The sequence below is a fragment of the Neomonachus schauinslandi genome, chromosome 3 (assembly GCF_002201575.2).
Source record: "Neomonachus schauinslandi chromosome 3, ASM220157v2, whole genome shotgun sequence".
In the NCBI taxonomy this organism is placed as follows: Eukaryota; Metazoa; Chordata; class Mammalia; order Carnivora; family Phocidae; genus Neomonachus; species Neomonachus schauinslandi.
The window spans coordinates 155,873,236-156,004,805 of NC_058405.1; the positions used below are offsets into that span (position 1 = coordinate 155,873,236).

At 37.6% G+C, this 131,570-nt stretch overlaps 2 protein-coding genes across 2 annotated transcripts; one reads left to right on the forward strand and one right to left on the reverse strand.

Moving 5' to 3' along the window:
- Positions 1–15,427: 15,427 nt before the first annotated feature.
- On the reverse strand, positions 15,428–82,082 carry RFTN2 (raftlin family member 2). The gene is made up of 10 exons (XM_044913372.1): positions 81,450–82,082; positions 62,044–62,227; positions 60,409–60,523; positions 55,151–55,430; positions 53,494–53,499; positions 52,085–52,288; positions 44,404–44,525; positions 42,920–43,023; positions 27,988–28,066; positions 15,428–15,747 (listed from the first exon to the last, which is right to left on the reverse strand). The coding sequence occupies exons 1-10, from the start codon at positions 81,586–81,588 to the stop codon at positions 15,475–15,477; spliced, it is 1,506 nt and encodes a 501-aa protein (XP_044769307.1). The 5' UTR covers positions 81,589–82,082; the 3' UTR covers positions 15,428–15,474.
- A 9,177-nt stretch (positions 82,083–91,259) lies between these two features.
- MARS2 (methionyl-tRNA synthetase 2, mitochondrial) lies at positions 91,260–94,177 on the forward strand. Its single transcript, XM_021703169.1, has one exon. The coding sequence runs from the start codon at positions 91,264–91,266 to the stop codon at positions 93,043–93,045; it is 1,782 nt and encodes a 593-aa protein (XP_021558844.1). The 5' UTR covers positions 91,260–91,263; the 3' UTR covers positions 93,046–94,177.
- Positions 94,178–131,570: the final 37,393 nt, after the last annotated feature.

A 131,570-nucleotide genomic window follows, 5' to 3' on the forward strand; every position in this document is an offset into this window, starting at 1 on the left:
CTCATTGCAAGTGTTGTAACTTGGCTATAGCCTTCTCTGTTTATGTATCAAGTGATTTAATATAATATATGGAATTTCAAATCATCACCCTTCAAAAATTCAGTCTATGATAATATAGGTCCAGTTGAGTGAATAAACTGAGATATTGTAAGCTATTAATGCAAAGGACATATTTCATGAATGGTTTCCCTTAAAAGAAGCCTTTTTTTCTGATGAAAATACATTTGCATCTGTCTAGTTAGGTAAATGGTTGAAGCATTTTCAGGAATGTATTTATGATCTTGAAAGCAAATTATAAAATAAGCTCTAGATAACAGCTATGTAAACAGCACAGTTTCTGGACATGAGAAACGAGATTGCTGGAGAAGAAAGAAACCGTGATGTCTCTGACCTTCAAAGTAGAGGAATAAGTTATGGAAAAGTGCATCATTAACTATAGATTTTCAATTTCTTCCTAAGTAAGTTCAGAATATCTTACAATATATAGTTTTTCGGTTCTACATTCTAGTGTTACTTGTGAAAATTGCCTTTACAAAGTTAAAAAAAATTAACTGAGTAACATACCAGTTGTGTGCTTTAATACAATAGTCCCCCTTTATCTATGGTTTCGCTTTCTGCAGTTTGAGTTCCTCATGGTCAACTGTGGTCTGGAAGCAGCTGACCTGCCTCCTGCCGTATCTTCAGAAGGTCAGTAGTAGCCTAATGCTGCATCACTGGGCCTCTGTCAGTCACCTCACTTCATCGCCTTATATAGATATTTTATCATATCACATCATCACAAGAAGGCTGATTACAGTGCAAGAGGAGACCCCATTCACATAACTCATTACAGTGTATTGTTATCTTTGTTTTATTAATTGTTATTCATCTCTTGCTATGCTTAATTGATAAGTTAAACTTTATCATAGGTATATAGGTATAGGAAAAAAACAATATGCTATATAGGGTTCAGTACTCTCCATGATTTCAGGCGTCCACTGGGGTTGTTGGAACTTATCCCCTGCAGATAAGGGAGGACTACTGTAATGGCTTATGTTAATATCCTATCATGTCTAGTTAAAGAGTCTAGGTCTTGGCAACAACCTCTGTTAAAACATCCTTTTGCTCACTCACATTAATAGGAAGTTTTTTCTAAGCTTTATCCATACCCTGTCCATTTATCAGCCAATTTTCTCCGGTGGTATATCTATGTATAGTTATTTTGAACATCTGATCATAGTTAAGTGTGTTGATACAACAGGATTTAAAATAACTACTGGTGATTTAGGGGAATTAGGAGGAGAGGGAGTTTTCAAGCATTGCTTGGCGCAAGGGAATTATGGTGTGTGGCAAAATGAGCTTGGTGGTGAGAACATTATGGGTGGAATGAATGGGGTTTGCTATTTCTGAATAAGATGTCAACTTTTAGGGCAAGGTTAGAGACTAAGTTTTTGTTATTATAATTAAATACCAATTTCAGATGTAGAGTAATCACTATGAGAAGAACCCATCAGGAGAGCTCAGATTGAGCAAGATAATAGCAAATAGAATGTGACCATACTAACTGTGACATTTCTGGGACATTATGAGAGGCCAGTCTGTGAAGTGAGGTGTTAAGGGTTAGAAAGGAGGGCCTCCATAGAAGGAGATGCCCCTGAAGGGTGTCTTTCTGGCTGTCAAGGCCCTCCAAATTGAAGGCATCGTTACCTCTGCCAATTCTCAGACTCCACTCATTTGCAAGATTCAAGGGCTCACCAGTATCCCAGAGCTCATTATATACTCCCTCAGAAATAAAAATCATTACTTAGCTAGAATCAGAATTGAGTATGAAAATCTATCAAAGATGTAGCCTGGAAATGTAGTGGTGATGGTGAATGGGAGGCCAGGTGGAGGGTGACAGGACTAGATTTCTCTTAATGTCAATGCCCTTTCAACCTACGGGAGAAGAATGTTCATCCTGCAAGTTCTTGATTGCCTACTCTCGTCTAGTGCCTGTGACATCCTATATCTACTGCTAAGGACCAATCTGTACCCTCTAATCCCAGGTCCTGACACAGCCATCTGCTGCTTTGTATGGTCTGAAATCCTGTGCCCTGAGCTGCCTAAGACCTTAAAGTCAGACAATTTTAAGATCTTTGTAGGTAATGGATTCTACCCTGCACAAGACCAAATATATGAAAATGTAACCCCATTTCACATTAAATGTAATTTTTATATTTAAAAATATAAATTTGAACAGTTTTTTGTAATTGATTTTAAGAATTAATTACAATTACAACCAGTCTCTGTTGGTCACTTAGTTTACAATTGGCTATGTTTTCTCATCAATAATCACACATTCTCTGGAATTTGTTGGAATTGAGAGAAGCTAATCTACACATTTTTTAAAATTTTATTTATTTGTCAGAGAGAGCGAGCGAGCACAAGCAGGAGGAGTGGTAGGCAGAGGGAGAAGCAGGCTCCCCGCTGAGCAAGGAACCCAACTCAGGACTCGATCCCAGGACCCTGGGGTCATGACCTGAGCCAAAGGCAAATACTTAACCACCTGAGCCACCCAGGCCTCCCTACACATTATTTTCAAAATTAAGGACATTTTTGTGAATATGAAAGGAACTAACGTTGGTAAGTTTTATATTTTATAGCTATTTAATTAAATATTTTAGTTTTGCAATTTTCATTATTTTTAGAGCCACCATATTTTTTTAACTGATCTCAAACTTTTTTTGGGACCCCTGAAAAGTTCATAGGTCTTCATGTTTAGAATGACCTGCTTATAATTTTATAACACAAACACATGCTATTATTGGAAATATTATTTATCAATATCATTTGCTTAGGGAAGCCTTCCTCGACCTTGAATATATTAGGTTTGTCTGTTATATGCCCTCCTAGCAAATTTTGCTTTCTGTAAGAGTATTCTTTCCATCAACTACAATTATATAATTATTTCTATTATTATTCATCTATCTTTCTCCTCTGCTAACCTATTGATTCCATAAGGGCAAGACTGCCTGTTTGTTCTCTAGTCCCTAGCATGGTGTCTGACCGAGAGTCAATAAATATTTGTTAAATGAATAATAAGTCAAGCAGAGAAAGTCAACTATCATATGGTTTCACTTATTTGTGGAACATAAGGAATAACATGGAGGACATTAGGAGAAGGAAGGGAAAAATGAAGGGGGGTAATTGGAGGGAGAGATGAACCATGAGAGACTATGGACTCTGAGAAACAAACAGGTTTTTGGGGCAGGGGGCGATTGGTTAGCCCGGTGATGGGCATTAAGGAGGGCACGTACTGCATGGAGCACTGGGTGTTATACGAAAACAATGGATCGTGGATTACCACATCAAAAACCAATGATGTATTGTATGGTGACTAACATAACATAATAAAATTAAAAAAAAAAAAATGAATGAGTGGATGAGCCAGCGAATGTGCACCCTCTCACAGGGGTCTGTTTCAGGAGGAGGGCTTCATCCCTGTCAAGGGCCTGAGCATTGAAAACTAAAAAGCATTCTTTTTTTTTTTTTTAAAGATTTTATTTATTTATTCATGAGAGACAGAGAGAGAGAGAGAGAGAGAGGCAGAGGGAGAAGCAGGCTCCCAAGGAGCAGGGAGCCCGATGTGGGACCCGATCCCAGGACCCTGGGATCATGACCTGAGCCGAAGGCAGACGCTTAACCATCTGAGCCACCCAGGCGCCCACTAAAAAGCATTCTTAAAATATATTCTCCTGTGTCTTCTACTAAAGATACCTGCCTTTAACAGCATCTGTGTCTCTAGTGATACCAGCATGCTTGTCCGCAGACATGATTTGCTCTCGGCTGCTGAGCGTCTGGTCCTGGGTCTCTGGCTCCTTTGGAGATCCTGTGAACTACTTAGTATATGTGGTAAAGTCGTGATGAAACTTTTTATTAACTACATAGAAATATATTTAAATGTTTGTGGATATTCACATTTTAAAGATGCCCTATATTTATTCTGGAGTTTCCCAGGAGTAATCTTGTTCAACACACGAAAAGGAACTTTTTCAAAAACTTAAAATTAGACATAAAGAAAAATTGGTTTCAATTTATTGAGCACCTATCTTGGTGTCAGGAACTATGGTAAGTATATTCCCACATGATCCCACTTAATCTTCATACAACTTAATTTGTTTGTTGCTATCCCCATTTTACATACAAGTAAACTGAGGTTCAAAGTACTTGTTCAGCATCCACAGGTGCAATTAGCAGGGCCAGGATCTGAGCTCAGTCCCGGCTCCAAAGCTCAGCCTTCTCCATTTTGCTGTGCTACCTCACATGTTTCTGAGCATTGCTGCTACCATCTTCGCGATACTGCTTTACTCCTTGTATGAGTAGGATTGCCTTAGGCAGCGTGTATTGCAATGGAGTGGCTTATCCATAAAAGATTTTTCTTCTTTTTTTGTAACAAGACCAGAGGTCAGCAGTCCTAGATTAGTGTAGCAGCTCCCACTCTTTCATCAGTGTCCCAGGCCCCTTCTGTCTTGTTATCCCACCCTCCCTGGGGCCTGCATCTTCAAGGCTATCTCAGTGATTACTCCTTGTCACAAGAAGGCCACTCCTCTCTACTACACACTGGCCCACACTGGGTATTATCAATCTTTTTAAAACTCTGCCAAATCAGAAGAAAAATAATATCTTTTTTTTTTTTTTTTTGGTGTTTTGCAGTTTTTTATTAATGAGTTGAAATCATCTTGTTTTTTGGTTATGTATGTTTTTTTAAACCACCTATTTGTGTTGTTTGCAGTTTTTTCTACTTGGCCATGTATCTGTCTTTTTTTGTTTTTTTTAAAAGATTTTTAAAAATTTATTTGACAGAGACAGAGACAGCCAGAGAGGGAACACAAGCAGGGGGAGTGGGAGAGGGAGAAGCAGGCTTCCCGCTGAGCAGGGAGCCCGATGCGGGGCTTGATCCCAGGACCCTGGGATCACGACCTGAGCCGAAGGCAGACGCTTAATGACTGAACCACCCAGGCACCCCCGTATATCTATTTTTTATTAACATCTCTTTGTATATTTAGAATATTAGCGCTTTGTCATTTGATCATTTCTTGGTTCCAGTTTTTTGTTTACCTTTTGATGTTGTTAATGGAGTGTTTTTCTCGTGGAAGTTGTAAATATTTAGTCTTGGCATTTACATAGTTTTTTTCCTTTATAGCTTCTGGGTTTTGAATTATGCTTTCAATATTTGGTCATATATTATTTCGGTATTTTTATAGTTTTGTTTTTTACATTTAAATCTTTTATTCATCTGGAAGATATTTTGGAATAAGGAATGACTCTCATTCATTTTAACTTGGGTCTGTGGCAGTAGCTATTTATGAGACATACATAGATTGTCAGACTGCGCCTGTATCATAAAGCTGGACATTTTAATCTTAATACTTTCGGAGGGGATTAAAAAATAAAAATTTTGAGACACATGGTTTCCCAGGAGAGCAAATTCAAAAGAATATGTGGTTAAGGAACTAGTATTTTCAGAAAAAATATTGAAATGTTAAAACCCACTTTTTGTATGTGTAATGTAAACATTAGACTATGCCTCTAGTCTGGGAAAGAAGAAGGAAATGTAAATAAAATATCCAAATTTGGTGTGTTTCTGCTTTATATTAATTACTGAAATTAAAAGACATGCTTTAAGAAATAGAAAATCACTGTACTAACCACATCTATTACAGTGATGTGAGTGGTTCTCTTTTTTGAAACTTTAACATGGGCTCACCCATGTGAGATGCCAGTTCACATTTGAAAACAACTTCATCCCTAAAGATTAGCATGCCCACTAAATTACATGTATTTAGTAGTTTTTTGCATAACTAACAAAAATTCTTATGTTGGAAAGCCTGGACTTCAGGATTTCCCACATGTCTTTTTGGGTGTTTTTGTTTTGTTTTGTTTTGTTTTGTTTTAAAAAGAAAAAAGGAGAGCAGGGAGAGCTGCAGGTGGAGCAGGCAGAGGGAGAAGCAGGCTCCCCGCTGAGCAAAGAGCTTGATGTGGGACTTGATCTCAGGACCCTGGGATCATGACCTGAGCCAAAGGCAGACGCTTAATAACTGAGCCACCCAGGCGTCCCTATTTGGGTGGTTCTTGGCCAGCCCAACCCATGGAGCCAGTTCTACTAGCTCAGGGAAGCAGTGATTAACTGGGAGGGCAAAATGAACACTTGATTGAAACTCGTTGGTCCATTCAAACTTTCTTTCCATCCAGGCAAGTCTTCTAATTCCTCTGTTTTATTTAGTAATCCCATTTTTAAAAAAGATTTATTTATTTATTTGACAGACAGAGACACAGCGAGAGAGGGAACACAAGCAGGGGGAATGGGAGAGGGAGAAGCAGGCTTCCCGCAGAGCAGGGAGCCCGATGTGGGGCTCGATCCCCAGGACCCTGGGATCATGACCTGAGCCGAAGGCAGACGCTTAATGACTGAGCCACCCAGGCACCCCTAGTAATCCCATTTTTGATGAGAAAATAAGAATAACTTGATATACATTTCTTATTGGTTTGCTTCATTAACATTTTGTGCCTTAGTACATGCTTTGGAGCGTCTTTTTCAGCAACTGATATAATGTGAAGAAAGTAAAAAAAACACCAACTCTCTCTGTATTACTAGAGCTTTAACATTGATACAATATTATAATCTAATCAGCAGGCCATAGTCCCAGTTATGTTATATAACTTTCTGTTGACACACCAGCCACCCCTCCTGTCCATCTAGGATGCAGTCCAAGGTCATGTATTGCAATTAGTTGTCAACAGTTCCTATTGTCTTTCATGTCCTTTGTCTTTCATGACCGGGACATTTTTAAAGCTATGTAGGCCAGTTGTTTTATAGTATGTTTGGGTTCATCTAACATTTCCTAATGATTTCATTCATGCTCTGCATTTTTTGCCAGGAGTGCCACAAATGATATTGTGTCCTTCTCAGCATTTATCAGGAATCACAGGATGTTGGTGTGCTCCATTATTGGTGATTTTAACTTTTGATCATTTGCTTAAGGTCCAATCAAAGTCTGACTTGACACCATAAATAAACATGTGTGCTATGTTTGGGGAATCTTGAGCCTGATGAGTGCCGCCTGCCCAGGATCCTATAATACTCATATTCTGCATTCTGTAGAACCCAGAAGACTTATTCCCAAGTTGAGCACAGGCTCACCCATTGAGATGCCAATTCACAAGCAAGTCAGGAGAGGAAGAAAGTTGAACAAAGGGCAGTCATTTTGCTGAAAAGGATGGCAGCAGAAACACTTGGGTTTGGGGGCTGCAAGGTCCTAAAATAGTTGCAGCTGTGAACTAGTTGGATTCCTGGCAGTGGCCCTTGGTGTCTCAACAGGCTTGTTCTCTTGTGTAGGTTTGCACTTTGTCCTGGAAGCTTAGCATTGAGCTTGGTTCTCTAGTCCTCCTGAAAACTCTGTAAATTCTCCAATCAGTATTTCTTCTATTAAGACACAATTTACATATAGTAAAATGTACCTAACTTAAGTATATAGTTCAGTGGGTTTTGACAATTGCATACACTTGTGTTATTTCAACCCTTTATTTGGGTTTCAACCAAATAAAGATATAGAACGTTTCTGTCACCCCAGAAAGTTCCCTATGTGCTCCTTTATAGTTGCTATATACTGAATGTGTGTGTCCCCCCCCCACCCCAAGTTCAAATGTTGAAATCCTCAGTCCCATTGTGATGGTGTTGAGAGGTAGGTAGGCCTTTGGTAGGTGATTAAGTCATGAGGGTGGAGCCCTTATGAATGGGTTTTATGCCCATACAAAAGAGAGCCCTTCCACCATGTGAAGTTATGGCAAGAAGATGGCTATCTACTGTTGTTCAACATGATACAGGAAGTCCTAGCCTCAGCAATCAGACAACAAAAAGAAAGGGCATTCAAATAGGCAAAGAAGTATTCAAACTTTCACTCTTCGCAGATGACATGATACTCTATGTTGAAAACCCAAATGACTCCACCCAAAATTTGCTAGAACTCATACAGGAATTCAGCAAAGTGGCAGGATATAAAATCAATGCACAGAAGTCAGTTGCATTTCTATATACTAACAATGAGACAGAAGAAAGAGAAATTAGGGAGTCGATCCCATTTACAATTGTACCCAAAACAGTAAGATACCTAGGAATAAACCTAACCAAAGAGGTAAAGGATCTCTACTATGAAAGCTATGGAACTCTTATGAAAGAAACTGAGGAAGACACAAAGAAATGGAAAAACATTCCATGCTCATGGATTGGAAGAACAAATTTGTTAAAATGTCTATGCTACCTAGAGCAATCTACACATTCAATGCAATCCCTGTCAAAATACCATCAACTTTTTTTTCACAGAACTGGAACAAACAATCCTAAAATTTGTATGGAACCAGAAAAGACCCCAAATAGCCAAAGGAATGTTGAAAAAGAAAACCAAAGCTGGTGGCATCACAATGCCTTACTTCAAGCTCTACTACAAAGCTCTAATCATCAAGACAGTATGGTACTGGCACAAAAACAGACATATAGATCAATGGAACAGAACAGAAAAACCAGAAATAGACCTCAACTCTATGGTCAACTAATCTTCCACAAAGCAGGTAAGAATATCCAATGGAAAAAAGAGTCTCTTCAACAAATGGTGTTGGGAAAATTGGACGGCCACATGCAGAAGAATGAAACTGGACCATTTTCTTACACCACACACAAAAATAGGCTCAAAATGGATGAAAAACCTAAATGTGAGACAGGAATCCATCAAAATCCTAGAGAAGAACACAGGCAGAAACCTCTTTGACCTTGACCACAGCAACTTCTTGCTAGACACGTCTCCAAAGGCAAGGGAAACAAAGGCAAAAATGAACTATTGGGGCTTCATCAAGACAAAAAGCTTTTGCACAGCAAAGGAAACAGTCAACAAAACCAAAAGGCAACCGACAGAATGGGAGAAGATATTTGCAAATGACATATCAAAGGGCTAGCATCCAAAATCTATAAAGAACTTATCAAACTCAACACCCAAAGAACAACTAATCCAATCAAGAAATGGGCAGAAGACATGAACAGACATTTTTCCAAAGAAGATATCCAAATGGCCAACAGACACATGAAAAAGTGCTCAACATTGCTCGACATCAGGGAAATCCAAATCAAAACCTCAATGAGATACCAACTCACACCGGTCAGAATGGCTAAAATGAACAACCCAGGAAACAACAGATGTTGGTGAGGATGCGGAGAAAGGGGAACCCTCCTACAGTGTTGGTGGGAATGCAAGGTGGTGCAGCCACTCTGGAAAACAGTATGGAGGTTCCTCAAAAAGTTGAAAATAGAGCTACCCTATAACCCAGCAATTGCACTGCTAGGGATTCATCCAAAGGATACAAACATAGTCATTCAAAGGGGCATGTGCACCCCAATGTTTATAGCAGCAATGTCCACAATGGCCAAACTATGGAAAGAGCCCAGATGTCCATTGACAGATGAATGGATAAGGAAGATGTGGTATATGTATACAATAGAATATTACTCAGCCATCAAAAAGAATGAAATCTTGCCATTTGCAACAACATGGATGGAACTAGAGGGTATTATGTTAAGTGAAATAAGTGAGTCAGAGAAAGACAAATATCATATGATTTCACTTATGTGGAATTTAAGAAACAAAACAGGCGAACATTGGGGAAGGGAAGGAGAAATAAGACAAAATCAGAGAGGGAGACAAACCATAAGAGACTCTTAATTATAGGAAACAAACAGGGTTGCTGGAAGGGAGGTGGGGGGATGGGGTAATTGGGTGATGGGCATTAAGGAGGGCACTTGATGTAATGAGCACTGGGTATTATATGCAACTGATGAATCACTAAATTCTACCTCTGAAACTAATAATACACTATTTGTTAATTGAATTTAAGTTAAAAAAAAAAAAAAAAAAGATGACAGCCATCTATGAACAAGGAAGGAGGCTTTCACCAGACACTGAATCTGCTGACAACTTGATCTTGGAGTTTGAGCCTCCAGAACTGTGAGAAGTAAATTTCTATTGTTTACAAGCCACCCAGTCTGTGGTATTCTGTTACAGCAGCCCGAATGGACCAAGTCAGCAGTCACCCCCCACCCCAACCCCACAAGCAGCCACTACTCTGATTTTCATCACTAAAGATTAGTTTCACTTTCTTGAATCTCTTAGTTTGTCTCTGACCAGATTTGGGAATTTTCAGCCACCCCATTCCCTTTCTCCAATCCTACCCCCAGAACTCTAATGATGGGAATATTACATCATTTGTTGTTTTGTTACAGTCCAAAGCCCTGAAGGGGCTGGGTTTTTGTTTGTTTTTTTTGTTTTTGTCTATTTCTCTCTGTTGTTCATTTTTTTGGAAGATTTTATTTTATTTTGACAGAGAGACACAGCGAGAGAGGGAACACAAGCAGGGGGAGTGGGAGAGGGAGAAGCAGGCTTCCCACGGAGCAGGGAGCCCGATGTGGGGCTCGATCCCCAGGACCCTGGGATCATGACCTGAGCCGAAGGCAGACACTTAATGACTGAGCCACCCAGGGGCCCCTCTTTCTGTGTTCAGATTGGGTAATTTCTATTGCTCTTTCAGTTCATAGATAGTCTTTTTTTTTTTTTTGTCCTCTCCATTCTGCTGTTGAGCCTATCCACTGAGCTTTTTATTTTGGTACTGCATTTCTCAGTTCTAAAATTTCCATTTGGTTCTTCTTTATATCTTCTATTTCTTTGCTGATGCTTTCTATTTTTTTTCATTTGTTTTAAGCACATTCGTAATTGTTTGTTGAAGTATTTTCATCATAGGTGCTCCAAATACTTTTACAGTTAATTCTGATGTCTCTATATTGTTGGCATCTATTTTTTGTCTTTTTTCATTTAGCTTGGGATCTTTCTAGTTCGTGGTTTGATGAATAACTGTCTACTGAAACTGGATATTTTCATATTATGAGATCCTGGATTTTATATATATATATATATATATATATCTGTGTTTAGCTGGCTTTTTCTGACACGACTCCGGTGCAGGAAAGGGGGTACTGCCTGCTCAGTGCTGAGTGGAGCTAGAAGACCAAGTTCCCCACTCAACCTCTGTTGACACCTGAGAGGGGTGGGTGTTCTTCTCCACTGATGGGCGGGGTTGGGAGTTCCAATTGCCTACATGGTCTCTACTGACACCTCTGTGGAAGTGGCCTCATTACCACTGGACAATAGTTGAAGTCCTGACTCTGCCCTAAGCCTCCTCAGACACCACCACAATGGGGAGGGAGAGAGACGCCTCATTACTACTGGATGGGGGTGAAGTCTAAGCTTCCTACATGATCCCCACTAACACTTTAGGGTGAGGGTTGGGGGGCTCTTACTGACAAGTGGTGTTGAAATTATGGTTCCCGGCTTGTCTTTCTCTGACACAAGCCTAGCCAGGGTATTGGGGCCCCTTCATATAGACCTGTAAGGGTAGAAATCGATGCTTCCCACTCAGTCTGTACTGGTTTGGTAAGCGTGAGGTCGTAGGTTTTTCTGTGGTGTTTGGCTGGAGCAGAGTGGCTATTGTCTAAATATTTGCCATCTTGCTAGGCTTTTGTCAGGGTTTTTTGATCTGCAACATTGGCATTTCTAGATTGCTGGCTTCTTCAGGTCTCAAGTCTGAGATATGTGAAGAAAAATAAAACCAAAGAACTTGACACTGGTCATCTTATGTTTGTTTTATATATAATGTTCAGGGTTTTTAGATATATATACTTCATGGGAGGAATCTATTCCATCTTTCTGGAAGCAGAAGTCTCTATATTTTCTTTCACTAAGTGTTTAAGCCTTTTGCCCATTTATAATTGGGTGCTGGGTCTTTTTGTTATTGATTTATAAGAGCCATTTATATATTCTTGATATGAATCTTTTGTCAGGTATGTACTTTGCAAACATATTCTCCTAGTCTGTTGCTTGCTTTTTCATTTCTTTTTTTGAAAAAGATTTTATTTATTTATTTGACAGAGCATAAGCAGGGGGATTGGCAGGCAGAGGCAGAGGGAGAAGCAGGCTCCCCACTGTGTAGGGAACCTGACATGGGGCTGGATCCCAGGACCCTGAGGTCATGACCTGAGCTGAAGGCAGACGCTTAACCGACTGAGCCACACAGGCACTCTGCTTTTTCATTTCTGAAACTGTGAGTTTAATGAACAGAAGTTTTAAATTTTGATGAAGTCCAATTCTAGATATCTTTTGAAATAAACTCCCTTAATGCTAAATGAGCCAAGGTCAACTTCTGTTGCTTCCAACTAAGAATGCTGGTTGATACAAGCCTACAAAGAATCACCTTGATACTTATACATACAATGATATTAATGCTCAAAACATTTTCAGAATCCATTTTTGGAATTGTCTTCACAAAAAGTTTATGACCATAGCAGAAACCAGGCTCATTATTTTAGAGTTTTAACTAATTTTCCACCTCAAACACATCTTAGAATTAATCACCTGTCAGAACTGGCTCTATAAACGTTAGGTAATTGCAAAAATAAATTTCACTCTCAAGGTATGATAAATCACCACAACAAGTATTATTTAAATGAATGTACTCTAAATTCTGATAGTTTGCATTTAGCTAGCTTTCCTACATACCCACCAGTAAATTGATTTAACATGTTTAGTGACAGATGCTCTCCATTGTTAACACCTATTCCATTTGAATTCTCAGTTGATTAGTCTTTCCATGCAGGGATACTCTGGGGCCCTGAGGATTTGAGAGAAGGGAATCTTTTTTAGCCTGATGCTGAAAGAGCCACAGTCCTTCTAGCCCAGAAGGAATGGTGGTGAGGAATCAAGGTAGTGAGGAAAGGCTAGGAAAATGAGACAGCCTCTCAGCTCTTCCAGAATGAAAGAAATGAAAACGCATCTGGTACATTTATATTCAAATATATAAACACCTGGTCTGATAAATAATTTGGTGATAGTTGTGATTTGGATTGACAATAGCTCTGCCTCCTGCTTTTATGGGTGTCTGAAGATTCTTGAAAGCCCATTTATCTTTTTCATTTATTTTATGCTGAAGGAAGTTGTGACATTGATAGAGCTGTTCATCAGCTCAGAGGTGATTTCTCTGGGGAGTAGGTGTTAAATGTTGCCCATGGAAGATAACAGGGTGACATTCAATCCAAACGGGAAGGAACTAACAGGTGGTCATTAAGACCTAAGACAGAAGTCCTGGAGATACTGCACCAAGGAGAATGGCAGAACTTGACACCAACATCTATGATCTTAATACTTTTTCATTATAATTTAACTTTTTCATTATAATTTATAGGTATTAGTAATTCATATGGCAGGGCCTCTAGAATTACATAGTGTTATGAAAAGAACCAAATATACAGTTGACCGATAATGATGAGTCACATTTACTCCTTAGGCATATAGAGTCCAAGTTTTGTTACTTTTTTTTTTTTTTAAAGAGTAGACTCAGAGCTACTTATATATATTTAAGATGCTCTAGAACCCCTTGGTCATTATTTATTCACTGTAATACAGATATGCCATGTAACTTAAGGGTAGTTGTTGGAGTAAATGCTTATAAAATAGGTTTTGGAGGATATAACTGATAAGTTTTTATAATAAGTTTATTTTATTTTATTTTTTTTTAAGATTTTATTTATTTATTTGAGAGAGAGAGAATGAGAGAGAGCACATGAGAGGGGTTAGGGTCAGAGGGAGAAGCAGACTCCCTGCTGAGCAGGGAGCCTGATGCGGGACTTGATCCAGGGACTCCAGGATCATGACCTGAGCCAAAGGCAGTCGCTTAACCAACTGAGCCACCCAGGCGCCCATAATTTTTTTTTTAACAAGAAGAAATAACACTTAGATTAAAAGCAAACTGTAAAAAAAAGATGCTTAACACAAATTTAAAAAATTAAGTGCTTAATATATTCCTGAGTTTTCCTTTAAATTAGAAATAGAAATTTCTATCTCAGTTTTTAATACTTCAAATCCCTTTGTATACTGACAAAATGACACAGAAGTCTCTTGTAGATCTTGGCATTGGGATCACTGACCTTTCTGAGAACATTCCCTGTGTTTCATAACTTGTGGCATTTTGTGGGCTCCAGAAGTAATGCTTGTTTCTACCCAAAACTCACCAACCCTTGAATATGGGACTCAGGTTCATCTGAAAATCAAAACAAAAAAACATTTCTGCAGATATTGCTGATAGCTATTTCCATGGAATAATACTAAACAAAATATTCTTCAGTTCCTTTGTACTTATAAAGGTAATGCTTCTGCATGGTAGAAGTGGAATAATTCCATGTTGATCTTATCAACAATTCATGGAGATTTTCCTGGTTTAGTCACACTGTATATTTGATAACATGTAATACATTATCTGTCATATGTACAAAACATATTATGAGCATTTGTGTTAAAAAAAAAAACAATGGCCAATAACAAATGTCATTTTATTATTCAAATGATAATGTCAACACCAATGCTAATAAAAATCGATAATAGGCTGAATTCATCAATAGCGAAGTCAGTTGTATTTCACTTGAAGATTCCCAAATTTCAAAGTAAGCCTTTCATAGATAGATGAAAATCCTCTATTACGTAGAATTTTAATCTTTACCTATTAAAGGCTGGGCAAGGCAGAGCCATCCCTATTAGCAGAGCAAGAAAAGCAGAGACGGAACAGATGGGTCTCCATACACATGGAGCTATGAGTACCTTTCTATTCCTGCAATTTAAGGTGAAGAAAATTCTTTCATTCTACTAAGGTTTTTAAATGTTGAGATTGTGGGTTCTTTTCATGTTGAATTTTAAGGGATGCTGCTTTGCTCTATTTTTGGGCTATTAGAAGCAATAAAGTTTAAGCTCAATGAAATCAGTACGGGGTTGGTAACATGGTGACCCTTTCTTTAAAAGCAAAGACATACAAAAAGGATGTTTTTGAAGAATATTTTAACAAACAGGAGTTGGCTTTGTATATACATGTCATCGTTAAAAAGACAAAATTTGAATTGTTATATTCAGGAAATAGGTATTTCATTAATTTGCCCTTTACATGTATATGAAAGAGGGGGATTTAAAGGGAGATAGAGATTGCTTTTTACCTTAACTAAGATTCTGACTTCCTGAGAACTTCCTAATTAGGCAAAATATTGGTTGATATATTTAGTCTTCTCATCAGGAACTGAAAGAAAAGTACATCCTGTACATTCATGAGAAACTGAAGTAGATTATTGGTTAATAACCTAATGAAACATCTGTTTAAACAGATGTTTTAGTTGAGAGAAGTGTAAACATGATTCTAAATTTACAAATATGTTGGTTGTTCTTCCTTGTCTGGGAGGTTGAGCCCAAGTTTATGCAGATTAGAGGAAAGCCAGAGTCTGGAAAAATTAAAAATATTACGTAAATGCAGATAAAGTAATACAATAAAGTCAGTTGGCAATTATTTTAATAATTATTTACAGGGCCTTCTGTTACTTGACTTCATTGCTCACATACAAGTGACTTGAGTCACTCCGTCTTCCTGGTCAAACTGTCCGTCGTCTAATTCCCGTAGGACACTGTCACTGCTGCTGAACCCAGAGAAGCTGCTGTACTGTGGTGGCCTCCTGTCCTTCGTCCAACATTCTCTCGAAGGAGAGAGGAGGCTCTCCTCAGCCAGGTTTCTGCTCTCTGCTGGTGGTGATGTGGCCGTGTCCAGTCCAATGCTCCTGCTGGTGACTTTGTTCCTGTCCTCAGCTTTTATATGCCGGCTAGCTTTCCTCTGAAACAAAAGAGATTGGCAACCAGGAGTTAAAAAGATGGGTGCTTTCCTGTCCTTCTGATCTAGCACAGACTGTACTCAGCCCGAAATGTCCTTTCCCTGCTTCACTTCAAAATCCTAAAAGCCTTCAAGGACCAGCTCAGAGCCACTCTTCACATTCCCTTCTTCCCCCACCCCCGCCCCTCCCGGTAAGAATGAGCTCCTCTGTTTCACAACTCTTAGTAGCTTCTTGGCACATCCTTTTCCTCATTGACAGGTTGGTTGTGTACATGTCTGGGCCCTCAATGATATCTCTGGGGAGAGAAACCTGTTGAGATCATGCTTTGGGGAACAAAGTAGAGTAGAAATACATTAAAGGTTCCATCTTTCTTCTTGGTGTTAGGTGGGATCCAGACAGCAGAAAATGTGCTTCACTGGCCACCTCACACCCATTTCACGTAGAAATAGACTGCACAGAGGAGTCACAATTCTGACTGCGTTTATATTGAGGGAATGGCTGGAGGGTCCTCCTGGGTCAGGCAGGCCACTCTCCTTGTCCTGCTACAAACTGCTTCTGCCTGACCCAGTGGGAATGCTCAGCAACTGGAGCAGCTCGTTCTGCAGACTGTTTGATAAACTGTGGGTGTTTTTGCTGTGAAATATTTACTGAGGGCTGACAATGTCCTTGGTGCAGCTCAGAGTGAAGAGGACATGGTCTTTGCCAAGGTAACAAGTCAAAATAAGGCATATAAGTCAATGCAAGGAAATCTCAGGGAGAAAATTGTAGCAACTCAACAGGTGGATGTTTGGATTCCTGATGAGATTTCCCTACAAGGGCATCTTTAATACTGATAATGTGACATATTAGAATATGCTCACATACTTTTAGGTACGAAAATCTGAACAAGGATAAACAAAGATAAAGATAAAATTTAAAAAGATAAAAAAGCACAGTAATTTCCCAATTTACAGAGAGTTTATTTCTTGGAAGTTCACTTATATTGGTAGTTAGGAACTAGGATTATATTTTCCTAAATGCAAGAGCTACAATTATAAAACTTAGAAAAAAAAAGTATAGAAGTCAGATGCCCAGGCTGGTCTGATAAAAGTTTGTTAACCCATAGGTTTGTTGAACTGTAGTGTATAAAATACAAAAGTATTTTCTACTGGTTTTCATGGCAAATATACAAAGCATACAAAAACTTTATTAAATTAGATTTAATATGCTACCATGGAATCTAACCACCGTTTATGACGTTGCTTGTATAGGAAGAAGCAGCCCTCAGCATGTTGCATAGAAAGGCATGTGTTGGCAGTTCTTTCTTTTTCGCTGAGTTACTGGAGTCCTTGGGCAAGTTTAAGCGAACAAGTGGGTCCTGCCTCAATAAGAGCCTTCGTGGTCCCAAATCAGACATAGCTATGGTGGTGACAATTCCATTGGCCCCTTTGTATTCACCAGATGCAAATATCAGATCTCAAATCAGTTTCTTTTCTTTTTTTTTTTTTTAAAGATTTTATTTATTCACTTGAGACACAGAGATAGAGAGAGAGAGAGAGCATAAGCAGGGAGAGAGGCAGAGGGAGAGGGAGAAGTAGGCTTCCCGCTGAGCTGGGAGCTAGCCATGGGACTTGATCCCAGGACCTGGAGATCATGACCTGAGCCGAAGGCAGACGCTCAACCATCTGAGCCACCCGGGTGCCCCTCAAATCCTTTTCTTTTTGATTCTCATTCACCAGAAGTATTGAATTTAATACAAGCAGTGGAACCTGACAGCTTTATTCTTTGGGTGCTGGATTTGAGAATGGCATATTCTCCCTGGCACTGGGACCCTGGTCAGTGAGGATATGGCCCTGTGGCTGCAGGAAGGGCTGGTGAGTACTGCCAGGCTGGGCTCCTTTCTTAAGCCTGACTGCTGGCTCCCTTTCCCACATGCATAAAGAATGCATTTACTCTTGGATGACCTCTCAATGTTGACTTAGAGAAATAGGAAGGCAGGGATGCCTGGGAGCACTTGGCTGCCTGGATCTTTCCTTCCTCATCAGCAACAGGGTCAAACGTAAATATTGTAATAAATTCCTTATTGTATGCCAGCCAATAGAGAGAGGCCAACTCTCATATACTCAATGAGAATTTTCTTAATAAAATATGGGTGTTAGAATGATATGATATTCATAGTAATTTACTTTTAGATAAGTTTTAATAAGTGAGCAGCCACCAAATGTGAATTTCAAATATTAGAAGATGACAGAATACCTAGCATGGTAGGTAAGTCTAAAAAAGATTTCAGAACAAACACTTTTATTTTCTTTTTTACCATATGACTCTTAATACATCTTCAGCAATGCTATTGCCTCCCCCACTCTACTCTCCACTTTAATTAATAGCTTTTCCAACAGTTCAAATTGCAATGTTCTCATAACTTAGAATGTAGGAGTCTGAAGCCTGACCAGTCCTGAGAGATCATCTACTATAAACCCTCATCCGACAGAGGTAGGACCCAGGCCCAGAAGGAAGACAGGATTTGTGCAAGGTCAGGGAACAGCTGGTCTCAAACTGGATCCCAAGTATCTTATCTCATTCTTTGCACACTATATTACCCACAGCTGCAAAAATATGAGTAGACTTAAGGTCAAAGATTTGTGTGTTTCCCAAATACAATTTTCCTTCAGTTACAAAAATAATACATGTTCAGTGTAGAAAATCTGGCAAAGATAAAAAGCAAAACCCACCCACAATCCTATCTTGTAGAGATACCGCTGTTAAAATTTGGCATATTTTACTGTGTTTCTTTCTCTAAATATGTATTTGCATATGCACACATAGATGTGTACAACTCACTTTTCTATTTTGAATATTTCTCTATGTCAATAGGGAGAAATTTTCCATGATACATGGCCCAGTTATTCATATAGCTTCTCAATTTTTTCTGATATTTTCACTATAAAATTGGAGGAAATTATACCAAGGTCTGAATGCAGATCTAATGCCATTGTTGATAAAATCTATTAACTTTTGAGAATCATTCTCAATGGGTGACCCATTTCAAATACATGAGACTCAGTGACAAGTCAGTTGAATTTTTAGGGTATCCTACCATTCTGGCTTCCATTTTTCACTGTCAGTGTCTTAAAAACAAAAAGGAAAGAATGAAGCCAGAATTACACCAGCAATCATAAGACATGGTGTTGTCATGGAAAGTGTTATGATGGACAGAGTAGAAGAAGAGCTAAAAAAATATAGTTTATAAAGCAGTAAAAACGTGGAATGCCACATTCAGGACTTGTCTTCCTTGTGTGTCTCAGGTTTGCAGGAGGATCAGGAAGTTACTGCAAGCAGAAGTGTAGCCCTAATACCACTTGGAAGAGTTAGAGATTATGAAACATGTGGAGAGACACCACCCCTGCTTACTCACAGAACTTGTTCCTGGGTCATCCCAGCTTGGGGTTGTCAAAGTCATTCAAGTCTGGGAAGGAAAAGGGTGTAGTGGACAACCACCTTTCTAGCCAGCTTTCCTATCCACCACCTTCTTCCCTGAGGCTGTGTGGGCACATGGCCCAATCAGATCCAATCAGGGTCCTTCCCTGGGATTGCTAGATGGACTGTAGGATAAAGAAGCTCTTTCTTTTTTTAGAGAGGAGGGTGGGGCAGGGCAGAGGGAGAGGGAGAGAATCTTTTTTTTTTTTCTTAAGATTTTATTTATTTATTTGAGCACAAGCAGGGTGGAGAGGCCGAGGGAGAAGCAGACTCCCTGTTGAGCAGGGAGCCCGACATGGGACTCGATCCCAGGACCCTGAGATCATGACCTGAGCTGAAGGCAGTCGCTTAACGACTGAGCCACCCAGGTGCCCCGAAAGAGAGAATCTTAAGCAAGCCCCACGCCCAGCACTGAGCCCAGTGCGGAACTCAATCTCAGAACCCTGAAATCATGACCTGAGCCGAAATCAGGAGTTGGATGCTTAACTGACTGAGCCAGCCACCCAGGCACCCTAAGAAGCTCTTTTAAAAAAAATTTTTTTTAAAGATTTTATTTATTTATTTGACAGAGAGATAGCGAGAGCAGGAACACAAGCAGGGGGGAGTGGGAAAGGGAGAAGCAGGCCCTCCGTGGTGGGGAGCCTGATGCAGGGCTTGATCCCAGGACCCTGGGATCATGACCTGAGCCGAAGGCAGACGCTTAATGACTGAGCCACCAAGGCGCCCCCCTAAGAAGCTCTTTTTGATGAGGTGGCCACACCCCCCTTATTAGAAGCCCTCTGCACATATGCACATAGAAGCTGAAGCAAACAGATGAAAGAGAACATCCTGGAAACTCCAGTGTCAGTACCTGAGGGTTCTTGTAGCTCTTTTTTGATGTTAAAAGCTATGCCAGTATCCTTCCCACCTAGAAGCCAATAAATTCCCTTACATACATAGGCTGTCTGAGGAGGGTTTCTGTCCCTTACACTTCCAGGGAGGGACATCAGTAGGTAATAACATGGGTGGCCTAGAAGAGAGCTGATCGCCAGCCTGAACCTTGCCCTGCGGCAGCAGGGACCACTCTTCCCCTTCTGCTCACACCAGGAAAAAGCCCATTTGCTTTGAGTGGAAAGCATTCTCTAGATGAAGAACCTCATTAAATATAAAAGCAAAATGCTTTTATCTTGATTTTTACTTAATGCTCTTTGAGATACTCGACATCCTCTACTTACACTAGCACCTGATTGGATTTCACATGGACTTCAGTCGAGGATACTAACAGTTAATGAGTAAAGAATGACCCTTATGATTTTCAAATAATTTCAAATCAACTTCAAATGACTGAAAAAGTAAGAACAAAGTTTAATAATTGTCTCACTGTAAGGTAAAGAAAGAAGTTAATGTGTACATTAAATATTTCTTAGTGTTCGTATGATTTTATTATAGCTACTTTGGAAAAGATCTAATTTAGAATATTTTTCTGGCTGCTGCCTCTTCACTTCTTGGTTTGTGTTAGAGAAATGATTCAACAGATGTGCCCAAGAAGCCTTTACCTCCTGAAATCATTCATTTTGAGATACATTTTAAGGACAAGAATATTATTTGAATGTAAAACTGCTCTAAAGAAGAAAAATAAATTAAAATTGGAACCATTAACATTAAACTCCTGCCTCCCTATTCTCTCCATCTTTCTTTCAGTAACAGAACTCCTCTCTGCCAATGCCTTGCAACTTTTAGCTGGCCGTGTGCACCAGCACGTGGTTGCCCAGGTGGCATATCCCAGCCTCCCTTGCAGACACTTGTGGTGGCATAAATAAGTTCAAGTCAATGGGATGAGAGAAGAAATATGTGACTTAGGGGTCAGTGCCTTCGGAGCATGCCTGGAATTCCTCTTTCCTGCCTCTTGCTGGCTGGACATGGCAACAACTGTGACAACAGTCCTGGGTCAGAGGCAGAAGCCAAAGGTTGAGGGCGGCAGAGCTAACCAGTCATGAAGCAGAGCCTTGCCCCACCCTAGAGGGCCCTGCCCATCTGTAGACTATTACGAGAGAGAGACCCGTCTGTTGTTTTTAAACCATTCCTTACGGGCCTTTTTGGTATAGCATTTTAGTAATTAATTAGTTACTAATTAATAACTAATGAAAAAGTTGTTGATGACTAATGCTTTTTAGCTTAATTTCCCCAACTTTCTTTTTTTTTTTTTAAAGATTTTATTTATTTATTTGAGAGAGAGAGAGAGAGAATGAGAGAGAGAGAGCATGAGGAGGGGAGGGTCAGAGGGAGAAGCAGACTCCCCGCTCAGCAGGGAGCCCGATGCCGGACTCGATCCCAGGACTCCAGGATCATGACCTGAGCCAAAGGCAGTCGCTTAACCAACTGAGCCACCCAGGCGACCTCCCCAACTTCCTAATTATGAAAAATTTCAAGTAGACAGAAAGTTTAAAGGATAGTACAACAAACACCATATACTCATTACCCTAATTCTAAACTTGTTAATATTTTGCCATATTTCATATATATATGTATGTGTATATATATACACATACATATATATGTTTTTTTGGATAATCAAAAACTAATATACTACATTCCTGCATACTACCTGAAGGTAATTTTTAGCTGGAGAAAATGGAGGGTCATTAGGAATTTCTAGATTCTTCTTCAATTTCTCCACAGAGTTATTGTAGTGTTTAATCATCTAGTATTGAAAGAAAAATGTTCCTATTGAAAACAAAAGCAACATTTCATATGACCAGGCATTGTGCTAAGCCCTCTTCATGTATTCTAACTGAATCCTCCTCACAACCCTGTGGTAAGTACTAACATTGTCCATATTTTATAGATGAGGATACGGAGGCTTGGAGAGTGTGGCAGACACTGTATGCACGTGCGTGTGGGGGTCCGTGCACATGTGAGCGCTTGTGTGCATGTGCACACACATGCACCCCATCCCCTGGAATCCTTTTCATGTTCTGTTTTCTACTCCTAGAAACACCACTGAATGGAAACTCTACTCTGAGTTAGTTGAAACTAAATACCTTTTTTTAAAAGATTTTATTTACTTATTTTGACAGAGAGAGAGAGAGACACAGCGAGAGAGGGAACACAAGCAGGGGGAGTGGGAGAGGGAGAAGCGGGCTTCCCGCGGAGCAGGGAGCCCGATGCGGGGCTCGATCCCAGGACCCTGGGACCACGACCTGAGCCGAAGGCAGACGCTTAACGACTGAGCTACCCAGGCTCCCTAAAACTAAATACTTTTAAATGACCTTTGTTTCTTTTAAATAATTATCAAAGTGAAATGGGCTGAAGAATTTAACTGAAATAGAGACTTTTAGGTAATAAAAAATTTTGATTAGTTTTGAGTCTTCAAAAGAAACAAAAAGGATCTTGGGATTCTTTTTTGGATTCCAAATATCTTAAAGAAAAGGTCTTGGAAGAAAAAGTTGAGAACATTTAGTGGATGGAGACAAAATTCTGGTTGGAATCTCTTATCCTACTGAATGTCACATCCTTGAATTCATTTAGAGGCCTCCCTCCAAAGGAAAGAAAAATAAGAATAGATAAAAAGGAACAAGATAGAAAGGACACTGCTTTAATCCTGCATAGCCTTACTTCATGAGAATTTCATTATGCAAGGACAGTCCTTTTTCTTTTTTTTTTAAGCAAGATTTACTGTTTTTTTAAATTCAATTAATTTACATATAATGTATTATTAGTTTCAGAGGTAGAGTTCAGTGATTCATCAGTCTTATATAATAACCAGTGTTCATTACATCATGTGCCCTCACCCAGTTACTCCATTCCTCCACCCCCCTTCCCTCCAGCAACCCTCAGCTTGTTTCCTATGATTAAGAGTCTCTAATGGTTTGTCTCCCTCTCTGATTTCGACTTGTTTTATTTTTCCCTTCCTTCCTCTATGATCCTCTGTTTTGTTTCTTAAATTCCACATATCAGTGAAATCATCTAATATTTGTCTTTCTCTGATTGGCTTATTTCGCTTAGCATAATACCCTCTAGCTCCAACCACATCATTGTAAATGGTAAGATTTCATTTTTTTGATGACTGAGTAGTATCCATTGTATATATACAACATATCTTCTTTATCTAGTCATCTGTCAATGGACATCTGGGCTCTTTCTACAGTTTGGCTTTGTGGGCATTGCTGCTATAAACATTGGAGTGCAGGTGCTCCTTCAGAACACTACATTTGTATCTTTGGGGTAAATACCCAGTAGTGCAATTGCTGGGTTGTAGGGCAGCTCTATTTTCAACTTTTTGTGGAGCCTCCATACTGTTTTCTGAGAGGCTGCACCAGTTTGCGTTCCCACCAGCAGGGTAAGAGGGTTCCCCTTTCTCGGCATCCTCACCAACATTTGTTTCCTGAGTTGTTCATTTTAGCCATTCTGACTCGTGAGAGGTGTATCTCATTGTAGTTTTGATTTGTATGTTTTTTCAGTTGGCCATTTAGGTATCTTCTTTGGACAAATGTCAGTTCATGTCATCTGCCCATTTCTTGACTAGATTATTTGTTCTTTGGGTGTTGAGTTTAATAAGTTCTTTAGATTTTGGATACTAGCCCTTTATCTGATATGTCATTTGCAAATATCTTCTCCCATTCTGTTGGTTGCCTTTTGGTTTTAGTGACTGTTTCCTTTGCTGTGGAGAAGCTTTTTATCTTGATGAAGTCCCAATAGTTCATTTTTGCCTTTGTTTCCCTTGCCTTTGGAGATGTATCTAGCAAGAAATTGCTGCAGCCGAGGTCATAGACGTTGCTGCCTGTGTTCTCCTCTGGGATTTTGATGGATTCCTATCTCACATTTAAGTCTTTCATCCATTTTGAGTCTTTGTGTGTGGTGTAAGGAAATGGTCCAGTTTCATTCTTCTGCATGTGGCTGTCCAATTTTCCCAACACCATTTGTTGAAGAGATTGTCTTTTTTCCATTGGATATTTTTTCCTGCTTTGTGGAAGATTAGTTGACCATGGAGTTGAGGGTCCATTTCTGGCTTCTCTGTTCTGTTCCATTAATCTGTGTGTCTGTTTTTGTGCCAGTACCATACTGTCTTGATGATTACAGCTTTGTAATAGAGCTTGAAGTCTAGAATTGTGATGCTACCAGATTTGGTTTTCTTTTTCAACATTCCTTTTGCTATTCAGGGTCTTTTCTGGTTCCATACAAATTTTAGGATTGTTGTTCCAGTTCTGTGGAAAATGTTGATGGTATTTTGATAGGCATTGCTTTGAATGTATAGATTGCTCTAAGTAGCATAGACATTTTAACAATAATTTCTCTTCTAATCTGTTAGCATGGAATGTTTTTCCAGTTCTTTGTGTCTTCCTCAATTTCTTTCATGAGTGTTCTATAGTTTCCCTTCTTTCTTTCTTTAAAGATTTAATTTTTTATTTTATTTTTTATTTTTCCCCACTGAGAATGATATTCACTGTGGGCTTTTCATAGATGGCTTTTATGATATTGAGGTATGTTCCCTTTATCCCTACACTGTGCAGAGTTTTAATAAAGAAAGGATGCTGTACTTTGTCAGATGCTTTTTTTGCATCTGTTGAGAGGATCATATGGTTCTTGTCCTTTCTTTTATTTATGTAGTGTATCACATTGATTGATTTGTGGATGTTGAACCACCCTTGCAGCCCAGGAATAAATCCCACTTGGTCATGATGAATAGTTCTTTTAATGTACTGTTGGATCCTATTGGCAAGTATCTTGGTGAGTATTTTTGCATCCATGTTCATCAGGGATATTGGTCTGTAATTCTTTTTGGTGAGGTCTTTGTCTGGTTTTGGGATCAAAGTCATGCTGGCCTCAAAGAAAGAGTTGGGAAGGGGCGCCTGGGTGGCTCAGTCGTTAAGCGTCTGCCTTTGGCTCAGGTCATGATCCCAGGGTCCTGGGATCGAGCCCTGCATCGGGCTCCCTGCTCTGCGGGAAGCCGGCTTCTCCCTCTCCCACTCCCCCTGCTTGCGTTCCCTCTCTCCCTGTGTCTCTCTCTGTCAAATAAATAAATAAAATCTTTAAAAAAAAAAAAAGAAAGAGTTGGGAAGTTTTCCTTCCTTTTCCATTTTTTGAAACCACTTCAGAAGAATAGGTATTAATTCTTCTTTAAATGTATGGTAGAATTCCCCTGGGAAACCATCTGGTCCTGGGCTGCTGTTTTTTGTTGGGAGATTTTTGATTACTGCTTCAGTTTCCTTGCTGGTTATGGGTCTGTTCAGGTTTCTCTGTCTTCCTGTTTCAGTTTTGGTAGTTTATATGTCTCTAGGAATGCATCCATTTCTTCCAGATTGCCTAATTTGTTGGCATATAGTTGCTCATCATATGTTTTTGTTTTTTTTTTATTTGGGAGAGAGAGAATGAGAGAGAGCACGAGAGGGAGGAGGGTCAGAGGGAGAAGCAGACTCCCTGCTGAGCAGGGAGCCCGATGTGGGACTCGATCCCGGGACTCCAGGATCATGACCTGAGCTGAAGGCAGTCGCTTAACCAACTGAACCACCCAGGCGCCTGCTCATCATATGTTCTTAAATTGTTCGTATTTCTTCGGTGCTGGTTGTGGTCTCTCCTCTTTCATTCATGATTTTATTTATTTGGGTCCTTTCTCTCTCTCTCTCTCTCTTTTTTTTTTGATAAGTCTGTCCAAGGGTTTATCGATATTGTTAATTCTTTCAAAGAACCAGCTCCCAGTTTCATTGATCTGTTCCACTGTTCTTTTAGTTTCTACCAAGGACAGCCTTTAATGAAGGACAAAGACCTAAAAAAATGTAGTCTATGTGATTTATAAAGCAATCTTCTAATTTTTAGATTATTATATACTAAAAGTGTATAGTTCTATGAATTTCCACAGCCATGTATAGTTTTGTGTAACCACAATAGGACACAGAACAGTTCCATTATCTCCCCTAAAACCTCCCGTGAGATCCCGTTATCACTTCCCTTGCCCAACCACTGATCTGTTCTCCACACTGTAGTTTTATCTTTTTGAGAATGTCGTATAAATGGAATCTCTGTAATATTTTTATTTTTTAATTATTATTTTTAAATTGCAGTATAAGTAATGTACAGTGCTATATTAGTCTCTGGTGTACAAATAGTGTTTGAACAATTCTATACATTACTCACTACTTATCACAGTAAGTGTATTCTTAATCCCCTTCACCTATTTTATCCGTCTTCCCACCCACCTCCCCTCTGCTCCCCTCTGGTAACCACCAGTTTGTTCTCTATATTTAAGAGTCTGGGTTTTTTGTTTGTTTGTTTGTTTTTTGGTCTTTTTCTTTGTTCATCTGTTTTGTTTCTTAAATTCCACGTATGAGTGAAATCATATGGTATTTGTATTTTCTCTGTCTGACTGATTTCACTTAGCATTATACTTTCTAGCTCCATCCATGTTGTTGCTAACAGCAAGACTTCATTCTTTTTTTATGGCTGAGTAATATTCCATTAATGGTGTGTGTGTGTGTGTGTGTGTGTGTGTGTGTGTGTGTGTGTGCGTACCACACCTTCTTTATCCATTCATGTGTTGATGGACACTTGGACTGTTTCCATATCTTGGCTATTGTAAATAATGCTGAAATAGACATAGGGGTGCATATCTCTTTTCAAATTAGTGTTTTCATATTCTTTGGGTAAATGCCCAGAAGTGCAATTACTGGATCATATGGTAATTCTATTTTTAATTTTTTGAGGAGACTCCATACAGTTTTTCACAGTGGCTGCACCAATTAACATTCCCACCAACAGTGCACAAGGATTTCCTTTTCACCACATCCTTGCCAATACTATTTATTTCTTATCTTTTTTATATTAACCATTGTGATTGGTGTGGGGTGATCTCTCACTGTGGCTTTGATTTGCATTTTTTGATGACGAGTGATGTTGAGCATCTTTTCATGTGTGTGTTGGCCATCTGGATGACTGTTGCAATATTAGGCACACTCACAAAAAACTTTTCCTCTACCCTCTTGTTTCAGTACCGGAGGCCTGCAAATTAAACTAACAAAAGACAGATTAACAGGAGAAAAGGTTTATTTTGGATGTCCATGGGGGCTTCACAGAGGAAAAGTGAAAACCTAAAGAGGCTGTTAGACCTGGGAGCTTATACATGATTTCAGTAAAGTGACTAGACAAAGGAACAGGGCTTTGGGCTTCTGTGGGCAGCGAATTGTGGAAAGGTACGTATGTGGCAAACCTAATGGAAGATAAGGGTTACTTTAGTAAGGTTTGTTTATGTAGACTCAAGTCAGTGCCGTCTCTAGCAATAAGTCATCTCTGGTGATTAGTAGGAGTCTTCTCCTCCTAGTACAGGAGAGGGGGACAATTTTACAAATGGAAATTTATGTTACCTTTTTTTTAAAGATTTTATTTTTTAAGTAATCTCTACACCCAACATGAGGCTTGAACTCACAACCCTGAGATCAAGAGTCAGAGTGAGTTCAAGATCAGGAGTCTACCGACTGAGCCAGTTAACCTTTAAAAAGGGAAATTTATGCCCTGCTTTTTATCAGAAAGGGAGAAGATAGAAAGTTACTCCTATGTCTGTGTTTCTTAATTGCCTTCAGCTCAAAATAATCCTTTGCCCACGTGGCACATTTTGGGTAACATATTTTGATCCCCTTCAGAACTGTCTCCTGTCACCTGGTTACTGACATATTTCCTTTGTTGTTATATGTTGGCTTAGAGACTATTTCCATATCCACATTTCCTCATCTGTATTCACCATTTAGAATTACAGTGAGAGTTTAAGGATTAAATGCTTCAGAAGAACATTTAGTTAGTAAAGCATCAATTTTACTCACTTCTGGTGTTTGAGCAGCTGAATTCCACATAACTGGTCTCTGAAGGAACACAATTTGCTTTGTAGCCAAATTCCCTTCACTGCAAATTAAAACAATAGTGTTAGTATTGGCAAATTAGTAATTCTCAATTTTACACTTGGCTAGAATATTCCACATGTATCCTTTGTAATATAATCTTCTGAACCAAAAATAATTATGAAATATGATTCTATATGAGTTGTAGCTGGAAAAACAAGAAAAAAAATGCCTAAAAACTGAATATAGTCATTACCAAAGGAAAATTTGTTTAAAACATGTAATCTCAATGTGCTAATGTAAGTATTTTTATCTTTTTTTGCCCTCTCCTAGTCTTTATCAAAATGCGAATTTCCACAGTTCTGTAACCACTACATATTTGCATTTCTGTGTTCTATCCTTTTCACTAAACACCCTTTCCTTGTTTGTACACTTGTGATCATATTCTTAATAGCTGCAGTCTCTCAAAGAATTAAGATACTAAAATGTATTAAGCCTTTCCTGTATTATTGGAAAATTAGGTTGTTTCCAGTTTTCCACTAAATTTTAAATAACGTTGCTGTAAAATATGGATAGTCTTCCTTATTCTTTTGACTTATTTCCTTGAGATAAAGTCTCAGGAGTAGGATTATTAGGTCAAAAGGGTATGATTTAAGCTTCTTGGTATGCATTGTCAAATTTGCCTCATAAGAAGAAGAGACCAATTTAGGCTGTCACATGTGAGAGATTTTATATACATTTTCAGATGAGGGACTTGGGCCACAGCTAGTTTTATTTTCAGATGCTTCTTTGTAGTCAGCTACTCAGTATTCTCCTTATTTAACTATCATCATGGCAAATTACCCCTTGCCAAAGACTACTTGGGGTTTGTATTTCTCTGAAATGCTTTTCACAGTCTCCAGGGCTTTATGGGGAGGAGTGTCTGTAGCTAATGTTGCTCAGTTACGACTTTTATTATGCAAAAAACCCAAACAAAACCTCACTATTAGCTGCATTTTATGCTGAGCTCTTTTTCTGGAAAACAAATGCAACATTGAAACTCTGGCCCTAGCGGTATATGTTAACCCCACACCATTTGAAAATCCCAAACTTACTGATACTGTTGAATTTTGAGAAATAGCAAAATTTCCCCCAAAGTGGTAATAAGAGACTGCTTCTTTTTTATTTTTATTTTTAAAAGAATGCTTCTAGTCTAATCTCATTCTAGTTCAACATTGTCTTTGATTAGAAGAAAAGACTTGGTATGAAGTATAGTTGACCCTTGAACAACAGGGGGGTTAGGGGCATCAACCCCCTCCCCACTGCAGTCAAAAATCCACATACAGGGGGCACCTAACTGGTTTTGTAGGTAGAGCATGTGACTCTTGATCTTGGGGTTGTGAGTTTGAGCCCCAGGTTGGGGGTAGAGTTTACTTAAAAATAAAATCTTAAAAAAAAGAAATCCATATATATTTTGAACTCTCCAAAAACTTAACTACTAATAGCCTGTTGTTGACTGGTAGCCTTGCCAAATATATAAACAGTTAACTAACATATTTTGTATATGTATCATATACTGTATTCTTACAATAAAGTAAGCTAGAGAAAAGAAAATGTTATGAAAAAAATCATAAGGAAGAGAAAATACATTTACAGTTTTATACTATATTTATCAAGATAAATCTGCTTGTAAGTGGACCCGTACAGTTCAAACTCATGTTGTTCAAGGGTTAACTGTATATTGTTACTTTTGGGAACAATCATCAGGAGACATGGGTTGTGATGTAGGCATACACGGAAGAGACTAGCAGTGTGCAGAATAGGCTGGTCTGTGTTTGGAAGTACAGAATATGCTGGAAAAGGCAGTGGCTTTGGAGCCAAGGAGTTCCTGGTTTAAATCCCTACTCTACCATAATAGCTGATGATACCACTTTAGCAAAGTTTTTAAATTCTCTCACTTTCATTTCCTGTCAGGGACTTTGCGAAGGATAATTATGTTGATGTGTATGAAGACCTCCACCGTGCCTGCCCCTAGAAGGTGTACGACAAATGTGATTTCCTTCTACTTTTTCTATTTGTTTAATGAAATGTAGGGTGGAGTTAAGTGGGAGGGAAAAGTCTTAGAATCTAGAATATCTTCTAGAGAGAAAAGTCAAGGGAGAAGGTACCCGAGAATACAGAGGAGGTTTCTGGGTAATGTTCAAAAGTGTGTGATTCAGGTAAAGAATCCCATGAGGGAACCAGGCCTAGAACTATGCAAAGATGAGGAGGAATCAGGGCAGAATTATTCTTCTTGAATAGAAAGCAGGAGAATGTCAGGGTAGGGATTGTGAGTGACCTGGAGTGAGTTCTTTCCAACCCATTATATGCTGAGGCAAGTCTGAATGCCCTAGGATGTGATGTTTGACCTAGAGCAGGCTTCTCTGGGATGCCTGGGTGGCTCAGTGGGTTAAGCGTCTTTGGCTCAGGTCATGATCCCAGGGTCCTGGGATCGAGTCCCACATCAGGCTTCTTGCTCAGCGGGAGCCTGCTTCTCCCTCTCCCTCTGCCGCTTCCCCTGCTTGTGCTCTCTCTCTGACAAATAAATAAATAAGTAAAATCTTAAAAAAAAAAAAATAGAGCAGGCTTCTTGACCTTTCCTAATGGGGTAAAACAGTAAATGAAGAGATGCCTTCTCAAAGGCTGACTATCTTAGGACAGTCTCCAGAAGCCCAGGTAGGACTGTGGAAGGTCAGCATTTTCCCATCTCTTGGGGAGGTCCTTAGAACAAGTGCCTCAATTTGAAATATGTCTGAGACTGCTATGTCCCTGATTTTCTGAGGGCCATTCTGATTTTTTTTCACATTGTTGTTGTTGTTTTAGTTTATTTATTTAAGTAATCTCTATATCCAATGTGGGGCTTGAACTCACAATCCTGAGATCAAGAGTTGCATGCTTTTCCAACTGAGCCAGCCAGGTGCCCCAGGGCCATTCTGATTTAAAATGTGTCCTGCTATTTTCAGAACATCCATGAGATATGGAACCCTTTTTGGTCTGGAGAATCTAAGCATGGTAGAACTAAGGGGAAGAGGTCTGAAGCCTTACAGAGGGACAGCTGTTTGGCAGGGTGAGTGCCTCACGGTCTCCAGTGGCTCCTGAGGTAATTCTATTTACTGAGCTGGGATGGAATGTTTGCCTCACAGCACAGATTCTGAAAGTATTTGACTGATGGTGTCATTACAGGACTGGAGAGTAGTTCAAATGTCCTGGATGCTCAGAGGTCAGGACCTATGTCTCCTATTCCCTGCAGCAATTTTCATCCAAAAAGTTAACTGAGTAACTTTGTATTTTCCTGCAAGGAATTTAAGAATCTTCAATTTCTCTTTTAGACTATTATTAATAGGCAATCATGCTTTGATGTAACAGAAATGAAGGCAGCTTTTGAGAAACGCTAGATTTACACATAAGCTCTGAAAGAGCACAACCTGTGTTGGTCAAGAGTGTAAGCTGCAAGGATAAGCTCATCAAGGGAATAGTCTGCAAAGATACGAAAACATCCATTAGTTCTTCCTTCCTGAGGGCAGCAGATAATCCCTGGGCCCCTGTTAGCACAAGGGCACAGGCAGCACGAGGGATGGGTCAGCCAGGGCAGGCCTGGGGGGGCTAAGTTCCCTGCAAGCAATGGTGGGGAGCAGCATGAAGGGATAAAAGGGCCCAGACTGGGGAAGGGAAGGAGGGTCATTAGTACAGAAGAAGGACCAGGAGAGCATCATGACTCCAGAGGCCAAAGTCCATGTAGGACCTGGGGCACTGATCCAAACTAAAGGAGATAAGGCAAAGGTCAGATCGGTTGAAGTAGAGTGAAAGGATAAAGCCTCAGTCAGCTCTTGGTTCATACCTAGGATCAGGCAAAAACCAGAGGGCAGGTGTAGACCTAGAAGAAGCAAGAGAGACCACCAGCATTGCTGCTGTCCCTGGGACAAGGGCCTTTTGCTCTCTGTCTTGGTATTACACTCACCTTTTAATGTGGGCAGACACTAGCGTAGGATCTGGGGAGAGTGAGCCAGGGATTGTATTTATAGCATAAGCAGAGGAGTCAGGCCACAGATGGGAGAGAAAATGGGGTTTTGACCAGCTCTACAGCTTCACACTATGAAATGTGCGGACACATCGTTTGTTGGTGACATATTTATCAGAGAGGCAGTCGAGTGTGGGGGAAACAGCACGTATGGCTTTAGAGTCGGACCAACACTGGGTTTGCATCTGAGTGTTGCCACTTACTAGCTATGTGATGCTGAGCTAGTCACCAAGACTTTCTGAGCCTCCTGTTTCTCTTCTGTAAAACAGAGGTGGTGCTAACAATATCAGTGAGGTGGTGGAAGTAAAATTCTTAGCATGGATCCTGAAGCATAGCAGATGGTCAATAAATGTTTCCTTCTCTCTTCCTTACCTTCTTCTATGCCTTTCATATGAAAACAAAAAGAAGACTTTCTATTTGGGTGTTGTTTAAGGGAGCAGGGTTTGCTATGGCATCTACAGACTACCAAGAAAAAGACTGGCTTCCCAACAACAGAAGACCTCATGGACTAAACTAAGAAGGGTAACTTGGATTTGGGTGGTGCTTTTGGTGTACCGAGTCCTTTCCTTGTAAATGAGGACGGTTGTTTCTTATGATAGCTCCCCCCCCCCACTTCTAGAAAGATTTTATTTTTAAGTAATCTCTACACCCAACGTGGGGCATGAACCTACAACCTCAAGATCAAGAGTCACACACTCCACTGACTGAGCCAACCAGGCACCCCTCTTATGATAGCTCTTTAAGGTGGGCACAAAGGTACTATTTTCCCCATTTTGTGGATAAGGAAATTGAGACCCAGAGTTTTTAAGAGTTTTGTCTTGAGGCTCCTCTATTTCCCACACCACCATACTATCTAAAGGAACTCAGTAAAGCCCTGATTACAGAGAAGAGTGGCCTAATTTAATTCCATTCTGACTGGAAAACTTTGTAATGAATGGATAAGCATAGACTATTTTGCAAAAGTTCAGATATTTATGTAGCATCTCCCAAATGTATCATTTCAGCTTATAATGTTTAGGAGTTGTAGTGGAATAATGAAGAAAATAAAGACAAGTGTTCATTTTTTTCCTGGACCAATTAGACTATTTAAACAGACCACACAGGTCCTAGTGTTCGGATGGCAAAAGCAAAGAGAGACAGGAGCAAGATCTTGGCCCATGGCATTTAAGTGCCACATAAAAGGTGGATCATTGAAACTGTGCCTTAAAAAATTCGCCCCATGAATTCAGTTAAGAGTGAACAGCATTACTAAACAAGCACAAAAACAAAATTAAAAAGCAGTTCTATCACAGTTTGATAATATCTTTAGTGACATTTAAACTTTTAGATTGTTTTTGCAGGAAGTAATGAGGACAACATGAACTTGTGCTTGGTCTAATATTTGCTTATGATTTCAAGTATCTTTTTAAAAAAAAAAAGATTTTATTTATTCATTTGACAGAGAGAGAGAGAAAGAGAGAGCACAAGTAGGGGGAACAGCAGGCAGAGGGAGAGGGAGAAGCAGGCTTCCCGCTGAGCAAGGATCCTGATGCGGGACTCGATCCCAGGACCCTGGGACCATGACCTGAGCCAAAGGCAGACACTTAACCAACTGAGCCACCCAGGCGCCCCTCAAGCATCTTTGAAACAGACCTGGAACGCTTAGAATTTATGGGTAGGTGGGAGCAAGTCTTTCTACATTCTTCAAAATATAAAAAAACCAAGATCATGGTTGATGGTCCTGTGTGAATTTTAAGTTGCTCATGTCTAGTCTTGGAATTCCTGCTTGTGGTATTCTCCCACCGGAATGCCCATGACATCACCTCTGCCTCTTTCCAGGCTGCCCATCTTTTGAGATTCATTTCAAGGTGACCTCTTTCAGAAAGTCTTCAATGATCCCTCAACTGAAGAGCAAAACCTCCTTTTTGGGGGCTCCCATGGAACCCTCATATGGAGCTTTACCAGGTCTTGCTGCTGGTACACGTTTCCCTCCTACCATGTCTGAGCTTCCTGAGGATCTTGTCTCCTCATCTTTGCATCTTCCATGTTAATTAACAGAAAGTCCCCTTTCTAAATGGTGCTCAGCAAATATTTGAAGACTCAAAGACTGTATGAAAAGGTGGTCATTTGGTTTCTGTGATAATGTATTGATGTCCAGAACATGCATAAAAAAAAATCATAAAAGTGAGCAAAGTCTTGGAGGTGAAATAAAAGACTTCTTAGGTATTTTTACATTTATGATGTTCACTGACATTTATTATGACTCTTTTAAGCTTTAACTATTCCTTTTCTTCCTCACAAAACCTACCCTTCAGGCACAGCAGCTTATAATAACTGTAGCTTAGAGAATTTTATGTTAATTAGAGACATTAAAATGGCCCATGTTATAGCCAAATTTAAAAATAATTCACTTCTCCTCTTCCCTAGCTGCTTCAGGAAAGGGGAAAATTTTCTTTTTTTTTTTTTTTTTTTTAAAGATTTTATTTATTTATTTGAAAGAGAGAGAGCACATGAGAGGGGGGAGGGTCAGAGGGAGAAGCAGACTCCCTGACGAGCAGGGAGCCCGATGCGGGACTCGATCCCGGGACTCCAGGATCATGACCCGAGCCGAAGGCAGTCGCCCAACCAACTGAGCCACCCAGGCGCCCGGGAAAATTTTCTTAAATGATATACCAAGAAGGGTAAAAGATAGATACATTTGGGGGTGCCTGGGTGGCTTAGTCATTAAGCGTCTGCTTTCGGCTCAGGTCCTGATCCCAGGGTCCTGGGATCGAGCCCCACATCGGGCTCCCTGCTCGGTGGGAAGCCTGCTTCTCTTTCTCTCCCACTCACCCTGCTTGTGTTCCCTCTATCACTGTGTCTCTCTCTGTCAAATAAATAAATAAAATCTTTTAAAAAAAAAGAGATTCATTTGCCTATTTTAAAATTAAAAACTTCTGTTAATCAAAAGACATCACGAAAAGAGTAAAAAGATAAGCCACAAAGAATTAGGGAAGATAATTACAACACATGTAACAAATAAAAGACTGATATCCAGTATATATTAAAAAATTCTTATAAATAGAACTTTAAATGTGGGAAAAAGATTTAAATAGGTGCTTTATAAAAGAAAAATCCAGGGGCGCCTGGGTGGCTCAGTCGTTAAGCGTCTGCCTTTGGCTCAGGTCATGGTCCCAGGGTCCTGGGATCAAGCCCCGCATTGGGCTCCCTGCTCAGCGGGAGGCCTGCTTCTCCCTCTCCCACTCCCCCTGCTTGTGTTCCCTCTCTCACTGTGTCTCTCTCTGTCAAATAAATAAATAAAATCTTTAAAAAAGAAAAAAAAAAAAAAGAAAAAAAGAAAAATCCAAATGGCCAATAAACATATGAAAATGTGCTCAATCTCAGTAGTAACTGGGTAAATACAAATTAAAAGCACACTGAGATCATACTGTATACACACTAGGATGGCAAAATGTAAAAATTTGACAATATTTTTATTGGAGCAATGGGAACTTCATATTCTGTGGTTAGGAGTGTAAACTGCAACATTCCACTTGGACAGAGTTTGGCCTTTATCTAATAAAGCTAAAGAAATGCCCTATGACCCAGCAATTCCACCTCTAGATCTATACCCTAGAGAAGCTCATGGCTGTGTGCACTAGGATCCCTGCTCATGTTCAGGACAGCGCTGCTTGTCATAGCCAACCACTGGAGGTAACCAAGTCACTAGTAAGCAGGATGGATAAAGAAACTGCTACACACAACAACAAGGGTAAATCTCACAAACAATGTTAAGTGAAAGAAACAACACGTTGAGGTATATTTTATATATGTATATCCATATGTATAAAATTAAAGAACAGGCAAAACTAAATTGTATTGTTTAGGTATGCATGCATGAGTGATCAAACTCTTAGGCAAAGCAAGGAAGTGATTATCCTAAAAATTAGGATGTTACCTGTGAGTGAAAGGAGTAGGAAATACATGGGGGTGCTTCTAAGATGCCAGCAACAGGTGGACTGTTTCTTGTCCAGTGGAAATTATACAAGTGATTACAATTACACCCATTTGTGTTTTGTGCACTTCCTACGTGTCTGTTTAAGACAAATTGTTTTAGGAGTACGTGCAATGGTGACATGTGGGAGAATGTTTGTAGATTTACACATGATAAATATGCTCCCTCCCCTTTCACATTTATTATTTGGTAAAAATCAGTCTTGAATTCTTGGGTTTTGAATTAGAAGAGGTCTTTAGGAATTCATTGGCCTGTATTCATTTTTCCTTGAATATATGCTGCACTTTCTTGTTTTTTTTGGTTAAGATTGCCAGAGAAAGGAAATAATTTGTGGTATTCGTACCTTAACTTTCCACATTCTACGCACATGGCAGACATCATTAATTGGTCCCTGCACCCTTTTTGCTAAGCCTGGCTCTAGTCTCAGAATCCTTGGATTTTATAGCATTACAGGCAGCCACTACCAACAGATCAGTGCTGCTACAGGAGATGAAAGCGAGTAATAAATAGTTAGACCTATCTGCCACCAGGAGTATTCTGCTCTCTAAAACTGCTTTTGGAAGATCTGTTCTTTCCTAAAGGTCCCCCTCAGACACCACAGTTTTCACAGACCTGCCCTCCTCCTTCATGGATGTCTTCAAGCATATTCACCTGCCTTATGCTCAACTCTTTTCATTATTGCTTCCTCAAGAAGACTTTTTTAGATATTTTTCCTCTAATTCCCCACATCCCCCATTAGATTTTTTTAAAAGATTTTTATTTATTTATTTATTTATTTATTTAGAGAGGAGGAGGAGGAGCGGGGGCAGGAGCAGAGGGAGAGGGAAAAGCAGACTCCCTGCTGAGTGCAAAATGGGGACTCTCAGATCCTGACCTGAACCAAAGTTAGAGGCTTCCCAGACTGAACCACCCAGATGCCCCATGCCTCCTTCCCCCTTTAAATTTTAATACTAAAGAGGGTCACCTGGGTGGCTCAGTTGGTGAAGTGTCGGACTTTGACTCAGGTCATGATCTCAGGGTCCTGGGATCAAGCCCTGAGTCTGGCTCCTTGCTCAGCAGGGACTCTGCTTGTCCCTCTGCCCCTCTCCCTGCTCATACTTTCTCTCTCTCTCAAAAAAAAAAAAAAAGTATCTTTAATACTAGAGATATGCTGTGTTTGTGCTTAGGTACTGTGACCTTTTGAAGGGCCACAAACCACTGTAGTATCTTAAGATTTCTTCACCTCCTCCCACAACCAATTTTCACTACCCTGGGGCAGTATCACTCCTAGTGTGAATACAGACTGTAGACCTCCACTGCAAGACCTGTCATGATCTGTTCTGCATTAGTTATGTGTGTGTTTTTAAAAGATTGTTTATTTAAATTCAATTTAGTTAACATATAGTGTATTATTAGTTTCAGGGGGAGCTGCATTAGTTATTTGTAACCATGTTGTGTCTCCAACCCAATTATGAAGCCAGAGTCAGTCTCTAGAGTGGATAAAATATTACCGTTTACATACCAGGCACTCAATAGATACTTGAGTTGAACTGAAAGAACATTTTAAAATAAAATGTGAAAATGTGATTCAGTTTGAATACAACTGAGCTGGTTTCAAATGAGTGGCTTATCTGCAACTGCTTGGTCGCTTGTGAAATAAACATACTCTTATAAAAGCTTTCATTTATGGTTCCAAAATCCGTTAGACTAGAGGAAACAGAATTGTTACGTTAATTTATATTTTCTGATTAGTTTTGTATCATTTCATTCATTAATTGCCATGTTTAATGTTACAACTCAGAAATGAATAAATTCTTTTAAAATATGAAATAAAATTCACTTTTTAAAAGCAAAATTATAAGTTTTAGCATGCACCTTTATAGCTATGTGCTTAGTCACAAAGTTCCTTTGCCTTATGACCCTGGTTTGTTTCTCAGGGTCATACTCATATTAGTATGCTTGCGTTAAGAACTAAAAAGAGCACTCCCACAATTTAGCTCCTCCCAACCCCTCCGCCTGACAAAATGTTAAAAATTTAAGTTCAGATGAGGAAGGGATAACTGGAAGTATCTACAGTAGACAAATTGACTATTTTAAAAAACGTGGCCTTATCAAAATGCTGCTCACTGCAAGATTACTATGAGCTTAACTCTGAATTACACCATACTGTTTCTACAGAATTTAAATTAGAAAGGGAAGAGAACTGCATTAAAATGGACCAGACATGAAGCCCTAGCCTTTCCCTCAACTGTGTATAAATATGCAGCTTCTGCTATGGCTGCCACTTGAAGGTTGAGAGGAAATCCCTGGGGCACTTAAGTGCCTCAAATGACTATGTAGACTTCTTGTGCTTCTGGGCTGTGGTGACCGCAAGGCTGTGGAGCCTTTTCTGCAGGGGCTGCAGAGAACGCAAGACAGAGCAGGGCCCCCAACATCACAGCGAAAAGATAATTTTCTCTTCTTGTTATTCAGATCTTGTTCTTAAGGACCAGACTTGTTCTGTATTCTCAGAACAGTATAACTTGATTCACTGTACCCGAAAGACCCTGTCTTTAAATTCTGTCTTCTGAGATATGAGGGTGTACACCTTTCTTTTATATTGTGTTTCTAAAATGCTTTCTCTCTCTGTAAGGCTGTAATTCAGTGTTTCTGAAAGTACATCACAATCACCTTGGGTTCTTGTTAAAATGCTCCTCCCCCACCCCCATCCCTTTCCAGATTATTATTCAGGAAGAGGGGAATGACCCTGCTGGTTCGAGGTAGCCAAACAGAGGGAACTTGGGCTCCTCTTACATTTTATTCTGGTGATTATTTTAAGGTCAGCAATATTAACTGCTAGTTGGGCTAATTTGATCCTCTACCAGATTTGCCCTAAGAGTTTAATGTCAATTTTCACCTTGATTTCTCGAAAAGAAAATAATTGGGCCCATTTGTATAATCACATAGTGATAATGATTAAGAAGGGATGCTGGCAAGTTTTCACAGCTGACAACAATAACCCTGGAATAATGTAGTGCTATCCGATTACCACATTATGATGTTTCCATGGCAATGTCGCTTTAAACGGTGGTATGATACTGCCTACGATAATGAAGCAACAACCTTAGTGTAAGGACACACTGGGAAAATATTTTTATGCAAACTAGTAACAGAATATAATTGAGTAATGAAAGAAATGGAAGGGAAATACCTTATGTATAGGCAGTTCAAGTTATAGTTTAGGTGACAGAAGAGTGGGAAAAAGTTGAAATTGCTTAAGACACTATTGTTGTATAAAAGGCAAAAATATTTAAGGAGGAAAATTTTTACTGGAAAGGGTTCTAAGTCATGTGGGCCCCCCAAAAAAGATCATGACAGATACTGGTTTTTCTGGGTGTGGGTATACTTGTAAGTCTGTATCTTTATAGTATTATTTACTTCTGTTCCTTTATTTGGCTTGTAATCCTCAGTGCTGATTTAGTATATAGTGAACTGCAGTATTTACATTTTCTGAAATATCCTGATTTAGGACAGGTTGAGCAATCACCCTTGCATAATTGGTTTCAACTTCCTCGGGATTTTGGTTCTGCTAAGGGATTAGGTCCCATAAAATAGCTCTAATTTTATGGTCTTGCTTAATCATCATGACAATCCAGTAAACCTGATATTATTGTGCCATGTTCCAGCTGAGGAAAATGAGACTTAAGGAGTTTAGGTGACTTCCCAGGGTCACATGGCTAGTTCATGGTGAAGCTGTAATTAAAATGAGATCTGTTTTTAGTTCACAACCTGGATTCTTCTTCTAGTTTTAGAGACAAAAAAACTTTCCGGCTCTATCATCTCTCTTGACCAAGATGAACCGTATGTAGTATTTCTCTTTATATTTAAAGATGACATGGCTGACAATGAGTACTACCTTTGTGTGTACTGAAGCAGCTAAGACAAGCATATGATTGTCACAGAGAGAGCGTATTTGGACAAGAATAAGAAGGCAGAGGATTAACAGGTTTTATCAATAATCTTTGTTACCAGATAATAACAATGAACTTTCACCTTCATCCTAGGGCGTCTACCTTGCAGGCACCTAGAAGGACCCAAGTTACAAAATGTAAAGGAACAAAATAAATATCAATATTACACAATGTTCCTGGCATATGGAAGAACAGTAGACATTGTTCTAGTGTGCCTTGTTGCATAAGGGCGATTATTGTTAAAAAGTATTTTTCTACTATTTTCTATCCAGGGTAAATAGCAGATTCTAAATGGGGATCTGTTAAATGGTTACAATATGAAGATTCCATCCAACTTTGACAGTTTGTATATTCTTCTTTTTACTGCTCCTATACAACCTGTACTTGCCTAGGTACATAAGTTTGACCTGCCTCAACCCGAATGCAAGCCTGGTTATGTACTAAATTTAAGCTTAACCAGCCATAGTCTCCTTCAAGACACACTATATATAGTTTCACATCTTTTTATTAATTAATTTTTTTACTTAAAAAAAATAACCATAGATATGTGTTCCTTGTAAGAAGTCAAATCACAGAAAATGTATAAAGACAAAGTAGTCCTGTCCCCCATCCATAATTCCAAGAGCTGACCATTTACTAGAATTTGCTGTATAGCTTTTTAACCTTCACACACACCACTCCTTTTGATAGACATTTATATTGTGTCCAATTTTTTGCTCTTACAAAGTTGTTTAATGAGCAGTCCTGCAAGTGGCCTTTTTGCTATTTTAATTACACATAAAGATGAGCCTTCACAAGGAGGGCCTGAAAGTCCAACTCTGACCCCATAGTGCCTCAAGGGGTCCTAGGGATACAGGAGAAGCTGGGATGGTGGGGTGGGGAGTGGTGCTACCTCTGCTTCAAAACCCAGTGTACAGCCACTCCTCATTCCACCGAGCCGGGCCTTCTATTCACTGGGGACAGCCTGTGACCTTATGCAGTTCGACACACAGGACAAGGTGGTCAAGTCAAGTGTGGCTCCGGGTTCTACCACCTTCTCCCTTCACATTATACTTGAGACCTCTTTTTTCCCACCTGGTAGGCTAGACCTAATCAGTGCCCAATCAGTCATTCATACCATCTTAAGAAAATATTTTTAAAAATTTTATTTTTAAGTAGCCTCCATCCTCAACATGGGGCTTGTACTCAGGACCCTGAGATCAAGAGTCACATGCTCTACCGACTGAGCCAGCCAGGTGTCCCCAGAAAAATGTAGACTCTTGAGAGCAGAATTCCTGAGTGAATGGGAGGGAGGTGATAAATATATTTTTCACTGGGGAAAAAGGAACATGAAAGGTTCAAAATTTAGAGTACTTTTAGGAAGAGCTAACTGTAATGAGCTAGATGACCCCCTAAATCATACACCTATGAGAACCATCAAAAAGGGATGAGAAGGCCACGTACACAAATTATTCTGAGAGGGGTGGGGAGTGGACTAGACCAATGCTTGGGCATGACTGTGAGGGGTAGAAAGGCAGGGATGAGGAGTTCCTTTCTCACTACCTTCTGCAAAATTCCTCTAATGTTAAGGAGCTTCAGGGGCTTGTGAAAATGCAGATTCATGGGTCTCACCCTCAAAAGCTTCTGACTGTTCCATTGAGGTGGGCCTCCAGCCCTTGTATGTGCATAGGCTCCCCAGGTGGTTCATACTGCTTGGTATGAAGACCGAATCTTGAGAATTACTGCTGTACTGTGACCTGACAGGAATGTCACAGATTTAAAATGTTGGGAAATAACGCTTCAGGGAGTTGTCACTCATAATTTGAGAACAGTTACCAATAGATCTTTGAGAAGAAAAGCAGCTTAATTGCTTACTTCTAACCCCTCCGTTTAAAGCTTGAGTGTCTTTACTCTGTATCAACCTTTGTCCCTCTCCCTGAAGAATATGTGGTTTTATTATAAAGCCATGCCAATCTAATGTTTTAAAATTTGGGGGAAGTTGGGATACTGGACAGGGGTATATTGCTAAGCTGGAAAAACCAGAGAAGGTGGGAGGGTGGGTAAGACTGAGAAAGGAGGAGTTGCCACCTCGAGCTGCACCTGACAATTACTCAGTGTTAACTGGTCGGTCATTGAGGCTGTGGAAGGGGAAGGCCACTGGGACTGTGCTGTCCTCTGCAGGCAGCTGTGGCCCAGGCAGAACCTCGTTGGCACTCAGGCATTTTCTGGAAGCCAAGAAGATAGAGGGAACATCGCTGAGTCCAGGGAATAGCAAAGCACTTTATACAGAAGACTTAATTGGTTTCTCTCTTTCTCTCTCTTAAAAAGAAAAAAAAAAAAGGTGTGATTCACTTTTTCCTTCCCAGGAAAGGAAATAGGGAAGGTCAGCAAAAGGAGAAAAGGAAAGGTTGGTATTGGTGAAGTAACGGCATTTTGGTTCTAATGTGCGCACTTCATTTGAGTGGAAACAGCGAACAGGTCTGTGCTGGGGTGGGGGGCAGTCAGCCACCTTCCTGGAGGGGAGGAGCAGAGACCGCAGCCTGTGCTTCCGCATCCAGGCCTCGCTGGCCTGCACTGCGTCCTGACCCTGGCTGTGCACTCTGGTGAGGGTGGATTTGCACACGCAGTGCTGAAGAGGAGGACAAAGGGTCTACAGAGGGGGCTGAGTTGTTCTGTTTGCTGATTGACCTCTCCTCAATCTTCCCTCTAGGACCAACTGGTATCTTGAGGGACCCTGAGCTGGGAGCCAGTCTCCACGCCCCAGCCTGGCTCTGCCCTGTGAACGTGAGCATGCCCCCCTGGGAAGGAGATGTTGTAGCTTGTCCATCTGTAACTTGAGGGGATTAGATGAGCTGATCTCCCAGGTCCATGAAATCAGATTAGAAGTTCAGTGAAATGCTTTTTGTAGACATTAAATAAGGATTTGTTGAACCGAGTTATCCAACAAACGAGCTATGTTTTAGGATTAGAGGCGCGTTTGTGAGGATCCTTTGGCCTTACCTGTCATGTCGTACTATAGGCGTAGGTAACACGCTTGTCAGGAGCCATCCAAACTCAGCCAGAGTGTGCAGCAGAGGGCCGTAGTCCGTTTTGATCTCACAGCCCTGCGTGAGTAAGCATAAGAGCTCATACTCCTTTTTTTTTTTTTTTAAAGATTTTTTTTATTTATTCATGAGAGAGAGAGGCAGAGGCAGAGGGAGAAGCAGGCTCCCCGCGGAGCAGGGAGCCCGATGCGGGACTCGATCCCAGGACCCTGGGGTCATGACCTGAGCTGAAGGCAGACGCTTAACCGACTGAGCCACCCAGGCGTCCCAGAGCTCATATTCCTAAGGGCAAAGACCACCAGTTACACGGGTGATTACAATAACGGGTAATGGCTGTGACAGTAAAGGGAGTTCACCCTCCATGAAATACAATTTCACCAGCTGCACTCTTCCTGGGCTTCATTTTCTGCTACCTGCTGCCTTCTAACCATTGAACCAAGGTAGAAACACTGGGGATCAGAGTGGAGAGAGGTTTCCATATGGTTCTCCAGAGTTTGGACCTCCCTTCTGTCTTGTTCCCTTGGCTTTGCTCAGGCATCAGACTTTAAGGTAGGGGGCTCGGGAATCTGCCTTTAAAAAAGCTCCTTGTGATTTGGATCCAAGTAGTTTATAGACCACAGTTTTAGAAACACTGGTCAAGGGACTGGGAAGTGAGGACAAGAGTTGGAAGTGAAGATGGGGGAGTGAAAGGTAAGTAGGGCTTAGATGCCGAGTCACCTCCCTGCTTTTTACTCACTTGGAATTGATTTTTACTTGATGTTTTACCTCTATCCCCAAATCCTTTCCTCCCCCTCAGTGGGATTTCGAGTTTCTTTGAAAATGAGCTATGCCTCTCTCTCTGCCCTTATCAGGCCAGAAAGGCAACGGTGTCCCGGAGAGAGCCTGTCGTGAGGGCCTCACACACACAACACATCTGAATTCAGAGGGCACGACAGCATCAGCCATGTCATCTCTGATTAGGAAGGACAAGGCTGTGTGCACATATCTGGCCTGGCGAGAGAGAGAACACCTTTTGGACATTTTTGCCTTTGAAAGTCAATTCACAAGGTAAAAACAAAGTCAGTCACATTGGTTGCTTGGAGATAAAATGGTAGTTGTTGACTGAGTTTTTCTCAGTTTCAGCCAGTTGTCATGGCATGTGTAAAGAGAATCTCAGGGCCAGGGAACTTTACTTAGGATTAGAATGTCAACTCTTTGGGAGTCTACTGCTATCTAGATATAGGTAATTATTTTGCTATCTTATAATGAAGTTGAACATTGAGTAAAGGAAATCAACTTTTCACAAATCTGAACAAAGTTTGTTTATGCATTTGTGATGAAATTCTGAACCCTGCACAGACACGTGTTTGAAGGATACTGTATGTATTAGGCAATGAAGATCTTTATCATGGAAAACTAAATATAAAATTTAAGCTAAATTGTCAGAAAATTGCGGCTTACCTCAATAACGGTCCATTGTTCTACTACGATGGCATCATTTCCTTTCCTAATGGAACCTGGAACGCCAGAGCCTTCTTCTTCGTAGATAAAGAATCCTTCCAAAGATTTAGGCAAAATGTCCCCTATGAGGAAAAGGATACAATCAAGAAGAGTTGCAAATACTGAGTGTTTCTTAAGTTCATTTAAATCCTTAGATAACCCTTTTAGTAAGCTGAAAAGCATATAAATTAATAGGCACTTGTTTTGGCTGAATCAACAACAACCTCCTCCTTCTCATTGAAGGTTATTATTATTATAATTTTTTGGGGAAAGCTCAAGACAGGTTTGCACTTCACTGAATTAAAATCACGCTGTAAATATGAAAACTACAATAACAAAACCAAGATAAAATAATATTGTACAATGAGAAGCAAGTGGATTTCCTAAGCCTAAAAAGCATCGGGAAATGACCTTCACCTTGAAATCAAATTTTGGTTTCCAATCTGTATGTTTATGCATACTAATTACACCATTAAGAGAGAAAACATAAAAAATGTTAATCCTTGAAATTACAGGTGTGATATTAAAACTAAGGTAAGGTAAGACCACTTCAAAAACTATAAACACAAAACAATTCTTTACCTCCATGATGCTTTAAAAAAATAATAAAAGAATGGTAACAGGAAAATCCTAAACAGAAGTCATTGTCAAAAGAATTCCTGCTGGGAAGGAAGTTTTAAGGGAGGGCCTCTCTGACATTTTCTTGAATAGCTGACAATAACCAGCTGGTGAAAACTAAACTGATTTTATGGACGTTCTTTTGTCTCTTATTTTGCAATAGGAGACAATTTTCCCATGGTCATGTGCTGGTTAAACATTTTATTTTTTTATACTGTACAATGTCGCATCAAAGTCTCCCTGGTGGACAGTGATCTAAATTATAACCTACAAAGTTTTCAAGTGATCTCTTAAGTTTAAAGATAAAAAAGACAAACATAATTTCAATGTAATTTTTAGTTCTGATTTTTATTAACAGGCTATAAACTTTAAGAGAAAATCCTTATTATTATTATTTACATCATTTACAGTTAGGGCAGATCGAAGAATTTACATTGTTCAGACTGGTTCCCAAAAACCCAGTAAAGTTTAATTTACTAGTTGGAATTACAGTATTTGTATATGTTCCATTTCCTTTAAATGTACTTGTCCACTGTCACACCCAAGTGACCAGTGGAAGTAAACCTTTCTGATTGTAAGTTTAGAGCATCAGAAGACCATCTATAAAACTATGTATGCCCCAAGTCCTTTTTTAGCATGGGGGGGTATGAATTTTAGAAATAATAATATGCTGTGATAATTATATAATTATAATCTGCCTCTTATTTACTTTGGGATTATATAATGTGAGAACCATCGGTTTTGTGGCTCTGTGCCTGTTTTCTTGTTTTTAGTATTGGGGTTCCCTAGTACTTCTAAATTTCTTTTGGTTTAAAAGAATGAGAGTGTGGTATAGATTCATACAATGCAATACTACACAAGAATAAACAAGCAAGACTCACTGCTGTGTAGCAACATGGATGAATTTCAGATACTATGTTGGGCAAAAGAGGCCAGACACAAAAGAGTACATACTGTATACTTCAACCTATGTGAAGTTCGAAAACAGGCAAAACTAATCTATGTGGTGGATGTCAGAATAATGCTTACTCTGGGTGGGAGGATATTGACTGGAAGGGGGATGAAGTGGTTTTCTGGGATGATGGAAATGTTCTGTACCATTTTTTCCCCCTCTACATTCCTCCCTCCCAGCTTTATTGAGATATAACTGACATATAAAGAGATGTTTCATATCTTGAACATTTGTGTTCTATTCAGCTGTACACATAAGATTAATGTACTTTACTATATGGATATTATACTTAGGTCCCTCCTTCTCACTTCAGAGCTCCTAGAGCTCTCGCTGACCTTCTTGGGGCCCATGCCAATCCCCAGAGCCACTGATGAAGGATACTTACACGGAGAAAGTACTTATATCTCCTGAAAAATTCTCCCTAACAGAAGTGGTGGCAAGTCAGGGTGGCAGGGAAGGTCTCATGGAGAGTGACTGGGTGCTTGGTGTGTTAAATCTTTCAGGTAATGCGGTGAGGTGATAATTCTGAACAATTACTTAATAACTGTTCCTGAACAGAGTCACTTCTTAACATTACACATCCCAGAACTTCCCACCCAGTATGCCTTGGCCCACTGGTATGCTGAGAACCGGTTATAGAAGTGCCAAGAATAGGGTGCCCCCTCCTGCTCAGAAAAGCTTTATCCTCTTATACCTGTATGCTTTTCTATGTGTGCATAATGTGAAAAAGTTACAAGGCATTGACCTGATGATGCACTGCCTCTTAATTTTTTTTTTAAAGCCAAATACCACCAATAGCAAAGGGTAGTATACCTGTATCCTTGAAGGATGGTCTCCAAGTACAGTGTGAAGTGATTTGTAGCAAGAATAAGGTTTCTTTAAAGTCTAATGTTGTATCTTAAAATTCGTGCAAACCTTGCATTTTCAACTATATTCCTATTATGTAAAAAAGTACAGTTCTCCATCTCCCCATCTTAAATAATATTGACATTCTAGGAAGAGGTTTATCCTGTGAACCTTTGTACTCCTGAGCACATGGCTGCATACCCCCAGAGTACTTGGATTCTGATTTGAGAAGCACAAGCTTAAAGGACATGTGCTCTGACACATTCATTTCAGCTACATATGACATTGACATTTCTGTAAATGTGAGGAAAGGTAACATTCCATTTTAGTATTTTTGGTCCACGTGTCATTTTTGGCATTAAACTGCCTAGAGATGGGCCTGGGACCATCTCTGAGAACTGGAGAGAACATATATAAACTCTTACCTCTTCTACCTTGTCTGGAGCCATTCTCTCTTCATACCCTGCTCCAGAGACACAGACCTTTTCCCTGATCCTCTTTCCTGCCCTAGGGTTTTTGAACATCTGGGGGTGTTTCTTCTGCCTAGAATGGTCTACCTCTGGCTCTCGAATGCTGGCTTTCCAGTCTCAGTGTGATTGGTGCCTCATCAGGCGGGACCTCTGGACGTCTCCTTACAATGTCATGTTGGGTAATGTCACAACACTTCTCTCAATTTTGAAATTAGTCATGTATGTTTCCATACCCATTGCTGCCTGACTGCCTTATGCCACAAGGCCAGCTTTTTGAGAGTAGGGAATATGTCCATTTTGCTCATCATTGTAAACCCAGTGCCTGGCATAGGGCCTGGCATATACATATACGTGAAGTGAATTAATACATGTTTCTTTGTCAGTACTCTACCCTATTCCTCATTCTGTTACAGCTTGCCTGCTACCTCCACACAAGCATTTTTATAGGGGCGAAGAGATCGAAATGAATTTAAGTCTAAAAATTCATAAAAAACAGTATGTTTTTTATGTATGTATGTAGCCTTAAGATGTGGGTGTACTAAAGGTGGGAAGAGACTATTCTCTGACATCGATGGGGGCATTTATAGGCTAGTAAAGTATGGGGACCTCATGGGTGGTGTGTGTGTGTTTTATACCAGCTGGCAAAGCTGCTCATCTCAGCCCATGCCAATGGCCCACTGGATCTCTACACATTCTGGTAAAATAAAGGGTTTTGTCTTTGTTGGCTCAACTGGGGAAGCCTGTTGAGGGTGAGGGCCCAGCAATGCTGGAGAAGGTCAAATGCAGGAGGCCATTGCAGTGTGAACCCTCAGGCTGCAAGAACAGCAAGACGGCCACTGGGTGCCTCTCCTGTGGGGCTTTTTGAAGCAGGAAAGGCTTGGAGAGTGCGTGGGAAAGGGCACTGAAGAAGAATTCACAATCTCACAACCTCTCCACTATGACCCCACCAAAGGAGAAAACTTTTTAAAAGTTTTGTTCTTCCTCTCCCTCTTTCTAGAGGAAGATATTTTATAAAATGAGATTTATGGAGTAATGTATTTAAATGTCTGTGCAATGTCTGGTTTTGTACTTCTATTCTTCATGATAGGCTGACTTCTGACAACATTCTGGAAGAGGATGGAAGCAAGACAAAACAAAATACACATTGTCCCCCATGTGCTTTAGTTGTCAGGCATCAACTGTCCCAGAACAAAGCAACCAATTCAGCCCTGCTTCCTCTGACTTGCTTCTCACAGTGACAGAGGCATGGGTCACAATTTCCCCTCTGCAGCTTCCCTGTGTACTCGTAGGGAAGTCCAGAGTGACACACCCAGTTGCCAGACCCCACAGACCGTGGTGGCTCGTTAGGGCCTTGGCATGGCCTGGAATGTAAAATGTCTAATGAGACATTCCAGAGCTGCTGAGAGGAAGAGATTCTCCCCTGGGCTCTCTAAATAGCTTCTGAGGCTTTGGGAACAAAAGCCCTACAGAGCCTCTAGCTGGCAACTGCTGGGGCTAATTTTATTTTCACCAGGCAAAGCCCAAGGCAGGGATGCCTGAAATGGATTTTGAAAGGAGTATTTTTCGTTTTTCCTTCAGCAGTTGGTCACAAACCAAAATTTGAAATGGCTCCAACTTAGACTTTTTGGAAGGAAGAGAAGGAGAAAAAGAAGAGAGAAAGAGAAATACATGAAGCATAAACTGATCTCTAAGTAGGTGATCCATATGAAAAGTACTGTAACTGCACAGTAAGCCACAGGAAAGAAAACTAACAGCAGAAAATAAGCTCTGGCAGTGGGTGAGGCACTGTGGAGTCATTTTGTACATACTATATTTTATTAAATTTTCACAGCAGTAAAGTAGGGAATATTTTTATTCGCCTTTTAGGAAAATGTGGCTCAGTAAGCTCCCTAACTTCTCCAGATCACCCAGCTAATAAGCAGAGGACAGGGAATTTAAACCCTGGTCTATCTGATCCTAAAGTCCATGCTCTTCTTATTAGATTTTGCTGTTTCCATAAAAGACCGACTTGGGAGAAGTTTCTAATAACCAAAAATACTAAGGGATATCTGTCACGCACCTGCTATGGGCTGTGTGTTACGGGCCATATTTCTGGGTGTTCCAATGGGCTAGATCCTTACTCTTGGTTTCTAGTTAAAAGAACCTATTGGACCATGATTCTTGATAATTTTAAATAATTACCCAAAGTCTTTAGTTCTATTAGTTAAGGTATCCCTGATTTAATGATAGGCTGATTTTCTTTTTTTTCTTTTTTAAAAGTTTTTATTTAAATTCTAGTTAGTTAAACATGTAGTATAATATTGATTTCAGGAGTAAAATTTCGTGATTTGTCACTTATATATAACACCCAGTGTTCATCATAACAAGTGCCCTCCTTAATACCCATCACCCATTTAGACCATCCTCTGACCACCTCTCCGCCAGCAACCCTCAGTTTGTTCTCTACTTGAGAGTCTCATGGGGCATCTGGATGGCTCAGTCAGTTAAGAGTCTGCCTTCGGCTCAGGTCATGATCTCAGGGCCCTGGGACTGAGCCTGCATCAGGCTCCCTGCTCAGTGGGGAGTCTGCTTCTCCCTCTCTCTCAGCATCCCCCCACCCCCACTCATGCTCTCTCTCTCTCTCTCTCAGATAAACAGATAAAATCTTTTAAAAAAAGTCTCTTATGATTTGCCTCCCCCCTCTCTTTTTTACTCTTTTTTACTCCTTACCCTATGTTCATTTGTTTTGTTTCTTAAATTCCATGTATGAGTGAAATCATATGGCATTTGTCTTTCTCTGACTTATTTTGCTTAGCATAATACCCTCTAGCTCCATCTAACATTGTTGCAAAAGGCAAGATTTCATTCTTTTTGATGGCTGAGTAATATTTCATTGTGTATATATACCACATCTTTATCCATTCATCAGTTGATGGACATTTGGGCTCTTTCCCTAATTTGGCTATTGTTGATAATGCTGCTATAAACATCGGGGTGCATGTGTCCCTTCAAACAGTATTTTTGTATCCTTTGGGAAATACCTAGTAGTGCAATTGCTGGATTGTAGGGTAGTGTTATTTTTAACTCTCTTCTTTTTTTTTTTTTTTAAAGATTTTATTTATTTGACAGAGAGACACAGCGAGAGAGGGAACACAAGCTGGGGGAGTGGGAGAGGGAGAAGCAGGCTTCCTGCTGAGCAAGGAGCCAGATGCGGGGCTCGATCCCAGAACCCTGGGATCATGACCTGAGCCGAAGGCAGACGCTTAATGGCTGAGCCACCCAGGCGCCCCTATTTTTAACTTTTTGAGGAAACTCCATACTGAATGATAGTCTGATTTAAGGATAATAAGGTATATTGAGATCTTATCTTATTTGCTTTTTTGTTCTTTCATCTAACCTCACTGAGGTAATTAATTATCCTGTTTTTCATAGACTTCATCCTTCTTAATTTATTTTTCAAGTCTCCTAACTATGAATTTTTCTTCTCTTTTAGCACTAATCTCTTTTTAAAAACACTTTCCCTAGAAAGTAATTTTTGGCAAGTTTTGTTTGTTTTTGTGATAGACATGAATGATTACATATTCTATTGTAACTAAAAGAGGAAGGCTAGGGGAAGTTGAAAGATAAAAGGAGGCAGAAATAAATAGAGTCAATATCATTTTTGAACCAAAGATTATTTTTCTATACAAATTTTAGAGTCAGATATAGACTGGAGTACATGGTAGATAGTGACCAAAATTGGGATAGTGTATAAGTTTGGACAGTAACTGTCAAATGCAATTATAATCCTTCTAACTGGGCTGTTATAATACATCTTATTTGGAAAATCCTAGTCAATCATACAGTGTTTTGTCTATTCCTGACAGTTACAACCCAGCAGCAAACATTACATTATAATTCTACCACACATGATGGTTAAGCTTGCATCTATCTATCTCTATCTATCTATCATCTATCTATCTATCATCTATCTATCTATCTATCATCTATCTATCTATCTATCATCTATTATCACAATCTCTTTATTATGATTCATAGTGGGAATTCCCACTGGGAGCCTCTGGAGCATCAGCTCCTTCAGGAGTGAAGGCTGAGCCATGGGGAGGAGCATGCAGCTGCAGTGATGGGAAGACAGGGCTTGGGGATGTTCCCCTCAGCTTACTGTCAAGTTACCTTCCACAAAAAAGAACATAGGAAAGGCATGAGGGACCAGAGGGCATTGGATTCTCCAGTTACTTAGTGTTCTCAGAGCCCCCCTCACAAGCCTGTGTTTGGCTGGAAGACAGATCATAGGTCATGTCTTCAAGGAAGCTAAGCTTGAAGGCCTTTGTTTCACATGGATATGGAAAGGCCTTGCTGCTTATACCTTGATGTTCTCATCTATGGGCATGCCAACCCATGCCATACAAACTGGAATGTGATTAGGCTTCTTAATCACTGGTCCAGACCAGATGTGACACACTGTCCAAAATCTGGGTCATCAGGACATGTGGCTCAGAGGGAAGAAGTTTTTCCTTAGTGCTAGTTGGGTCTAGTGGAAATTCTGTCATCTGTTTATTTTCTTTCCTTTCAAGGTTGCTAAAAGCAGTGGCAGCAGGAAAGCAAGATAGTTAAGCTTTTAAATTAAAGCTACATAGCTGTGTAATAATTGGAATCTAATTCCTAGTGAATAATACCTGTCCTTTTAGCCACTGATTTTGAGAGGCAAAAACATTTGCACCAACTCTGACACAGGTCAAATTCTTTAGTTATCAATATATCATAATATAAAACTTACCTTTAGATGTTTCCCAGCATACAAAAGAATCAATTAAAGACAAGCCTTGTTTATAGTAAAATGTAGTTAACTCCAGCCAATCAGCATCAAGTGTACTAATGACAGATCCTTTTCTTGTTACTTTCATTGACAGGATGCCTTCCTGATAGGTCCAACAGGTTGATTCATCATCAAAAACATTGAATACTGTATACAACTTGTTATCTGGGAATAGGTGTTCAGAAAGAAGAAAAAGTATTTATTTATTCATTTGTTGAAAAGATTCCTAAAATTTTTTTTATTACTCATGTATTTCAAGGAAACAGACAAGCATAGAGAATAATAAAATTACCTACCACTCAGCTTTATTAAATGTTAACCTTGTGCCTTGTTTCCTTTAGACTTTTTTCCAGGAAATGAGAAATGGATGTAGTTGAGACTCACTTTGTAGTCTTCCCTAATCCAGTTCTCCAGAAATAGCTACTATAATGATTTGGTGTTTATTATTCTCATTCTAGCTTTTACTCTTTTAATGCACATTTATATACCCATTAATATATATTATGTTTTGCAGTTTAAAAAACTTTTAAAGAAGTATGATATTGTATATATGCATTTATAAATTGATTTTTTAAAAAGATTTTATTTATTTAAGAGAGAGAGAGAGCAAAGTGGTGGGGGGGAGGAGCAGAGGGAGAAGGAGAAGCAGACTCCCTGCTAAGCAGGGAGCCCGACCCGGGGCTGGGGGAGGGGGGAGGATGGCCTCGATCCCAGGAGCCCGAGATCATGACCTGAGCCATGGTGGATGCTTAATTGACTGAGCCACCCAGCCGCCCCTACAAATTGATTTGTTTTTATGCTTGAAGTTGAATTAATACATATAGACCTTATTCATTTAGTTAAACTGCTACATAATATTCCAGTTTATTATTCTTCTGTTGATATATTGTTTCCAAAATTTTGTTATTGTAAGCATTATTCATGTCTCATATTTGGGAGTGACTCTAGAATACATATTTAGACATGGAACTGAGGGGTCATATCTACTAGTTTTCCATAAGTTGGCAAATTCTTAACTTGGGGAGTAGTCTATGGACCCACCTATATGGTTATGTTTAGGAAGTCTAACACCACTTGTATTGCGCAAGTACTTGGGGGTATGTATGTTATGTGCATTTTAAAGAAAGATTTTATTTATTTATTTATTTATTTATTTAGAGAGTGCTCGAGTGGGGGGAGGGGCAGAGGGAGAAGGAGAGAGAGAGAATCTCTAGCAGACTCCACACGGAATGTGGAGCCAGATGCAGGGCTCGATCTCATGACCCTGAGATCATGACCTGAGCCAAAAACAAGAGTCAGATGCCCAATGAACTGAGCCACTCAGATGCCCCTATGTGCATTTTTCTGGATTGAGTCTCCATGGATTTCACCAGATTCTCCAAGGGGTCTTTTGTGTGTGTCTCCCCCCCAACCTCATGCTGCCACCATCCCACACCTGCACACAAAATTAAGAACTATTGCCATAGAGAAATTTTTAAGAAGTATATGATTTATATTAAGAAGTTTATTATTAAGAAGTATATGATTTAAGAAAGTGGAGTCTTATTATTATTATTAAGAAGTATATGATTATTATTATTAAGAAGTATATGATTATTAAGAAGTATATGATTTATATTATTAAGACGTTTATTATTAAGAAGTATATGATTTAAGAAAGTGGAGTCTAGGGTCGCCTGGGTGGTTCAGTCAATTAAGCGTCTGACTCTTGATTTCAGCTCAGGTCATGATCTCAGGGTCGTGAGATCAAAGCCCTGGGTTGGGCTCTGCACTGGGAGTGGAGCCTGCTTAAGATTCTCTCTCTGCTCCTCCACCTGCCCTCTAAAAAATTTAAAAAATAATTAAAAAAAAAAAGTAGAATCTAAAGATTGATAATTAAGTTAAGTAGCATATTGGATTTAGAACTTAAAAGGACTGGAAGTAAACACCTGATCTAATCAAAGTTAGGATGGGAACCGGCAGGAATTTAAAGGTAACATTGCGTGGAAGATAGCAAATAGGTCTCTGACCATAGCTCCAACAACTCTTTTGTTTCTAAAATGTTTACACTGCAGGAAAATCAGGATGGTTGTTAGCTAGGGAGCTGGTGAAAAAATGGGATGGTGGTGGTGGTGAGGAGGGGTAAGATGATGAATTAGAAAATGCTTCTGGTTTGTTCTTAAAAAGACGGTGCTGACCGTGGTTGAGTGGGTCTCTGCCATCCTCAGAATGCTGAGCATATTTCACTACAACCTAGAAGGCCAATGTACGTGTGTGCAGTGTGTTACACGAGAGTGTGTACTACTACTACTACTTCTCACAACAACCCTCTTTCTGTGAAGAAATTGAGGCAGTCTGACTCCAGAACTCTTAATTCTAAGGTATGCATCATCTTTGACTTTCTCTAGTAGTGCTTTTTAAAGCATGCCTGAAAAGGTAGCAGAAAACTCTGAGCAGGCCAAAATACATGAAAAAGTAGTCTCAATTTCTTGGGAGGAGTTGCCAGTTGGCAAAGTAGAATAAAACTAATGTTTAAAGTTATTTTAGGATGCAGGCAGTATTGTTATATTAATTGTTTCATCATGATGTGCATTTTCATATTCTAATTGATGATCAAAAGAAGCCAATTAACTTCAAAGGCGAAAACCATCCATGAAATGGGAAAGGCCGAAACTAAAATTCCCACACACTGTTTTTAAAAAAAACATAGAACAGCTTTCTATATTTATAGAATCACTTTCTGTATACACACACAGCCTCCATTTTATAGGGGAGTTGGTGAATGACTAAATGGGAATCAATTTTCAAAACAAAATTTCCTTATGTGGATGGCATTGTATGACCATGCCAGGGACAACTGTTTGAAAAACTGCCCTACCTTATTTTTGGCTACAATAATTTCAAAAAAATCAAGACAAATTTATATTAGTTTATTCAGCCTTGATAATCTTTGGAAATTTACTTTGCCTCATGTTTCTAAAAAACATCAAAAACTTATTTTTGCTAAATTTAAACTAATATACTCTTTCTACTTATCTTGTCTATTACCTTCTCCCTTTCTGGATTTAGAGTAACTGGGGCTGCCATCTCGGTCCATCTGACACTGTCCACTTTCATGATGAAGTTCTTCCTCAATTCCACTCTCAGACGATTGCCCACTTAATGTTCCTTCATTCCAACTTTTACAGTTTTCCTCCGAAGTGTGTCTCACAGGCAGTGTTGATTCTGTATCTCCATCGTGATTGCTTCCGTTGCAGAATTTAAGTGGTGGATAAGGCTGTGATATGAATCCAACAAATTTCATTCCTCTCTTAGCAGCTATATTAATCTGAAAAGAGATTGTAGAACAAAATGTAAAATTTATTTACATTGATTACTTTATCAATTAACCTATAGGCTTATTAAGGAAATCCACAAGAAGTAAATTGACCACTAACTAAAGACCCATTCATACACAAAGTAATAACCTCTAATAAAGCACTACTCCTAAGACTATGTCACACTATTATTGTGACTTCTTCCAACAGAACTGATACACTTCAGAAATTAGGAGAACAGGAATCATGTTTTTCTTCAAAAGGTTACTATTTGGGAAGAACTAATAATTCTATAACATGATTTTTGCATACTTGTTAACAATGGTCTCTCCCATTGGGGCAAAATTAAAAACTATTCCAAGAAATCCTCAAAAATAACACAATCTTAGTTAATAAAGAAGAAACATTAATTTAAAAGCAAAAACATACAGCATTGTTTGCTTGATGTGGGTAAAGAAAAATGTCACAAGTCTAACTCTTGACAAATGTGTATGTATAATGCATAGGCCTGATTCACTCTCAGGAAGCTTTCACATATGCTTATATCTTGATGCTCTTGTCTCCTGTCGGGCCAAACGCTCATGATTAGATTCAATCATATAAGTTAAAGAATAGGATTCAGAAGCATGTAATATAATGCCAGTGAAATAATTTGAGACCTTGAGAGTGGTGATTTTCATGCTGGGCACCTTTCCCTTTCTCTGCTTTTGCTTCATTTCTTTGTTCTTTTTGTATCCATGTTTTTCTCCTCTGTTAAACTGGCAATTCTTTTGAGGACTAGGACTGCATCTTTTTTTTTTTTAAGATTTTATTTATTTGACAGAGAGAGACACAGTGAGAGCAGGAACAGAAGCAGGGGGAGTGGGAGAGGAAGAAGCAAGCCTCCTGCCGAGCGGGGAGCCCGATGCGGGGCTCAATCCCAGGACCCTGGGATCACGACCTGAGCCGAAGGCAGACGCTTAACGACTGAGCCATCCAGGCGCCCCTAGGACTGTGTCTTAATCATTTTTGTATTGTGCTGTTTTGTACCTGTGGGTGCTCTATAAATACTTGTTAAATAAGTAAAAATAAAGAAATAGCAACATCTTTTATTTGGTCACTGTTTTAAACATTTAAATTGAATGATTTTTTTTTTTTTTTTTAAAGATTTTATTTATTTATTTGAGACAGAGAGAATGAGAGACAGAGAGCATGAGAGGAGGAGGGTCAGAGGGAGAAGCAGACTCCCTGCCGAGCAGGGAGCCCGATGCGGGACTCGATCCCGGGACTCCAGGATCATGACCTGAGCCGAAGGCAGTCGCTTAACCAACTGAGCCACCCAGGCGCCCCTGAATGATTTTTTTTAAAGACTTAGTTCTCTGATAGAGAGAAAGAGAGTGTGCAAGTGGGGTGAGGGGCAGAGGGAGAGGGAGAGAGAATCATCAAGCAGACTCCTTGCTGAGCGAGGAGCCCAATGTGGGGCTTGATCTCATGACCCTGAGATTAGGACCTGAGCCAAAACCAAGAGTCAGAGGCTTAACCTACTGAGTCACCCAGGCAACCCTAAATTAAATGTTTTAAATGTTACCTGGGAGGGGAAAAAGACTTATGGTGGCGGTTGTAAATGCAAACACCTATGGTCAGAAATGAAATAAATGAAAAAGGCCAGGAACATTTGGGGCAAAACCAGACAGCAATGCCCACAACGGTCACTCAGCTCCAGCCAATGAGGAGAATTCTGAGCATGACGGAGGTGTAGGCGTGTGGAGCTAGGATAGAGGATGACACTGACACAATATCATTGACTCCTATAAATGAACATACTGAGGTTGTAATAATGCATGAAGCCTTGAAAGTAACCATAAATTGTCCTTTGTATCAAATGTCCTGGGAGAGGAGAAAGAAGTGGTAAGGAGGCATGGTATTCTGCAGGTGGGAATGGGTAAATTTATTGTCAGTTCTTTCTCTAGGCCTTCTTAGTTGATTTGGGTGAAAAAGTGCAGAAGGCTTTTTCTATTTTCTATTACTAGAAAGTTTCATCTGGAAAAGTAACAAATAGAGTATTAACATTTTTTCCATTTTTTTTGAGTTGGAAGATTGATATTTTTATTTTTTTTAAGATTTTATTTATTTATTTATTAGAGAGAGAGAAACAACATGAGAGGGAGAGGGTCAGAGGGAGAAGCAGGCTCCCCACTGAGCAGGGAGCCCGACGTGGGACTCGATCCCAGGACTCTGGGATCATGACCTGAGCTGAAGGCAGTCACTTAACCAACTGAGCCACCCAGGCGCCTGGAAGATTGATATTTTTAAAATGTTATTTTTATTTAAAAATCCTGGGAAAAACACTTATAAACCTAATTTTAAAAATAGCGAAAATATTGATATAATGGTAAAATGACTTAAAATCTAGCTATTTAACAATAAACTCTTTATGTAAGACAGCTGTTCCAAAATAATATTTGGCATTCATCTGTTGCTCTTGTTCACACATGGGGCAATGTTCAAATAGTTCATGTGCTATGTTTCCTGAAGCTTTTCTCTTCATGAAATAACCCCATTACTCTAATTGCTGATATAACAGTACTTTCCTGTTTAAATAGATCTTTAACTGTGTCCAGGAAGTTAAATGCAAAACAAGGGCTCTGTTGGTGATCTATTAAGATTAAATTAGTAGTTACATTTTTGTTTCAAAAGAAATTTTTTGGAGTGGATTTATTCCCAGAAAAACAAATTGAAATTTCCCAGAATAGTAGTAGTAAACAGCATGTGTAACTTGTTTATAAAAATCTAGTCTCAAGGACTGTTCCTGAAAACCTTATTGAATGGTGACTTTATACCTAAAAGGGAAATATCATTAGCAGCTATAACTGGCTATACACAAAACTACAGACACACGTGGCCATTTAAAGCTCAGCAACAATAATAAAAACAATGAACAAATTTCTTACTTGAAATGCCTTAGGTTTTTGGCTGTATTTGCTTAAATAAAACCTAAAACCTTACAAATACGTTAATGCAACTAAGAACAAACTTTCACTTAAAATCCCATCAATTTAGAATACTTATGAATGTACAATTTTTCTTGGTTTTAATCAATATGTATATATAGTGTTCAATTTTTCCTTTAAGTTTCAATTAAGTTATATTGTATAGACTTTTCTAGCCCAACAGTCAATATAGTTGTTATGTTCAATCCCCATAAACTGTTACATTGTATCGATGTACCATTGCCGCCTCCTCAGTTTTCCAATTATTGAGAATCTGGCCCCCTACTCACTATTCATTAAACTATCACTGTTCATTAAACTATCTTTGAATAAAAATGACTTTCTCCCTTTTCTTTCTTTTCTTTTCTTAAAAAGATTTACTTATTTATTTGAGAGAGAGAGTGCACGTGCATGAGTGGGGACCGGGGAGGGGGAGAGTCAGAGGGAAAAGGAGAGAAGTAGACTCCCCGCTGAGCATGGAGCCCCAAGTGGGGCCCAAGAACCTGAGACCATGACCTGAGCTAAAATCAAGAGTTGGACGCTTAACTGACTGAGCCACCAGGTGCCCCAAGTTTTTCCCTTTCCAGTTAATTTCTTGGAATAGATTCTAATAAAAGAAATAAAATGGGATTTACGATTTTTATGACCAGACTGCTATTCAGAAACACTGTACTAATTCATTACAATGCCAATTGCAATATATGAATGTTTTCTTAAAGCTCTTCCAACACTGGATTTAGTATCTTCAATTTAATTTCTCAGTTAATATTGGTGAGGTATTAATACTGTTTTATTTAAAAATTTTTAAATATTTTTATTTATTTTATTTAATTAATAATTTAATTTATTAATTATATTAAATAAATTAATATAATTATTAATTTATTATTTAATTTATTTTATTAATAATATTTATTTTAAATAATTAAAAATTATTAGGTTGAATCTTTTTCCAAGTGTCTATTGTTTGCGTTTCCTTTTGTATTTTGCTGTCCATGGATTCTGTCCATGGATTCAATACTGGACATTACTTTCATGCATTTGTATTCATTTCCTATAAATTCTAAATGAAGCTCCCATAGGACACATTTGTTGGGGATTCCTCCCCGCCATTCTTTTTTTTTTTTTTAAAGACTTTATTTATTTATTTGACAGAGAGAGACACAGCGAGAGAGGGAACACAAGCAGGGGGAGTGGGAGAGGGAGAAGCAGGCTTCCCGCTAAGCAGGGAGCCTGATGCGGGGCTCTATCTCAGGACCCTGGGATCATGATCTGAGCCAAAGGCAGACGCTTAACGACTGAGACACGCAGGCGCCCCACCCGCCATTCTTTTTTTAAAGCTTAATTTTCCTAGTATATAAGTTATATTTATATATTTAAACTCCTCAACCTATTCATAATTGAGTATGTCTACTCGGTATACTCTTTCATTTTCTTCTGGATTTTTTATAGGTAAAAAAAAATTACCCCTTTATCTCATTTGAAATGTGTGGAGTCTATTTTCTACAGAACAATTATCCATTTTCCCAGTAGCACTTACTAAATGATGGTTGTTCCCCCATTTTATTTCATCAAGTTTGTTACCAAACTTCTCATATGTGTGTAAATTTATTTCTGGCATTTCCATTCTGTTTCATTGGCCTGTATTTCTAACTGTACAATTTGATATGTGTGCTTCAATATGTTTTAACCTCTGGTAGAAGTCACTCACCATATTTCCCTGTTTTTTTTTTTTAATATATGTTTTATTTTTTTATTTGACAGAGAGATAGAGAGCACAAGTAAGCAGAGCGACAGGCAGAGGGAAAGGGAGAAGCAGGCTCTCTGCTGAGCAGGGAGCCTGATGCGGGGCTCAATCCCAGGACCCTGGGATCATGACCTGAACTGAAGGCAGCCGCTTACCCGACTGAGCCACCCAGGCGCCCCTTCCCTATTCTTTTTAAAGTAAGAAAGGAAACTGATGAAGAAGAAATACCAAATATTTCTTGATATCACATGAAAAAATGTGTACATGTAGTACCTTTTCTATCAGTTCTTTTGCTATGTCATTTGTTTGTGTCTCATAAGTTAGAGGATATTCCTCAATCACAAGCCTTGGGCGTCTTTGTCCACTGGGTACTGCCGAATGCTTCGGGCTGTAACAGAGAATATATTCATGGTTGGAAGTTAGTTGATTATTTTTAGCTAATATGCTCAATGTAAAAATGAATGAGCAACTCATAAATAAGGTCAAGACAATTTTTTTTTCGAGCCTAATGGTTGTCTTCTTAGGTAAAAATACCAGAAAAACAGAGTAACTTTTATTAATTTAAATTTTCTTAGTTTAAACCTCTATTAATTTAATTTCTAATTTAATATGGAAGAAAAAATTCACCAGTTGTTTTACTAAAAACTGTGAGAAGTGATTTTAGATCACTGTTATACCTCATTTTTGTACAAAACACAAGTAAGCGTCCTATTTGAATGCAAATAAATATCATCCTGTCTTTTTCCTTTTTTTCTTTTCTGATCTTTACCCCTTGTTATTCTTAGCCTTGTCAGAGCACTGCTAAGTCCACTGGAAGTAATGCTAAAAGAGGAAAAATAATTTATACATAGTTTATAAGATTTGTAATTAGGACATAAGTGTTGCTACCATGTGATAAAATGGCATGTTTATTTAGTAATGCTTGAAATACTGGATGAGGTTCCACATCATGGCGAAAGCTGGGGCCCGTACAAACCCTCTCAGACATCTATAAGTTGGCAATTACTCAGTAGCAAGGCAGTGTCCCTTAAAAGAACAACTGGAATTTTTTAAAGTCTTTATTTTTTTTTCAATTTTCCTGTTTTCTCTCTTCTTATTTCATTTTTCTTTCCTTGCTTAGCTCTTTCTTAGTTAAAGTGATCAATAATTAGTCCATCACTAAAAAGAGAAAACAGTTTTTACCCTGGTCTTTGAGATGGCTTGATATAGTTCAAGAGTTGTGTAAAAAAAAAACTGATGTGTTAAATACATTGGTTTGGTTATTTTCATTCTTCTTTGGAAAGGGCAACTGTATTTTGAAAACTATCAAACTCACAAGCTAGGCTGGCAAAAATAGTTGCAGTATTGTTTGGGAAAGCAGCTACTAAAAAAAAAGAAAAAAAATGGATGGTTTTTACATCCTACTTTTTTTGGAAAAAGCTGGTAAGTCTGATTTGTGAGAACTTGGAGGGTAAATCTTTTTGCTGTAAAAGTTTTAGAAGGGAGAGATAGTTTCTGTTGCCACTATAAATAAAATAATATAGGACAGTTAAAAAAAAATGCTCAGTGGAAGTGGACTTTGTTGGTCCAGTCAGCTCTTTTAGTCCAGTGACAGGACCTGTAGCTGATGGTTACTCAACTGAAGCTTCTAGGTACTTCTTGAGTCTATTTTCCTTTTCCTTTGTTCACTGACATTCTCACCTAGGACCCATTTGTTTGCAAGGGGCTAAAATCAATGAAGAGCTTTAAAAGGAAGGGGGTGTAAGTTTCCTTCTCTCAATCCAGGTTCAACTACCGGAAAATGTGCTCTAAACCAAACTCCCTAATTATCCTTTATTCCCCATCACTACGTTCAAACTTGCTTTTCTTTTAGCCAAAGAAAACTGTCTCAACTGCTTCCTAGTCTGTTTCCTTAAGCACCAGGCTTACCTTAATTTCAAGCGCAACAGCACTACTCTGTACAGGTAACTTGCAGGTAGGTGTTTTCGCTGCCCCACAGGTTGTATAACAGGATGAATAGCCCCAACAATATAGCCTTTAAGATAGTAGTCTTCCACTTTTGTTACTATATCTGAAATTGAATTTATCTTGATGACTTCTGGGTTTGGTGAAGCTGAAATAGCAAATGCAATGAGAAATTTGCACATTTATAAAATATTATTTTATAAAACATTATTTCTATCTATGTGTGATAATACTAAAGAATAGGGAACATATTCGTATGATTTAATTTCAAAATTACACTAACATGTATTACACCTAAATTAATTTCAGAAAAAAGCATTAAAATATGTTTTAAAGCAGAAATGCCTTACACATATTTTTCAATTAAGGCATGTTTATTTTTTAGGATTTCATTTGAGTGACTGTATTCCACTAATAGATACTGAAAACATACATAAGAGAAACAATATTAAGTGGAAGAGCTAATTGTTTTTACAATTCTGAACAGGATAAGATGCATAATTTTTTAATATAAAATTCATACAAATCTAAAAATTACAAGTGGGGGTAATGATATTTAAGCAGAAATTGTCAAGTGCTTTCTTATTTCTATCACTTACGTGTAACACCCAGTGCTCATCCTAACAAGTGCCCTCCTTAATACCCATCCCTCCACCTTCCTCCCCTCCAGCAAGCCTCAGTTTGTTCTCTTAACTATAAAGTCTCTTATGGTTTGCTTCCCTCTGTTTTTATTTCTCCCCTTCCCCTATGTTCATCTTGTTTTGTTTCTTAAATTCCACATGAGTGAAATCATATATTTGTCTTTCTCTGACTTACTTTGCTTAGCAGAATACTGATTGCAATACTTATATAAATGAGGAAAGGAATTGAAAAAGTAAAGGTATCCAGAAGGTCTTTTTTTTAGAGAGAGGGAGAGAGAGAAAAAGAATGGGGAGAGGGGCAGAGGGAGAGAGAGAATCTCAAGCAGGCTCCACGCCCAGCACAGAGCCTGACATGGGGCTTAATCACACAACACTGAGATCATGACCCAAGCGGAAATCAAGAGTTGGACGCTTAACTGATTGAGCCACCCAAATGCCCCATAAGTTCTCTTTTAATAAGTAAAATTCCTAAATGTAGAGGAACTTCAAATGGAAAATTGATATACAGTTTAATTATCCCTTTGAAGCAGGGTAAATCTATAGAAACTATAGAGCTGTCCAATGTGTACAATTTTTAGTAAAAGGAAAAGGATGTGTTATTTGGGAAAATGTTCTTTATGTTCAAGCAGAATTAATTTAAAAAACAACTATTTTCTGCAACAATATTCCTCATTTTCTGGAAAACGATCAAGAATTAATATCTAGAAATAGACCTGCAATTTGATTATCTTGAGTAACAAAACATATGAAATTAATTCCAGATATGGGCAATGCTGGCTGTTGGCCTTCTGTCAGTTTTGTCAGGGGCGTCCAGCAAAGAACTGCAGCTGATTGCCTGAACACAGGAAGGAGGTTAAGAAGCAGACAAAGAAGAAGGGTCAGAGGAAATCCCCACCTCCTCTTACACTAATATCCATGTGATGGAACAGAAATCCACCAACACTGGGTATTCATGCCAACTTCTCAAAAGAAAATAAAACACTCAGTAGGAAAGTTATATAAACCAAGACAAATCCATTTCCACAAATTCTGATCCTCTTGTAGATTTACACTAATCTATTTACAATATATTTTCTTTATCATTATGTGGAGGAACAACAAAAAAAAGAGAATCATCTTGGACTTTGAAGAAACAGCTGGATTTCATTGCAAAACGGTCCTGTTCTCTGTGGTTGTATGGCAATCACTCTGTGATTCATTTGGTTTTACTTCTTTTTTTTTAAAGATTTTATTTATTTATTCATGAGAGACAGAGAGAGAGAGAGAGAGGCAGAGGGAGAAGCAGGCTCCCAAGGAGCAGGGAGCCCGATGCCGGACTCGATCCCAGGACCCTGGGATCATGACCTGAGCCGAAGGCAGACGCTTAACCATCTGAGCCACCCAGGCGCCCAATTTGATTTTACTTTTTAAGTATTTTAACTAAACCCTGATTTCCAAACAAAGAAAAGGAAAAACTATAAAACAGAATAAACTGTTAAGACTAAGGAATGAAACATAACCTAAACTTTTTACAATTATATACTAATTCTACAAAAAATTTTTTTAAATGCAGTCTTTTAATGGATCTTGTTGCATATTGTAGAAAGTGGAAATGCTTTAGCCTGACACCAAAGAATCTTCATAGTCTGGCCTCTTTCTTCTCATTCAAACTTCACTCTTGTCACAGGTTTTCTTGTGTGTCTTGATTTGGCATTCCTGTACTACTGCACTTCCCGAATCTTGGTTGCTGTTTCCTGCCGCCAGGCCTTGATTTCCTTTCCTGCTCCCTGCGCCTGGTTTATTACGGCTTCCCCTGTGCTGTGCATTCTACTAGTTCCCTTTCAGACGTCAGTAGAGTTACTTGTTTATATGTTTATCTCTGCTGTTAGACAGAGAATTCCTTCAGGGCAAGGAACCTACCTTATTTCTCTTTCTATGCCCAGCATTTTCCTTAGGTTATTATGTTAAGTTGGAAATACTGTTCATAAGGGGAACTATGAGGTGAAATTATTGCATAAAGGAGGGAAAGCCATCAAGGTTAGCTAATGGAAACCAAAAAAGTTAGCCAGTAAATTCAGGAACAAATGTACAGTTTCTCTATGACTTGTTGGAGAGAGACACAACAGGGAAAGAACACACAGGCAGTGTTGTGGGATTGTTACTCTTTTGATTATAAACGTGAAGGTGGTCAATGGGTGCCTGGGTGGCTCAGTTGGTTAAGCGACTGCCTTCGGCTCAGGTCATGATCCTGGAGTCCCTGGATCGAGTCCCGCATCGGGCTCCCTGCTCGGCGAGGAGCCTGCTTCTCCCTCTAACCCTCCCCCCTCTCATGTACTCTCTCTCTCATTCTCACGCTCTCAAATAAATAAATAAATCTTAAAAAAAAAATAAGTGAAGGTGGTCAAGAACCTGGTGAGAATTCAACCAGGTGGAGTTAAAGGTCATATTCACTTCAGAAGGCTCTAGCTTCAGGCCCCATTTCATGTTCCTTACATTAATATTATTGCCATGAGAAAACCACATAGAAAAGGAGGTAAAAAGGAATGAGAGGTAGAGCTACATTGGGTGTAATTAGCTCCATCTTGGAGTGAAATCTGGAGAATTTTGGGAGAGGACCATATCACATACAAAGAATAAGACTGTAGGCTTGGAGAGCTTCTCGATCCTGCTGGTCTTGCTTCCCTTGCTGCCGTGCTTGGAGTCACTGTTTGGTCCCATGTTGTCTCACCTAGTCTACTCTGGTGCCACTGCTTGGAAGGAAACCCCAGAAACCAAGAACTGAGGATTGGGAAAAGTCCCCTTTCCTGGAGCTCTGGGTTAGAGTGCAGAGCAATTTACGCAGCCAGTGCTCTGCTTGTTCTCTGTGATCTTGCCACGATCCTGGAGAGTGGAGTTCTGCAGCAGCCAATATATAAAAGGTACTTAATGGGTTCAAAAGGCACTTAAGTTGTTAGTAAATATAGAATATTTGAAAATATTTCAATTATTCTGTCGTTTTACCAGATGCTCAGCAGTTAGTAATTAATATTATTTGATTATTTTAGTTCTGTAATACCACCTCCATCATTAAAGATTATATGGTATCTGCTTATAATCTTTAGCTGCATATGTGGTGATGGTTGCACAACAATGTGAATGTACTTAATGCCACTAACTGTACACTTAAAAATAGTGAACATGGTAAACTTTATGTATATTTTACCACAATAAAAAAGGTTCTATGTCAAAGACAATATATATTATATATGTACATATTAAAATCTACTTTCTGGGGGCGCCTGGGTGGCTCAGTCGTTAAGCATCTGCCTTCGGCTCAGGTCATGATCCCAGGGTCCTGGGATTGAGCCCCACATCGGGCTTCCTGCTTGGCGGGAAGCCTGCTTCTCCCTCCCCCACTCCCCCTGCTTGTGTTCCCTCTCTCGCTGTCTCTCTCTCTGTCAAATAAATAAAAAAAAAGGAAAAAGAATTAAAAAAAATAAAATCTACTTTCTGCTTCTGAATTTGATGAACTTAGATACTTCATACAAGTAGAACCATACATTACAAATGACCCTTGAACAGCATGGGGGTTGGGGCATCAGCCCCCATGCAGACAAAAATCTGCATATAACTTTTGACTCCCTAAAAACTTAACTACTTGTAGCCTACTGTCAATTGGAAGCAACATAAATAGTCGATTAACACATATCTTGTATGTTGTATTATATACTGTATTCTCACAATAAAGTGAGCTAGGGAAAAGAAAATGTTATGAAGAAAATCATAAGGAAGAGAAATACATTTACAGTACTGTACTGTATTTATAAAAAATCTGCATGTAAGTGGACCTGTGTAGTTCAAACCCGTGTTGTTCGTGGGTCAACTTATTTTGTCTTTTTGTGACTGGCTGATTTCACTTAATATAATGTTCATCCATGTTGTAGCACATGATAGGATTTCCTTTCTTTTTAGAACTCAATAAGATTCCATTGTATGTATATACCACATTTTGTTTCTCCATTCATCCATCAGTGGACAGTTGAGTTGATTCTACTTCTTGGCTATTGTGAATACTGCTGCTGTGAATCGGGATGTGCTAATATCTGTATGAGATCCTGCTTTCAGTTCTTTCAGATATATACCCACAAGTGTGATTGATGGATTATATGGTAATTCTATTTTTAATTATTTGAGGAATGGTCATATTGTTTTCTGTAGTAGCTGCATCATTTTACATTCCCATCAACAGAGTACAAGTGTTCCAATTTCTCTACATCCTTGCCAACACTTGTTTTTTGTACCTTTTTTTAAATAGTAGTCATCCTAATAGGTATGAGGTGATATTTCATTGTGGTTTTGATTTGCATTTCCTTAATGATTAGTGATGTTGGACATCATGTGCTCATTGGTCATTTGTGTATCATTTTTGGAGAAATGCCTATTCAAGCCCTTTGCCTATTTTTAAATTGGGTTATTTTTGTTGTTAAGTTGTAGGAGTTCTTTATATATTCTGGATATAGTATTTGCTCCCATTTCATAGGTTGACTTTCCACTCTGTTGATTGTGCCCTTTGATGGACAGAGGTTTTTAAGTTTGATATAGTCCCATTACCTATTTTTGCTTTTGTTGCCTCTGCTTTTGGTATCATATCTGAAAAATCTTGGCCAAATCCAATGTCATGAAGGTTCTCCCCTATGTTTTCTTCTAGGAGTTTTATAGTTTAGGTCTTACATTTAGGTTAATTTTTTTTTTTAAGTACAATGGCACTAGTTTATTGGTTTAAAAAGGTATATGACTTCTCCCTCAAAATGATGACAGAAAAATAAAAAACTTTGATGCTTTTCTGTTGGTTTTACATGATGACCTTGGCAAGGTAGACTGTAAAATGAAAACTTAAAAATTCATGAGAGTATAAGAAATCTTAAAGTTTATGAAAAATACTATTTACCTGACAGAAGTGAAACACAGAAATATGTAGATTATAGCTGATAACTTAAAAATATATGAGTAGAGATGAGCATTTCATTTTTATGAAAGTGTGTTTTCATAAATTACAAAATTCAATACAAGAATAAAGGATGTGCCTTGGCTTGGAAATCTCTCCTGGCATTTTAATCACTACTGTTGGCCAGGTGATAATTATAGTGGGTATCACTACCTGTGTGAAGTTGGGTTGTTTTTCCATATGGCATGCCTAGACAGAGTGCTTGAGGTTTCACTCAACAAACTCTTTAAGGATCACTTGAACTACACTATGAGTCCTAGTTCCCTGGTTGTTGCCTGAAAACTTGCCATTGGTAACCTCTGGCAATATCAAGGAGCCTCAGTCTCAAACTTGCAGAATGGGTATCAGGTACTTCAGAGAAAAGCCCAGCACTCTTAAGGAATGTGGCATTCCCAATACTCCTGACAGCCCAGAGGAAAAATAATGTGGAAAAAAGGGGCCACACGGGCTCTGAGTTTGAAAGTGATTTAGAAGAATTGGGGCTTGAATGTAAAGATGCTTTAGGGATATCTTTATTGCACTTATTTTTCCTTTTTTTATGTATGTAGGAGAGAGATAGAAGGAATAATTAATGTTTAAAAATGTCTAATGGAGCTTTTACCACTGGTAAGAATTAAATTACTAAGTGAGAAAGTAGTAAGTCATAGTTTAATTCATACATTTTTTTCTTCTCTTAGTACATGAAGTAATGGTGTATTTTACAATCAACAATGTTTTGGAATCAATGAAAAATGATAATTATATAGCAAAGAAGTGGTTTGCAAATACACTGGCTAAGAAAATGAGGATTTGAAGAACTCTTGGTTTGGTGGTATAAATGTTCCAAAAAATTTTTTGAAAAGGGATAAATTCTTAGTTCTTTTCATAGTTCAAAACACAGAATGAGAAAAATCTGATTTAATACATGCTCATTTGGTGGGGGAAAGAGGAAACCCTAGAGACTTTAGCTGACTACAGATTAATTATAAATTAGCAGTTAATCCAATGTGATCATGGTCATCTGAAAGAAAATTGCCTCCATAGGAAGGTGGCTCACTGAATTCTATGCTGAGTACTGAATTCCGTGCTAAGTATAGCAACATTGGAATACTTCCTGTTTATTTTCCTTCCCTTACACATTTATCACCATCTAAGTAATAATCAGAATATACTAGTGTATTCACCTGGTTATCTTTTTTTTAAAGACTTATTTATTTGAGAGAGAGAGAAAGAGTGCGTACCTGTGCACACATGCCCATGTGAGTGGGGGAAGGGGAATAAGGAGAGAATCTTCAAGCAGACTCCCTGCTGAGTGTGGAGCCCAAACTGGGACTTGATACCTTGACCCATAAAGTCACGACCTGAGCCTAAATCAAGAGTTGGAGGCCCAACTGACTCAGCCACCCAGGTGCCCCTCACCCCATTATCTCATTTAGTATCTGCCTCCCTCACCAAAATGAAAGCTCTGTGAAGGCAGGGGGATATCCACATTTTGTTCACCGCTATTTCTTTCTTTTTTTTTTTTTTTAAAGATTTTATTTATTTATTTGAGACAGAGAGAATGAGATACAGAGAGCATGAGAGGGAGGAGGGTCAGAGGGAGAAGCAGACTCCCTGCCGAGCAGGGAGCCCGATGCGGGACTCGATCCCGGGACTCCAGGATCATGACCTGAGCCGAAGGCAGTCGCTCAACCAACTGAGCCACCCAGGCGCCCTGTTCACCGCTATTTCTTGATACCTGGAACAGTGCCTACCACATTGGTGCTCAGTTAATATTTGCTGAGTTAATAGATGGATTATGTTCAATTTAAGGGCCAAATTAGAGGCAGTTTCAAGCTGGAGTATGTCAAAATCAATGTGTTCAGGAGAGTGAGGGGTCTGAAGACCCTTACAGGTGTTCTGCAACTATATGTCAAATAAGGGAAGAACAGGATACCACCTGGATATATGTGAAGGGCTGTCCCATAGAAGGAGCTGGCTGGTGTGACTGACTGAACAGTGGGGGAGACAGGTACCTAGAGGAGTATTCACCCAAACTGCAGGTGGCAGGGAAGAATAGTAGGACTCCGACACGCTCAGTTCTTTAAATCTATGTATGGTTCTCACAAAGTTCTCACAAAGATCATCCACTTTTTCATGAGAGGCATGGAGCCACCCTCAGCTCCCTTTACTACCAAGTGTGTCTTGGACTGGGGTGGTGTATCCCAAACTTAAGTCATTGAGCACACTTTCACAATTTTTATCATATCTGAGTACCATCTGTATTTCCATATTCTTAAATTTCCTCTTTTAGTTTTCTTTTCTTTTTTGGTTTTTAAAGTTGGAGCCCAATGCGGGGCCTGAACCCACGACCCTGAGATCAAGACCTGAGCTGAGATCAAGAGTTGGATGCTCAACTGACTGAGTCAACCAGGTGCCTCTTAATTTTCATTTTAAACTTCCATTTATTTCAAAAGGAATCTATATTTCTCATTTGACCATAAAAGCAGAATCACTTACTGTAAGTAGAAAGCTGTCATACAAATCAACACAACAAAAACACTTGTTAGATTCTAGCCAGATACTGTTATCTACCAAAGATTCTGAGCCACAGCTCTGTTCTCTCTTTGTTGAAAAGGAAAATTAGCCGTTAGAGAGGTGTTAAAGATATATTAACTCCAAACTGATTGGAAGGCTTAAAGGGAATTGACAAGGGCACAACTTTCTGTCTATGAGACTCAGTGTTATTTAATTCTCTGCCTGTGTGTACAACTTGAAAGTATCTCATGTCCAATGCCAAGTGATTTGGTTGAGGCTCAGAGACCCGCTAAGAAGGAGCAGGGACACAATGGTAGTAGCAAGGGAGATGACATCAGAGGTAATAAAATGAATTATAAAACTAGATAAAAGAACTATAAAAACTTTACAGTTTAGGGTCACTTAATGGGCTTTCTACACTTCATTGTCCCAAATTGATAATGATAAGGAACGCATTCCCTCCATTCTCTTGTTTCAGAATATGGTTTTCAAAGGCAGAGTTATGTAACATGTTAAAAACAATCACCAAGAAGATAGCTATAACAGAATAACATCAGTGCTTAAGGGGGTTCCTGTTCAGGTGGAGAATGTATTTCTAAGGAACACCTCATTCTCTGGTTATGACAATGGAATAAATCCAGCTTTCCAGGTCGACTCCACACCCTCTTGCACTCTCTCTAAAGTAAGGTTATTGTCTTGAGTCTCAAAGCAAAAGAAATGTTAATGCACTAAACACACACACACACAAACACACACAGCAGTTTTGGGAGGAATTACAAACTGAGAAATCTAGAAAATTTAGAGAGAGAAAAAAATTATACAAATATATCTTAACATAAGTTTATGTTAAGATCATGTTTGTTTGGGCTCAGTTCCTTACATTCATTATTCAACCACCTCAAGTGTATATGTTCTTCTATCTGGAGGTCTGTGTCTTTTGATAAGTAGCACTCAGCATAGACATGACAATTACGGCAAGTGCTTAAAAATACTTATTAAAGGACCAACAAATGAAAAAAAATTAGGTTTAACATATTCAGTTAACAGAGCTCCAGGGTACTCGTGGAGTATCAGTTTGAAAAACAGACTCTAGAACCTGGGTGCAAATTCCAGCTCTGCAACTTACTAGCCTGGCAAGGTACTTTGTACCCATGTTCCCCAGTTTCCTTATCTGCAAAGTGAGAATAAGAATAGGATCTACCCTATAGGATTGTCAGAAGGATTAAATAAATTAATATTTGTTCCTAGAAGGTATCTGGCATACAGTATGTGCTATATAACTGTTGCCTGCTTTTTTAAATAAATAAGGTCCTCTCCTCTGGAAAGAGACGCAATGCAGTATTTTACTAAGAGCATTAGACTCTTGAAGCAAATCACCTAGGTTCAAATCATGATTATGCCATTTACTAGATCTGAAACAAGTTACTTTGCCTCTCTGAGACAAGGATAAATAATTGTAGTACCTCATAGAGTTGTTCAATAGTAACTGTAAAACATGAGCCCAGTGTCTGGCACAAAGTAAACACTTAGACACCAGGGGTGTGCCTGTCTGTTGGTGGTCCAGTTCAGGAAAGAGAGCTTTAAATGAAGTTGTCTTCAGAGATAAGTCATTGTTGGTTTAAAAAATCTCCAGAAAGAAGATCATTGTAGAGATTTGGATTTATTCCAAAAACATGACCTGTAGAATTCTAGAGGTTCCTAACTCACACTCTAGAGCAGAGGCCCTAATGCATGCTCTAGATCTCATGTCCCAACTCACCCTGTGGATTAGGTGCCCCTAAGCTCACACTCCAGGTCAGGGCTTCCTAACTCACTGACCTACTACATTGAGCCCCACACTCAAATGCCTGAAGGCACCAGGCTGATAAAATGAAGAAAGGACCTGTTCTGGAGGGGGCTGTGGGACCTAGAAAAGACTCAGAACCTCGTGCAAAGAGGGCAGTAGCTCCGGCTCAGGGCTGCCATATAAGCATGTGGGCCCAGTTGTTATTAGACCTTCTAATTTTTAAGAAGACTCCCAAATCCAGATTCTTATGTAATATTTACCAATTTTAAAAAGTGACAGTTAATTCAAATATTTTAATACTGTACACATCAAGTGAGACCTGTCTGAAGGCTGATTATGGCCCATTATCTCCTTGGTTTGCAACTTCTGCTATGGGTCACACCAGGGACTCTGCTGACCAGAGCCTGCTCAGGTCCAGGCCAGGCCACCTAGATCACGTTAGACAGTGTTCAGCATCCTAGGATACAGAAAAAGTGATCCAATTCTTCATTAGTGGGAAGAGGAGAAGGAGGGTGATAGATGGGCTAGGGTTCATTCTTTTAACAAATTGTCCTTCTTATCCAACATTGGGACTTGCTTTAAACATGCCAGCATCATTCAAGAAAAGTAAACCCAGGAGCAAAAAGAGGAAAAATAAATCCAGGAATTTTTATGAGAACTTCCCTTTATGTAATTCCCTTGATTCTTACTAATGTATTAAACTGTGCTGCAAAGAGACTAGAAGCCTGATTCAGCTGAGAGACGTGAGGAAGGGGAGAGTTGTGCACACAGAGTGAAGAATTTTCATCAGTGCTGCCCAGAGTGAGTAATTACCTCTCCACAACAGGCTTGGTGCTTGAGACCAAGCCTTTGATTTGACGTCCTCCTTTGATTTGATGTCCTTGTACTGGAGCAGTAATATCAGAAGCTCAATTACTTTTTTGTTGTTTATTTTTTTAATTACTTCTTTTTTTTTAAGATTTTATTTTTAAGTAATCTCTACACTCAACATGGGGCTTGAACTCACAACCCTGAGATCAAGAGAGTCACATGCTCTACTGACTGAGCCAGCTAGGTACCCCTTGGCTCTATTACTTTTGAAACCAGGAAATTCAGGGGGAGGCGGTAGTTGTTTTGGCTAGAATTTGAACAGCATAGGCAGTTAACAGCAGCTGCAAGCCATCCATCTTCCTCCTCCTAGCTCCCCAGCCACCATCAGTCCTTGCTCAACTCTTTGGAAGAAGGAACAAATGGTGCTGTTCACAGCATTATTGGGTGTGGTTGATTACTTTTAAATTGATGCTACACGATTTGTAAATGCTTTATTATACCTTACAAGACTATTGTGAATTGCTGATGAAAAAAAGCATTTTGTCATTGCTTTGAAAACTGTACAAATGCAAAGTAGATTTTTATGATTAAAATTGAAAAACACTGAAGGTCAGCAACATTCTATCATTTATCCTCATAGTTTCGAAAATAAAATGTCAATAGACTTTTTATGCTCATTTGCTTAAAAGCTTCATAGACAAAGATCAAAGTTTAGAAATAGATTCACCTTCCAGTATAAAGCTAAGAACTTACTCAGTGCCAAAAGCTTTGCTCTGATGATGTAACTCTATGAAAACTGTCCAAGACATATATATGTTCTTTCCACCAATTTACTTCTGAAGATTGCTATGTGTTTTTGAAATATTTATGAAACATTGTTTCCTCAGATAAACATGCAATGTATAAACACTGGCAAGTAATTTCACCGTATTTTCAAAAGGGAACAGACTGTCAATCTCCATATATATTTAGCAATTATAGTAAAAAATAATAGGTATACCAAGTCCCTATTCTGTGCCAGGCACTATGTGAAATGCTTTATATGCCTAATCTTAATTAACCCTTATAAAACTCCATAAGGTAGATACTATCATTATTCTCAGATGAGGAAACTCAGGAAGAGAGAGATTTGGTAACTTGCCCAAATTGCTAGTAAGTGGTGAGGCTGTGATTAAACCAGACAAGATGACTCCACAGCCATACACTTTAGTGCCTACAAGAAAGTAAAACTTCATTGATTTGGGTCATGTTAAGAATTTGTGAAAATTCAGACATGAGCTAGGCTAAAGCTTTTGGACTATAATAAATTGTTAAGCAATTTAATGTATGGATATTAAAAGGAATATTTGGTTTACTCTACTTATCAAAAATGCTTAAAATTGGGCACCTGGGTGGCTCAGATGGTTAAGCATCTGCCTTCGGCTCAGGTCATGGTCCCAGGGTGCTGGGATCGAGTCCTGCATTGGGCTCCCTTGCTCAGTGGGGAGACTGCTTCTCCCTCTGCCTCTCTCTCTGTCTCTTATGAATAAATAAATAAAATCTTTAAAAAAATGCTTAAAATTATTTAGCAATATGAACTGCTATATGAACAATATCCAAATTATGTAATCTTTTTTTTTTTAAAGATTTTATTTATTTGACAGAGAGAGAGACAGTGAGAGAGGGAACACAAGCAGGAGGACGGGGAGAGGGAGAAGCAGGCTTTCCGCTGAACAGGAGCCTGATGCGGGGCTCGATCCTGGCACCCTGGGATCATTACGTGAGCTGAAGGCAGATGCTTAATGACTGAGCCAACCAGGCACCTGCAAATTATGTAATCTTTTATGTTTCCAATGAAAGCTGCCATTTTTATAGTCACTCTTTAGTATATTTAATTGAAGTAATGTAACTGTAGTTTTAAATATGCTAAAACTCTATTGAACTACATGGTTCATTATTATATGCAGAAATATGAAAGATGAAATTAGGACCATTTCAGACTCCTACAGCCTTATGTTTCACTGCTGCCTCCTTCCTGTGCTACTCTCCATCCATTCTGTTTTATTTGTGGTTCCTGGACGGACCATGAAATTTCCTCTCATTTCTGAGTCTGTATATCTTGTCTTTCAGCCTTGTTTGCCTTACCCATACTTCCCACTTAGTCTTTTTTTTTTAAAATCTTTTGAAGATTTTTGGGTAGGGGTAGAAATGTAACTAACATACAAAAAACAAAACAAAACAAAACAAAACATAATTAACACTGACAACACTTGGGTAACCACCATCCATTCAAAAATCAGAACATGGTGGGCACTCCAGAAGCTTCCCATTTTGTCCTTTCCAATCACAATCCCCCTCTCCCATTCTGTACTATCTTGAATTTTATGGTCATCATTTCCTTTCTCTTCTTTTTAGTCTACCATCCAAGAATGCAGCCTTAAACACTATAATTCAGTTTTGCCTATTTTTTGTTTTATATAAATGGAACCATATGGCATATACTTCCGTGTCTGACTTTTTTTTAAAGTTTTTTTATTTTTATTTTTTTTAAGTAATCTCTACACCCAGCATGGGGCTTGAACTCACAACCCCGAGATCAAGAATCACACACTCTATTGACTGAGCCAGCCAGGTGCCTTCCAGTGTCTGTCTTCTTTCATTCAACACTATGCCTGTGAGATTGTCTCATGTAGCTTGTGTAGTTTTAGTTTATCATTTTCATTGCAGTACAGTCAAGGTTGGCAAAGTATTGCCTATGGCTTATTTCATAACATATGGTATGTTGGTACTACAATGGCAGAGCTGAGTAATTGTGATGGAGACCACATGGCTCACAAAGACTGAAATATTTACTATTTGGCCCCTTACAGAAAGAGTTTGCTGACTTTTGCAGTATAGTGTTCCATTGTGTGAGTATACCACATTTTATTTTTCTAATCTCTTGTTCTTGGATTTCTGTGTTCTGTGTTCTGTGTTCATACTTTTGGGGTATCATAAATAACACTTCTCTGAACACTCTTGTATGTGCCTCATGGTACACATGCGCACACATTTATATCAGGTATATCTTCAGCTAACCAGATAATGCTGAAGCATTTTTTTCCCCAAAATGGTTGTACCAGTTTACTAACATGTGGTATTAGCAGTCTTTTAAAATTTTAGCCATTTTGGATGATTTATAGTGGTATCTCACTGTGGTTTTAACATGCATTTTCCTGGTTACTAATAAGGTTGAGCACAGTTTCATATGTCCATTGACCAGTTAGATTAACTATTTCGTGAAGTGCCTGTCCAAATTCTTTGTGCATTTTTCTCTTGGGTTGTTTGTTTTTTCCTTATCAACTTGCAGTTGTATTTTCTCTATTCTGGATACAAACTTTTATCTAAGTCCCACTCATTCTTTACATCTCAGATTGAGGTGATCCTTCTTTTAAGGAATCTTTCTGGATCCCACCAATCAGGTAGAGGTGCTCTTTTTTCTACTTCTATCACCCTCACACTTCTAGCATAGCCTGTATCATAGTGTACACATTGTAACTGAATGTCCCTCAGGAGAATGCTCAACTAGGGTGCAGGTTCATAAAGAGCAGGGACTAGGCTTTATTTATATTTGTATCCTAGCTCTTAGCTCACTTGGTACTCAATAAATATTAGTTCAGTGGATGAGTAAATGTCCACCCAGATATAAGAAGTATATGTAAGATAGAAAATATAAATTACATTGTCAATATAAATGTATATGTATTTTCTCTCAACAACAGTATTTAAGTGGATCAACTGTATGCTATTATCAGAGATTCTTTTCTCTCCTAGTTCAGATTGGGATCCTTCTCTTCCACAAGAGTCTGGATTTGTGAGGTTTTATTATTCTTCTAAACCAAATATCTCACCGTTTCAAACATAATGGAACTTCCCGTATAGGTTTTATCACCTGGTAGGAATTTGGGCTAGGTACTACAACAGGGATTACATTGATGCCTGAGTAAATTCAGTCACTTTTGACTGTTTGAGAAAATGTTCATGAAATTATTAGACTCAGACAGATACAGAAAATTTAGATGGACCCACCCTTCCTTCTCCCATCCTCTTCCTTCCCTCATTTCTGATCCTTTATTCACGGCTTGTTGATTCTTTAATGCAGTCTCTTCAGTGCTGCATCTTCATTCTTAAAAGTTCTCTAACATTTGAAATTACTGACCATTTCTTGCTTTTTGAAGGCTTCCCTTTCCTTGTGTTCTCTGGTGCTATACAGTCCTATCTTCATTCTCTGTCATTTTTGTTGAATTGTCCTCAATACGGCTAAATATGCCTGACAACTCAGCCCAAGATGCTTATGCTTTTCCCACATTCCTTCTCTTTAAGACTTTACCTATTTCAATTCCTCCTGGAAATCACCATCTCCAGCTATGTATCTGTAAGAATCTCTTATAGAAGCGGTCCCTTATGTACCTGTAAGATGTCCACTGCCACCTCAAAGGCAACATGCCTGTGATGGAACTGCTTTTTCACCACACATTGACTGTCTTTGGGATGCCCTTCCTGCTGTAAGAGGTGTCATTATTTCCACAGTTACTTAGGCTCAGTTATACACTTACTCAGAAGCAGGAAGTCATCCTGGATTCTGCATTCTTTCTGTCCCTTCATATCCAGTCAGCCACAAGCTCGTAATTTCCTTCTTCATAATGTCTGTTGTATTTGCCCCTTGCATTCCATCCTTTTGCTGCCCCCTACATGCATGTCCTAATTGTCCACTTGTAGCCTTGACCACTACAAGAGGCCTTCTAAATAAATGTCCTCACTTCCATCTCTTCCCACTCAATCTCACATTAATCTTCTAAAAATACTTCTCTGTACCTGTTGACTACTCATTCAAAAGCCTTTACAGCTACTTAATTCCCATAGAATCAAGGAATCCTTCCTTAGCCAGGTCACAGCATTTCATACTCCATTTATTTCCAACCTCATTTTCTCCCTCTCTCCAACAAAACCCCCCTTAGCTCACTGCTCTAGTCAGTAGTCCTTGAACATACCTCAACCGCCTAATCTTTTTCTGACTAATAAGCCCTATTTGTTCTTCAGGGTCAGTTAAAGTCCTAGTTCCAGTTCCAAGTGATCCTATTCAAAACTGATTTTCCTTTTTCTGACACCTCTCGTATCTTGTATTGTAATTTTTTATTCATTAATTCAACAAAACTTATTGGCCATTGTTCATGTGCCAAGCACTGTGCTAGACACAGGGAATACAAAGGTGGATAAGATATAGTTCCTGACCTTGAGGAGTTCATGATCTTGTCCAGTTTGACCACTTAGAATATAAAATACTTGAGGGCAGAAACTGTCTTATTCCTCTTTGTATTTCCAGTACTTATCAGCATCTTCTACAGAATACATATGTCATATGTATTGATTGCTGTTAACAGGGTGATAAAAAAACACGGAGAATTTGTTTTAATAATAAGGAAGCAAGTTAGAGGCCAGCAAAATTTTACTTAATATATTTTACATAATTTTACTAGAAATTCAAAGCTACCATCTGTCCTTCTGTTGGGTTTTTAGTATTGTAAAAACTCTTTTAATCTTAAAGCTGTATGTGCTTTAAAAAATCTTTAAGGTTATTGTTATTCAAATTCTTTTCTGGGCTTTAAGGATGAAACTAACACTTTTGGATCATTTGCAGAGTTAATTTAACTATTCATTAAGAAATTCTGTAACACGCTCATGTATACACTCACACACTCTCATAAATACACATTCATAGATTCCTTTTTTTTTTTTTTTTTTTTTTAAAGATTTTATTTATTTATTTGAGAGAGCGAGAATGAGAGAGAGTACATGAGAGGGGGGAGGGTCAGAGAGAGAAGCAGGCTCCTCGCCGAGCAGGGAGCCCGATGCGGGACTCGATCCCGGGACTCCAGGATCATGACCTGAGCCGAAGGCAGTCGCTTAACCAACTGAGCCACCCAGGCGCCCCCACATTCATAGATTCCTATACAATAATCCAGAAAACTCATCACAAAAATTGTACCAAAATCTCACTACTGCAGTTGGTAGATCTGGCATAAAGCCAGGACGGATAATAATAGTTAACTTTTATTAAGTGGATTATCTTGTATTATCCTCTTTAATCCTCAAAACAACTCTACTATGTAGGCAACATCAGAACCCTTCTTTTTCAGAAGGGGAAACTGAGATATAGCAACATTTATAAACCTGCCACAGAGAGTGAAAGAGCCTAGATTCAGAATCAAGGAACTTTGATTCCAGAGTCTTATGTGCTTAATGACTATCTATTATTTCTCCCACGGAGATGTAAATAACGGCTCAAAGTCCCCCTGCCCACCCCTGCAAAAAAAGTGTGGGGAAGCAGAGAGAGAGAGAGAAAATGGGAGAGAGGGGGAGAGAAATAGAGAATGGAACTGAATGGAAAATAAATAAATTGTTCATGGTAATTAGCTATCCTAACTCAGGGCACTGGAAATTTCAAAGGGCCTCCTCCTCTTGCCCCACTGAGACTTTACTCTCTGTCTCATGTCCTCTGTTTTGGAAAAAACGGAGGAAAACAAGGTAAGAGACAGGCTGACCATGAGCACACACAGCTGTCACCAGACCATTCTGTTTCCTGAAAGGTTGCTCACAGTGGCCTCTGAGAAGCAGGAGGTGCCACTATTCAGTACTTACAGCAATCCCAGGACAGAATTGCCAGTGCTAGATAGAAGGCTGGCATGTTCTACCCCACTCCCCAACCCCCCTTGACTCATTCCTCTATACACTGGAGTGGCAGGTGGAAGTCAGAGAACAGAATAAAGAAAGGTGGTTTGTGCAGTTTGGGAAATACAGAGTTTTGGCTTCTGAGGCAAAGGCAAAGACAAAAACAAAACAAAACACAACAAAAAAATGTGGAAGAATTGGACAGAAAGGGGCACCAGGAGACTAGGCGCCTCAACCAAATAGGAACCAGATGCAACTTTAAAGTATGTGCCTGCTGTCTGTGCTAACATTTGTTATCCATGCCCATACTGAACACTTCATAGTGTAACACTCTATTACCTCCTCCAAACACCTAGAGTGGAGGTAGCGATTATATTCCTTTCACAGAGAGAAGGGCTTTTGATAATATAACAAAACCCAAATGACTTCTGAAGAAAGCTGTAGATGTTTCTAATTCAAGCATGACTGCATTTATACATATTCGTTTGAGATTAACATGGTTAGAAGGAAATAAATCAGAAAAAAAATGTCAAGTTACTTTAAGCCCTGTGGTCCTATGGTGGATTGTGCAGCAATTCTTAAAGTGCAGATCAAAAGTTTATGAGTAGACTAGGTTTTAAGGTTAAGAAAAGTGTTTGTGTCCTATGGATTTACAGAAACTTGCCCTAAAAATAATTGATAAGAACAATGAATGGAGAAAACATGGCACCACATCACAAATATTTCTCAAATGATGGTTTTTGAAAAAGTATAGAAAAAATTCGCATGATTGGTTAGTTCTCTGATTATCACTATTATCTTAATCCACTTTTAACTTTCATAATTAAAAATAAAATTAAGAATATTGACATTTTTTCCTTTGGTAGCCTTAGCCTTAAATAAAAGTAGAAATGTGAATATGTTGAAAGTATATGTACAGATTTTGTGTATGTCCCTGGAAGAGACTTTGCTTGCTGGCTAGCTCAATTTTTGACAAAGAAAAATGGGCTGCTCTTGTTTCTAGCACAGAGATGCCCTGTTCACAGAACAAACCAAAAAAATGGAGAATTTGTGTTTAAGTTGAAAAGAAATTAATATCCAACATGATAATTTATTCAGTATAAACTTTCTATTAACTGATAAAATGTGTACCTTATTAGAATGAAAAGTGTAACTTTGTAATAAGAGCTTAAAATACTGATATCTGGAAATTCTAACAGCAAGCAAGACATTCTAAATTTCATTTTCACTACCCCATAATTAAAGATACTGTTCTGCTTTTTAAAAACTCAGTTTTATCCATGCAGTTGTATACTCTAAGGTTTCCAAAAGAAGTTAGGCAAAGTATTTGTGAGTTTGAGCTGCCTCTGTTCCTTCCGCAGGGCTGCCATCTGGGCTTGTTTATTTGTATTTCCAACTTTCTGGAACAGGGAGTTTCTCTGTTAGGGACGGGGCACCAAGCAAAGGAAGTGTCTTACAGAAGACTATCTTTTTTTTTTTTCTTTTTTTACTGTATTTTCAAACTTCAAGGTTAGCTTGGCCAAAAATATAAAGTGACTAGCACAATCACAAAATTTTACATAGTTGGAAACCTCAGAATTATCTTAGCAAATATTCTGCCACATGATGCAAATCATATATCCTACATGCTACCTTCTTGTGACTTCCAGATCTTTTTCAAGACCCAAACTGTCATTAAGGCTATAGCTATTTGGCTGGGAAATCAAACATTTTTATATATCCTACAAATAAGCATTTGATTTAAAAATGAAAGAAATAATTCCAAGCAGTTTTTCTAATTTTACAAAGTGCACATGAGCCATATTACAAAAAATGAGGCAAACGAAACAAAAATCTTTCAAAATATAATTAAGAAACAAAGCATTATTGTTAGATTTATACAATCTGATTGTGAAGAATAGTTTAAAAATTCACAAGCAACTTAAAAAAACTAGTGCCTTCTCTTTGAAAGATTTCATTTAACAAATAAAATAGAAGCAAAAATTACCTTGTAAAGTAAAATCCAGCAATACATACTCGTAAGCAAATTCTGTCTTTGTTTCCACTTGCGGTCTCTTCAGGGTAGAAAATATTTTTCCAGGACTGCTATCATCAGGGTCTTCTAGCTTTCTAAGTCCGCACCCCATAGCAAAATCTGTAAGGAATTAAATTGCAGGATAGGGGAGGGAGAGCAGCAAATTCTGTTGTTTAAGCTGCAAAAAGAAAGTTACAGACTTAACTGCTTTGATTTTTTCAGCTAAACCATGGATAGTCAAAAAGAAAACATTAGAGTCCAAAGAAAGGAGCTGAAGACTTTTTCTATCCATTTTTCTGTAAAGGCGTTGGACCCATGATGATTAAGCTACAGTTCTAGGAGGCTGGGCTTGATCTTAGGAGAAACATGCAAGCTGCTACAACTTAGCGGAGAATTTCCATGCCACGTCAATTTACAGCCAGCCCCCTACCAGAGTTCTGTCGCTCAGGGCACCAACAGTGCTTTGTCTGTCCCAGTTGGCTGGATGATAAAAGAGGTGTCCAAAAACGGAAATAAAAGGCAAAAGTGCAATTCGGATGGAATTATCTACAAGTAAAGGATATATTCAGGCATAGTGGCATGCAATTCTTTTTCTGTTTTCTCTTTTCCCTCTTTCCTGTGCCCACCCCCTCCTTCCTCTCTGCTATTACCAGAAAAGCAAAAGGAGGGAGGAAGGGAGGGAGAAAGAGAAAGAATAAGAGAGAGAGAAGGAATGAAAAAAAATGGATTCTCAATATGGTTGGAAACAAAAATAATTTCCAGAAAGGAAGTCAGCTTTAGGAGGAAACTGTTTCTGGAGTCTAAAAGGAGAAAAGTAGTTGTTTTTTTTTTCCTAAACAAACACTTTAGTCTTTAGGTAGCACTTTTGAGGATTTCTTTCCACAGGAAGACTCTTTCCACTGGAAAAATCATATACTAATGAAAACTGCCAAATATAAAAACATTTATATTACAATATTTTAATAATAATATTTTATTTAATTACAAAGGAGGACAGTTATGTGGATAATTAGTTTCCTCAACATCCTTAAAGTTTAAAATACTCCACAATTAGGCAGCATATGAGAGTAACTATTAACACTTTACAGGTCCCAAAGTATCCTTAATTAAAAAAAAAAGGCAACAAAACTGACAATTTGATTGATTCAGTGTTATAAATTGCCATTTACCTGAAGTAAAGAACAATTTAAAATGGACCAATTGTAATGAGTGTTTACTGCATTTTACCATGTACAGCTCAGGTAGTATGGTGCACTCATCACAACTGTGAGTCCTGGAATCAGACTGCCTGGCTTCAAATTCTGCTTCTAATGCTTACCACAGACGTGATCTTGGGCAAGTTACTTGACCTCTTCAAGTTTCATTTTCCTTCCCTACAAAATGGAGTTAATAATAGTACTTACTTCATGGGCTAGTTATGAAGGTTGAATGAGATAATCTTATCTCATATCTTAACACTATGCTTGGCTAATAGCACAAAATAAATTTTTTTTTTAAAGATTTTATTTATTTATTTGACAGAGAAAGACACAGCCAGAGAGGGAACACAAATGGGGAGTGGGAGAGGGAGAAGCAGACTCCCCGCTGAGCAGGGAGCCCGATGCGGGACTCGATCCCGGGACTCCAGGATCATGACCTGAGCCGAAGGCAGTCGCTCAACCAACTGAGCCACCCAGGCGCCCCAGCACAAAATAAATTTGTTAACGTGCTTCCATTATAAAACAGGGTTGAGAATAATAATAGGGAGGAAGTGATTATGCCACCACTCCCATTATTTACAAAATAAACCCGATCACATTTCAGATTCTAGAGAACATAAGCCAGTAAAGATTTTTTGATTACATTGAAGAGTACATATGAAAACTCTCAAAAGGGGGTGGGAAGGGTGCCTGGGTGGCTCAGCTGGTTAAGCATCTGCCTTTGGCTCAGGTCATGATCCCAGGGTCCTGGAATCGAGCCCCACACAGGGAACCTGCTTCTCCCTCTCCCCCTGCCTCTCTCTCTCAAATAAATAAATAAAATCTTAAAAAAAAAGGGGGGGATGGATTAGTTTGTAGATCACTAGGATCTCTTGTCTCGTCCTTCTGCCTACTTGTCTTTAAATAATGTACTTCTCAGAAGTGATTTTAACAGAAGAAAATTCCATGGTCCTTCATTCTCATGGATGAGCATGGTTGATGGTAAGCAATTTCAATTTGGCTAAAAAGACAGATGACTCTCACCCAGTGTGACTCATCTGACTATTCACAGTGCTTTCATGCCTGCCATTTCTCATGTCCTCTTTTGTATGGTGGGCTGTGAGCTCTTGGGTGGCAGAAATTGAATATATGAAGTTCACTAGTACCTGTTGCAGTACCTGGAAGATGATTTATTAAGTACTTATTGTATTTATTAAGTGCCTGCTGTATTCCAGGCACTGAACTAGATGCTGGCTGGTACACAAGATGACTAACCATGACTTCCGCCCTAAAAAAAAACTCATGGTTCAATGGAGAAGACAGACTTATAAACAGATAATTTCAATACGATTTGGTAGCTGATGAGATAGAAGTATGCATAGGATGCTACAGAAACCCAAGAAGGGGCCTCTCAGTTTGGAGGATGACATTTGAGCTGTCTCGAAGGATGAATATGAATAAGATAGATAAAGGTGGGGAGCATGTGCCAGGGAAAGGGAAAAGCTTGAGCAATGTCACAGAATCATGAACAGTATGGCATGAACTTGAAAGAACATGAAGCAGTTGCAAATTGCTAGAACATAAAATTTGAAAAAGACTAAGCTGTAAGAGAGGGAAGAGCTAAGTTGTAATGGGTCTTATATACCATGCAAAGGGAATTTGGACTTTATTTGTAGGCAAGAAGAGAGAATTAAATAATCAAATGGAAAAATCAAAGGAGTAATTTGAAGTAGGCAAGTAACATCACTTTGTATTTTTGACGAATCACTATGGCTGCCTTGAGGAAAATGGTTTTTTGTTTTTTGTTTTTTAAAGATTTTATTTATTTATTTGACAGAGAGAGACACAGCGAGAGAGGGAACACAAGCAGGGGGAGTGGGAGAGGGAGTGGGCTTCCCACCGAGCAGGGAGCCCGATGCGGGGCTCGATCCCAGGACCCTGGGATCATGACCTGAGCCAAAGGCAGACGCTTAACGACTGAGCCACCCAGGCGCCCCAAGGAAAATGGTTTTAATGGATCAAGAATGGAGGGAGACCCAGTCAGGAGAGTATTGCAGTAGTCCAATTGAGGGCAGATGATTTAATCAATGAATGAATATGGTACATCATTATGTCCTTAAATATATTTTTTTAAGTCTTTAGTAAAAGAAACTACAGTTCCTTTTGTTCATAATTGAACCATCACTTCCATTTTTCTCTCCAAAATCCAACAAAATAAAATTTTATTTGACACATCATTATCACCCAGAGTCCATAGTTTACATCATGATTCACTCTTGGTGTTGTCCATTCTATGGGTTTTGACAAATATATAACAAATATATGTACAGTAGCATACAGAATAGTTTCACTGTCCTAAAAATCTGTGCTCCTCCTATTCATCCCACCCTTACTTCTTGCTTAACTCTGATGCATCTGGCAATTGTTATATAAAGGGTAAAATACGGATTGAAGTCAGTTTCTCCGACCCTGATATCCAACTGTCACAACCACATTTGTTTCCATAGATAATTTTTTACCAATCATGTTTCCTGAGGCTTGTCATACATTGAGTACTTGTAGTAATTAGGATACATTTTTGGAATAAATGTTTTCTATCATTGGTCATTTTTTCTGTATGGAATTATATATGTTTGCTGACAATTCTAGATTTCAGGGACAGCTTTCAGTTCTGTATTGCAAATAGGGTTTCCCCAAGTGCAGGCTCGTATGTGGCTGGATATGATGAAGATATATGATCAATTCTTGTTTGTGTTCTATTATGGGTTCACTTAGTCCTTGAATGAATGAATGAACCTTATGAAGACAGTCTCCATAACTGGTAGCAAGTTATTCTCATAGTTACTACTCAAGTCTGGATCACTTAAGTTCATTAAAGTCTTAAAGCTTCTAAGAGATAGTTATGTATCATCCAATCCATTCCCTACAAAGTTTTTGCATAATAGTAACTTTTAAATCCAATCCATTTTATGTGGCCCTGATCCCAAGAAATAAATTCAACAATAATTCAACTAGTTTTTATGGAGCACCAACTATATATGTAGGGCACACGTGGACACAAAGATGAAAAAAGCCAGTTTATGTTCTCCAGAATTCACAAGCTAGCAGGCCAACATTGAGTTTTAACTAATGCACTATTAGTTTCATAATGCAGTCAAATTTCCAAAGTAACTAATGACTTATTGAAAGCACTACTTATTTAAAAAAGGCTTTCTTTAATGATTAGAAATGCCACACTCATGCATACTTAATAGTTGCGTAGCCTAAGATTTTATTTTGACTTTTTATTTCGTTCTATAGTCTGGCTTCTCAACATTACATACTTAAAAAAATTTTAATGGCTGTATAATTTTTCAGTGTCCCATAGTTCACAATATTATTCTTTACAAAAAAAATTTTGGGGTGCCTGGGTGGCTCAGTTGGTTGAGTGTCTGCTTTTGGCTCGGATCATGATCCCAGGGTCCTGGGATCCAGCCTCGTCGAGTTGGGGCTCCTTGCTCAGTGGGGAGCCTGCTTCTCCCTCTCCCTCTGCCTGCCACTCTCCCTGCTTATACTCTCTCTCAAATAAATAAATAAAATCTTTACTTTTAAAAAAAGATTTTATTTATTTATTTGAGAGAGAGTGATGGTAAGAGAGACCACAGAGGGAGAGGGAGAAGCAGACTCATTGTTGAGCGGAGAGCCAGATGTGGGGCTCAATTCCAGGACCCTGAGATCATGACCTGAGCTGAAGGCAGACCAGATGCTTAACCAACTAAGCCACCCAGGTGTCGCTATTCTTTTAAAAATTTATTGAATATTCTCTTTTTAAAAAAGATTTTATTTATTTATTTGAGAGAGAGAAAAAGAGAGAGTACGAGCAGGGGAGGGGCGGAGAAAGAGGGAGAAGCAGATTCCCCACTGAGTGGGGAGGTCTGACGAGCCTGATGTGGGGCTCAATCCAGGACCCTAACATCATGACCTGAGCCCAAGGCAGATGCTTAACTGACTGAGCCACTCAGGTGCCCCTTATTGAATATTCTTAACTGTTTATTCTTCTAGATCAGAAGTTTTTGAACTATGTATGGCAGAGCCCTCTGGTTCCAAAGAGGGTCAGTTTTGGTGAAGAGAGGGGGCTTTGATCATGAAGAGAGGTCAAGCAGGCAGGGCTCCGGGTCCACCATACCACTCTTTCTTCAAACCGAATAGCTTAACCTTCATCAGTTTCATCAATTTAATATACCAGTAACAAACAATTAAACCCCCATAATTTTCAGAAAAGGATGCCATTTACATTATCAATAAACCATGTGGTTTCTAGGAATAAATCTACTGAATATAAGCCAGACTTGTATGTATAAAATTATAAAACTTTACTGAATAGCATTAAAGGAGTGGCAGGTAAATGGAGAGATATAGATAGTCCTTTTTAGGAACACTTACTACTGTAATTATCTCTCTACCTAGGCCTTGACACCTGTTGTTGAGCTATAGATTTAATGCAATGGTGATCTTAGCCCCAAAAGGTTTTTTGCATGGAATTGCTCAAGTTGATTTTATGTGGAAGATAAAAAGACCAAGAATGTCTAAGATACTTCTTTTTTTATTTTTAAAAAGTTATTTATTTATTTATTTATATTTATTATTTATTTATTTATAAAGCACAGGGAGAGGGAGAGAGAGAACCTTAGCACAGAGCTGGGTGTGGGGCTCAGTCTCACCACCCTGAGATCATGACCAGAGCTGATATCCAGAGTCAGGTGTTCAACTGACTGAGCCACCCAGGCGCCCCTAAGCTAATTCTGAAGAAGAATAAGGAGGAGATATTAAGGCTATATATTAAGATTTATTATAAAGTTATAGTAATTAAATCTGTTTTTAGTAAGGCATAGACCAATTAACCAATACAATAGAATAAAGAGCCTAGAAACAGAAGCCTGCATATGTGGAAATATAATATATGATGGAAGTGGCAATGGCAGATCAGTGGAGAAATGGAGCTGGGACAATTTATCATCTATATGGGGATGAAATTGGATCCCCACCTTGTATCATATATAAAAATTTCAATTTTACATGAAGAATTTGAACATCAAAAGCAAACTTTACATTTTTTATATGAAAATATGGATATGTATTTCTTCTAATATCAGAGTACTAAAAAGTATTTTTAAAGCAAAAAAAATAGAAAATAATCACGATTAATTATAAAATGACAAGCATAAGATAAATTTTGATAAATTCTACTATATTAAAATTAAGAACTTCTACTCATTAAGAAGTTTAATGTGAAAAGACAGTTTGGTATATGATATTTATGAAATATCAACCAATAAAGGAACAGCATCAAGAATATATAAGAACCTTCTGAAAATAAAGAAAAAGACAAGTCAATAGAAAGACACAAAATATAAAGAGGCAGTACGCAGGCAAAGAAACATATATGGTTACTAAACACACAGAGATGCTTAGCTTCTTCTATTTCAGTAACTGCAAATTAAGATCACAGTGAGATAGCACTGATTGTGGTAAAATACACTTAAAATTTATCATTTTAACCATTTTAAAGTGTACAATTCAATGGCGTTAAGTACATTCACAATATTGTATAATGATCATCACTATCTAGTTTCAGATTTCTTTCATCACCCCAAGAGGAAAACCCATTATCTTTTAGGCTTTCACTCTCCATTCCAACTTCCCTTAGCTCCTGGCAACCACTAATATCCTTTCCATCTCTGTGCATATATCTATTCTGGATATTTCATATAAATGGAATCTGCAATATGCAGTCTTTTGTGTCTGGTTTCTTTTATTTATTTATTTTAAAAAGATTTTATTTATTTATTTGTCAGAAAGAGAGAGGGAGCATGAGTGAGCATGAGCAGGGGGAGCGGCAGGCAGAGGGAGAAGCAGGCTCCCTGCTGAGCAAGGAGCCCGATGCAGGGCTAGATTCCAGGACCCTAGGATCATAACCTGGGCTGAAGGCAGACACTTCACCAACTGAGCCACCCAGGCGTTCCTGGTTTCTTTTATTTAGCATAATGTTTTAAAGGTTTACCTATGTGATAGCACGCACCAGCGCCTCATTCCTTTTTATGGCTGAATAATGTATTGTATGGATATACCACATTTGTTTATCCATTCATCAGATGATAGACATTGGAGTGTTTCTACCTTTTGGCTATTGTGTGTAATGTTTCTATGAACATAAGTGAGATAATATTTTATACTTATGTAACTGGCCAAAAATTAAGGAGCTACTATCATGTATTGGAAAGACCTCTTCAATGGTATGTTGCTGATGGGGATGTAAATTTGTTTAACCATGTTGGAAAACATCTTAGCATTATCTTGTGAAATTGAACTTTCGTATCCTCTATGATCCAGCAATATTACTCCTAGATATATACCTAGAGAAACTTTAGCATGTAAGTACCAGGAGATTTATACAAGAAAGTTAATAGTAGTACTGTTCCTAAGAGCAAACAACTTGAACTCCTCAGATGTCCATCAATAGCCATTTCTTTCAAGGAATCTGCTATAAAAGGAAGGAAAGTAATGGAGCAGAAGTAGTGTTTGAGAGTTTCTTTCTTTCTTTCTTTTTTTTTTTTAAGATTTTATTTATTTCTTTGACAGAGAGAGGGAACACATGCAAGGGGAGCGGCAGGCAGAGGGAGAGGGAGGAGCAGGCTCCCCGCTGAGCAGGGAGCCTGATGTGATTCGGGGCTTGATTCCAGGACCCTGGGATCATGACCTGAGCCGAAGGCAGATGTTTAACCGACTGAGCCACCCAGGCGCAACCTAGAGTTTTTTTCTCTTTGAAACAGGAGAAAAACTAGCCTATTTTTATGCTAAAGAATTGATTACATGGAAAAGGGGTGGGGTGGGGGTCGTGGAGAGTTACTGGAAAACTTGATTTCTTAGACATTTAGCCTGGATTTGTCTCCTTTTCTGGAGGGTGCTGTACATACCCTCCAGTTTTAGGTTTTACCTGTTCTTCACTTTCCTTTCCTAAGCTGCTAGATCAAATAGAGCATATCAAGTAAGTACTCAAAGAATATTTGCTGTTACCTCTTGTAACTTTAGAGAATTTGATTGCTCTACTTTCCAAATCACCATAGAAATCCGATCCAATTTACCAAGTGCCTCCATTCACAAATTATTATTCAGCAGTCAAAAGGAAGTAACTACAGTTACAGAAAGAAACATGGATGAATCTTAGTAACAAAACGTTGAGTGAAAATAGTCAGTGGAAGAAGAAAGACCATATGTAGCATGAAATCTTTTCTTAGACTGTTTAAATACAAGCAAAAGTAAACAATATGTTGCTTAGACATACTATATATGTGATAACATGAATGCAAAAGTACAGAATTTAGGATAATAATAACCTCTGGGAGGAAGACAAGACAGGAGAAAAAGGAGCACATAGATCTAAATCATTGGTAATCTTCTAGTTAAGTGGTTCTCAAACTTGAATGTGCATCAGAATCACCTGGGGAGCTCATTAAAACCTGGATAGCTGGGTTCCACCTCCAGAGTAGGTGGGGGGGGGAGCGGTGTGAGGCCTAATAATATGCATTTCTAACAAGGTCCCAGGTGCTGCTAATGCTGCTCTTTTGTAACCACAGTTAGAGAACCACTTCTAGTTGTTAGGTTGGGTTGTGGGTTCACAGGTGTTGTATTGCATTTTATTATTAAGTGAACATAGTATTTAAATAAAAAAAAAAAGCCAATCATAGACCAAAGATGAGAGTGTTTCACAAAGCAAGGATTAATATTAATCCAATTCTGGTCTCCGGAGGCATCCACCCCCAAAGAACTAGGGTTCCATTACTAAAAGCAAACTTGAAAAACACTGCTGTAGAAGAACTGCAAGACCACTTCAAACGAAAATTACAAACAACTACTTTGAGAAATAAAGTTGAAGGTTGATTTTTCCTTGCCAATGACAACAGACTGCATTTCACCTCTCTGGATCTCAATAATCTTTGGCAAAGACTTGGCACATAACAAATCTACCTCCTTGGTTGATTCAACAAAAGTTGTGTTTCAAGATTTCCATTAGTTTGCTGATTCTTATTCTTCCCTCAAGTGCTTTAGGTAATTATTTTTCATCTTTTCTCGCTCCTCCTTCCAGATTTATTGTGTCCGCTAGGTTCTGAGATAAAATTTAGATGATATTTCAAATCCCTACGTTGACCAGGGCGTATGTAGAGTGCATACTCTGTTGTCGGGCAATGTGCCAGCCACTGACTGGGGTTTGAAAGATTTAAAATTCTTGCCCCACAAGCAAGTCAGCCTAGAGAGGAAAACAGATCCACAAATACAAAATTACAAAAACCAAAGCAGGGCACTCAAGATGTTATACAAAAACCTGCTTTCATAAGTTCTCCTAAACCCTGTTCCTTTAAGCCATCTTTCTCCCGCGCTTCCACTTTTACAACCACGACGTCCAGGGCGGGGGCAGAGAGGAGGGGCTGCCGGGCGACAGAGCGCCGGCGCTAGGGGCCCCCACCTCATTGGCTTTCCAGCCAGCCGGAAGCGGCGGTACGCCCCGGCTGCGCATGCGCCCCTCACACGTGCTGGCAGAACGCCCCCTCCGCAGCTGCGGCCCGGCCGGCATCATGCTGCGAACTTCTGTCCTGCGGCTGCTAGGACGCCCGGGAACGAGTGGAGTCTCGCTCCTGGAGTACTCTAGCCCACGCCACTACAGTTCGGGCCCTCTCGGTGCCCCCGACGATGGTCGCGGCGCGCGCGCCTTCTTCACGACACCCATTTTCTACGTGAACGCGGCGCCGCACATCGGACACCTGTACTCAGCGCTACTGGCAGACGCCCTGTGCCGCCACCGTCGCCTCCAAGTTCCCAGCGCTGCCGCCACGCGATTCTCCACTGGTACCGACGAGCATGGCCTGAAGATTCAGCAAGCAGCAGCCGCTGCGGGCCTGGCCCCCACCGAGCTGTGCGACCGAGTGTCTGCCCAGTTCCAGCAGCTTTTTCGGGAGGCTGGCATCTCCTCCACTGACTTCATCCGCACCACGGAAGCCCGGCACCGGATCGCTGTGCAGCATTTCTGGGGACTGCTGAAGGCCCGGGGTCTGCTCTACAAGGGGCTCTATGAAGGTTGGTATTGCTCCTCCGAAGAGTGCTTCCTGCCTGAGGCCAAGGTCACCCGGCAGCCGGGTTCGTCAGGGGACTCGTGTCCTGTATCTCTAGAGAGTGGACATCCCGTATCCTGGACCAAGGAAGAAAACTACATTTTCAGGCTTTCTCAGTTCCGAGAGCCGCTTCAGCGGTGGCTGCGGGGTGACCCTCAGGCAATCACTCCCGAGCCATTTCATCGCGCAGTTCTTGAGTGGCTGGAGGAGGAGCTGCCGGACCTTTCTGTCTCTCGAAAGAGCAGCCACTTGCATTGGGGCATTCCTGTGCCCGGGGACGATTCGCAGACCATCTACGTATGGCTAGATGCCTTGGTCAACTACCTTACTGTAATTGGCTACCCAAATGCTGAGTTTAAATCTTGGTGGCCAACCACCTCTCATATCATAGGCAAGGACATTCTTAAATTCCATGCTATCTATTGGCCTGCCCTCCTTTTAGGGGCCGGCATGAGCCCACCACACCGCATCTATGTCCACTCTCACTGGACGGTCTGTGGCCAAAAGATGTCTAAAAGCTTGGGTAACGTGGTGGATCCCAGGACTTGCCTTGATCGCTATACTGTGGATGGCTTCCGATACTTTCTTCTTCGGCAGGGCGTCCCCAACTGGGACTGCGATTACTATGATGAAAAGGTGGTTAAGTTGCTAGATTCTGAGCTGGCAGATGCTTTGGGAGGTCTCCTGAACCGGTGCACTGCCAAAAGAATAAATCCTTCTGGGACCTACCCGGTTTTCTGCACTACCTGCTTTCCCAGTGAGCCAGGGTTGGTGGGGCCATCAGTTCGTGCTCAAGCAGAGGACTATGCTTTGGTCAACGCAGTGGCCACTTTGCCCGGGCAGGTAGCTGACCACTATGATAACTTTCAGATCTATAAGGCTCTGGAGGCAGTGTCCAGCTGTGTCCGGCAAACTAATGGCTTTGTCCAAAGGCATGCACCATGGAAGTTGAACTGGGAGAGCCCAGTGGATGCCCCCTGGCTGGGTACCGTGCTTCACGTGGCCTTGGAATGTTTGCGAGTCTTTGGAACTTTGCTCCAGCCTGTCACCCCAAACCTAGCTGATAAGCTGCTATCCAGGTTGGGGGTCTCTGCCACAGAGAGGGGCCTTGGAGAGCTCTATTTCTTGCCTCGATTCTATGGACATCCATGTCCTTTTGAAGGGAGGAGGCTGGGACCTGAAACTGGGCTCTTGTTTCCAAGACTAGACCAGTCCAGGGCGTGGCTGGTAAAAGCCCATAGGACCTAGAAACTTAGTTCCTAATCAGCTTGTGGTAAAAAAGCAAATGTGTTATCTTCTTATTTTGCATTTTCAGGAAAGTTATACTAATGTTTTCTAAAGTGTTGCATCATATGAGCACATAAACAATGTCCCTGTGAAAAGAGGTTTGTCGCCTTTCAGGTGCCTACCCCCTACTCTTCAGTTCTCTGTGCCCATTAACCACTATCCTTTGTACACCAGTGTCTTTAAGATGTCTTCAGGGTAAAGATGGGTAAGAGAAAACTGCTGATACTGTTCCTTCTCATTGTGCCTCCTTCCAAGCCACAGTTAATGTTATTTGCCCAGACTACCTCTTAAGGCTTTTCATTGGCCTGGCCTCTGCTGGGCAAGTTAGTGAAGAGTGCGGGTTGGAGGCCCCCTACCTCAGCTTTTAGTAGTCCAACTTTGTTATATATGTTGGGCTTCCTCTTAGAAAGAGATTCTTTTATTAAACCTTTAAAAATTTCAGTGTCCTAGATTAGATGGTTTTTGCCCATGTTTATGTTTTCAGTTCTTACAACTATAACTCTGTACTTTTTTAGTTAATAGTCTAATAGCTGTGCTTTGTAACATTACACTTCAACCAGTAGATGGCCCTAAAGTCTCACATATTTAATTGACATAGACATTTCAGAATATTTAGAATAAATTAGTTTTCTGCTTTATAATTATGCAGAATTTAAATTTAAGGAAAAATTTTATTGCTTTTCTTAAAATAAGGGATGACTGTAGCCACTACTGTTTTACATAAAGTAATAAAAAATCAGAATCCTGTTTTTTTCAAACTACTGAAAAAGGACATTTACTCTATTAAATGTTTAGTAAGCTAATAAGTAAATGTATCACATTTGTTTGGACTATCTGTGATAAATTATAAAGCTCTCGAGGTAGCTGGTATGTTAAAATTTTTAAACTTTAATAACATTGGGTTTACAGATAATGATTAAAAATCTATAAACAGTTCAAAATAGTTACATTTTCTTTTTATTTCTTGGTCATAATTTTGTCACCACATATATAATTTACCTTATATGATTTCTTTTGGTCAATCAGAATCTATAATACAATATAGACATTGTGTGAATAGTTCTAAATGTTAATACATTTACTTTCAAGTACTTTTTACTGATTATTTCTTTTGCTTTCTTAAGTTATTAAAGTTTAAAAGTTTGTGAGTACCTTATTCAGATCTGTTCTGTTGAATTTGTTGAAGGTGATGGTGAAGGGAGGAAATGATCAATGCTCCAGGAATCTCAAACTGGATTTAGGGATCTCTCCAAGACTCCATAAGAGAACATCACAGAGAAGATGTTAAGGTATCAATTTATACAATGACTACAACATAGTAAGCCAGCGTTATATCTCATAGGTGATTGGACAGCTAGGCCAAAGTTTAAAATGAGAACTTGCCTTGAAAAATCCATTCTAAGCATGGTAGCAAGCAGAGAGGGCTCACTATTAAGTAAACTATTGTGGTGAAAGTTCCCCCAGATTTATTCTAGGTGCTACTATTCAGTTCCAGTTTCTTTTTATTAATCAGTGTGGTGAGAGATTTCTGGTTGCTTGGAAACATTGCTTAGAAAAGAATGCTTGAAGGCATTCTAAAGATGGAAGGACCATTTCTACAAATGTTCCTTCAGATCCTCCTTGTTCTTCATAATGGAATCCTTGGCTTTCAACATGACATATTCTAGTTACATGCTGGCATTAGTGGGGCTGATTACTGGGGCCTATGAGGGAGTATAATATTTGCTAGGGATGGATGGAGCAGAGTGGTGAAAGAGATGAGATGTGTTTATATGAATGAACAAAAACAGACTTGGAAAACCAGTGGAATGATAACCTCTGCCTTTGAAGTCCCCTTACAGCAATCTTACTGAATCTATCATGAAAGGAGAGACAGTGTCTTCCACTTGAATGTTCTTTCCTATGGCCTAGTGCTAGTCAGTACATTGGACCTTAGCTTTCTGGGTGTTAACGGAGTTCCTTTCGTGCAGTCTGTCATTTGTATGGGCATTTAACTGGCTACCAGAATATTTATGGTACCAAAGGGCACAAGAAAACAGAGGAACCAAAGAGGAGAGGGCATAATTAATACAGAAGACAGGATACTTTTGAGTGAAGAAGTATGGACCTAAGTTATTCTGTGGTGATATGGAAGGTGAACCAGTTGGATTCTCTGTTGGAGGCAAGATAGGTAAAGGAGATAGCCTTTGGGTTCTTAATTGATGTGTTTGGTTTGAGCCAGCAGTTTAGGAATGACAAGTGGAGGACAGGTGAAACTTAAAACTGGAGGGCATGTACTTTTTAGAGAGGGCATCTTGTGGATCCCTTGACAGAAAGGAGGTTTCTCCCAAATTACAACCTTGAGGCTCTTAATATTCATTTTGGGGTATTCTTAGGGGCAGAGTTGCAGAAGGTGATAGAGCAGGTGTTCACAAGATGTCAGATTAAAGTAATATGTCAACTCAGTAGGCTACAGTCCTATCAGTGAAATCATGCTAGAAGTTGTGGTCAATGTATATGTTAGGTGGCATCACTGTATATGGAGAGCCATTCTACAAGTGAACTCAGAGATTAGGCACCTCAGAAGTTGGAAGACCCATGGAGATCAAGAATAGGCAGGAACAATAAATAGATACAATCTCTGATTTCATTGAAATCTCAAAGTTATTCTGAAATAGGCCTCATTATTTTTCTTAACCTGTATGACCTCTATAGGGGCTGAGAAAAGCCTGATAAGTTGAATATTAAGTTGATGTCAAAGTACTCATGAAAGCCTACGCCGGAATGTGGGCTGTAAGACACACGTTTTTTTTTGCACAGTTGTAGGTGTGGTTGGGACATAGCTCTTTATTTTTAAGTAATCTTTACAACCAACATGGGGCTCAAAATTACAACCCCAAAATCAAGAGTCGCATGTTCTGAATGAGCCAGCCAGGTAGCCTGGGAAACAGCTCTTTAGATCTGGGAAGTTCCAAGACTGAAGTAAAGCCAGTGGTTAGTCAGGCTGTGGGCCTCCAACTAGGATCCTTATAATCAGGAAGTAGCTTGGGTAGCGGGTGGCAGTACCAAGCATTCAGCAGATTCCTCCACGGGCATTATGGTAGGGATGGTTTCCTGGATCTCTGACTGCCCCCACACCTGGTAAGTTGCATGGTTGGCCTGCATTAGTGTAACCCCGAGTTATGGGGGAGGCCATGCCTCTTGACTAACACTTAGTCCATAAAGCTGCTATATGATGATCTAAAATTTTCTCCTGTAGGCAACTATCCATAGTTCTACCAGATATAGATCAACTGTTCTTGTTGGTGAAGTCTGGGGTACTGTAAACCTGGGTGAGTCCTTTCCCTCCTCCTTTGCCTTAGTGAATAATATGAGTGGACCTATAAGGGTTTAGACATATTGACAGCCATGTATCTATTTTTGCAGCAAAGGTTTACTAATCCTGACAGCTTGGAGGGAGCTAGGGCATAGATTGGGGTAACCAAGAGCACAGGTTAGGGGGATCAGTTTTAGAAGAAAGCCTTTGAGTCCCTTGCAGAACTAAAACTATGAAATATGTCATTTCAACACAACAGCTAGCTGGTCCTGACCCTTCCTCTTAAAGGAGCTTTGTATAGCATTGGTTAACTTTTATCAATAGGAACACACCAAATTTGGGGGTTAATATTGCTGGAAGGGCCAAACGGTAACAACCAAGCTAATTACGATTAATAAGTGGGGATCTGAACCTTCCAAGAGGAATGTCTTACTCTTTTTTGAGACAGAGGATAAGAGAAACCCAGCCTAAGCTACTTTCCTCTATCACTAAGAACGACTTTGAGCTGAGGGGAAGGGACTAACCAGTTTATAGGTGAAATTGTTGCTTTCTCTTAGTTTTTTGGTAGTCCTGGGTTACCCAGTACAGATCCTGTGAATTAAGAGAACCATCTAACAGGGAATAGTTGATCACATTTAAAATACCTTCCTTAAGATTATATCACATTGGGGTGCTTGGGTGGCTCAGTTGGTTAAGCGGCTGCCTTTGGCTCAGGTCATGACCCCAGGACCCTGGGATCAAGCCCTATGTCGGGCTCCCTGCTCAGCAGAGAGCCTGCTTCTCCCTCTGCCTGCTTGTGCACTCTCTCTCTGTCAAATAAATAAAATCTTAAAATAATATATTTAAAAAAAGATTGTATCACATTAATCAGTTTCTACTTATATTTTCATGATGAGGAAGGGGAGTTGGGAAGAGCTACACAAGAGGATCTTCCTGGGGCGCCTGGGTGGCTCAGTCGTTAAGCGTCTGCCTTTGGCTCAGGTCATGATCCCAGGGTCCTGGGATCGAGCCCCGTGTCGGGCTCCCTGCTTGGCGGGAAGCCTGCTTCTCCCTCTCCCACTCCCCCTGCTTGTGTTCCCTCTCTCGCTCTCTCTCTGTCAAATAAATAAAATCTTTAAAAAAAAAAAAAAGATCTTCCTATGGCATTGACAGTTAGAAATAATATACTGTCTACTGTGCCTCTTTTCATGAATAGCTATTGAGTTTTAGCCATACTTGCATCTTCAAAGTAAGGTGAGACTAAGTACAGAGGTTCCATCCTTGGCTGTTAACTGAATTTCACCCGCATTTGGTTTATGGCATAGGTTACTCACCATAGATTTTAAAGTCCACAGCTCCTCACTTAAGAACAGGAAGGTATGAGATGTCAGGATGTTTCAGGAAACCAAGTGTGCCATCTGCAAGAAGAAAATTAGAGCTCCAAAGAAAGATGAGCTCTGCTTTCAAGTTATGAAGGATTTTTGGATGAAACATCTGCAGAGAGCCTGGAAGACTCACTGGGTAAGCTGGAGGGACAGCTCTAGGAATAACTGGAAATGGATGATGCCACCTTTCTTAGTGTACGGTATGGGGAAAATGGTACTATCCTTACTGTGCTACCATACCTAAGGCCATGCCTTGCGCATGTACCCTTCATTAGTTGACAGTCACTGGTTTATGGGATTTAACATGAAGATGAACCTTCAAAAACTAGTTTATGGTTGACTGTTAAAGATTAGAATTTCTGTTTTCTTAGTACATTCAATAAAAATATAACTACACATTTTTCCTCAACATATTTTAAAAAGTGTAATAACTTATTCTGGAAAACATAAGATAGTTTCAGTAATTTGGCTTCCTTTGAACTAGTGTAGAAGAGTCTCTTGGTTAAAAAGCTATAAATATTAAAGATATAAAGTTAATAAGAATGTTACACACTTTGGGATAAATCACTAAAATAATACAAATAGAATGTATTTCTTTGAAGCCAGATGAAAAATGTTAAAACTCAATCCAACAGAAGTCAGGAAGGAGAAAAATGAAAAATATGGTAAAAGAAAACCCACAATAAGATGTAGAAATAAGTATAATTACAAATATTTTAGAATTGTAATAAATATCATAGGATGAATCTTCTTTCAAAAGACAGCAATGTTCATGCTTAAATTAAAAAGTTAGCTATATGTAGTTAAAAAGTATATACTTAGAAAATGAGACATGAAGAAACACTAGGCATATAAATAAACCAACAGAAAGCTGGTACTGTAATTTTTTTTTTTTTAATTTTATTATGTTATGTCACCATACAACACATCATTGGTTTTTGATGTGGTGATCCACGATCCATTGTTTTCGTATAACACCCAGTGCTCCATGCAGTACGTGCCCTCCTTAATGCCCATCACCGGGCTAACCAATCGCCCCCTGCCCCAAAAACCTGTTTGTTTCTCAGAGTCCATAGTCTCTCATGGTTCATCTCTCCCTCCAATTCCCCCCCCCCCATTTTTCCCTTCCTTCTCCTAATGTTCTCCATGCTGTTCCTTATGTTCCACAAATAAGTGAAACCATATGATAATTGACTTTCTCTGCTTGACTTATTTCACTTAGCATAATCTCCTCCAGTCCCATCCATGTTGATGTAAAAGTTGGGTAGTCATCCTTTCTGATGGCTGAGTAATATTCCATTGTATATATGGACCACGTCTTCTTTATCCATTCATCTGCTGAAGGGCATCTCGGCTCTTTCCACAGTTTGGCTATTGCGGACATTGCTGCTATGAACATTGGGGTGCATACGGCCCTTCTTTTCACTACATCTGTGTCTTTGGGGTAAATACCCAGTAGTGCAATTGCTGGGTCATAGGGTAGCTCTATTTTTAAATTTTTGAGGCACCTCCACACCGTTTTCCAAAGTGGCTGTACCAACTTGCATTCCCACCAGTAGTGTAAGAGGGTTCCCCTTTCTCCACAACCTCTCCAACATTTGTTGTTTCTTTCCCTGTCCATTTTTGCCATTCTAACTGGTGTAAGGTGGTATCTCAGCATGGTTTTGATTTGGATTTCCCTGATGGCTAATGATGATGAACATTTTTTCATGTGTCTGTTAGCCATTTGTATGTCTTCTTCAGAGAAATGTCTTTTCATATCTTCTGCCCACTTTTTGACTTGATTATTTGTTTTTTGGGTGTTAAGTTTGAGAAGGTCTTTATAGATCTTGGATACCAGCCCTTTATCTGTAGTGTCATTTGCAAATATCTTCTCCCATTCTGTGGGTTGCCTCTTTGTTTTGTTGACTGTTTACTTTGCTGTGCAGAAGCTTCTTATCTTGATGAAGTCCCAAAAGTTCATTTTTGCTTTTGTTTCACTAGCTTTTGGAGATGTATCTTGAAAGAAGTTGCTGTGGGCAATGTCAAAGAGGTTACTGCCTATGTTCTCCTCTAGGGTACTGTAATATTAATAGTAGACAGTCTATATTGAGAGGGAAAACCATTACTAAAGATAAAGTGAGACTTAATATAAAGGAATAATGCACCAACAGGATATAACAATTAGGAACTTGTATGATCTAACAACATATTCTCAAAAGGTAAAAGTATAAAATTGAAAATAAATGTTCAAGTCTGCAAAAAAATGAAGTCGCCATTCATGAGTTCAGAGAAATTAGGCAATTAGAAAGTAAAATCTTAAACTAGACATTAGTAGTTCAGTCTTTAATGTTCACTACCAAGTGTATCATTACTGCTAAGTGTAGAAAAAAATAAAAATTTTACAGCAGGTAAGGTTTTATGACTCTAAAACTTTGACTTTTTCCATATACGCCTCTGTGAAAATATTTTGCTTTTTAAATAGAAATGTCAGCAAATATACCTGTTCAGTAAGTCCTCTCTTTGGATTAAAAGGGGAGAATCCCATGGTCATAATTTTGCCACATTTTTTTGTTTTTAGTTCACAGTAACAAAAGTGAAGGGAGAGAACCAGTGGTTCTATGTTCCTTGATTGTGTTCTCTCATTTTTTCCCCCCATCAACTCTGAAGTATTTTTCTTTCTCTGTTTAGTTGGGGCACAGCGAGATTAAGTAATTTGGCTAGGTTATAGCTTGTAAAACAGAGGAGCCTGGACTCAGATTTGTCTTGATGCCAGAGCTGCAGCATCAACACCACAACCAATACAATCACTGAGTATACTAAGGGCATTGTATTGTGGGAAAGAGGAAGGAGTATAATCAGAGCCAAAGATCTGAAGATGAAAAGTCTACTAAATAAGAACCCTTAATTGAAATAAAGCAATGAGTGTTTCAAGATGAGGAATTATTCTTGATAGCTAGATTATGAAATTGATGAGTGCCAAAACAGAAACTTAGGAAAAATACTTACCTTTATCATGAAATATATTTCTTTCTTGCTTTCATCATGAAGTATGATATATTCTCTCTTGCTTTCAGTAGTTTCCTTTATATCCTAAGCCTGCTTATGTGTGCTGGTGTAAATTGTTAAATATTTCAATAACTATAGTCTCTTTTTCTTTTTCCTTAAGATTATTTTGTTATTTTCAGAACACTGTTCCAAATTCTTGAATCCAACAGTTCTCTAAATGAAAGTATGCTGTCATAAATTTATGAATCTAAGTATTTTGAAATACTTTTTTGAATGAATACATTTTACTAATACTGTAAATACATTCATCTCTAAACATGAAAACATGCCAATATTCAAAAGTTTTATTTGAATTGACTATTATAGTAACCAAGCCAGAGAATTTTATTAGAGCTTACAAACACCAAAACTTTTTCATTTCATACATACAGTTTTACTACAAGTGAACTTATGAAAAGACTCATCTATTTACTAACAGTTTAAGTTCTATGAATTTACTGAACATTTATTACTGTATTCTTAGGTCTTTCCTAACAAGCCTGCAGAAACCAGATTAAATGCCCTTTGACTCCAGTTATTACCAAAGCAAATACCTCCCTGTTAGCTAAAATGCTACATATTGAATAATTCCTGGTAAATTATCTCATACATGACAGTCAAAACATGTTCTAACTTCCCCTAATTAGAGATTTTATTATGAACTGCACAAAATGTCATATTTTACATTTTTATTGAAACATAGCTATTATCTTGGACATAGCAATTACACCTTGAAGAAGTGTGATGAAACTTATGTTTATATGGATCTTTAAGCTATCATTTAAATTGTAGTTTTATAAAAATGTCTAAAAAAGTATTAAAGTCCTTGCTAACTTGGAAGCCAAGAACACCTACATCTTTATTCTATGTTTTAAATAACTTCTTCAGAGCTATGTTTAAATTCAAGTTACAAAGTCCAAGTTAGCAAGGCATGATGGGTACTTTTTCAGTATTTTTTGCATGGTAGATTATGACTTGTTAATACAATCAAGACTGGTGTATTATAAAAAATATATAGCATTTATAAAACTCTTAAAAAATATATATATATAGAATTTTTTAGGTTGTCTTTGAAAGTCACTTACTGAAGCAGTTTATAAAGGCTTTCATTAAGCAGAGAATCTTCAGTCCTGAATTTACTGCATTAACTTTTTATATTTAAATTTCTGTAAAACTTATTTTATGGAAATTCCCTACATTTTTTAAAAAGCAAACCTTTTATTCCTGAGTTCAGTTTCATTTTATAACTCATCACTGGAATGTAATTAAATAAATCAAGTAACAATGTGTAAGAAGCCTATTTTGGTATTATAGAAGAAAAATGTAAGCACTGAAATGAATTATTGAAAATATGTATGGTTCATTGCATGAAAACTGATGGTTGGATTTTCATACCATTTAAAATATGGAAGGAGTATTTTTTGCTGAATATAAAGGAAAAAATCTTAACGTTCATTGTGACATTGTGTGACCTAGCATTAAAAAATAATTAGTTAGTAATCCTCAAACTAGAAATATTTTTTATTTAAATGTTGCCCACATAAAAATCAGCCTCTAGAAGATAGTTAATTTATAGCAAATTTTAAATAAAACATTTTTGGATGTAACTGATGTCATAAAATTAGTTTTCTATCCTAAGGAGAATATATAGGACTTCTTCCTTTTTCCATAATCTATGGAGACCATCTAAAAGTAGAGCTATCCATTCTGGGGCACAAAAGCCAATATAAATGTATAACTAACTGTGTGTAGCTAAGTGTAAAAATTAGGAAATCAACCTGATCTCAGAAAAGCAAAGGAAAAATAGCGAAAACTTACTGCTTAACATCAAGAGTAGTGAGAAGGGGACTAGCCAAGGTCAACCAAGTTATCAAAACCCATCATTAGTAAGTCTGTAGAGGTAGATGTTTTAAATACTCATAAGGGAAGGTAGATTAAGTTTGATCTCAAGAGTTTTAAACAAGTCATTCTCTCAAGATAGATACATAGGGCACAGGCATAAAAATCTAACTGGTAAAACACTGTTGCTGAATTTATTTTCAGTTTTCCTTTGGCATAGACACTTAGGATATTATATGTGTTATTTTAATTGAAAGCTATTCTCATAAACAATTGGATATAGCCTGAATAAAATAATCCTAAGGTTAACTTTAATAGTCAGTATTTAGATAGTATAGGAAAAATTTACTTGTATTGGTATCTTTTAAAAATAATTTGCACAATAGGTCAGATAATAAGGATTTTAGAAAGTTTCTTTTATGTGTTGCTAAAAATATTTAAGTGTATATACTGTATAGTTTGCTTTGGTACCAAAGTTAGACATGTTAAAAACAAAGATCCTAAATATGATTATCAAGAAACACATTGAAAGTATTAAAACCATCTCAAATTGTTGATGTATACTTTAAAATTATTATCCTTCAGATGTTTTCTCTAAAACATCAAAGGAAAAAAATACACTTTTTTGGTAATACTTTTTGTGTTAAGTATTTCCTTTATATAGTATCATTGGTCATTTCAGAACTGTATGAGACTAAGGATGAAGGTTTAATCTCTATATCTTTGTCCATTTTGATATCCTGATTTGTAGCAAAAAGGACCTTGATAGTTAAAAGCTAAAACATTTATCTCTTTAAGGTATTAAATTTGTTTTTGCTATTATTGGTATCTTACATTCTCTATAAAATAAGAGCCAGATATCACAGTTTAAGCATAATAGCGTTTTGGTTTTTTTTGTTGTTGTTTTATATTAATGACTTTCATACCATCTCCATTTTTCTGTAATTTATATCTAGAGAGAAAAATGAAGTAATATTAATATAATCTTTATGGAATTGAATTAATGCTCTGTGAAAGTATATCAGTACATTTTGGTAAAGAGTACAATTGCCTAAAATAAATTAGCTAAGAAAAATACTTCAAATAGAAATCTTTCTTTGAAGGAAAATGCAATTACTCTTGGACTCTTGAAATTTACAAAAGTTTTAGAACAAAAATGCCTTGGTATGTACTGAATAAGCCTGAATAACAAATACAGGATTAAAATGAAAATGCCAGACAAGTGGAGTATTAAATAGAATATTTCATGATATTTTTGACTAGGGCTCTAATTATAAAATACTGGACCTTAACGCATAGCATGTTACTTTCAGAATAAAGGTAGCAAAATAAAATATTCTCAATAGATGGAGTGGACTTAGGATGTGCCAGAATAATTAATATGACCATGCTATTACATTTTATTCCTCCACCTAAATATTTTAGCATAGAAACATTTTGACAATATACTCAAAAAGTAGATACATCAGTGGATAATTCATTATCCTTTATGAGGCAAGATAAAAAAATTAAGTTATAATGGGTTATCTTTCTAACATAAGGTTTTAATATATATTATAATATATATAATAAGAATATATATAATTCTTACTCTTTTCCAACAGAAGTGCAAACTAGCTTTAGTTTTTGTAGTATACATGAAATTAAAAAGTGAAACAATAAGACTCTTTTCTACTATTGTGCAATCAAATTTCAATAAATGCTAGAATAAATTTACATGTAGTCAATTTAAGTGTTGCTTATTTATATAACTTTTAATTGTTTTATTATCAATCCAGTTTTGTATATAAGGAATATAATGTTTTTACAGAAGAAAGTCGGGATATACATTAAACAGCATTTAAAGAAAAGTTGGCATGGCAATTTTTTAATTTTAAAAAGTTCTACCTAGTGCTGCATTTTTTAATTATAAAAAACTTTCAATTCTGAAAGAGCAGACAGTCATAGCTTCTTTGTATTTAAAAGATGAAACAATGTTATGGGTTAAGTTTTATTCAAAGTTAACGTTTTGAAAGCCTAGAAAACTCACAAACTAAGACCTGAATGAAAGATAAAAAAGAATAATGATAGTGTCATAGTGTTAAAGGAAGAAATATGTATTGAATCTGACATGATATATGCAGTGAATACTTATATACTTGCTAAGATGCTATAAGAACCCTTATACTTTTGGTATGAATGACAAAAGAGGGTCAGAAATAGAGATATCTTTAAGCATATTTAAGAGTAGTGTCTACTCTGGTCATAGTAACTGGTATAAAATAAATGGTCGTAATATGACAGATTTCCAGATATTATATATACAAATTATCTTTTACATATATTAATATCTGTCAAATTTTCTAATGTAAATCTAGAGTTTGAACTGTTTTATAAAAAATATTTAATGTAAGTGAAATATACACAAACCTAAATACAGCAAAGTCAAAATGATGTAGAAACTAGAATCTTCTACATACATTCTCTCTCTAGCAAGAAGTGTTTTTTTGAATTTGCCATATTTCAGTAAATGGCCTGTTGCTATGTATATTCTGTATATGCTATGGTTATGTCTACAAATATGAAACATTTGGAATAAATCTGAAAAATCCAAACACCAAAAATGTTTTTAAGTGCTTATATAGACATTATCATGTTGATAAGATAGCCAGATGATGACCACATTTTTCAAACTTTCTCAAAATACTTGTTTTATAGATATAACCTGTGTTCTCTTTGTTACAAATTATAAGTCTATGTTACTTAAATGTGTGTGAATTAATAAAGGAAGTCATGATTTTATCCTGCACCTCCAATGTTCTGGCTACTAAGGTTTCTTTAATGCCCTTAAAAAGGCAAAAACATTTTATGTTAGGCACATCCAAACCTCTCATATTTGTTACCAGACCACACATGGGGCTAGTTGTTTTCTATATTTGGATAAAATAGTTATCTAAGACTCTACTTAACAGAATCAGTAGAGGAAGGTGGAGTAAGAATTGAATCCTCTGCTCTGAAATCTTTTCTAGGATGAAATTTTGGGCTTCAATAATATCGAGGTTGCAAACCTACAGACGAAGGTTGAGAAAAGCTTCTTCTCACAGAATGTAACCTTGGTTCCTATTAAGAGATTTAAAGAAAATTAGGGTTTTAATGCATTTTAAATGGTTCTTATTTTATAATTACTTAAGGGAAAAATTTAAAAAATAGTATTAACTGGGCCTGGATTCTGAGGAGAGGTGTGCTTTAAGAAATTCTCACTATAAAGAGTGGGCTACCTTAAAACCTGCTGGGGGACCAGGCTGTATCCTAGGGCTTTAACAAAGACTCACTACAAAGGATCTGAGAACGGCCATATCTTATGGTATTTCTAAATTATTAGGTTATACTTCCTTTGTGTCATCCCTGAACTTTGGTAAAGATGTGCTTCAAAGGAAGATTTATGTACTTAGTTATATATAAATTAGATCCCATGGTTGAGAAAGCAACTATCCAGAGAAAATCAGGGAATTATTAATAAACTTTCATATTACTAGAGTAACATTTTATCCTGTTAAGTAAAACCCAATGAACAGATTGTGTTCCAACAAATGATTTTTTTATTTGATCCACCACTGAACATAATGATTGTTAGAAGATACTGCTTTGGTCAAGATAGTTGAGAATAGGAAAGTTTCAGCTAAGGTGTTTTTATAATGAGTAAATGCCTACTTTAGAGCATCAGTGTTTAGCCAAATCCTTTTGCCTAAAAATCTCATCATTTGTTCTGCTTTAAATTATCTGTGTTTGAATGTTGTGATTCAAGAGGAATGCATGCATCAAGCCTGAGTTTATCTAATAAAGCTGATTAAAATTTCAGAAATAGCATGAAGTCTAAGTCAGTTGCCCAGCCTGAATCTGACAACAGAAGTTTAATGCCAAGTGTTCAAGCACGTCTTCTAAAAACTTAAATAGCAACTTATGTATAGTTAGGGGAAATGAACTGAAACTTCTAATATAAAAGGTAAAATTTCTCCAAAGAGGCATGGTTGATTATATATTCTGCTTTCTGTGATTTGGGCACAGATGCCACTCTACTGACCTAGCAAGACCCTGAGCATGTCTACTAACAATGTAACAACTTGCAATGTAACTTGTAACAACTATAAGAATAGGTTAATTATCAGGAGTAAGTCATAAAAACAATAGATAATTTTATGGTGTATCAAACCTAAATGCTTCTAGGGTTAAAATGTTTTTAAATTGTGGGGTTACACTTCAGGATAATTTGTGAAGGTTTAAAATAGTCTAACCAGAAAAGAAACATTTATAAGGTATTATAAGTTAAAGATAGTTACCAAAAACAGTGTTTGAGAAAATTTACTCCAATGATGACATGCTGTACCTAACCTTAGGCACTGTTTCAATTTTTGAGCTAAGGAGACTTTAGTAGGCAATTATGATAATGATCCCTTTATCTTAGAATCACACATCTTATCAATATAAAGAGTGGCATGAGTTTGGCCCTTGTATTAAGATGTAAAAAAAGAAAACTAGAATAGTCCTTTCTCAAAATGGCAAACAATACATGGAGGGTCTATACAAAGACTGATAAATGTCTACATTGCAGTTATTAGCAAGAAGAATGGAAAGGAAGAAGAAAAGCAACCAAAGGCTTATTTGTTTTTGTTGGTGGATTTTATGCTTCCAAAAACGCGTGGAAATGGCCATGTTCCCAAAATATAGAGTAGATGGCACCACTTATGGGTATCTTTTGCTATCAGAGGGATTAAAATTTTCAGAGATAAGTTAAAAGGCCCTTCTTCTCACTTTGTGTTCCTTCTTATATTTCCCAGAATGCTGAATTGCACAGCACTTTAAAAGAAAATTTTGATTAACAATCTAAAAAATAAAATTATAGGGCAATTCTGTTTTCCACTGTTTTGGTTAGGAAGCTGTTCATACTTCAGTTACTGGCTAAAAGCATGAGTGAACAGTTTCATGTTTATCATAATTTGTTTATTTTAGAATTGAAATATTTTCTGATTCTGAATCTCAGATGCTTAAGGGATTAGAATAGACATTTTGATCTAAGATTTAATTTGTATAAGATTTAATTTTAGTGATTCAACAAAAGATGGTCCATAACTCTTGGATTGGGCAAAAATTATTTCTAAAAAGTATTGTGTTCTCTAAGGATCCTCCCCTCTCAGCTCCTCTACTCCCCAGAAATCATTTGCCTCCTTACTGGTGAAGTTTATTAGTAATCAAAAGTCTGGGTTCTGCCACTTAATAGTAATGTCATTTGGGGCAATTCTCTTACTCTAAGCCTCACTTCTTTTATAAAAGTTGCCTGATTATTTCTCAAATATATTGAGTGGACAAAATGAGATAATATACATGAAGTCTTTGTAAATTATAAAGTGCTATAAAAATAAGGGGTTATTCTTGCTTTGGAATAAAAAGGTAAGCAAAAATATAAGCAAGATTTTATAGCAAATTATCAACAGAGTTAATATAATTTTTATAAGGAATATTATCATGGACATTAATCTTCAATGACTAAACCAAAGCTTTTCTTGAGAACTACCTAGTTACCATATAGCAAATTTAGTTACAAGGTTAAGTTACCAATATTTTAAGACTGATATCTTGAGTATTTTCCACAGTTGTAGACTTTGTAGTTTTCAAGTTAATATGATTCTATGATTTAGTGTTTATAACATAGGGAAATAGGCTTATACCTAAACATAATTCAATTTATATAGCTGTTATCAATGGCTAAACCAGAAATCATAAAGCTTCAAGGGCTAAAGTAATAGAGGAATTAAGGCCTATCCCTTGAGGCTTAAACCCTTTCTAACTATACTTTTTGATCCCAGTTTAATGTTACATTCATTTTGTAGTATATTAATAGTGTTACCAACATTCCAATTTCCCTGGGGCATTCTAGGTTTATGCCTACTATATTATTAGAATATTTTTGAAAAATAGTCTTTGAATAGAATGATTTTATAGGTATATTAATATCAACTTTATTGGTTAATAAGTATATTTCAAAAAATTGTATCATTTTAATTATTTTTGGTGTCCCCTTTCACTCTCAAATGTCCTGATTTAATGATGAATATATCATTTCCACATATAGTAAGAACTTGGAGCAGAGATTAGCAAAGTCGAGAACGACTTCTACAAAGAAAAGTGAAAGCAGAACTTCATATGATTGACAAAACATCAGAGGACTTTGTCCATAGGTAAACAGCTTTGATTTCTATAAAGGTAATCAAATCAAGCCTGTCTGCTGCTCATCAATGAAGTTGGGAGTGAGATTCAAGAGGAAATAAGTGCTGGAGAACAAGGACTCCTAATTCCGAATCCATATAATCATATTTCAGAGAAGGTTAAAGCTAATATTCATATTAGAACTTGGCGAATCTCTGAGTATGTAATTATTTGAGAAAAAATGTAGTTACATTCTTACACATGACTCTATTCAGATAGACCCTAATTAAATTTTGTCTTATTATAATAGAATGAATTGTACTTTATTAACAGTAGAGTCAAGATTCTTTTGAACCTGCATGACCTGAGATTAAATCATGTCAATGAAAACTATATTGTTGGTTATCTTTACCTACAGAGTATGACTATGTTTAGTTTGAAGGCTGTTTAATAAAGAAAGGCCAAGTGAATGATTTATTTGAAGAAATGATCTTTAGAATAAATTTTGGATATTTTCCCAAATAATTTATCATTTAAAAGAAAATAAGAAAACTAAATTCTTTGTATTGGATTTACAACATTTAAGCAAAGGTGACAATGATGTAGAAAATAATTTTCAAGAAGCAAGTGAATGTTTAAATGAGTTGCATATGTTAGGTTTATATCATAAATCAGAATCTTCAAAATAAGTTTTTAACTTCAAAAACAAATCTGCTAAAGTGCAATTCAGAATGTCGGTATTTCATTATTATCTAGGGTTGCACCTACGAAATCCTTTGAGGAAACAGGATAGCCTTTTTGAAATTAAGAATAAGACACAGATGTACAAGAAGATGTGTATTAACTAACATATTCTGTATAGTTGCATCTGCTCTTTAGGAGTTAGACACAGAGGGAACTCTGCCTGATCATTATCTTTTAAAATTTCCTTTTTATATATTTATAATATATAAAGCAAAATAAAGATCAAAAGGATATAACATTCCACATTAAGTAAAAGCTATCTTGGTTCTCTCTTTTTTCATACTTCCAAAATGCTCACTCTGTTATTGGAAAACACTGTGAGAAAAATAGAGCTTTAAGAGTACCAATAAGCTCAGAAATGAAAGAAGGAAAGAAGCTGTGAAAACCAATGACGACACTCTTAAACATGAATTAGCTGCTTTTAAGCTGGATTCCTTAAGTCAAAACATCTTTCCCCATATTGCCTGATTTTTTTCTTTTATGTTAGATTATACTGTTAGAAATTCTACAAATTGGATTGTTTGGTTTCATTGGAATTCTCTTTAATCCTACTCTTAGTCAAGTTGAAGCAAGGAAAGATCCTTGTTTTCTCTCTTGCTTTTATTTCCAAAATCTAGAATTCAAGTTAGTATTATTAGATTATATGTTTAGCCCAGTGTAGATATCTTCTGTAGGAATATCCTGTGAATTTCAACATCATTAAATATGGTTGGAATGGGGCAAAACTCTTCCAAAATTAAGTACACTTGATTGCATTTCTTTTCTTTCAGTTTAGAGCCACATTTGAAAATGAAACCAGAGATGACTGCATAAATAATGACTACACAGTAAATATCCTTAAGCCCTATCATTTTAAATCCAAGAAAGTTAATTGAATTGGGTAGATAAGAAAAGAATCAGGGTCTCTAAAAATTTGGAGAAATTCTATCCAAAATAGGAAATAGAGGTACCTCAGAATGCTAATAGCCAGAATGGGGAAAAACCAGATGGAGGGAGGTCTTTCTCATTGTTAGCACACTCAGCTGTTTGTTTTTTTTAATTCATTCAAACAACAGGGATATGGTACTTGGAAAACAAGTTGGAAAGTAGACATTCAGATGAATAGACAGGGAATTCTTTCCGGATCGACAGAGGACAACTGGTAGGCTTAGGGAATTCATGGGACATGAAGAGTACAGTTTGATTTTTAGCTTGGAATTTTCCAAAGGGAAAACTTCTTAAAATATTGAAACCTATCAAAGATCTAGAGAAAAATGCCAGAAGAAAATAAATGCTAAAAGCTTTGAGACATTTATTTTGAAGCCTTTAGACTTTAGAGCAGAAACTTGACTCTCCTTATAAAACAAAATAACAACACAAAAAATTACCATCTTTTCAAAAGTGTTACTTTCCCCACAAAAGAAAAATTCTCGGAGATATATTTATCTTTTCTACTCCATGAAGGAAGAAATGAAGAAAAAAGTCAGAGTCTAATCAAAGGACATTCTTATTAAAAATTCACTTTTTAGGCCTACTGGAATCTTGTAGGTATATTCCAAATAAGTGTGAAGATCTAGGGCTTCCCAAATTTTCTCTGATGAGAAACAAAAACCAGTAAGTAAAAGGGTTGAAGTGAGGAAAAAACTCTTAGCAGGGAAGGAAGGGGAGGGATTTAGTTCCCTAGGAATAGGGAGGCAGCTTCTCATATCCCTGTTTTCCAAAGGAAAGAAGTACACCAAGACGTTTATGACTCATCTTTAGAGAAATACTAAATGATATTTACTCATGGGTACATACCTTGACAGAAATGCAAAACTGATGTTAACATACACTAGCTTCACTAAGAAAATTATGTACCAAAATATTAGTAAATAATCAAGTAGTGGCTTGTTTTAACTAAGAAATACGAATCAAATGAGGAAAACTGACAAATCAGTAGATGGAAAAAATTTTAATTACATGTCTTAAAAATAAGTCAGTTGTCAATATAGTATCACTCACTAGCTTAGATAAAATATTTTAATGACTATTCAGCCTGTTACTGTGTATCTTTACTTCAATACAATCACGCTTGGTATTATATTAGTTGATATTATTTTAAGCAGCATACCTAAAAAGAATGGTAAAACTGGAAAACCTTAATCTGTTAGTTCACTAATTTAAAATCGATGCCTGCTATTTATCCTGACAGGTCAGAAAGTAGGTATCAAGATAACCAGTATATAGAAAACTGAAGAAGGATTATTATCAGGTGGAAAGGACAAAAATGACAATGTGAAAACAAGTAGTCTTGAATGGCACTTGATTTCTGAGAGGAATCATGAGAATGCAGGAAATATTAGCAACTTTATGCAATACATAAAAGCAAAGAGACAAAAACACATATAGCAGGTCCAACAAACAGCAATAACTGTAACTGCTAATCAGAGAGTGGTATTCAACATGGAAGGACAGAGCTGATAGCATATTTTTAGGAATTTATGCATAGGAATGGAAACACTGAATAGAGTTGAAAGAAACAGCACTGATTAAGACTATTACACCCACGCTTTGGAAAATTTTGCTCCTTTCCCCGGAAGTCTATAGAGATTTCAGAATACATTTTAGTCAAAGTATAGGCCTACGGGGTCAACAATTTATTATCATAACAATAGGGAATGTTGAAGCATGATATCAAAGTTGGATTGGATGTCCCTGTAAAGTCTTTTCTAGTCCTTTGATTCTGTATTTTAATACTATCCAAACACTATTTCTGGGAAAGATATAAAATTTTTTTGTGTATATGACCCCAATTCATTATTTTAGTTAAATATAGCATAAATCCATGAAACACACTCCTACATCTGGGAGTTATGTATAAATTTGTTTGAAAATATTGTACTGCCATTTTTGGCAGAAATTTATAAAGCAAGTATTATAAACTAAATCATACCTCTTTTTCTAAGCCATCCTTCTGAAATCAGCTGCCAGGAAAGGAAGTTAAAGTCTTAATTTTCCAAGATCCTTTATCTTTTGACAAGCTACCATCTTTCTGATTGTATTAGAGATTTTGGGAAAACAGGTTGCAAAGTTATTACTTTGTGATTGGTACATGTATTTGTATTATCTATTTTACTCTAACACAGTGAATTTCAGATGTTTCAGATTGACCTTTCAAAATGGGAACTAAGTAAATAAAAACTTCTCAAATTTATGTGTAGAAGATATACTACAGAAAAGAGAAAAATTAAAATGGGCTTTACTTAGTTATATGAGGAGAATTTTTACCCTCTGATTCTGTTTTTAGAAGTAACATGTTTGGTCTATCAAACTAGGCCATAAAGAAAGTTGATGATGTTTTCTATATATACAGGTTGACAATAAATTCTGCAGTTTTAATTAGCTTCTCAAAATAAAGCTAAATTCTAAGGAAGTGTATATGTATGAGTTATATATATGCATATGTATATAATGTGTATATGTATATAATTTATATATGTGTATATACATAGATGTGTGTACGCACATAATCTATACAGCTCTGTGGAAGAAACATACTTGGATATCAATTATTATCAAAATTCCTTATCCAATAATACATCATTAACTTTTATTAACAGTGCAGGATTTGTTTAGCATCATGTTTAACATTTTGAAAATCAAAACATTAACTTTTTTTGTTCTCAAGGATAGTTCTATTAAAAGATCTTTAACATCAGTGGTTAATAATGTTTATTTACAGAACAAAAACTTTTGATATTTCATTGTGGGACTTTAAAAGTCTATTAATATTTAATAAGTCTATATTTCTAAAAACTGAGAATAATGTGCATGGGATACTTGTATGCTAGTATATAATCATATAGTCCTACTGTTCTTATGAAACCACTTGGCTGGCAAACATATTCATTATGGTTTCAAAGAGACACCCTATTTGACTCACCAGTAAAATCTTTGGGATCTAAGTCCTATCATTTCTGCTTCTGCTGTTGAACATGTATACATTTGGGGATGGAAAAGGGGAGAGGAGAGAGATTTATTACGGTAATGCCAATATTTGTGGATTTTCCTCTTCTGTCCTAAAATTAGGAATTTGGTAAAAGAAAAGGCAAATGAATATAAAATGGATTTTTTATACTATTACAGAAATTTTAGTGATTAAAAACACTTAAGCTTTGTTCTGTAACTTTTGAACAATTTTATAAGAATTGGCTTTAGAATCAGAATTTAAAGTTTTCCTTTGGTGTAAGAAATAGTTTTGCTTTTTTATGAAAATAATTGTCTTTTTAAATATTAATAATATCTGTAATTGAATATATTGGTAACATATAAGAAGAAAAGTTCAAAAGATTAAAGCATTCAAAGAACGCCAAAATATAGTGGAATATCAGTCAGCGTTATGGGATCATGTCAGAGGTGAGCCCTTCTTTTATCAAAACAATTCTATTAGATGATCCATATTATATAAATTTTGGTACCAAATGGCTTATATTAGAGGAAGGCTGCAGCATTATCACAAATATGAGAGAAAAAGTTTAATACAGTCAAATTAATCACATGAAAAGGTAAGAACACTGATCATGTTGAATTTTTTCTAATATTTGGAAAATGTTATAAAAAAGTATAAATATTACTCAAATTTTGAAAACCATGGCAGAAGCAAAATTAAATAAGGAGTAGCAGTAACAAATAAAAACTTAGACAAAAGCATATTAAATGACAAAATAGCAAATAGTGGAACTGAATCATTAAGATCAAATGTACTTATACTAAAAGGCATGAAAGTATTAAAAATTCTATTAGAAAGGACTCATCCTAAATATTAAAATAAATAGCAAAGACTATTAAACATTACTTCTAAAAGACTGAAAGGAAAGAAATAACACAAAGCAGAGAAAATGAAAGACACCTCACTATTCCCAATGTGGTTATTATTTATGGAATGGATAAAACATGTTGTAGAAAATGTCACTACAGTTAGATTAACACATACACAAACCAACATGCCACAACTACCTAAATAGTTTTGTAGAACAGCTGAAAAAGCAAATTTCATCAAATTTAGACAGCTTATAATGGAATAAATAAGTATGGCGAGGTATTAACTAACCCTAAGTATCACAACGGGCAGCTTCTAGCCGGTTCGTTGAAGCTGGATCTCGGCCACACAAGGATCATTGGACAAGAAATCAGTTGAGCTGGACTAGAGCTGCCCAATTGTCTTAATAATGAATGCTCCACACTGTCTGTTAAGTAAAGAGAAAGAAAATGCAGATCAGAAAGACTGAACAGGAAAGAAAAAGATCGTTAGGGTAGATGAATGTAGGACATCAATGAACATTTACTCAATACTTGCAGAACGTGTACGAATTATATTAGAGTGTTAAGAAGTGAGAGACTAGAGATGAGGAGGGCTCCAGAACTGCTTCCTGCTCTCTGAGAGCTTACAATCTATTTTAGACAATCTCTAATCTAGTGTCACAGTACAATGCTTAGTATATAAAAATGAGGAACAGGTCAACACAGAAATAAGTGAGTTAAAACATTCCTTTTATTTTTGAAAACATTATTAGGTGGGTTTTAAAAACATGCTTTTAGGGGCGCCTGGGTGGCTCAGTCGGTTAAGCGGCTGCCTTCGGCTCAGGTCGTGATCCCAGGGTCCTGGGATTGAGCCCCGCATCGGGCTCCCTGCTCAGCAGGGAGCCTGCTTCTCCCTCTCCCTCTGCCTGCCTCTCTGCCTACTTGTTCTCTCTCTCTCTCGTCAAATAAATAAATAAAATCTTAAAAAACAAAACAAAACATGCTTTTAAAAGGGGAATTTGGCAGAAGGCTGTTTAGAAAGTTGTTCAAAACCCAAAGGGTACCCTTCAAGTTGGCAATGGTAGGATAGCCATATAATAGAGTAATTCCATATATTTGTGTCATCCTGAAATTTTTTTGTGTTAAGATTAGTTTGGGTCAAAGAAACACCTAGTTGCTACTATTCTTTTGGCACTTTGAGTGTTGGTCAGCTCCTAATTTAGGTAACCAAGCTGTCCCATGACATATTTTTAAATTTTAGATACGCTCAAAATTTTCCATATTTGTTCCAGTATCTCTAGAGCAGTATTGTCTGATAGAACTTGTTGATGGGAAAGTTCTCTATCTACACTGTCAAATATGGTAGCCACTAGCTACATGGAGCTATTTAGCATTTAAAATGTGGCTAGTTGCAGTTGAGGAACTGAATTTTAAATTTCATTTATTTTTAATTAATTTAAAATTGAAATTAGCCTTATGTGGCTAGTGGTTACTAGATTGGGGACAGCGGGACTCTAGGGGTTCAAACTCATCTGGTTTGCTAAGCTCTATAGACTGACCTGAATTCTCTGGCTTGCTCAATACTGTCCAATACCACTCTGTATTGTTCACTGCTTTATTCTCAGTATCTGGAATACTGGCTAGCACATGGAGGTGCTCAATAAATATCTGGTAAATGAATGAAATTTGTGGTAATATATAGCTATTCAAGCCTGGTCAACTACTCACAGCTTATTGGCAATATGCTCTGGTACTCTCAGGAAAAATAGAGAAGTGAAGCCAAACTATTCTATGTAAGTGGAATTGCTTGAAGACTTCATATGTCTAGGGAGAACAGGAGCAGCTTCATTATAGCTCAAAGAAAAGAACTAGAAATAGTTGTGGATGAATAATTTAGGTTGATAAGTATGGGAATACTGAAGGGAGAATATAATATTTAATGGTAAGGAATTTAGAAAGGATGTGGATAACAGTTGATGAGAGTGATTAAGAGGAAAAAAATTACTTCAGATTAAAAAACCTAAATTCAGATTGTATACATGACTGAAGGATGGAAACTGAATATAGAGAAGTCTTTTATTTTTTTAAAGATTTTATTTATTTATTTGACAGAGAGAGACACAGCGAGAGAGGGAACACAAGAAGGGGGAGTGGGAGAAGGAGAAGCAGGCTCCCCGCTGAGCAGGGAGCCCGATGCAGGGCTCAATCCCAGGACCCTGGGACCATGACCTGAGCCGAAGGCAGACGCTTAACAACTGAGCCATCCAGGCGCCCCTGAATATAGAGAGGTCTTGAAGAAATAGTAATCTGGTTAGGCAATAATAGAGCTTAACAAAGGGATTTGGCAATGGAAAAACAAATATTTTTATAAAGTTAGCTGAAAAGGGGACATAAAATAATATAAATAGACCATGTAGCATCAAGAGGTCAGAAAAACCACTGGTATTGTTTTGATTTTTAGGAGAGAAGAAAGATGAGCAAACTAACATTAAGACGTATGGATTCTGAAAATAAAATGTAAAAAATTGTGTATTCGTGATTTTGAGTTAGAGGAGGGAGTGCCCACTCATTCAGGTGTTTTTTGTTTTTTAGGGTTAAATTAGGAAGAGAATCAGAGCACTAAGGTCAGAGTCACTATTAAACACTATTAAAGTGCAGAAGAAAACAGGAAAACTCCCTTATAAGACAGTTTACAGGGCAAAGGGAATAGTGCCATGATTAGTAGTTGGTAAAAGAAGAAATATATTTTTGAAAGAGATACTGACTCAAACTGAATGTAAGGAAAGAGGACCATATCTGAGAATTAATAAAATTTGAACACAGGCTGTTGACAGTATTGAATTTAAGAGAATCTAGGAGGACAAGAACTAGGATAAGACCCTTGGAATTTGGCTAAGTCATCAAATCTTGGCAATAAGTCTTACATGAGCTGTTTGAATAGATCTCAGTACTGAAGGAACAATAATTTCATATGGAATGGAAAAGACACCCCTATACTCTTCCTTATTGCCTTTCCAAAACAGATAAATTTAAAATATCTTTAGTGAAATATGTAATACAAAATCCTCCTGCTTGTTTTCATATATCCTTAAAGTAGGGGATGATGGTATCCAAAAAAAGTTTCCAATTCTGTAAGCAATTAAAATTTGATGAGTTGACTCTTGTGAAAAAGAAGGTGCTTATCCAAGTAACCTGTGTGCTAAGGGGAAAGAAAGAAGATTGAGCAAAATGAGAAAAAATGTCCAGTCAGAGGGAATGACAGACTCAGAGGGAATTAAATGCTCAAACTCAGAATGGAAATATGTAACTGGATATGCAAATAAAATATGCTACACATATGAGATAGCTTTTCCCCCATAAAAGAAGCATAACATTGATTAGAATACTGTATCAACTCATATCTACCTTTGCAGTGTCATTAATATATACCTCAAATTATCTTTATCCACACTTAACCCACATTGATTAATAACTATTTTGGCTGGTAAGAACTTATGACAAATGTAAATATTAAAGTAGTCCAGAGGCCCAGGGTCAAATAATTCATGTTAGGTTAAAAATAGATTAAAAAGAAATAATTAGGGGCGCCTGGGTGGCTCAGTCAGTTAAGTGGCAGCCTTCAGCTCAGGTCATGATCCCAGCCAGGGATCGAGCCCCACGTTGGGCTTCCTGCTCAGCGGAGAGCCTGCTTCTCCCTCTCCCTCTGTCTGCCACTCTGCCTACTTATGCTCTCTCTCTATCAAATAAATAAATAAAATCTTTAAAAAAAATAAAAAGAAATAATTAAAAATAGAAACATAAGCAAAGCATTTGTACTGTATTTCACATTACACTTTATAAGGATGCATGATCCCAGCAATGGGCTAACCCAAGAGTTGTGAAATTATGGCCTTCAGACCAAGTCTGGCCCATCTTTTGTTTTTGTAAATAAAGTTTTACTGGCACACAGTCAACTCATTGTTTATATTTTATCTGTGGTCGTTTTCATGCTACAAGTATCAAATAGTTGAGATAGAGACTGTGTAGCCTCAAAGCTAAAAATATTTACTGTTGGGCCCTTTATATAAAGTTTGTTGACTCCTGCTTTAACCTGTTCAGGCTGCAAAGAAATTTTCAGGCCGAGCACTTCTGAAAATCTATGAAAGAAAACCTTAATAAGATGCCTTAAATTTAAAGAGTGTATATACTCCATATTGTGGAAATAAATTATCACCAACCTCAAATACATTGGATTCAGCTTGATTAAATGAAAGTCAAAATCAGACATTACAAGTTTAATAGAAATCTTGAGAGAAACTCAGAGGCTATTGAAACTAATGTTTTTGAGACGACAAAGAACAGGATTAACTAGGTACATGTTTAGATATATAAGATTAGTGAGTATCTATGCACTAGTTAGCATAATGTTTAAGTTAAATCTATACTTATTCTGTTTCACCATCAGAAACTGAGTTTCCTGTCTTTACAAAATCACAAAGAACTATCTTGTAATATTGAAGTTTGTTTCTAATACTTTCAAGGCCTTGACTTTCTAACACTGGGACTATTAGTGTTTTTTAAATAGAAAATTATATTTGTTATATTTGTTGTGGTAACTTGTGTTTATTTAATGTGGTAAACTGTATTTGCAATGTCTGGTTGGTATTATCCTTATCAGCCTGCTTCCTATGTCATTGCTTACCTAGTTTGAATAGCCTCAACCAGTATGGAAGACTTAAAAGCTCTTAGAATTAGGAACATGTGGCTAAAGACATTCCTCCTTGCAAAAATTTATGTTACAAGTGAAATAAAGTGACTCTAACACAGAGGCAAACTTTTTGTTTTTTAATTTTTGTTTCTTCTCTCTATATATTATAGGTACAACATAGGTTTTCATAAATAGTTGCAAGAAATTAACTGTTTTTGTGTATGTGTGCAATGGACTCCTTTGGCAGTATATTGAGGTATATGGACCCCTTCTCAGAACCATGTTTTTAAATATAAAATATATAGGATTATAAAGTTATATTGTAATATTTTTGTCCACAGCCTCTTTGGGGGGTGGTCTTTGGACTAAATTAACATTAAAACTCAATGCAGAATCTTAGTAATTCTTTTCCTTGAACTTAAAGATTAAATGTAAATGATTAGAACAGTGGTTATTCTATAATACCATTAAGAAATCAGTATGTAACTTTTTTGCTACAAAGGTACTCATGACAGCATATAGACCCCATCTCTTGTACACAATCATCATTAACATTTTGAGTATAAAAAATGACATAATATTCAGTTTGGTTATCTTAATGTAATCTCAGATGCAATTTTAACATTTCAGGAAAACCAAATGCAACAAGATTCAGGTATGTATATTTAAGAGCAGCAACATGATTCTGAACTTAGTGTAATTCCCTAATTCTTTTAGAGAATCTGATTGAGCTGGGATATACTATCATTTAAAATGTATTAAGAAGATAAAAAGAATAGTGATATGAATTGCCATTTGCAAAAACTTCCAACAATTATACATTATAATGAGTAAATATATAATATGTATATTATATATAATGCACATTACCTTTTAAAGAAAGATGTAAGTACAAAGAAAAGATTGTCCTAATTATGACAGTATAATCATGGACTGATAGGAAACAATTATTGACAATATTTCAATGTTTATTTTTCATGTGGGGGACATCCACAACTAATTATACTACTGAATATAGGAAATCAGTAATTAAAAATATGGATTAGAACCTGAGTACCTTAATAATTTAAAAAAACAGGCTTAATTTTTTAAAACACTTTTAAGTTCATAGCAAAAACTGGTCAGAAAAGTACAGAGTTCCCATAGACTCCCTAACCCCATACATGGGTAACCTCCTCCACTAACATCCGGCAGTCAGAATGGTACATTTGTTACAACTGATGAACCTACACTGACACATTATTACCCAAAGTCCATAGTTTACATTAGGCTTCACTCTTGGTGTTACACATTTTATGGGTTTGGACAAATGTACAATGATACTATCATATAGAAGAGTTTCATTGACCTAAAAATTCTCTGCTCTATTCACCTCTCCCTCCCTCATCCCCTAACAACCACTCACTTTTTTACTGTTTCCATAGTTTTACCTTTCTCAAAATGTCATATAGTTGAAATCATATAGTATGTAGTGCTTTCAGACTGGCTTCTTTCAATAATATGATTTAAGGTTCCTCTATGTCTTTTATGGCTTTATAGCTCATTTCTTTTTATCACTGAGTAATATTCCATTGTTTGGATATTACCACAATTTATCCATTCACCTACTGAAGGGCATCTTAGTTGCTTCCAAGTTTTGACAGTTGTGAATAAAGTGGTTATAAACATCTGTATGCAGGTTTTTGTGTGGACATACTTTTTCTTTCTTTTTTTTTTTTTTAAGATTTTATTTGACAGAGAGCGAGCGAGAGCACAAGCAGGCAGAACAGCAGGCAGAGGCAGAGGGAGAAGCAGGCTCCCCGCTGAGCAGGGATCCTGACGTGGGGCTCAATCCCAGCACCCCGAGATCTGAAGGCAGATGCTTAACCGACTGAACCACCCAGGTGCCCCATGAACATAAGTTTTCAACTCATTTGGGTGAATATCTGAGAGTGTGGTTAGATTCTATGTAAGAGTATGGTTAGTTTCATAATGAACTGTCAAACTGTCTTCCAAACTGGTTGTACCATTTCTACCAGCAATGAATGAGAGTTCCTGTTGCTCCACATCCCTGTCAGCATTGGTGTTGTCAATGCTTTGTATTTTTGACATTGTAATATAGGTGTGTAGTGGTATCTCATTTTAATTTGCAATTCCCTATTCACACACGATGTTAAGTATCTTTTCATATGCTTATTTGCCATTTGTGTATCTTCTTTGGTGAGGGGTCTATTAAGGCCTTCGCCCTGTTTTTTAATCAGTTTGTTCATTTTCTTATTGTTCAGCTTTAAGAATTCTCTGTATATTTTGGATAACATTTCTTTATCAGATATGTTTTTGTTTTCTCTCAATCTATGGCTTGTCTTTTCATTTTCTTGACATTCTCTTTCACAGAGCTGAAGTTTTTAATTTTAATGAAGCCCAACTTACCAGTTATTTCTCTCATGAATCATGACTTCAGTGTTGTATCTAAAAAGTCATTGTCAAACTCATGGTCATTTAGATTTTCTCCTATGTTATCTTCTAGGAGTTTTACAGTTTTATGTTTTACATTTAGATCTGTGATCAACTTTGAATTAATTTTTGTGAGAAGTGTAACATCTGTGTTTAGATTCACTTTTTTTGTATGTGGATGTCTGGTTTTTCCAGCATCATTTGTTGAAAAGATTATCTTTTCTCCATTGTGCTGCATTTGCTCTTCTGTCAAAGATTAGTTGAATATATATGGGTCTATTTCTGGGCTCTCTATTCTGTTACATTGATTTATCTGTTCTTTTACTAATACCACATTGTCTTGATTACTATAGCTTTATAGTGTCATGAAGTTGAGTAGTATTAGTCCTCGGACTTCTTTTCCTTTAATATTGTGTTGGCTATTCTGGGTCTTTTGCCTTTCCATATAAACTTTAAAATCAGTTTGTCAATATCCACAAAATAACTTGCTGAGATTTTGACTGGGATTGTGTTGAACCTGTAGATAAAGTTGGGAAGAACTGACATCTTGACAATATGGTGTCTTCCTATCCATGCACATGGAATATCTCTCCATTTATTTAGTTCTTTGATTTCTTTCATCAGAGTTTTATAATTTTTCTCATCTAGATCTTGTACATATTTTGTTAGATTTACACTTAAGTATTTCATTTTTTTATTCATTGCTGGTGAGAAGAAAAGCAATTGACTTTTGCATATTAACCCTGTATCCTACAGCCTTGTTATAGTTGCTTATTACTTCCAGGAGTTTTTTGGTCGGTTCTTCTGGATTTTCTACATAGATGATCATGTCATCTGCAAACAAAGCCAGTTTTATTTCTTCCTTCCCAATCTATATACTTTTGTTTCCTTTTCTTGTCTTTCCTCATTAGCTAGGACTTCCAGTACAATTTTGAAATGAAGAAGTGAAGTGAGACATCCTTGCCTTATTCCCCATTAATAATTTTACTACTCTTAAAAATACAGAAGTGGTACCTTTGATTCCACTAAATGTTCACACATGAAAAATTTTTTAATGTAACATTATAAGTAACAGTTAAAGTTAGGAAAAAATTATGGACTCAGGGCATGGACAGAGCTGAATATAATCTTGAGGGTGAAATCTTACTAATTATATTTACAGCACTTCAAATATTATTTTTCAAATGTAATGTTCAATAAATGCTTGATAAATTGAACTACTGAGAATGAGTTGTTACTTAAGACTTGTCATATGGTAGAGTCCATATGACATGTCTATGCAAGGGGCAACTTATTTATGTGATTTATTAATTAACTTATGGTCCATAATTTATTTAGATTCTGTCAGATTTGACAGTACATAGTAATATGTGTCAGAAAGAGTAATGAATAATTTTTTTAAAAGATTTTATTTATTTATTTAATCGACAGAGAGAGAGAGAGACAGCGAGAGAGGGAACACAAGTAGGGGGAGTGGGAAAGGGAGAAGCAGGCTTCCTGCCCAGCAGGGAGCCCAATGTGGGGCTCGATCCCAGGATTCTGGGATCACGACCTGAGCCAAAGGCAGTCACTTAACCAAGTGAGCCACCCAGGAGCCCCAGTAATGAATAATTTTAATCCATAATTAAAGTTTTTTATTTTAGGTGTAGTTTCAATTTAATCTTCCAATTAAATCTTTGTTAGATTAGAAGGATAAACAAACTGATTTGATTTTGACTCCCTTCTTCTAAAAAGAAACTTTCTTAAAGAGCATTCAAGAAAGGAAAAAAAATACCAAAATTTATGATAGAAAGTGAAAATAAAGGAGTTGAGGTAACCTCCAAGTAGTATAAGCATTATGAAATGATGTAAAATGGTATATACGAAAAAGACAAAATTGACAGTATAAGACAGAAAATATATCCTATAAATATTTTTCAAGTAAAAATTGTTTTGGCCATTTTTTAAAGTTGAGAGAGGAGGGTTTTAAATAAATCTTGGTTAAAATTTCCTGAACAACATAAAGGTCTCTTCCTTAAAGGTTTACAAGATGAAATAGGAGGCCTTTTCACCCTTGCAATGAAGAGCTAATAGAGTTTAGATTAAGAACATTTCACTACAGAAAGAATGAAGGAAGATAAGGTGTTTTGCAATGTACAAATACTTTAAAATCTGTCACTAATGTATTCATTCTGAAGTTTTAAAGATAAGCAACAGATACATGCTCTGAAACAACACTGTTTCATGAAAGGTGTAACTAAAGTCTGAAGTAATTTATTTTAACTGATTTAGTTGTGTGGAGAAAACTAACTCAAATTGATAGAATCTTAAGTCTGAATAATGGAAAAGTAAGCAAAAATAATGGCTTTGGTAATACATATAGAAGACATTTCTAAGTGGACCACTAACATACAGCATGGTGACTATAATAATACTGTATTGCATATTTGAAAGTTGCTCAGAGAGATCTTAAGAGTTCTTATCATAAGAAAAAAATTGTAAGCATGTTAGGTTTTGGATGTTAACTAGACTTACTGTGATGATCATTTCATAATATATACATATGTTGTACACCTGAAACTAATATGTTATATGTCAATTATAGTTCATTGCTATTTCTCTCACATATTACTTTTTGTGTTGTTGTTCTCAGATGTTTTGTGGTTTTTGCCTTGAGAAAATTTTCTCCTGAGGGTATCATCAGCTAAGATGGTTGGTAATATTTAGATGGGTGGAAAAAAATAGAGGAATGGAGAGTGGTCCTAGCTCATGCTGTGGTTTGAGAAGGAGTGGGAGTTGTCATGACTGGGACATAGAGCCCTTAGGCATCATCATCTAGGCTGTAACAACTCTTTGTTGCCATTTCAGTAGGCAGCCTTGCCTGCTAAGGGTCAGTCTCTCAATACTTCTGCCTTGCACAATGCTCTCCTTTCATACATGTAACTCATTATAGTTAGTGAAAATAGCCAGTATACTTTATTGAATTTATATTTACTTTGTGACTAAAATATTATCAACTTATGTAAATGTTAGAAAAGAAGTAGCTTTCTCTTTGCAAGGCACAAAATTCATATGTATTATTCATATATAGTGTTTTTAGGTCTTATTTATTTGAATCTGAGTTATGATTATGATATTAAAGTCTCCTATCACAGCTATTTCTTTCTCTTGGTATTTTTAGCAGTTTTTACTTTATGTATATATTTTATGTTTTTTATTTTTATTAAGAAATCTCTATACCCAAGATGGGGCTCGAATTTATGATCCTGGATCAAGAGTTGCACGCTCTTCCAAATGAGCCAGCCAGGTGCCCCTACTTTATACTTTTGATGTTACAGTATTAGACTGACTTTTTCATTTAATTAAATTAATTAATTTTTAAAGAGATTTATTTATTTATTTTTAGAGAGCAAGTGAGAGAGTGAGAGCTGGGAGAAGAGGCGGAGTGAGAGGAAAAAAGAATCTTGAGCAGACTCCCTGCTGAGTGTATAGCCTGACTGGGGGCTCAATCTCACAACCCTGAGATGGTGACCTGAGCCGAAATCAAGAGTCAGACACTCAACCGACTGAGCCACCCAGGTGCCCCCTCTATTTTATTTTTTAAAGTTTTATTTAAGTAATCTCTATACCCCATGTGGGGCTTGAACTCACGACCCCAAAATCAAGAGTGGCATGCTCCTCTGACTGAGCCGGCCAGGCGCCCCTACTTTATATTTTTGATGTTATGTTATTAGACTTACTTATTCATATTAGATTTGACTTTTTATCACAATAAACTGGACTTCTCTGTCTTGTTTAACGCTTTTTACTTTGAAATTTACTTTCTTATTAATGTCATCCTGGGTTTTTTCCCTGATGTTGTTCACATTTGCCTGATATATCTTGGCTGCAAACAATCTGCTGTTCACTGCACTTTTGAAGTTAATTTTTATTATTAAAGTAATTATATACCTAGTTTTAAAAAGCAAATAGTGGTTAAAGGGTACAGAAAAAAGAGCTTCAACACACTCCTCCTCCCCTGCCACTCCACTCCTACCTATTTCACTTCACTTTTTCAGAGGTGGTCACATTCATTTGTTTGTTTCTTCTAGTATTTATTTCTGTATTCCTATCTCTATTAACTGAACAATTTTCACTGTCTAATGACTTCTTTATGGTAGATAAAGATTTTAACTCTTTCATATCTCTCTTATTTCCTTGCCCATCCTCTTTATGTCCTAGGTTTTGCTTAAATTTATGTTAACTATTTTAATTATTATGCTTAAATACTGTTCACTAATGAGCCATCTGGTATATTATAATTACGTTTTCTTTTTTGAACACCTTTTTGTTTTTTACTAATTGCTTCATTTTCCCCATTCATTTAGTTTTCTTCAAACCTATGGCTAAGTCTCTCCATATTCTTTCCACAGTTCTGTAAGATACTTAATACAACTTTCTACCCAAATAAAAATTACTTCTCCTGCAGAGAACAATCCTGAATCTTGCTCTAATTCAGGACTGATTGTTCTCTAAATCAGCTACACAGCTATCATCCAGAGACTTCTTTTTATCATCATCCTTGGAATTCCCATAGCCTTTGCCCTGTGTTAGATGCCTGTTTTTTTCCCCCCATCCCATGTCTTTTCCTAGTTTATTCTCTTGTTTTGGTGAAATACATGTTTAACAGCATCCTGAGAAATGATGCATGTGACGTAAATTTTTTGAGACTCTACTGTATGAAAATATATTTTTTCATTTATGTCTATTATAGAATCCTAGATTAAAATTGTCATTAAACATTTTTAAAGCTTTACTCCATTGTTTTCTAGCTTCCAGTGTTGCTGATTCTTTGTATGTGATCTATTTTCTTGCTTTTAGAGTTTTTTTTATCCCTACCATTCTGAAATTTCACAATAATGTGTCTTACTATGAGTCTTTTGCAGTAATTATGCCAAGTAATTGGTAGACCCTTTTAATCTAGAGACCCTTGTCCTTAACTTCCTAGGGAATTTTATTGTGTTAACTTTTTGCTTATTTCCTCCAAATCATTTATTTTTCTGGAATTAATATCTGACTTCTTGGATTAATCTTCTAATCTTTAAAAAAATTTTTTGGATTAATCTTCTAATTTTATCTTTTTCTCTATTATTATTCACCTCTGTCTTTTTTTGTTCTATTTTCTCAAAAGCTTTTGCCTATGTTTTACATTTAATTTATTTCAGCTATCACATTAATGGAAATACTAGTACAATTTGAGTAAGGTATATAGTTTAATTAAGAGGATTGTATTAATGTTCATTCCCTGTACCAGTCCTCTCTAGTCAAAGAACAGTAGGGTGAAGGATATACAGAAACTCTATTCTATTTTTACAACTTTTCTGTAAATCTTGAAATTACTTCAAAATACAAAGTTAAAAAAAGTTAAAAGGACCAATATGTTTGAGAAAAAATGAAGTGTTTGCCAGGCTGTCTATGCATGGACCACTTCTCATTAATTTTCTCTTATCTCTAAGAGGATATTAATTACAGTATCTTTGCTATTTTCTTCTGTCCCGCTGCATTATATGTTTCGTTCTGTTTGTTGTGGTCTCTCATTCTGGAGGCTTTCTTCTAATGTGATTGCATGTCCATATTTAAGAGGGAAGCTCTAAAATCCTAATGGGGGAAAGTTCTTTGTGCATGGATAGGTTTGTCAATGAACTTTACTGTTAGGGATTTCAGAAGACCAGCTAAGTTTTTCTCTTGGTAGAAAGCATGCTTAGGTTAGAATCCTGGATCTGCCACTTATTAGTTCTGCTACTTAGGCAATTTACTTTTCATGCTTAAAGTGATCAAGGTTAATTATTACCAGCAATCAGATATACTGGCATCTTGTATCCCTTGAAATGATACACTGAAAACATCACTTCTGTGATATTCTTGCCCCAAATGCATAACTATTTTTTTTAAGATTTTATTTTTTTTAAAGTAATCTCTACACCCAAAGTGGGGCTTGAACTCACAACCCCGAGATCAAGAATCGCATGCTCTACCGACTGAGCCAGTTAAGAGCTCCTGTATAACTTCTATTTAATCAAGAGAAAATACCGAACTCATATTGATGGATAATCAAAAAAATAACTGACCAGTACTCTGAAAGTGTCAAAGTCATGAAAGACAAAGAAAGACTAAATTTCACAGACTGGAGGAGAGTAAGGAGAGATCACAAATTAATGTAACAAGGGGTATTGGGTTAGATCCTGGAACAGAAAATTTGTGGAAAAATTGGTGAAATTTAAATAGGGTTTGTAGTTTATAGTATTGTACCAATGCTAATTTTTGTTTCTCCTAATTGTTTATGATTATATAAGTTGTTAAAATTAGGAGAAGTTGGGCTAAGGGATACATAAACTCTATTATTTTTTGCAACTTTAGGTCTAAAATTATTTAAAAATACATGGTTGAAAAAAAAATGAATGGTTGAAACAAAGTTAAAATTAAGGACCAGGATGTTGGAAGGAGGGCAATGGATATTTACCAGAATATTTATATATGGATTGCCTCTCATTAATTCTGCTTAAAGAATGGCAAATCCATTTTGACTTGTAAATTCAAAACAAACCAAGGGTGTTTTTGTTTTACTATTAAAATTTCTGCTCATTCTTTTCATTCAGTTTTTTTTTTCTGTATTCTTTTTGAGAATTATTCTTTTTTTGGTTGGACTTGTCTCTGTTCTCTCTAGTGTAGCATTTCACCTTTCATCATTTTATCTTTCATGTTATCTTCTGTATTCTGAGAGAATTTAAAAAAATTCTATGTCAAGGATTTGTTTTTATATAGTAACTACTGGTCCTTTACGGCAAAGACAAATTTAATTTTTTCCATCATATCAATAGTTTCATACAGTGTTTTCTTACACTGGCCAAGAACCATTTCATCTTTCCTGTTTTTCAGTCTGTAATCACTGGAAACATAGGATGCATTTTTACAAGTTTTATTTAATTTCCTTGTATGTTCTTAATACATATATCCATATATATGCTATTTATTCTTGCCTTCACTGTAGTGCCATTGCAAAAATATTTTCATGGGACCTATACAGTATACACTTTTCTGTTTAGCTTATCCTTGAATGGAGATCTGTCCATGACAATTCTAAAAGATTCATGAGTTCTTGATTCCTCTTACTGTCCCCATCCACTCTCTCATGCTTATAGTAAGGAAGAGGCTTGATACACACACAACCTACACAATTTCTACTGCCTAGCTCAGTGAGCTTTTTTGGTCCTGCTGCCAAGTTCTCTATTGAGTAAAATAATTTATTCTGCAGAATCTGAGACTATCTATAGTTTGACTATGTACAGTGCATGAAAATGTTTATCGTCCTGTAAGCCCAGAGCTGCAAAGCACACACTTTTCCTGTCTCTGCCCTCTAGAATGCAGTGCTTTACATTTGTTGTCCTCTACTCTGAGGACTTGCTGAATGTTTGGGAATTTTGGTCTCTAAATTGCTTTATAAGAAGTGTTAATGATACTGAAATGAGGAAATGGTTAGGAAGAAGTTAGTAGTGGAATGTTTCTGTAAAGTGTCAATTTTTAGTTTAAGTGTACATTATGGGTCTCTGAGCTAGAAACAGATAGTGGTAAGAGGTCACATCCTTTTCTAATTTACCTTTGAATCACAGTGTCTTTCTAAAGGGTAAGATGTAATAGGTAAATAGCTGTGCTTTTCATTCAAGTACAATTGGTGCTTTAATTAGAAGAAATTCCTTATAGCCTGGCAAGTAGTTAAATATTATCCTTAATATCAAATATTTTCATGAATAGCTGTTATATATTGGAGTTAAATAAAATGAACATTTAACTTTTTAAATTATTTTTTATTTTAATTTTTATTTAAGTTCAATTAATTAACCTATAATGTATTATTGGTTTCAGAGGTAGAGGTCAGTGATTAGTCTTATATAATACCCAGTGCTCATGGCATCACATGCCCTCCTTAATGTCCATCACCCAGTAGCCCCATCCCCCAACCGCCCTCCCCTCCAGCAACCCTCAGTTTGTTTCCTGTGATTAGGAGTCTTTTATGGTTTGTCTCCCTGATTTCATCTTGTTTTATTTTTTTCTCCCTTCCCCATGACCCTCTGTTTTGTTTCTTAAATTCCACATATGAGTGAGATCATGGGTAATTGTCTTTCTCTGATTGACTTATTTCGCTTAGCATAATACCCTCTAATTCGATCCACATCGTTGCAAATGGCAAGAGTTCATAAAATGAACATTTAACTTAAAGGTTAACTTCAAATTATAATTTCCTCAGTTTCCAGTATCTCAGTTAATTCTCATAGGAACGAATTTATTAGATACTTATATTAATGCAAAAATGGAAAAACACTGTAAAACAGAAACACTTTATAATTTTCCACTTAAACCCTTCTTACCTAGGGATTTGATACTGATCTTAAAAGCATAATAGTTCAAGTGCCCAGATACTTTGGAGTAAGCTAGTTAAGTATAGTTCATAACTCTTCAACTCTTCCCTATTCTTTAAATTTTAACTTGGGTAGGACTAAAATATTCCCTAGGGTGTAGCCCATGTGATTACCAAAATTATTTAACCCTAAATGAGACAGATTAAATTCCAAATTGAAACAAGTCAGTAGTTTTGTTCCCTTTTGGTCTGCAGCATGATAGAGCAAAGATCTGTATCAGGACAGAAGGGGTGAAGTCCCTTTTAGCAGCATTTCTCTAGAATGAAGAGGCAGGTTACTAGTTCCAGTTGTAAGCTTATATGCACAAAGAAAGATATCTATGCCTCTGTTATGATTTATATTCAACATATGTGTACTTTCTATATGACGAAAGAGTAAGATAGCAGTTTCTCTGTATAATTTGTCATTTCCTACTCATAGATTTAAGAAAATATAGGAAAGTGTTTACTCTTAAACTAGAGGAATTAAACTTTAAATTAAAAATGTGTAGCATTAACGTTCTTTTAAAAAAATTTTTATTTTTTAAATTTTATTTTGTTATGTTAGTCAACATACAATACACCATTAGTTTTTTTTTTTTAAAGATTGGGTGAGAGAGGGAACACAAGCAGGGGGAGTGGGAGAGGGAGAAGCAGGCTCCCCGCAGAGCGGGGAGCCCGATGTGGGGCTCGATCCCAGGACCCCGGGACCCTGGGACCATGACCTGAGCCGAAGGCAGACGCTTAACGACTGAGCCACCCAGGCGCCCCAATACACCATTAATTTTTGATGTAGTGCCCCACGATTCATTGTTTTCATATAACACCCAGTGCTCCATGCAGTACGTGCCCTCCTTAATAATCATCACTGGGCTAACCCCACCCCTCCCCTCTAAAACCCTCAGATTGTTTCTCAGAGTCCATAGTCTCTCATGGTTCATCTCTCCCTCCGATTTCCCCCCATTCATTTTTCCCTTCCTTCTCCTAATGTCCTTTGAAAATTTCTCCTACCCAAGTACCAGTCCATCCTCTCTTGGAATTATTCAAGCAGTAAAACTTTAATCATTTGTGTTTATATATATGATCTATATAATCAGTAACTGAAAAAACTAGTACTTATTAAATATGGCGAAGCTCTTTTCACTATTCCTAGAGAAGTATATTTGGAGAAAATGTTAACATCAGAGGAAGTCTGTTTTAGAAGATTTTGATAGATAAATTTTAGGAACACTCGAGGCTGTGACACTAGGTCAAATTATGGTTTTATTTCATGTGTGCAGTACAGTGGTAATAGCAGTGAAGGAATGCGGTAAGTGGTGACGGGATGAGGGGATATGAGAGGGCAGAGGCTCCTTAAAGTAGACTGTCTTGGTCCTGAATTCCAACACATAAATAAATACGCGTGTGAAATAGCTAATCTCCATCATTTTATTGTAGAGTATGCCTACTTTCCTTACCAAAGTACACTGTAAACAAGATTCATATTACCATCACAATAGTTAATCTGTGGTTCTTACAGATATAGTCCATTTCCTCCAAGTAATGATGAAGAGTTTCACTAAGAAACTAGGTCATAAGGGAATAAGCAGAATTCCCTGCTACATAGTAGAGAGTTGAAATATATTGAATATATACATGGATCTAACTGGATTCTCACTCTTTGGCCTGCATCTGATTTAGGATGCACAAGCACAATTCCCAAACTGGAAGAGTAGATTGTTAACTGATTTCATCTCCCCATAAATGCTA

Excerpts from the sequence above, each read along its gene's own strand:
- RFTN2 (XM_044913372.1), bottom strand. The coding sequence starts at position 81,588 with ATGGGGTGCGGACTTAGAAAGCTAGAAGACCCTGATGATAGCAGTCCT. Across the intron at positions 55,431-60,408 it reads CAAAAGAACTGATAGAAAAG|ATTAATATAGCTGCTAAGAG; the intron begins GTACTACATGTA and ends ATCTCTTTTCAG. Across the intron at positions 15,748-27,987 it reads CAGCTGCTCAAACACCAGAA|AGGAAAGCTAGCCGGCATAT; the intron begins GTGAGTAAAATT and ends CTTTTGTTTCAG.
- MARS2 (XM_021703169.1), top strand. The coding sequence starts at position 91,264 with ATGCTGCGAACTTCTGTCCTGCGGCTGCTAGGACGCCCGGGAACGAGT.